The sequence below is a fragment of the Drosophila biarmipes genome, chromosome 2L (assembly GCF_025231255.1).
Source record: "Drosophila biarmipes strain raj3 chromosome 2L, RU_DBia_V1.1, whole genome shotgun sequence".
NCBI lineage: Eukaryota > Metazoa > Arthropoda > Insecta > Diptera > Drosophilidae > Drosophila > Drosophila biarmipes.
In genome coordinates this window covers 22180774-22314693 of record NC_066612.1, presented here as the reverse complement: position 1 = coordinate 22314693, position 133920 = coordinate 22180774, and the positions used below count along the sequence as shown (strand labels likewise).

At 45.0% G+C, this 133920-nt stretch overlaps 10 protein-coding genes and 2 long non-coding RNA genes across 20 annotated transcripts; 8 read left to right on the top strand and 4 right to left on the bottom strand.

Moving 5' to 3' along the window:
* The first annotated feature begins 26537 nt into the window (after nucleotides 1-26537).
* On the top strand, nucleotides 26538-65720 carry LOC108036732 (uncharacterized). Of its 6 annotated transcripts, none has more exons than XM_017113035.3 (7): nucleotides 26538-27483; nucleotides 36856-36900; nucleotides 55606-57267; nucleotides 57327-58104; nucleotides 58774-59516; nucleotides 59929-60302; nucleotides 62313-62496. In XM_017113035.3, exons 3-7 carry the CDS (start codon nucleotides 55667-55669, stop codon nucleotides 62360-62362), a joined length of 3546 nt encoding a protein of 1181 aa, XP_016968524.1. In that variant the 5' UTR covers nucleotides 26538-27483; nucleotides 36856-36900; nucleotides 55606-55666; the 3' UTR covers nucleotides 62363-62496. The 6 variants fall into 6 exon arrangements, with proteins under 6 accessions (XP_016968524.1, XP_016968520.1, XP_016968519.1 ...); XM_017113031.3 differs by having other exon boundaries at nucleotides 26539-27483; nucleotides 58786-59516; nucleotides 59929-61138; nucleotides 62313-65720; XM_017113030.3 differs by having other exon boundaries at nucleotides 26539-27483; nucleotides 59929-61138; nucleotides 62313-65720.
* LOC127010729 (uncharacterized) lies at nucleotides 30198-33485 on the bottom strand. The gene is made up of 2 exons (XR_007763507.1): nucleotides 30717-33485; nucleotides 30198-30659 (listed from the first exon to the last, which is right to left on the bottom strand). It is a non-coding gene; the product is annotated as an uncharacterized LOC127010729 (long non-coding RNA).
* A 1958-nt stretch (nucleotides 65721-67678) lies between the features above and the next one.
* On the top strand, nucleotides 67679-69600 carry LOC108036812 (uncharacterized). Of its 2 annotated transcripts, none has more exons than XM_017113162.3 (4): nucleotides 67679-67800; nucleotides 67988-69157; nucleotides 69254-69382; nucleotides 69444-69600. In XM_017113162.3, the coding sequence occupies exons 2-4, from the start codon at nucleotides 68216-68218 to the stop codon at nucleotides 69495-69497; spliced, it is 1125 nt and encodes a 374-aa protein (XP_016968651.1). In that variant the 5' UTR covers nucleotides 67679-67800; nucleotides 67988-68215; the 3' UTR covers nucleotides 69498-69600. The 2 variants fall into 2 exon arrangements, with proteins under 2 accessions (XP_016968651.1, XP_050741240.1); XM_050885283.1 differs by having other exon boundaries at nucleotides 67720-67930.
* Nucleotides 69601-69922: 322 nt separating this feature from the next.
* LOC108036781 (ubiquitin conjugation factor E4 B) lies at nucleotides 69923-75816 on the top strand. Its single transcript, XM_017113122.3, has 9 exons — nucleotides 69923-70278; nucleotides 70835-71140; nucleotides 71230-72654; nucleotides 72722-73293; nucleotides 73664-74060; nucleotides 74123-74235; nucleotides 74516-74840; nucleotides 74901-75243; nucleotides 75308-75816. Exons 2-9 carry the CDS (start codon nucleotides 70937-70939, stop codon nucleotides 75574-75576), a joined length of 3648 nt encoding a protein of 1215 aa, XP_016968611.1. The 5' UTR covers nucleotides 69923-70278; nucleotides 70835-70936; the 3' UTR covers nucleotides 75577-75816.
* Nucleotides 75817-76105: 289 nt separating this feature from the next.
* Nucleotides 76106-78245, top strand: LOC108036755 (UDP-glycosyltransferase UGT5). Its single transcript, XM_017113081.3, is given in 3 exon segments — nucleotides 76106-76427; nucleotides 76429-76964; nucleotides 77025-78245. Coding segments are annotated over 3 exon segments (1614 nt in total). The 5' UTR covers nucleotides 76106-76280; the 3' UTR covers nucleotides 77956-78245.
* Nucleotides 78246-78695: 450 nt separating this feature from the next.
* Nucleotides 78696-87449, bottom strand: LOC108036754 (serine/threonine-protein kinase Tor). Its single transcript, XM_017113080.3, has 7 exons — nucleotides 86940-87449; nucleotides 86665-86885; nucleotides 85972-86538; nucleotides 84791-85524; nucleotides 82791-84732; nucleotides 80169-82730; nucleotides 78696-80111 (listed from the first exon to the last, which is right to left on the bottom strand). The coding sequence occupies exons 1-7, from the start codon at nucleotides 87163-87165 to the stop codon at nucleotides 78945-78947; spliced, it is 7419 nt and encodes a 2472-aa protein (XP_016968569.1). The 5' UTR covers nucleotides 87166-87449; the 3' UTR covers nucleotides 78696-78944.
* Nucleotides 87450-88039: 590 nt separating this feature from the next.
* Nucleotides 88040-91625, top strand: LOC108036784 (V-type proton ATPase catalytic subunit A). 2 transcript variants are annotated; one of them, XM_017113128.2, is made up of 5 exons: nucleotides 88040-88132; nucleotides 88466-88592; nucleotides 88810-89507; nucleotides 89793-90770; nucleotides 90866-91625. In XM_017113128.2, exons 2-5 carry the CDS (start codon nucleotides 88517-88519, stop codon nucleotides 90956-90958), a joined length of 1845 nt encoding a protein of 614 aa, XP_016968617.1. In that variant the 5' UTR covers nucleotides 88040-88132; nucleotides 88466-88516; the 3' UTR covers nucleotides 90959-91625. The 2 variants fall into 2 exon arrangements, with proteins under 2 accessions (XP_016968617.1, XP_016968616.1); XM_017113127.2 differs by having other exon boundaries at nucleotides 88056-88132; nucleotides 88463-88592.
* Nucleotides 91626-95449: 3824 nt separating this feature from the next.
* LOC108036799 (protein YIPF5 homolog) lies at nucleotides 95450-104666 on the top strand. The gene is made up of 6 exons (XM_017113146.3): nucleotides 95450-95643; nucleotides 95702-95907; nucleotides 98453-98487; nucleotides 100307-100417; nucleotides 100851-101035; nucleotides 104197-104666. The coding sequence occupies exons 1-6, from the start codon at nucleotides 95549-95551 to the stop codon at nucleotides 104357-104359; spliced, it is 795 nt and encodes a 264-aa protein (XP_016968635.1). The 5' UTR covers nucleotides 95450-95548; the 3' UTR covers nucleotides 104360-104666.
* Nucleotides 104667-110720: 6054 nt separating this feature from the next.
* Nucleotides 110721-111952, top strand: LOC108036813 (uncharacterized). Its single transcript, XM_017113163.2, has 2 exons — nucleotides 110721-111672; nucleotides 111737-111952. The coding sequence occupies exon 1, from the start codon at nucleotides 110797-110799 to the stop codon at nucleotides 111574-111576; it is 780 nt and encodes a 259-aa protein (XP_016968652.1). The 5' UTR covers nucleotides 110721-110796; the 3' UTR covers nucleotides 111577-111672; nucleotides 111737-111952.
* Nucleotides 111953-121934: 9982 nt separating this feature from the next.
* Nucleotides 121935-125556, bottom strand: LOC108036775 (V-type proton ATPase catalytic subunit A). Its single transcript, XM_017113114.3, has 2 exons — nucleotides 124287-125556; nucleotides 121935-123229 (listed from the first exon to the last, which is right to left on the bottom strand). The coding sequence occupies exons 1-2, from the start codon at nucleotides 125442-125444 to the stop codon at nucleotides 122147-122149; spliced, it is 2241 nt and encodes a 746-aa protein (XP_016968603.1). The 5' UTR covers nucleotides 125445-125556; the 3' UTR covers nucleotides 121935-122146.
* A 178-nt stretch (nucleotides 125557-125734) lies between these two features.
* LOC108036776 (V-type proton ATPase catalytic subunit A) lies at nucleotides 125735-129966 on the bottom strand. Of its 2 annotated transcripts, none has more exons than XM_017113115.3 (5): nucleotides 129816-129966; nucleotides 128616-128714; nucleotides 127477-128174; nucleotides 126433-127410; nucleotides 125735-126369 (listed from the first exon to the last, which is right to left on the bottom strand). In XM_017113115.3, the coding sequence occupies exons 2-5, from the start codon at nucleotides 128689-128691 to the stop codon at nucleotides 126277-126279; spliced, it is 1845 nt and encodes a 614-aa protein (XP_016968604.1). In that variant the 5' UTR covers nucleotides 128692-128714; nucleotides 129816-129966; the 3' UTR covers nucleotides 125735-126276. The 2 variants fall into 2 exon arrangements, with proteins under 2 accessions (XP_016968604.1, XP_043949898.1); XM_044093963.2 differs by lacking the exon at nucleotides 129816-129966 and adding an exon at nucleotides 128834-128923.
* Nucleotides 129967-130098: 132 nt separating this feature from the next.
* LOC122818796 (uncharacterized) lies at nucleotides 130099-131345 on the top strand. Its single transcript, XR_006368282.2, has 3 exons — nucleotides 130099-130481; nucleotides 130547-130772; nucleotides 130845-131345. It is a non-coding gene; the product is annotated as an uncharacterized LOC122818796 (long non-coding RNA).
* The last annotated feature ends 2575 nt before the right edge of the window (nucleotides 131346-133920 follow it).

Here is a 133920-nt window from a genome sequence, read left to right as displayed (position 1 = left end):
AACCCACATATATACTTTAAGGACCGGGTAGCCTTTGTGAAATCTTACAACGGGAGTAAATAAATAATTCCATTGGCAGCCAAAAGAGCTTATCGATAAGCTTTAATGCCCATCAAAGTGCATTTCGTAACAGACGAATTGTTGAGCCAAAGACGACCCTTCTCCTCGTACACTCAAGGCACATTTATCAATTTTAAAGCCAGTGAAAAGCAAGAAATGGCATTGTGTTTATGTGCTTTTGTGGAGAATCCATTGCAGAATTAAATCGTAGACCGCGAAGGAAGCGAATTGAAGAATTTTTAAAGGAAGGCACGTAAAGAAATCGTGAAGTATGCCAAGCTGCTCTTTCGATTCGATTTGGCTGAAATTTCGCACATATATGAACATGTGTCTCCCTTGTGGGGCTGTTCCTCTTTCAGTCTTATTACATAACATGCAAGACGTAAAGCAGAAGAATTTTTCTGACGGGGGTTGAGGGAGACACGAGTAATTCCTATGGTTATTATAATTTATATGGCCTTCGGGGGAGTCGAGTGTTGTACGGATATGTATATCTGTGGAAATGAAAGCGAACCAAAGAAGAGTTCTGTTTAAGCGCTGTGAGTCGTCGGCGGTGACGTCTTCCGTGCCGGTTCGTGACTCCCAAAGTGCACAGAAAAGAGAGACCCCACCGATCCAGCCATCTAACTAATGCTAAAAACTCTGACCTTGGCTCGGTCTCAGGGTCTTGAAAATTATATGCCAGCGCCAGCACCTAACAAAAAGCTGTACAAAAACAATTTCCACTCAATGAATAGAAAAATTGCTCACAATTGTTTGTCGGACTCCGGCTCATAACGATGTTAACTAAATAATTAGCTGACATAATTCCGCTTGGCTAAGAGCTGTAAAAGACTGGCCCATTAGGCACGAGCCCGCGTCGCCGAAAAGTCGAAAAGCCAAGTCAAATGTGTCAAATTAAATGCGCATTAGTCGCGTCATTACAAAGATCCGACAGCAGAAAAACCGCAGAAGCTGGCCGGGCCGAATGTGTCTCGTCCACTCTCTTCATATAAACTTGAAGTTTATCGTATTGTATACGAGTACCAAACAATTAAATGGCCAGCAAAATTTAATTGCATAATTAATAAACATTAAAAGCACTTAGCTACGGCAACAGTGTCTCCTAATGCCATACAATTTGCAGTTGGCGGGTCTTCTACTGGTTTTCTGACTCTGCTCTCTTGGTTTCTGTTGCTATCCGCCCGCTTTTCTCTTCGCTGGGAATCTTCTCAAGACGCGATCCACGCGGCGTATACGTAATTTTTTGAAGATTACAACAAGGTGAGGTATTCACGTAAGAATGCTCAGCATGTTTTCGGGGACAATAAGAACAACTTCCGGTTTTTGGTTTCTTATAAACTAGTTCTCCAGGTCGATATGTCTGGCAAACTTAGCCGTTTTGTTGTTCAATGCTAAAGTAATCACAAAATGATTGCTGAACCTTAAATGTTGTTGCTTTACAATGAGCTTGCAAAAGAATGTAAAGTATAAAGACCTACCAGAACTCCCTCTGGGCTCAACCCACACTAAAATTGGTCCATAGAGTGTCCATAAAACCAAAGAGATCCCCAAGGAACAAAAACACTTCGCGTGGTACTAAAAATAAAGGAAAATAATTCAGAGAACCGATAAGGAAATGCCTTAATGCTAAATGTTTGCTAGTTGGGAAACAGTCATGGGACACACTTCTTTTACGTATGGAGAATTAGCATAACAAACGTAAATAGAACGACGGAGTGCTGACCTTCACCCACAACTCGGGCGAGACCAGACCCACCTAGGCCCCTCAGCCCACCTCCTTCGCCCCTTCGCTGCCCCAGTACCCCATAAAAATCTAGTTGGTCATGCGGGACGGCCTAAGCAATTAGCAGACTGCCCTGGTGGTACGTATGTGGTACACATAGAAAAACACCGCTTTGGAGAGTGTTGAGAAACAGAAAAGATTGAAAACCATGGTATTTTGACCATTCCAAAACAAGGTTGTGTTGCCCCATCCTTAATACGTTGTCCACATTTATTTATTTCTCATTAACAAAGCAAGCAAACGTGCTACTGTTCTTATTTCTCTTGGTGTAATCGCAAACGCGAATCATACCACACCAGAACCAGATTCAAATCCATCGGAGATCCATAGAAAGTTTCCGCCGTCGAGTCCGCACCGAAGTCTGGGCTGCCGCTGCCGAAATTGAAATTAAAAATTTATTCTAGTCTGGTACCCTTCGTGCCGTCGGTCTCTGCAACTCTTGCTTTCGTTTGCCTTCTGTTGTTTATTTTGTTTTGTTATTGCGTTTGTCTTTTTCGCACGTAAAACGTGTGACTTGAACTTTGAATTAATTCGTTCAATAATTTACATTTTTTTACCTTGCTGGTTGGTCTTGGGTATTTCTTGGCTCGTTGTTTTCCTATTTCCTCAGATATTTATTTATTTATGAGTCGAGCGGGATTGCAGGTTCTAGTTTGCTTGAATCGTAATATACTTGGTTTTACGTGTGCGGCTTTAACTTTTTGCTAGTAGATTCCAGGAAATCGCCAGCATTGATGGCGGGACTGACCAAGACCTATCTATAGAGCCAGACTTAGTGGTAAACACTTCTCGGAAGTGCCCATGGAACCGATTCAATTGTGTGTGGTTCCCAGATATGTGCTTTGCATTCGCAAGACACCTATAACTTCGGCTTCGATGGACGGAGCAAGTATGCCCGATGATTCAGAATGTGCTTTGAGCAGGGCGCAGCAGTTTAAATAATTCAAAGCCTTAAAAAATGTCACTTCAAAGATAAGCTTGTTCAAATAATTAAAGATTAAAAATGTATATACATAGTTGCTTGACTGATGGTCCATGTTATTACTAAGAATTAGATTATACTAAATATTTAGTAATTGCATCATCCACTTAGTATGTTCTTTGTGTTTCAGCCCACTCATTCTCGGAAGGGTAAGGGTTTCTTATCAGGAAAGAACAAATAGTCATCTTCGCGGCTTTGCTTGGCGCATGAATGAATCATTTAGAGTCCACCCGTTGGTGATTCTTACACCCTCGGAGCGACAACATTTTCCTGACCCATTAGGATATATATAAATTCACTATTAACAGAATAGAATGGAGTAATTAAAAACTGTAGAATTTAAGATTTTGTGTTGCCTGTTATTAACTCTCAACACTCCCTTTTTATTAGCTTGATCAAAGTAATTTTTGTAATTCAAAATGAGAGCATGCCAAAGCTAACTTACTCGTACTTGCAACTTTTGGTCTTGTGTAGAGAACCCTAATGAAGCTTTTTCCGTGGATGGATTTTTGTTAAATGTTGCCATTGTGTCGTATGCAGTCTCGCCTGTCTCCCTTTTTATTTTATACCACCTTTTTATCTTCTGCTTCAGCAGCAGCAACAAAAGCTCCTGGCATACATTCCATATGCTTTGGCGGCTTTGTTTGCACATTGACACAGGTGAAACTAATTAGGCCACAAAACCCAGCTCATTTCTGTTTTATCTGTTAGCCAACAAGGCAAAAAAGGAAAACAAAAACAACAATATCTTACAATTAAAATAAACGAACGGGCAGGTGAACTCATTTCTTTCATTCGCTTGCGAAAACTAGAGAAAAGCTTGTTGCTTCTTCAGCTTTTGTTTAACCGTTTTGCAGTCGTTGAACTGTCGCCCAAACAGAGTCTCCTTAAAAACCGATGCTGAAGAAAGAGAAACACTTGCGCTGGAAACTTTTCGCCTACGAGAAAAGCAACTAAAATTGACCCAAATTTTAAGGCTATCCGGGCACCAGCGCGTATGCGTAATAACATTTTAGTTTCGCTAGTTTTCGCTTTCATGCGAGCAAATCCGCTTAAACGCTCCCCGCCAAACGAGAGGGGAAGAACGTGCCCCTGCAAAATGAGTTTCATTTGCAAAAGCGCGCGTGAAAAATTCATTAAAAGTCATCACAGTCCGAGCCGCCAGCTGCCGTGGCTGCCTTTTTCACTGTGTGCCCCAATACACTGCTCATTACTGGGGTAAGAAGGGCCGTGGTCGCTACACCGATGGGCTTGCAACTTTCCACCAAAAAATATATTTTTAAACAAAGACTTCTCTTATTCAAGAGTGACTAACTGCCACTAAGCAAATATACTTATGTATCAAACAAATATTCCATCCTTTGAGCTAGTCATTTTGGAGTTATTTTGGAAAAATGTTTTTTTTGATAACTTTATTTATTAAAAAACAATAAAATAAATAAAACATGTTCATCATTAAAATGTATTTTTGTTTACTAAAAAATGCTTTGTGAATAATATAATGTATTATCTTAAACCCATTTAAACCTTTTACAATTCTTCGTAACATATTTAAAATCGTTGTGAAAACAGTTATTTTACAAGAATGAAATATAAATTTAATTCACCTTAAATATAAAAAAATATATTTTAAAAGACTTATTACATTTTACAATGTGGTCAAAGCAGTAACTTTACACAAGTGCAATTTTCATGAGAAGAGCATTGATGAGTCGGGGATTTCCAAAGCTCTCCTTTTTCATACAAATATTTTGTTGAGGAGGAAAACTCATAATTGCAGCATTTTTCACTTTGTTTCTTGGGAATGTGCGCTCAAAAAAGTTGCTTATTAAAATTGAGCGAAATTTAATAAGCAGCGTTTTATGCAGGCCGACTGGGAGAATAAAGTGCGGAAAGCGCAGCGGAGGGAGCGTTCTCCTAAGAGTTTTCCCTGCGCCCGCTGTGGCCCGTGGGTGGTTGGTCGGCACTTCTGCTGGGCATTTTCTGACGGAGCCCGCAAAATGGCCGTCGCGTCGGCACTTGGATGTGTTGATTACGAAACCGCCAAAGTGGGTCTTACACAAGTGTGTGTCTGCGTAGAGGGCCAAGCGGGAGGGTGGTCTTGCTGGGGTGGGGCGATTTCCACCCGCAAGTGGCGCAAAAATGCAGGCGAAGTCACGTTTTGTGAGAGCGACGCCAGTTACCAGTTACCAAATGTGTAACCAAATGGCCTCCATAAAGATGTACTATTCCACCTAAAAACCAGAAAACAAAAATACCACAAAAAATGTTAAATATGTATTTGCATATGCCTATGTGAAATAAGTTGCATTGTGTGTAGGCCATGGGGTGGGGTGGGGCCTGGGTGTTTGCTAGCTGCGAAATGCAGCTGATGATTAAAATGCTACTGCGGTGGAAACAATGAAAGTACCGAAAATTGTAACAGAAGGGGTAAATAGTAATGTGCTTCAGAAATGTTGTATTTTGTTCTTATGCTAATCTTTACTTTGGGTATAATATGTATTGACATAAAGTTCTCCTTAAGTGATGATGGAATCACATACTTAATTTAATAGATGGTGCAAAAGTCTATCAAGCCCTCAATTAATTTGAATTTGCAGGCTAAACGATTTAGTTGTATAACGAGAATTGAAATCGAAAGCTATCTGTGCAATTGCTCTTACGAAGATCTTAATTCACTACCGAATCTATCTTCACCCACAGCTTTCACAACTGAGCTGATTTTGTTCTGCGCCATTTCTAGTTTATTTTGTTGGAGGGCAAACAAAATATTAATTTCAGTCAAGCCACCTCTCCTGTCTGCATTTGAAAACTCACCCAAGAATTTACATTTCAATTATGCCAGCTCAGCGTCCCGCCCGGGAAGTTATTCACCCAGCTGAGGAGGCAACCCAAGCAGATATGAATCATAGGTGAGCTGGGACTAAGAGGAAAGGCAAAGACGGATGACGACTTAAGCCCGCCAATCCTACAACACCGGTTACTGGTAAGCAGCCGAAGGATTTGGGGCAGGGGTCCGGGGGCAGGGAGCAGCCAGGGGAAAATGGAAAACACAGCAAGGAGCAACGGCAGGATACAGACTGTCTGGCCGTCGCCGGCTGTGTTAGCATTTTCATAACCTTGTCAGCTTGATATGCGCATAAATTTGAACCAGTGCACATTGTTTATTTAAATGACGTCGCTACCGGTTCCCAGGCGGCAACAAACATCCTCCCGAAAATAGGAAGCCAAGCAACCGAAAAAGGGGAGAAGATTACAACTGGGTGAGTTCGTGGGTTCTTGGGCAAACAGACTAATTTAACTTTAAAATTGGTTAAGGTTTTGGTGCCTTGCATTTGGAATCTGTGACTTGAATATTTTCCCCGACTAGATACATTGTTAAAGTGTAACAATATAAACAAGGGAAACAGATATATTCGATGGCATCGATTATAAGATACCCGTTACTCAGCTAAAGGAGGGGAGGACTGGAGATGCTTCCAAGAAATCTGCATTATTTAGCACCACCTAGCGCGTTCTTGCGCCACCTAGCTTCACAAGCCTTTAACACCAAATTGTGGGCGTTGGAGTGGTCGTGGCACACTGCTGAAGCAAACTTTCGCTGCGCAAGAAGAATCTTCGTGCCAAATCCCAATTTTTTGCTAGTATAAATTACCGTTTTTATGGGCACACGAACCCGGCTAGATTGACTCGGCTCCATACCTCCTCATTGGTTAATGCTTTATATAATTAACATTGTATTAAAATAAACTTAAATAAATATGCATTATTTTATAACGCAATACCTAAAGGTGTTCCAGGATCCATATCCATAACAAAAGTATATATTTTTTAAACAAATAAATTAATAAAAATATTATGAATGTTGTTTTTGCTATGCCTATCAATACGGTAACAATTTAATCTTTGAATCCAAAGAATATTTCAGTCCTTAAGCGGATTACAACTTTCGATTTCAGTCTATGAGGTGACCCTCTGAAAAGTTCTTGCAGCATAAATTACCAACGATAAAGTCAGTGATAACCATAGTGCTCGGAAATTGATGCTAAGCGAATGCAGGCAACTTGGAGTTGAGTATGTGGATGGGACTCGGTCAATGAAAGCAATTTTCTTAGAAGTCGAAGCCCGTCGCGATGAAAGCAAAAGTCGCTTGAAAAACGTTTTTGTGCCGCCGGCGGCAAGTGGTTTTGGATCTATCTGCTCCGCAGCTCCGTTGTTTTTCCACCAACTTTCGGCTTCTACCTTTTGGCATCCGCATCCGAGATTTGTCTGTATCCGTCGGATCTGTCGTCTGGGCGCAGCACGCGTCCAGCGATTTTATCAATGTCAACGGCAGTCTCCATCTGCTGCCTGCCGTTTCATAATTGCCGCAAGCCAACAGCAGACGAAAACGCAAAAGCAACAACTTCAGCTGCAAACTCAGATTGAGATACGCATTCGATTCAGCTCTGGAATAAGTGAGACTGGGCAGACTGGAGTCGAACGAACGTAAGTGCCGGAATGTGCAGTCAATAGATACAAAGCGAGTAAGGGTGATGTATGAATGATAGGGCTCAAAGTGCAACAAAGTTGGGCTTCTCTTTAGAACTAATTATACTGATAGGATTAATTCGTATGAGATGTACTGAAAAAAGTGTATTTTCCTCTGAAATAGCATTGAGATTCGTTGATTTTCCCAACTAAGACCAAAATTATGTGAAATGTGTTTACCAAATTCAGTGATCAATGATTTTCGCAAGTGCTTTTCCATACTATTATTATTTAGCTTCCATCGTAAAAGTTTTATTTTTCTGAAACTAATTCGCTTGCCATGGACGCTGTGCACCCAGTCGAATGATAAACCCATAAAATAAAACAAATCGAGGGCTGTCCTCAAAAACGTACGCAGGATGCGGCTGGCATGAAGGCGAAGACAGCGCCGCGATGATGACTCCGATGACAATCATCGGGCCCAAGATGCTGGTGACGTAAAGAAGCGTGACAATTCGACAAATATTTGAGCCGGGTCCCGGCCCCGGCCCCGGCCCCAGCTCCGATCCCGATCCCCAGGGGCCCAAGAATTTGCGCAACTTTCTACGGCGAGCAGAAGGCAGGGCCTCCTCATGATTTTCACTTTTCATTTATGAGTTATTCCGGCCAGTCGCCGTGACATCATCGCCAGGGGCCCGGAGGGGCGTTGGGGCCGCGGCAGGGTCAGCCGACTTCGGACCCTGGCCAAACGAAGTCGAGCCAAGTGTCAGAAAAGTGAAAACTCCCTGGGCGAGTGTTTGTCTTCGTGTTCGTGTGTGTGGTTTATGGCTGCCGTCTGCCTCGCTGTTTGTTTTTCTTTTTTGGCGATCCAATTTCAAGTGGCCCGCTGTTTGCTTATTGTCGGACTGCAACAGCCGCCGCAGCAGCGCAGCTGTTGCCATAACAAAAAGCCCAGCCACACAAACATATGTGTGTAGCCCGCAATAATTGTTAACAAGTGCAGAGGGCTCCAGCCGAAAGGGAAAACTGCCAAAAACCAAGTTTAGTCATCGCGAATTTTAATAGCAAGATAGTCCCAGCAGTTGGGAGGTTCACGTTTCATTGGAGGCCTCTCTGCTTGCTTCACGGCCAATGCAATTTAATGATATCGTTAAGCATAATATTGGAAAACACAAATAAAATAGAAGACTCACTAATCCAAACCAACAAATAGTCAGCTATGATTATGCCAAAAATATATATCTTAGTGCCGCACTTATTCTTTGTCTTGCAGTGAAATAATTCGAATGCCTCATGCCATTTCACCCAAATTATTTATCAACACTTCAGCCATTCACTTATGATTGCATTTCACTTGCGCTTTTCTCGCCAACGAACATTCCGACTAACCACAACGGTAATGGGGAAAGAGCCAGAACCGACAGAAGTCTCGTCGAATTGCATAAATTCCTCAAATAGCCAATGCTCATGGCAGTCCGCACAATCCAGTCCCTCTCGGCTGTCGCCACAGAAATTGGAGCCGCTGCCACAGAATTTGGGCGGGGGGTGGAGAGGCGAGAGTTGACACAAATGTCAATAATTCAAGCCAAAGCTGACCGCACTAGTGCTTCGCCCGACCCATTGCTCATTTGCGCGGCCCATTGGACACTGCCTGCCATACCCCCTCTCTGGGCTCCAGATTCTTAAAAACTTTGGGAACATTTCCTGTCATGCGTTCCACCTCCACCCAGCACCAAACTCCCCCTGGGAACCAAACAAAATTAAGACATTTAACGCTTTTTTCATTACAGCCTCAGTTTGAAAGCTATTTCCCCGCAATTTGCGGTCTGCGAGTCCTATTGACGAAAGGACAGCGGCCAAAGGTTCCTGCGAGCCCGTGGCACAGGGCACCGTGAAATTGGCTTGAAGTTAAGCGACGCCCAGATAAATGTATGTAAGCATTCATTAAATTGTTTGATACGATTCTAGGTTCTAGGTTTTCCTTCCTTAGGTATTATTAGTGTGGGAAATGAAAAATATTCGCAAATTTGCGCTTACTCTTAGAAGTTAATAATAATTCTTATATTTAAAAAACAGGAATAAAATTCTTTGACCTAGTTCTGATGCAGGGAGGGCATTGCCACTTCGATTTGGCCACTTCTTCCCATTCCTTTGTTTGCTTGGCGACACACGACGCGAAGTCGTCAGGGGCCTGGCTGTTTGTTTTGTGGCAAGAGGGAGACATCACTCGAGGAAACCACCCCACGCCAGAATCCCCTGTGCGTGGAGATTTGATAAACTGCTTTTCCACTTTATTGCTGCTGCGGCGCAAAAAGGCATTTTTTATTTTTTGCAATGCCCAATATTTTGATCATCTCAGCACCCGGTTGTCCACTTCCTGTTCGCAAGATATCTGTATCCTTGTTGTTTCTTATTGCGATTTTTATTTTCTTTTATGTGTTTATTATGTGGCCTGCTTTGGAGTTTTGTCGAGCGCAAAATTGAGACGCTTTATGGGGTGGTTGGGATGCTCTCGATAGGTTGTAGGCGCTGACCACTTGGTTACGGCTTGGATTATTGGGAATTGCTTTTTAATTTGGTTTGTCCTTTGGTTGTTTTGTTTTCCTTGGCTTCGAGTGAATTGTTTTACAATTGCCGCTGCGGGAATATTAGGGTGGCCGGTAAATAAGGGGACACGTGTCTCTTCTTTTTTGAAATGGTCCTATGTTGTTTTTGATAAGGTACAATAAACATAAATAGCTTGATATTATAAAATATTTAGTAGTGCTGTTTAATGAAATATATAAAATTAAACACATATAAGTAACTGATTCGAATATTTCCCAATGCTTAAGAAAATGTCTTAGCAAGAGCGTGCATTTAAATTGCACAAGTTTTCGTCCTTCAGTACGAGCCATTCTCGTTTCCAAAAATATGCCTAGATTGTTCTTGAGCGAAAATTGTTTTCCATGAATCTGGCCAACTTTTCGGCACGAAGTTGACTGAAAATTACGCTTTTTGGTATCAAGTTTTTACCCCTAACCCCAGACATTTGGGCGCCTCTCCATCACATCACACCCTCCCCACTGCATCTAATTATGCGAATGCATTTAAGCGCACAATTTTGTAATTTTTTCGCCGGGAAATTAGGTCAGATTTAACATATTCATTAGAACTTGAGCAGCTGTCGTTCGCCGATTAGGGGGGGTATTAGGGGGAGCTGCGGCTGGCTGCATAAGTAAGTATGAGTGGGTGGTTCGGTGAGGCAGGCTCAGGGGGAGGCAGCTGAAGCTGAAGGGAAGCGGGCAGAACGTTTCAGGCGCTTTTAGTGGTGATTACAAGTGCACACATACAGGGCAACAAGCGGAATAAAAAACAAATATTAGAAAACTGCATTCTACAACAGCAACAACGACGGCCTCGTTTTGGCTTTGCTTTTGCCCCACGATAAGCATTCGTTACAAGACCGAAGAGCTATAAGTGGAAAAGCGGCTGGGAGATGGGGAAAATGCGTAGAAGCAGAAAGACTCGAAAGGCATACCCTTATCTGCCAGTCGTCACATAAGCCAATTTTAGCCTAAAATAACCAGAGTAGTCCAAAAGCGTTCGCCAATCCGATAAAAACTCTTTTATTAGGGAACAAGTCACTCGGATCGGGGATAAAATAACTACGGCAGGATCGAAGTTACGAATGTTAGGATCGTGGACTCCACCTTCATTTTATTAGTGCACATCTTATTTGATGTAGTTTTTCATAAACAATAAAACGCAATATAAAAATGATTTTTCTAAATAGGCTGACGGGTCTATCCTATTGTCCCATCAAATCCTGAGGAACTTCGAATTTAAGCCATTAAGCAAAACAGAAGGGTATCGCACTCTCGCTGTGGCCCAGTGAGAGACTTCGCTCGTTATTGAAGGAATTTTAAGCCCCTGATAAGAGCTACCAACCAGCAACATGTACAGCGGCAACATTAGCAGCACATCCACCGCAGCGCCACATCGATGGCGTCGAATGTCTCAATGCGAGGAGCAGACCGGCCACTCGAGCACGCATCTGTGCGCTCGACGGGGCGTGGCTCGTCTCTTTTTCGACCGGTGCCTCAGACTCAGCTTCAGTCACTATTCACTACAGCCACCTCCGACCCGCCCTACTTCTGCCTCCGACTCGGCCCTTGTCAAGGAGAATGAGTCTTCTTCGGCAGGCCTATTTTACGAAAGCGAATGGTTTGTCCCACTGTCGGCGATCTGCTTTTACTGGAAAGATTCTCCAAGCGATAACACTAAACAGTTTTGTATTACGAGGTATGTAGGGCAATTTAGGGAGTTCATGTTTCAACTTTCAGTACGCGTTTCTTGTGGACAAAGAGGTGTGTTGGGCGCAAATATGTAACATGTGGAAGGAAGCGGCTTTAACCCCGTAATATATGTCAAGTATGTATATCAAGATCAAGAGATCAGTATCACGAGTTGAGTCGATCTAGTCGACAATCCCTATCTATCTCCTTCCAAAAAAGGCTCAAATCGGACCATCCGAAAAAGGTGTATGCAAAAACCGACGCTCGACTGCAGGGCTCTTCCCTGTTCTTCATTATTTTAAGATACTGTTTGTAAACTGTTTGCAAGACAGACCATAGTTCTTCGCATCGAAGGTTCACTGTCCCGCTTCCCCTTCCGTTGCTGCCGCTTCCTCTTCCATTCGCACGAGCACTTCAATTACAAAAGCACGCAAGTCGCCATCATTTAATGGAATTAGCACAACGACAATTGTGGCCAAAGACCAAGGAGATGTTAAAGAAGACGACTTAGCGCAACTCAACTCAACACGAAGCTCGACCCGCAACCGCACGATATGAGAGCGACGGCAATAGAAATAAATTGAATAAATGCGAAGACAGTCGCAGCAGCAGAAGAACCAAATAAGAGAAAAGGCGAGGTCATTCAGTCGCTGACTGATATTTTCGGCAGATAGGCAATTGCCATGGAACGGAGATCGTCAGCTTAGGAACTTCAGCAGCAGCAGAAGTTCACCGAAAGAAATACATACATGTCGAAATTCAAACAAGGAAGCAAGCTAAATGTCTCGACTGTCAGGTACCCTTTACACAGCTAAGGCGAGAAAATCTTGAACGTTTTGAGCTCTAGAGGGTGTCACGACAATAATGGTAGTCTCGTCAAATGCATTTACTGTTAAAGAATAATCTTAAAACGTAGCTAAAATGAATTGCCGGATTGTGCCTGGTGAAACCTTTCTTGATCCACTTTTTCCCAGTGCACCGACAACAGAAGCGCCCTGGGCCCATCCCCAATTTCCATCCATTCATTTCAGTCAGCAGCAGAACAACAAAGACCCGTGTCGATGACAATTAGCGATTGGATGGGATGGCATCGAACCGCACGGAATGGGTGGATGATGTTGTCTCTGACCCAAACATTTTCAGTGCCCCCTTTGCACGGCGCTGAGGCGGCACACCTTTAGCCAACTGGTAGCCGGAATATGTAGAGCATGGAGCGTTTGTGTTGCGCCATAAATTAAATCTAACACCCAGCGCACAAAGACCGAAGAGCCAGCGAGATCGGTTGGCAGCGATAGATCGCCCCTCCAAACTCATTTCTAATGGCAAGTGAAACAATGCGAAAAAATTACACGCTTCAATGGGCTGTCAAACAATTTATCAAGCCTGCTTTGAATCCGTTTAGCCGTTCGCTTTGGGCAGCCTCAAATTGAAAGCTAGCTTATTTCGATCGTAGCACACAGTGAAATGCAACCTTAGGTCATCCATCAGTCTGCCCGAGCCAAGGAAACTCCATCAAAACGGGTCCGCGAGTGTCATTCCAAGTGGTATCGGCTCATCTGCTAACGCTTAGTGCCGAAAATTAAGCCTGTAATGGGCAGTAAAACAAAAGCAGAGAGTCCCTTACGTTAAGTGATCGAGTCTCGAATGCTCTTTGTCAAAATGACCCCTGAATATTTACAACTATGAGTGTTTATTCTCGTTAATTACAAAGGGTATTATCAAATTTTTATTTACAAAATTTAATTTTGAACCGTATATTACAACTAAGCCTCAGCATTATTACAAATATGTATTTAGCCAGCCCATTCCGGGCAACTTTTAATATCTAATCCTATCGCTAATATCATTGTAACTTTTGAGGAGGGCATAAAAAGTCCCCCTATTTAAACGCTTAACGCTCACAACTCAACTCCATCCACTCATATAGCTGTGTTTACTGCAGATAACATCACAGTCGTGGTCAATCGTCGTCGTCATCAGTAATGTATCGCTTCGAGGCTTGAATGACGCGTATCATTGGCAATTAAATTAAAATATACACAGCCATAAATACGTACAAATAAAAGTACGGCCACAGCGAAACTGGAAGCAGAATCCGTCCAGACAAACATGTAGTCGAGCATACAAACTTTTGCAATGCCAAACGCTTCCCAGATACAAATGTATCTCTGTCTATGCACCAATACATCTGTATGTGCGAGCGTACAAGCGACTGCAGTCGCTTGTGATTTTCGCTAGTGACATTTTAATTGCTGTTATGTTTTATTGATATACAAAAACTACTAAAGCTAATTGTTTTATTGTTAAATGCGCTTTATTTGCTCTCTGAGTGGCAGCTTAATAATCAACTTTAAATATCATACAATTAGCGCCATTATGGGAAGTTTATACTTCTCTGTTTCTCCCCTCAATTTCTCACCGATCTCAACTACTTCTTCATTTCGCTCGCATTGAATCTTACGATTTGATGGATTGCAGCCAAGTCTCGAATTGACATTGCAAATGTTTTCATAGTCTTAATAGCGATGGAAGTGAATTATTTGAATGCCTTTACTCTGTCCTTGAATGTTTTTGGATTCGACTTAACTGTGAGGGCTGAAAATAATTCCTCTGCTTTGCTTAAAATTTAGTTTATAGAAATTAGTACAGACATTTAAATATATTAATGCATTAGATCATTCAAATTCAAAACCCTTTCAAAGAGATGTGTATTTAGATTTTATATTTGAATACTAAATAAACTTAAATATTTCAGGTCCGAAAGTCTTACAGTTTATACTTGTTTTAGTTTCCCTCTTTTTCCTTACTCGATTACATAATTTCATTAACTCTTTGTACTCACTACACAATTCTGTTTGCACTCCCTCCCGCTGCCGCCTCGTCTTCCACCTCAATTGTTCTGCTTCTGGAAAAACACTTGAACTGCTAACTGGTGACTGTGCTCCTCTCTTGTCTTTTTTCGTACCTTTGTGCTACTGAAAGTTCGTATGTGTAATGGAGCTCGGAACGATGGAACGTGCACAACAAGAGCTCGTAGATGGACGAAGCTCGTCATCATCGCCAATATCATTATCGTCATCGAGTCCAATGGCTCAAATGACATTTCCGTACCTGACGCCCCGCAGGGCCACCTCCCTAAACACCAACCGCCCGAGTCATTCATCAGCAAGCAGCTATAAAATAGCCTGTGCCTTGTCTATAACTCCTTGATGCCCTCTGCAGCTGGGGTATCTTGAGTTGCGGGAAGAGCTAGCAACACGTTTGGCAGAAATCTGTGGGAAGTATATCATGCAATACCCATACAAATATTGCCAGTCCCCTCAACAACACTTTAAAGATACAGATCTAAGTTAGTAATATGTCAAAAGATACCTTCTAGAAAACATCGTCTGTGTCTTACAGATAGCACAGGGGAAATCTCATTGAAAGAGTATCTGTAGCTTTAGAATAAAAAGCCCGTCGTCGGTTCTTTTTACCACCGTCCGTCCGCTTGGCACTCCGTCCGTCTCTTTGCGTCTGAAGTGCGTGCTTCAGCTCTGCCATTGCCTTCCTCCTCTCTTGTTCTGCTGGTGCTTCTGCTTCCTCTGCTGTTGCTTTTTTGGTGTCTTGCGTTTGCATTGCGTTCTTTTCATTTGGCTCTTGTGCCACCCCAATCCCCAACCCCCAACCCCCAGAACCAGCCCGCAACCCCCGCACTCGCACACACCCGCAGACAATCGCAATTTCTATGGCACTTGTCCATGCCGCCACTTGTCTTCCACTTTATGTGGTCGCCGCTGGCGGTAACTAACCAAACCGAGCCGCAGCAGAACCACCGAGCCACAGAGCACCACCGCCTCACCAACACCTCAGCTACCACCACCTCCTCTCTTCCCATCGACGCTCCGAAAAATAAAGCCCAAGACAGACACTTCAATTGATTATTGGCGCTGGCTTTTTGTTGGTGCTGCTTCTTGCGCACAATGATTTACATTTTTGAGTGCTACCCAGTAATAGGGTGGTTTAGTCAAAACTTAGAAACTAAGTGAAACAGCAGACTTTCAGACCACGTGACCAATACGTCAATCACGTGACATACGTGACAAATATTTGACTTCAGAAAAAATAACGTATGGTTAGTTTAGCATGATATTTCTGAGACCATCAGCAATCAATGAAGATCAAGTAACGCCAAAGAACTATACCAACATACCAAGGGGACTCCCCTTCAAAGCAGACAAGTGTTCAAATAAAAAAGGTTCGGTTGACTCAATAAGCATATTTTCGAATAAGAGCGGGCCTTTATGCTTGGAGAGGGTCTTGAAAATTTTGATTTGTTTTGAAAGGGTTCCGTTCTGTTTTTGATTGAATTGAGGTTCGCTGACACTATATAAAAATTTCAAAATCAGAAACCACGTTTAGTGCTACTCAGAAAACCCGGAATAAGGGGGCATACCATGCGAACGCCCAAATGCAAAGGCCCATCAATAGGTATCACACAGTCCCACCTCGAGTAAAGCTTTTCTCGTGCAGTGCTGTACTTGTATCCGAGATTTTTTGCTGGCTCTCATTAACCAATACAACTTTCCGCCGTCTGAATCTTCTTCAATCTTCTTCAATCTCGGCCTGCTCGCGAACCTGAGTCCCCCGATTCCTGCCTTTTGTTGTCATTTGCACTTTTGATTTCATTTGAAGTTCGAGTACGAATACGAACACGAATCCGAGAGGTTCGCAGACATTTCGCTGTCTGCTGTTCCTTTGTTGAGTGCTCAACTTTTTGTTTGACTTGTCGCTTCTTTCGTTTCGTTTCGTTATGCTTCGCTTTGCTGAGCTTCTTTTTGGACTCTTTTATTATAATTTTTGGCATACAAATTAAGTTGCATTCTTCTGCCTGTCGCGCCGTTTAAAGTGTATGTGTACACACTTTGTCGTTTTGTCATAAGTCAAAAGAAGGTGGCATCTAATAAGCTCCGTGCCTTTTGTGGTAAGCCCACACAATGACGAGTGGAGATGTTGATGTTGATTTTAATGTTAGTGCTGATGATGATGATCAGCGAGCCATAATCGCTGGTACTATTCAAAGCACGTCAAAAACCGCAGATAGATTAATTACGGAGTGGACTTGGACGACGACGGAGGTTTTCGTTAGTATTCGTTTTCTTTTTGTCTGTTTGCCATGAAGTGCATTTCATTTATTCTATAAATTATCGCCACGAATTGTTCATGTGAAACGCTCGACGAGTTTTTCCAGCAGCCCCGCCACGCCCCTCCCATAGTGCCGCCCACAATTCGAGCAGAGGTTCGCCATCTTTTCGCTTCCGCTGTTTGCCTCGTGCATCTTAATTACTAGTTTTTTCCCTCTCTCACTCTGCGAGCACTGAAAATTTCCACAACGAAACGAAATTCAATGAAAAATACTTATTCAAATAGCAACCAACTATTGAGGCTGTAAAGCCAGCAGCAGTAGCAGATACTTTTCCCTATCTGTATTTGTATCTCTGGCTGTGTGTATCTGTGCGCTTGGCTTTTTGTCGAACGCTTCGCTGGCTGCTTTGCACTTGAGATTCTTATCGCCGGTTGGGGTTGGGGCCTCAGCGTTGATTTCCAGATCTTTACAATGCACATTCCCACCACTGTATACGTATCCCCCGATCCGCACTTCTATCTGCTATCTGTCACCCGACTGAGCAATGTTTTATTTCTTAGGTAATATTCTGAAGAGGCTTTCCGGGGAGTCGCTGGCGCGCCTTCAGTAAATTTGGTAACAAGAATTTCGATTCTTCAATATACTGCCGCATATGTGTTCTTATTATGTTGGAATTAATTCCGATCCTTCCAATGGCAGCCTATGATATAGTAGACCTCGTAAAATCGTGTATACCGGAATAGAAAAGAATATATGATCAAAATAACAGAGCTTCACGTATGAATAGATCCCTATTATTTTCCCTGTTCCTACGACAGCTACATGATATAGACCCGATATTGTAGCCAATTTATTTTGTTTCCTTCAAAATTCATAATTATTAAAAAACAAAATTTTCGAGAGTGGAAATGAATATCTCAAAAATAAGTTTTTTAGATATTATTTTTAATTTTTTTTTAATATTTTTTTTTTATTGTTCCTGTGGGAGCTATACTTATATTTTACCTGTGAATACATATCACCATTCTTGTCGAATCAATCTAGCCAAGATCCTTTGACCTTGCCAAGCCCACTTTTAGCCCACAAACCGATGAAAATAGTGGCTCCTACAGTTTACGAGTTTCATAATCTCGTAAATTCCTATCGATATGAGTCAAAAGCGGTTCAATCTATCTGCCCCACGTCACCATATATTGAAATCGCTGGCAGGTGGCGCTCCACAATCTTCCTTTTGCTTTCTTTAGCTGAGTAATAAGTGTCGACTATAGCGATCTTTCTTGTTTTTAAACTGAGAGACTAGCTCGCGAAGAAAAGGACAGACTGGCGGACAGACGGACATGGCCATATCGACTCATTAATGATGTTGATCAAGAATATATATGCTGTAGGGGGTCGGAAACGTCACGACTATCACCTTGCTGTTATGCCAAAATCAGATTTAAGGAAATATTTCCATTCCTTGAATGTAACTTTCTCGGTCAAACAACTGAGAAGGTGATTTAAAAAACAAATATTCTATTAGGAATACCCCCTTATCTAGGGTCTTAGGATGAAAAGAGAGTGCGCCGAGCATCCGAAAGAGATGTCCAACCTAGTTGGGCACTCAAGTGCTCTGTACTTATGTCTCATTAGAGATACTTTGCCGACGAATTCTGCTTCTGCTGCTGTGGCTGCCTTTGCTTCTGCTTCTGCTGTCGACTTCTGGGGCCTGACCTCGCCATGGCGTGGCTTTATAAAAAGACACAGATTAGTAATGCTCTCAAGTGTGGTCCCATTCCAGCCCCATCTGTATCTGCGGGCACACAAGTGCGAGTGTAATGTGTGTGTAAGTAGCAGCACAAAGTGTCAGCTTTGGAGGCAGATTTAAGCGTAAGAAAGCTCAGCGCCAAGAGGGAAATGAAAGAAAAACCAACGCTAAATTAGTGGCAATTGTGCGCGACATGTGGAGAGTGGCCTAGCCTCCCACAGGCCCCCTAAATCCCGCTTTCCTCCCCTCGTAACACTCGTAACTATTTATTTAGTCGACTTTCGCAGCTGCGGACACATAAGTATCTTCTGAAGCTCAAGATGAAATGGCCAGCGATTTGTCGGGTAAGTTCCCAAAGCAACTCTGCCCGTAAATATCAAAGTCTTGGAAGCCCTGCTAGTCACTGATGAAGGCACTTCTTGAAAAGCTGAGGTTGGGCCATAAATTGCCGAAGGGTTTGTGAAATGTCCTTACTTTGGGGCGGAAATAGTTTCAAAACGAACTTTTAATATGTGGGTTCTTTTCAACTGATCCCAATCGTAGGCAGAGCGGTGCGCTAAGTTCAATATCTTCTACAATCTATCTTATAGGGACAAGAGTCTGAAAGTAAACCTACAAATATGTTTACTAACACGATGCTTATTAACTTCCAGTTCAGAACGAAATCCTTAAAGCCTTCGCAGGCCGCTGGCAAAAGCCTGATCCGTGACACACATTTGCCATCATCATTGTTTAACAATATTTGGTTGAGCGAAACTAGATAAGCCCCGGATTAACCGATCTGAACCTTATGCACACACCGTCTAGGGTTGATTGGCCTGCTCTTCCCGCTTATCAAGCCACTCGGACCGGTCGTGATGGCCCTTTTCTGGGCGCTTTTCCTCCGGCTTCGTGGTTCTTCTGCGAGCTATCTCAACATTTATTTGGTGACCGGGATTTGCCGCTAATTTCGCTTATCGCTTGACGTGTGCAGATACACAAGGTAAATAATCACTCACCGGCCACGCGGCCAGCGCAGACTTGAAATGTTTACGGGCCATTTCGTCTTTCTTTTTATCTGTGGGCTCTGCGGCGGAGGTCTGAGCATTCAGCAGAAATGAAGAATAAATTCTATATTTTTTCGCAAGCTGAAAACTGACCCAAAAAGCGACGGGGAAATAAAGGAAAATCCCAGGGCAGACAGATTAAACAAACATTGGGCCGACAGCAGTCGAGCTGAGTCAGTCAGCGCCTTGAAGTGGCAGTGGCCAGCTGGCGGCCCCTTCGCCCCATTCCCCGCTTCTATTTTTGTGGTCACCAGCGGACGAGCTGCATAAATTTCTGTTTCTGTCTCGCCTTCTGTAAATCTCGAGGCAAGTCGGAATGTTCGCTCTGCGTGTGCAGTTTGTGCCAAAGTTCTTGTTTAAAGACCGCGCCAAAAGGAGGCCAAACTAATAAAGATGAAATGGAAATTCGTTGCGAGAAACGAGAGCAGACGAACCACTATGAGCGATCGGCAGGCAGAAGGCGGTGCGGGTTCAAGGCTGCTATGAGAGGAAAATGTGGGAAAATAATTGGAGGTGGGTGGGGAAATTAAGAGGCGTGGTTCATATTTGACCTATCAACTCAATATAATGGCTAAAACGACCTTCCGGGGGAAACACCATATAAAAAGTGAATTGTTTAGCCACGAGTCATAGTGCATAGTCTGATTAATGTTCCCTCTTCCTGCGATCTACGCTCACACATAAATACCATTTGTCCTGATCTCCATAGGCAATTCCCTTGAAGTCGATTAGGATAATCGCTTTCAAATCACCTGAAGACCGCACGACACCCATCCCCATAATCATTGCGATAATTGTCGAATTATAAGGCAAATAAACCTCGTCATTGATCCCTGGATCATTGAAGGCTTCGCCCAATAAATCTCCCACAGTCGGGCAAGCCGTTTCTAGCGCCAAATCCCCCGAATTAAATTGTGGGGCAAATCCCTTTAAAGCGTGCGCCACAGCAACAACATGTTGCACGAACCGCCCACCCAGCCCGTTCCACCCTCCCCCCCTCGGGCAGCAGCCATTTTGTCACGAGCCCGCCGCAAAGCCCTACTAAAGAGGAGCAGGCTGCCACTTTCAGGTTCTGCCGCCCGCAAATAAAAACATTAAATGCTTTGTTGGCCATACTTCCCCTGCTTGCCCGCCGAAGCACCACCCACCTCGCGGCAACGTGTTGGCCATTCATTCAGTCATTAAGTGGCAGCTGACGCCGCAGGGGGTGGCGCTGGCCCGAGGGATGGGTCTTGGATCTGGGATCCGGCTCCGGCGGCTCCCGCAATTTGTGGCCAGCTAAATAATTTTTATTACAATTCGGTTTCGGCTTAATGCTGTTTTAGTCAATTTATTATTAGAACCCTTGTTTGGCACTCGTGCTACTATTTCTTCCCGAACCCGTGGTGTAGGGTTGGGTCGCAGATGAAACTCTATTACAGGTCTTACCATGGTTCGGATAAGGTTTTTATTTTAAAGGAAATGCCATACACCATTATTACATCTTCAAAGGTTCATGATTCAGGGGACTTTTCGGCGTGGGCTAATTAAAACTTTTCCATTCTGTGCTTTACCTTGATCAAGCCTCGACTAAATCGCATATAAAATACATCCGATGTTGCGGAACCAACTAAAACAAGTGAACTTTGCAGTTGGTCTGAGCACACACAAGTCAACCCCAAGCCCCCTGTAAAGTTTGGCACTTCTTCAAAGCGTTTCGGAGGCGGCCCGTCAAATTAACCTTGAAATGTGAATAACATTTTGTCGAAGACTCGCAGCGCATTTTAATTGAATTTAATTAACATTTTACTACGCTCGATACTTCGGATATGGGAAAAGCGACAACGAAGCAGAAGCCGGCGGACAAACAAATGGACGGACGTGCGGACAGACGGCAACTGGCGGACAAGCCAAAAAGCCAAGTTGACAATGAAGCGGGCGGCGCATGCGCGCAGACTAATTGTCCAGTAAGCGGTGGCCGGAGGGGAGGGGCGGCCCTGAGGGCGACTAATAAGAGTAGCAACAACTACATTGGCAATGTGACCCAGACAACAACAAAGCGTACAGTGGGAAAAGTTCGAGTGATTGTGGGTGGTTTAAGGGGCGACAGGCAGACATTGCACTTGAAATTCAAGACAATGAACAATTGGTAATGATGCATGTTGTTGGCGGCTAGCGGGCAAGGTGAGGGCCTAACGATTTAAAATGAATAGTACCTTCTAGAAATCCTTACTTAGGAAAGTCGTTAAATGTTAAAAGATAGAAACTCTTAGGATCTGTATCAAATTAAACGTTGTTTCTTTTTTATTTATTTCTAAAGGTTTTCTCTGGGTTGAGTTCGTGGCTCCAATGCAGTTTGTCAAGTGCAGAAATAAATGTTTATCTGAGGCATTGAATATCAGATACCGAAGTGAAACCCAAACACACAGATTCAGAGGCAGGCAGCGGTGCAGAGGCAGATACAAGAGGAAGGTGTCGGTTCTTCGGCTGTCCGCACTTGAGACTCGTTGAGATCATATTTACCGCTTAGCTGGGCTCACCCACCACCCCGCGGTCACTCCAGGGCAGCTCCCTTGTGCCAACGGGATTCCAGAACGGACCACGTCAGATGTGTGCATTAAATGTCAATAGCCATAGCTTAATTCGTTTGGACTTTCATTGGGTTGTCGGATTGGGTTTTGTGTTTTCGGTTTGTCTTTCCATCGCTCATTGCCATTGTTTGCTTTTGAAACAAAGGTCAACTTACGCCAGCCACTCCGCCCCCAAAGCCCCCTGATTCGGAGCTCCGAAATCGAATAGGTTGGCCACTGCAAAAATATTGACTCAACTGCAGCCTTTTTGCAGGGGCGGGGGAGGTGCACCATAAATCACAATGATGGCCAGACTTGGGCGGTGGCCCAATATTGGCTTAGGTAGCCCGGGGAACAGTTTAGGCTAATTGTCACTCAGCTGGGAGAGATTTTAAGATGCTTGGCCGTCGGGGGGTATGTTTAAGTTGAATGCAAATTAAATTTAAGCGCTGCTCCTAATTTATGTTTCTTTTCGTCCAGATTTAAAGCTGTAGCTATTGGTTTAGGTCAAGATATCTTGACTGCTAGGATGGATACTCAATATTAAGAATTTTATTTGATCCATTCCAAGAAACCGAACGAAGATCTTCTTTAATGTCTGTTAAGCTGTTACAATGATAGCTTTCTCGCACCCGATTAAATTAAAACTATATATAAATTGACTTTTTTATGTCTTTAAAGCTTACCCTCAAACATTACATTAGTCATGAAATTCCCACTTGAATGCCCTGCAACCCTCTCTTCGATCATAAAACCCGCGCACATTCCCCAGTAACTTTCCACTCAACACCCCCAAGACTGGCCGAATGGCCATCAGGTAAATGGAAATGGAATACGTCTCGAATCGAAATCTTCGGGGATGTGGCATCTGCCCAGGTCAGAAACTATCTTTCAGAACAATAAAAAGGAGTCGCTGGATGGGAAATAATGAATACTCAGGTGACTGACGCCTGGCTCAAATACACACCTATAATTTACATTTTTTTGACCAAACGAAGAGTGAATTTAAAAAAGGAGCAAAGAGCGCGAAGAACCAAAAGCAACCCAAGAGTAAACAGAAGTTTTTTCGGGCGGCGGCTGGGGGATGGGGGATTTTTTGGGGCCCAGGAAGGTTTGTTGAAATTGAAAACGGCGTTGATTATAATGTCAATACTCATAAATACAACAGAAAGAGTCGTACAACAAGAAGGCAGCTCGCAAAAAGGTACACAGCTAAGCTTGTGACACACAGAGAGGTACGACATATAGCTCATGGGGGGATGCGACCGGGTGCGGGGGCGTGGCTGATTGGTCCGCTTCTGCCCATGGGTGTGGCTCAAAACATTTGGCTCAATTTACCCCTTTTATTGTTGCTGGGCTCTTATTTATTTTGCGGTCAGTGTTTTCGCTTTAGCTTTTTTGGGTGCTTTTTCTGTTTTATCGCAGTGTCTTTTTGGAGTAAAAAACAAAATGTATGTTTCATGTTCTCCATCGGCACATTGGCACTTTCATGGGCATTACTAATGCCCTGTGGATTTGGGGGTATTTCGGTTTTTAACTGATTTTGAGGATAAACTTACAGAAGGGTTTGTGACCCTTGCATTCACATAATCCTCTCATATCGTCAACACAAGTTTATTAGTTTTTTAAACTACAATTTATTTAATAGATAACTGAAAATAAGACACTTAAAGAGATTTCAACAACGAATTTCAAATGCTATTCTAGAATGCTTTTAGAAGAGCATCACCCTCCTCGCGACTGTCTAACACACAATGGATATCTTGTGGCTGCCTTGTCCTTTGGCTACCTGCCCGATCAGCTCACCTTTCCGCCCCGGGATTTCTTCTCGCCATCGCCATCGTCATCCCCATCCCGTCGCCTCGACGTCGTTGTCACCCCTCGACTTTAATGCGCTTTGGCATGCTTTTAGGCAATAATTCATGGATTAACGCCATTTGGCTTAAGCTCGTTTCTTTGGTTGCTTTTAGCACAGAGTTCTTGATATTTGGAGCCTCGCCCTCACCTTTTGGTGCCATCACCGCCAGGGACTCGCATTCCTCGGACGTGACTAATAAACCTCTTCCCATCTTCTTTCTCCGGCTCTAATGATCTTGCTCATTTTTGGCCACAAACAGAATTTCGTGTGTAGCGATTTGTTGACCACAACAAATTGCATTCGCCCATAGTGCCATAAATAACTTGGGCCAGTGTCCCGGGAAGCCCCTCCGCCGACCTGTGTACCAACGAGTATGTGTCCTTGTACCTGACTGAGTGACTGACTCCCAGGACTGACTGGGAGCACGTGCTAAGTGCCGGGGCCGCCCATTAATCAAGCCGGGAGGGCGGGACCCATTGGTCCGCCGTGATTTATGCTTTAGAATATTATTTTTGATTTTTAGAATTCCTCCGAATGCAGTCTTTTCCTGCTGATGGTGGGCGAACTTCATGTGGCATCTTGTGTCCTTTGTCCTTGCGCCTGCTGCGAAAGTATTTCGAATGAAATACAATCGGGCTGGAGACCATCCTCTTCTCCCCTCCCCCACTTGGTAAAGCCAGTTCTATTCCCGGGAGGCGAAACATTTTGCGCTCGCTTTGTTTCTGCCAAGGCATGCAAAATTTTCGGATGGCGGGAAGATGGGTTCGGGCGAACCCGAAGGGAAAAGGATACTAGAAAAGGGCTGAGACAGAGCACGGCCGACAGTAGGGAAAGCAAAATGAAAGACTGGCAAGAGGTCGGATGTTTTGGGCACGGCTGCCTGTTGGAGGACCAACTTAGTTTTCTAAGATACACACAGATAACATTTTATTCACGTGCGTACAAAATAATGAATGCAGATATAAGAAAGCTCAACTGCCGAACGGAAACCCGTCACTGTAAAAAAACGAAATCTAACCCTTTTACTGTGTTCGAAAATTGTTATTTTTATAATTTATTGAAAGCATCACATTGGCTGTTGACCTGCAATGCAATTTTAAGCCATACTGATGGGTTCTATGAGAAAATATTTCCACAAAGTAGTAGAGCTGGGGAATTCCAAACAAAAGGAACAGGAAAGTAGACTGGAAAAGCAACCTCGTGGAGTAGCAGCTGGCCATCATTGTTCGGGGAAAGGGGAAGTGGGAAACGGGGCTGGGAACTGTCTTGCGGGTGACTGACGCTCCCAAGTGGCATGGCAGCATCCCCTTCGCCACCCCATCTTGCGAAACTTCTTCTTTTCCTCAACTTCCGTTGCATGAATTTCCGGCCAAGGCATCTTCATTGTTTTTGCTGTACTTCGCCGGCGTCCTCGGCTGGCACTTTCCATTTAGCTGAAAGCTGATTCGCATTCAGGGCATTTAATAAGCGCTTATTGTGCTTAAGCCTCATTGTTGTCCGTTCATAGTTATTCCTGTTGTTCGGTTAATACTTTCAGTGACTGTAATCACCGGGAAGGAGCAATTCAGCCAGACGAATGACAAAGTTTACCAGAAATGGCCAAGTCCAACCAACAGGGCTTATCCCTAAATTGGACTTGGGAAATTAATCGGCCTTGTCTGGAGAAGGTAATGCATTTATGGACCGCCTAAAGTATTTCTGAAGTTAATGAGCCTTGGTATTGACATAGGCTTAATAGATGGACTCACCGCCGGACTTGGAGTATTTGAAATATTATAGAAACTCAAAATCATATCGATTTACCTTCCCTGCTTTCGCGCCAGGATAGGATTACGAAATTTGAAATCTACTTTCCCCGATGGTTGCTAGGAAATCCTTCTCGCCTTGAATCCCCATTTTGAAATGTGTTTGGCCAGAGAGAAGAGACCAAAAAGTTTCAACTATGCTGTTTTCTGGCTTTTTCAAACGCTATTACAGATTAGCGGGGTACTGGTTTGCTAGTTCATAAAACACCTGAAAAGTGTCACTCTTGGACTGGGATTTATGTTTAGGGAAGATATAAATGAATGAAGATATACGTAGTCATGCTAAAGGAGCCCCTAAGCGACTGGGGCTGCATTCTGAGTAAGCCCACATTTGAGTCCCATTCGAAACCGTTTGGTTAGTTTGTTTCTAGATTACCAAGGTCCAACATGTACTTTCTCCGTGCGTTCGACTAATTTGCATCCCTGATAAGGGGCCGGTGGGTGGTCTGCGATGTTACTCTGCGGCTTCTTGGGCAATTAGATTGGGCTTTTAGCCATGAAATTTGCGAGCATATGGCTTCTATCAGGGAAGACGAATGCCGGTGCTAACAGAGCGACTAACAGAGGGCGGTTAGCAGAGCGGCGCACTGTTAGGGGAGGGGCTGGGGCTCGGTAGTGCAATGTGGGGCTTGGTCTGGCGCTCTTTCGTGCGCCCTCTCTCGCGCTCCAACCAGCTGTTCGAGTGGCTTCGGCTGGCGCTCGGGTGCCGCCTCGGCAGTGTTACAGAGCATCTGCGTTCTTCGACATTCTTCGCCAGCACCGCGGATGCTCCGCCTCGCTTCTTCTTGGTCCGCACTCGCCGACTCTCTTAGCGCGGAGCTCTCCGGGTCGCTCCGCTCGGCTCTCTGGTCTTCTGGTTGGTGCCACCGACTGGTGGGCATTCGCTCTGCAGCTGCGTTCGTGCGCTTTTTGAAAATAGTTACAAGATGTTCATCGAAGTGAGTGGAACGCCGCAGCGGTTAAACGGAAACGGTCGCATGGACTCTTGAGCAGCCGAAGAAGCTCGCCTCCGAAATCGCTAACTGAATCACAATCGCGTTCGCTGCGTTCTGCGTGCTGCGTTCTTCAAGTGGAGACGCCAGCCAAAAGCCCACAGCAGTCAGAGTCAGATCAAAGCCCTCTGATTCCCTGCGAATGGGACGCACTTCCAATTTCCAAGCCGAAAACCCAGTGAAACAGAAGTGCATTCGGTCTTCCGCTCGTGGAGCTATTGTTATTTTTAAACTGCTGACCGCAGCATATTTTACTGCTTAAAATAGACGGCAACACACAAAAAGATATGCCGCCGAAACAGAAATAAACCGAAAACCCAAAGGGTAAAACTCGAAAGTGCCAAAACAAAAAGAATTTCACTAGGAAAGTGCGTGTTCTAAAAATATACAAATACAAACCGCAACCAGGCAGCAATAGAATTTCCTGCCGGCCAAACTCAGCCGAAACTGCATTTTGTTGAATATATTCAGTCTGGAGAAGCCAAGTGTCAAAGTGTAGTGCAAATATTTTTAAGTCTCCGCCAAAACATAAACAAGAGAGAGAAGAGAACTCTACTCACACTTCGTGCATTTCAAAAAGATTTTCGTGTTCTGGAATACGAAGTAAGCAGAAACCCAGGAGGCGGAATCCATTAGCTCCGCATTAAAGTGTTGAAATAAATTAAGTCTTGGATACCCGCGAACTTTGCATTTTGGAATACTTCTGCAGCATTTTGGATACCCGTGCTAGTGAATTCTATATATTGTCGTTCGATCTGGAGGGCTTAAGCAAACAATTTCACAAAGGTTGGTACACAACTCATGCTGGTGATCGCTGGGATTGTTGAGTAACACGCTGTGGCTGGCATAAAGAAATCCATTATTGCCATCGCGAAATATTTATACTATGCACACGTCATTAAGCATACGACAGGTTGGCCAATGTAAGAATCTGCCTGTGAGCCAGCATGGCCATGAGAAAAGTGTAAACAAGAAATGTGTGCGGATGCCTGTTAAATAACTTTGGATTATTCACAAAATTTCGTTTTAATTTGGAGTGAGCCAGTTTTAAAGTAAATGGTCAAAGTGTGAAGTGTTTTCTGACACTATTCTAAAAATAGTTCTATTCAGTGTTGCTTCTAAGCCGAAAGAAATAATGTTTAATTTAATTAATATTTTCTGAAACAGTTCTTTGTTGCTTCATATTTAAAATTTTACGATGTTGGAAACACGAAGCTTGTAAAATAAATCATTGTATTCAGCTTGAACTAATACACTTTTAAAAAAGAACGTTCTATTTCGTGCCAAAAATGTGATTTTTTAACTCAAATTTAAAGAAATGAAAGAACAGTGTACTTGGACTTGTAAAATTTCCTCTCAAATTTTCTATTTTCTAATTTTGTTCTATTCAAAATGTAAACTACTGCTTCAAATTTGAAATAATTTGCATAGGCAGCTGGGGGCTAGGTAACTGAAAACGCCCGACAGACTTTCCAGGGAAAGCAAATCCACTCCCAACAGTCCCGAACACCTGGACGGGGCCGAGAGTGGGATCTTTACAAAGAATACTACTTGAGCCCGTGCACACATCAGATGAAGCACTGTAAACAAAAGTCCCCGACTGCATATCTCATTACCAGACCAAGGATCATCGTCTAAACAAAGGAAAGAATCGAAACTTTTCCCATTATCAACGCAAGTGTTTTCTGCACTTTTTCCCTTCTTATTTTCGTTTTCCCTGCAAGTGGAAGTGTCAGTCAGGGCCATGGATATGACCACCGGCACTGGTCAGTCTCAGTTCTCGGTTCTCGGTGGCAAATGCCACTCCTCACACCGGAATCAACGTCATTCATAAAGAAGAAACAGGGAAAAATTATAAAGCAGGGGACTTTTTTACATCTGTCATAAATTTTCCTGCACTCGCACATAAATCTATTTTCTGCATTTTATTTGTTTATTTAAAAATTCTTGTGCACGCCGAGAAGAACAGAAAGGCGAGAGCCATAATTTGCAACCTGATTGATGTGACAATTCCTTAATTAATTTTTGTTGGAAATACGCCTTATATACGACTGCCATTTAATTAGCAAATCTGTTTTTGGAAGAGGTAATACATCAGGCTAAATGATGCGATGCGGGTGCAGCAGAGAAATGAGTTTATTCACATCGCAGAGTCTAGTATCTGGCTCGTTTACCTCCCCGCGGCCAGGTAATTGAACCCCAGTGTTGTCCTGCACTGCCCTTCCTCCTTAGATATAATTCTTTACGCACATCCGTGCCGTTGTCTTTCTCACGGATTGTCAATCGAAGTTTGTTTCTCACTCAACCCCCGAAGTATTTTGGCAATTCTCAAAGGGCAGCGCCCAGCCAATACTAAGTGAGCAAATAATAAGAGTTGCTGATAAGGCCTGGGTTTTGTGGCTTCTGTTGAGATCGAGTTCAATGACTTAACTTATCACCGGCTGCTGAAACTTTTCGGCTCGACGTTCTTCGTTCTTCTGCCTTCTGGCTTCTTGGTTCTTGCTCTGTTCTGCTGATAAGGTTGAGGCTGAGACGGCGAAGAAACCGAAGCCGCAGCCGATGTGATTACGCTGCATTTTGAATAGTCGGGAGAGAACGGCAATCTGGAACGGCTGATGACAAATGCTGGATTCGTGCTTCAAATAGTTAAACATCACTCAAGAATTTGTATAGGTTTCTCCAAAATAGTTCAGCCATAAGCAAACACACTTTTGAACAGGGAGCCATGTAAGAAGTGAGTGTCTAATGTGATCTTGTGAAACCATGTGATAAGGCTTAAATATGCAGTGCACTTAACGACGTCGTACAACATAAAATATATGAACTTCAAAAAGTCCCTTAAGCATTTGAAACTGCACAAAGTATGCACCGCTGATTTGGCAGAAATGTTTGAAAAACATTTTCGTATCGGACAAACTCCTTAAGTACTGCACAAAGCAACAGGACGAAAAGTTGTGGTAGCAATAAATAATTTAAAACTAATTGGCCAAGTTGAAGGATATATATTTTCCAATGAGTGCAGGGCTGCCACTCAAAATCAGGCAATAGTCAACAAATAGTTCCATCCATAAACATTGTTAAAATGAAGAATGCATCACACTTCCCACCGCACCATCCCCACTGAACCCCCAATTAGCATCGGCTACTTGTGCAGTAAATAAGGCACAAAAAACATGCAGATGCTGAAAAAACAAGAACGCGGAGGATGAAAAGCTGGCAATAGAGGCAAATACTTCTGCGCCATATTTTGCAGCCAACGCACATAAATAAGCTCTAGACCAAGAAGCCAAAAAGGCAACAGAATGGGCGTAGCGAAACTTGGTCGCATTGTTGCTGCCACTGCTGCTCTGTTATGGTTGGCAACTGGCCAAAAAGACATGGCCAAATGTGCGCCAGCTCTCGCTGCTAGCCATCCAGAATTCAGCCTCCCATCATCCTCGTCCCTTCACTCTCGCCTTGCGCTCTCGCCCGATTTCTGTTGTCGGCTCGCTAATAAATAATTTTAATTGTGTTTCTTTGGCCTTACTCTTTTATTTGGCTGCCCCACTTCTTTGGTAATAAAAGATTTCCATTGTTGCACTAGTTTGGCTGCGGGAAATGGCTAAAAAACGTGATCAACAGCAAATTGAGTTCGCCTTTATGACTTGGCCAATTTGCACAGTGTGTGTGTCTTATCAGGCTGCAACGGCAGCATTGAGGTTGGCCAGGTTTGCCCCTACTCCTCCTCGGTTTTGCACATTTCTGCGCCGTCTGCTGGTGCCTCCTCCAATCTTTGGTCGACAAATATGTCGAGTGCATGACTTGGGCAAACTTTGTCACTGATAAGACTGTTGAACACCCGATCAACCTTCCTTCTGCTCATGCTCGGCACTCTTCAATTTTATGCTTCTACACGGCGAAAAAGGTTGTATGTACTCTTTATGTCTGCTTAAGAATTGGCCCTTAAAATGTGTTATTTAGTGCTAGAACATGAATTCTTAAAATATTTATATTTTAAAAGTGCCGACAAGTCATCTTACCACTTGTTCCCTTCCAAACTTTGATGTTAGTCTAACAACACACTCACTCACACTTGAAGCGAACGACAATGTCAGATTGGTGGCCAGACCAACGGCTATTTTTGCTCAGTGCAGCACAAAGAATCGCAGTACCCATACGCCACGTTGCACTGAGACTGAAATGAAACGAAACGAAAGTTGTCTTGGCTGTGAGCTTTTTTGGCGACTTGGTCACGTCTTCAATGCACTTTTGCTACTCGAGGGGAGGGGGCAGATGCGGGGTGTTCGGTGGTGTGCAGTGACATTTATTGCAGCTTGTTATTGGTGTTACTGCTGCAGCAGCTGAATCAGTTGGTCCCTGTATCTTCTACGTAGCCAGTGCACGGGCATTGTATCTACATGCAAGACACACCCACACACTGCAGTGATGAGTTTTATAGGCGCTTTCAATACTGGGCCAAGGTAGTTTTTATCTTTTACTTTGCCAGTTCATTGTTGATGTGCTGGCGTTGTTGTTGCTGGTCCGTCTGGCAGCTTTATCCGATTTTTTTGTTGTCTTTGTAATTGCAATTTGCAATCCTTGAACAACTTGTGCGCTCTTCTCTTGCCAATTCGTTCATTGCCGGCTGTCTCTTTAAGTTTTCATTACTCATCTGCTTGAATGTATTTATTTATTTTTCCTTTGCCAGATGCGAGGAAATGTACAGGAAAAGCACGTGCTACTGATTCGCTTTTTCGTTATATTCAGCAATTACGAATTTAATAAAGAGGCCAATCCACTAATAAGAACTATTAGTCCATAAACATTAAACTGAAAGCAATACTTCAACTATACCATTTCGTTTAAAACATAATAGCATATCAAGGCTTTCTTTTGATTTTTTGGTGACGATTATTTATTTTACTTGTCAAAGCTATGAACAATTCGAATTCAAAATACACGCAAAATCTCAAGCAATGATGATTTAAAATATTTACAAATTGGCAGAAGCTCTTCGCATTTCAATTTTGATTTTCTTTCCATTTGTTTTGTTAGTTTTGTGTTTGATTTCGATTTTCCAATGACGTATGCCAGAAATTTTCCATTGCATCGAGACAATTGGCAGCCAAGTCAAGTCAAATGAATGCAATTGGCACACATACAGAGGCATACCCGCCCACCCGAGTCCCCTCGGAAAACCCCCAGCACCACGCCCCTGCACTTGTATATCTCTTATTCGATCAACCTTCCTTTCTTGGTCTGACTCTTTTGGTTCGTTTTTCAAACAATGCCGAGCTGTCAAAGCTATTGATTTGAGTGTGCGACTTATGTTTGCCATGTGACTGCCTTTGAACGCCCACCAACGCCCCTTTTGCCCGTTGCCAACCCCACTTTCCCCCTTTTCCGCCTTGCGTAGCAGCTCGGTATCCTTTCTCTTGTCTGCGTGTTGCAACCGATGAGTTTTTCTTGGCAAGAACGTTTCTCCTGCGCTTTCGTCCTTCTGGGTTCCTCCTCGTTTTGATCCTTTCTTTCACATATTTTCCCGCCCTTTTTCACACTTGACGCCCCTTTTTCCTGGCTTTAAAACCCTTTTCCCCGGCATTTTTTGGCCCCGCACATGTGACTGCATATAAAGGCGAAAATGTCGAGCGAGCAGTAAAAAACGAGCAAGAGAAGCGAAAATTTCCACTGCACAAACTTTGTTGCCAAGGTTGTCTTACTTAAATTGTATTTGTACAAGGCTTCAACACTGCCAATTTTCAACTCCCAGAAAAACACAGTTTTTTGGCTACCAAATAAGTGCTAACTCGTACTCTGTGTCCTCAGTATTTGGTCCAAACGTGCCGCTTTTGCCTGAACCTATTTTTAGGGACTTCTTGGTCGAAAATATACCAGAATCGAGCTGGTTTATGGCCACTCCATCCCGACCAGGCAACGAACCAAAATCTAAGGCCAATTCGTTGGCCTTTGGCCGCTGTTGTGCCGGGGGAAGGTAGCGACAGGGGAAAAGGTGGCCATAAACAAGACTTTCCAGCTGCTGAATACATGGGCATAATCTATGGCCATGTCCTTGTAACCCCCACTCCATGCGACTTGGCCCCGGAGGCCTTTTGTTTAGATTTATTGCTTTTTCTGTTTGTGCTCTAGTCCCCCTGCCTGGGCTCTTTTTAGTTGATAATTGATGAACATTGTGACTGCTGCACAAAAGGACACCCTGCACTCGCACGGGCAAGGCAAAGCTGGCCAGAGATCATCACTGAGCACACACTCTGTTCCATTCGAAGCCCATCCATATATGCAGAGCAGACGTGTCAATCACACTGATTCAATTAAGTGAAGTGCAGGCCACACAAACAAACAGGCTCGACTCGAGGGCTCAGTCCAGGCAGTTGAGAACCGACCTCAAAACCATTGTTTGCCTTTGTACTCCAATTGCGCTCAGAAGTAGGCAATACGAGCGCTCAGCCGCACATTTCGGATCGGAAGTGCTGAATAAATGAAAATCCCTGCGGGGAGGAAATTGATTAAAATAAATATCAATTCTTGTCCTGCTCTTCGTTTCAATCACTAAATATAAATCTGAGTGAGCTACAAGTTACTTAACAGTTTTCTCTGTGAGATTAGCTCCAAAACGCAAGGATGTGACCGATTTCTAAAAATTCCTCGGTTTCGTCACATAAGTGACATAAATAACCATCTGCGGCTCCTGCCTGATTCCCGACCCTGACCCCACCTCGAACCCCGACCCGCTCAGCTGTCAACAAAGTCATTGCAGGTGTTAGGGCGTGAACGAGCACTCGGGAATATATTGGAGGAACGAGTGCTAAGAACTGCTGTTAACTGCTCACAGGACTGAGTCGTGAGCCAAATGCCTTCGAGCGGCAACTAAAGTCGTAAGCAACAGTAGCAACAAAAGCAGCCTCTGCGAGGGGATGCTGTAATGATGACAGCCGGGAACGGAGAAAAGTCTGCTCGAAGCCAAGCACCGAAATCATAGCGCATAGAGAAAATAGGGAGTCCGAACATGATATTCATCATGATTTTTAAGGCTAACTTTTTGAGGATGTTACTTATTATCTTTTTTTGTAACATAAATGTATTACTTCTCTATTGCTGATAGCATCCTGATACGAAATCGCGTACAATGCAATGTTTTTCATTCTGTGCAGCTCATTGTTTTTTGCCGGCTGAGTGTGCGGTGTGTGCTCATGTTGAACGATTGCCGACGCCTGCTGCTGACAAGTGTTGCGTGTTTTGAATAAAGTCCTACATCCACTCAGAAAGTACGTCTATACCCGCTCAAGGGTGTCCTTTTCACTCGTCGCCTAATGACAGAGCCAAGCGAATTCCGAGCCCTTCAAGTGCTTTGTTTGCTAGCTTACAGCGATGTCGATTGGCGCTGTCGAGGGGTATTTGCTCGTACTGAAAGGTCCTCCAATGAACATATGTTTGATCTGCACGTGGGAAACCCTGACTCATTTAGCGGTGTAGCTCTTGTCGTAGTTCATTAAGGGTGTGCGCTAGTGGTCAGTTAAAGACAGCACGATGCTTAGCAATTAGCTGAGTCATTAAATATTAAAGAAACAACTAGGAACTGTCTATTTCGTTGATCCAGCTGCGTTCTTAAATTTTTAAACGGGCAGTAAATAAACCCGCCCAAAATGCCGCGAGCAAAAGCAACTGGCGGAAATCCTTTTGTTGATTGACTCACCTTGAATGCTGGCAACTTTGCCTTTCAGCTGACCTGAAAGTTTGTTAATGCCGTTCCCGGATGGCGATGGAATCCCTGCTATGCAAACTGCTGCAGCTGCTGCTTAGCTTCATTTTAATTTTTAGCTGCTGTGCGAAAAAGAGCAACGAATAAAACTTTACCGTCAGGGCTTTGTGCCACTTTTCATGCTGCATTGCAAATTTTTCAATGTTGCGAAAGGAGATTATGGGGTGGCGAAAACTTTATAACACTCATTTCATTCAAAGTTTGCCGGCACGGAACAAAGTCGTGGACAAGTGGAAGGATTTACTGCAGTGCTCCAGGGGTCATTCAGTGGTTCATCAATCATGCCACGCCCTCCAATCAAAGCACAAAGTGCCGAGCTGGGGGTTCCGTTCGGGTTATGCCAGCCACATGTTGCCCACTCCTGGGCCAGACACCCCGGCCTCCCAAAAAGGCTGCAGCTATTTCGTTGATTAGCCTTGTGTCTGCGAAAACTTTCACCCCACCGCCACCCCCACACCATCTCGCTGTTTGTTATGGCTAAACATAAAAGCTAAACGTTAACGCACACAGCCTCATATGCTATGTAATTGATACGGAGTTGTACAGGGAAGAAGAGTCGAAAAGAACATGCCCTACCAGTCATGCCAAATACACCGGTGTTGTCGGGAGTCCCGAATTTTCTTTTGCTTGTTCGAGCTATGATTTTCGTACGTTCTTTAACACCTGAAATAAAAAAGTCAACTCTTCTGTGTCATCGAAATCACGAAAAGGTGTTATGAAATAGGCATAGCATAAGGACAGTAATTTTTTAATAAATCCTTAATTATTTTACTTTCTTTTGTCTTTATAAAATTTAATCTTTAAAAACTGACCTTTTCACTTTTCTCTTTTTTTATTTTCCTAATTTAAATTTTATAGCCCAAAGTGCGTTTTCCTGTTCGACTTTTCCTCACCATATCTTTGCCTCCTGCTTTTTTATGTGTGACGCTGGGTTTTATTGCTGCTTGGATCGCCTCAAGGTAACAGGAGGTGCATGAATGTGGGTGTTCACACCACAGAATACTCCACCCACCATGCGGCCCAAACCCAGTCCAAGCCTCAACCAATACTCAGATGGCGGCCGACTCCCCACGCAGCCTCATTTGGGCTGGCTTTATTCCCATTGCCCCGCAGCCCCCTTTGGCACAGGTGCACGCTGATATATGCGCCTGAGGTTGGCCCAAAAGCAGAGGGGGTGGTTCTGGGGCGGGCCAAAGTCGTTGCGGGCTTAGGCCGGTGCTGATATATGTGTAAGGCCACGTGGCAATCGCCAGATCCCCGTGGCATATCTCCCCTCGTTTATTCGGCATGAGCCACATTTGAGTTTCTAATCAAGGTAATTTTATGTTTGCCAAGCTCGACTAATGCCAAAATTACATTTTAGTCGTTCCGCCAACAAAGTCCCACGTTTCTTCGCCTCTTCCCCGCCTCCTCCCACACAAAGTGGTTTTGGCCAACACGGCGTATGCGTGATAAATGCAAGCCAACATTTGGCTTATCCCTAATGCTCATGCGAGTGGTTGTCTGTGTGGCTGTGCAAGTGTGGCTGCGACTGTGGAAAACGGCTCTTCTCTTTGAGCTGCTAATTAGGCCAACATTGTGGGAGGAAAGCGGCAAAACAACAGCAGGCAATTGTATGCCAGGACAAGCCATTAACATTAGTGGGAAGGAGGGGTGTAGGGGGGATGTTATTGTGTGGCGAAGAGCCAAGCAAAGGTCACATTTGAGGCCGCATTTGTTGCCTTGGCTTGCTGACCAACGCAGGCCGAAGGCCTGACTTGAAAGCAGTTAAAAATGAGCCAAGCATCCCTTCCTGTACTATTTTGAGGGAGAAATTAACTTGCTAATACAAGCATTTTAGTAACGTTCCATCCATTCGTAAGTCTGCTCGTCCCCAAAATGTATGCTATCCATATAGTGTCCGCGTAATGATGTGTCGGCGGGAGATGCGCGACCCAGCGGACAACTAAATCCCGACACGAATTGATGCATCCAATCAAGCGTTTCGCCAACCATCCATCAGCCAATCAATCAATCAGTCAAGCGACCAATTGCGCCTGCGTTTGGGGTCAATAGAGGAGCGCTTGTCATCGGTGAATGTTCCAATAAGGGGTGTATGGCTTAAGCTTGTGTGGCGTGTGGTGTGAAGTGCATCGCTTAATGCATCAGTGGGCAAACGATTTCTGGGCCACTGGCACTAAGTGTTTAGGACATTTTCATATCGGGCCCTCCTTTGACATGGCATGAGCATGGCAGACGGCCAGTGACCGGACAACTCAGGCCTGAAAAAGGGAAATAAAGGATATCAGGAGTTATTTGATTGCTAACCTATGTTCCATGAAGAAATCTTTAACAACTATATTACGAAACAATCATACCATTATAATTTATGTTAACCAGTTTCTCCTCTATTCTCTTTGCAGTTGACATGTTCAAAGCCAACGAGGAACGCATCACTTCACATATCGGTAAGTGGCAATTTCACTGCTCCAAAAACATATATGAGCAGTGCTCTGCTTAAAAGCCCATTAAAATTGAATGCATATGCAAATTCAAAGTTTTATTGGGTTTCGCCAGGAGGCAGCCAGAAGGCATGACCCAGAAACGCGGCTGAAATTGAAGCTAATCAAAAATACATACCGACACCACAAGGACGTTAAAAAAGCGATGAAACAAAAAGGACTCGGCATGTATAGGAAGAAAAGGGAAAGGAAAACCAATTCAAATGTTGATGCTGGCACTTTTCAAAGCATTTTCCCTTGCCAGCTAGCAAATAAAAAGTGTTTGTTTGTGCTCTTCCATCTGGGAGAGTGTCGGTTAAGCAATTCCCCACTTTTTGTTTTGAATATTTGGCAACAATTCAACTAACTGACACGTCCGACTTTGTGAAATCCTTTTCTCTGCTCTACTCTGTCACATTAATCATACGCCATGCGTTACAGGCCGGCACATTGGATTATTATGGGCTCGAAGAGAAATTCTGGCCAGCACATGAAAATTTCATTAAATTTTAAGCTTGTTATTGTCTGCCTGTCTCCCAGCCTGTTATGGGTCGGAATCTGGTTTGGGTTTCCAGTTTCTGTTGTTGTTGCGATGACAAACGCCCCGAAAAGCTGTCATTAGTTGAAATCACATGTCATTGGCAGGGCGAAAGTGACCCGAGCGTGCTCGTCAAGGAACCCTAGAGAAAGACGCAGTCAGAGGCGGTCGAAAGGTCTTTGGAACAGATATGGTGCCCTCTTCGGGGCGAAAAGCTATTAAAGTTTTACGTGCAGCAGACTTTCTTTGAGATTGTTTTGGAATTTGAACGGTTTGGGACTATTTTTTGTGTTACTGCTGTTCTGAATTGCATTATTTATAGAAAATCGAAATAAATTTTAATTCAAACATTTTTCGAACTGGAAAAGCGCAAACATAGTGTATTTTAAGCAGTTCCTAATGAAAAAGCCCCTGGTAAATGTCAATGCCTACGCCTGTGAGTCCTTGTCAAGTGTGAAATTTGAGTGTCTGTGAGGCCCGCCAGTGTGTGTGCTGTACGAGCGTGTTGTGTTTGAGTGTGCATCTGTTGTTGTGGGTGCTTAAATGTTTGCCTACGTGTCAGCCTTGTCATTGGCAGCTGTCCTCCCGCGCGCACAGGATGCTGCCTTTATGAGAGTTCATTGATATTCATTTGTGTGTGTGACATTACACGAAACATCCTTGGCGTGGGAAGTGTCCCTTAACCCGCTTAACAACTCTGGCCGCATTCGGATATATCAAGCCAAGCGCTGGCTAAAAATTCAATTAAACGTATGAGAAGCAGCTGGGGAGGAAAACAAAACCAGCAGGGGACCGCAAATCGGCTTATGGCCATAAAGCGAGTTCCGAGCGAAACTCAATCAAAAGTGAAGTTTGATTTCCTGCATGCGACTTTCCTTTATTTCCTTTTCCTTGCATACTTTGCTGCGCCCGGGAGAAATGTTGGAGAAATGCTGGCAATTTACAAGTGCTCAGTCAACTCTGTCTCAGTGGCCCTCGACCATTTCCCCTTTATTTATTCCCTTTCTCGCTGTCTGTCGCTTTAGGCTTTGCGGCAGGGCCTCAATCAATATGGCTTAGGCAGACTCGTTATAAATTCATGTCCGGCGCTTTTCTTTATTTTTTGTGCATGGAGCCACAGCATGAATATGAATGAATAAATGAATGTGAGCCTGCACAACTGTGGAACGAATAACAGCTATACAAAACCCTACACTCTATGCAAATGTCTTAAGTTAAGTGCATTGTAGTGTGGTATTTAAAAACCACCCATGTGGTGATGAAACACTTTTCTTGAAAACATTAACCTTAAAATTTAAATCGAAAGTTGCTTACTAGCATTTCGATGTCTACTTATATTTTAATTATAAACCAAACGAAAAACCAATAAGTACTGCGTAATAATTGTGACGTGCAGGAAGTGTCTTTTGTGGTATATATTACCTTGACCTTAACTGTTATATAAGCCACACTATCCAGGCACATTTCTTATGACCGTTTTTTCAGCTTTTCCTTTCGACCTGCCTTTTTTCTGTTTGGTTTTTCTACGCCAATTGAACTATCTAAAAGGAAAACTCTTTTTCTATTCCTCTCCTCTTGTTGTCTTTTGTGCGGAAATTCCTTTTCAAAATCCTCTCCAGCAGCAGGATGGAAAAGTTCAAGTGTCGACAAACTTTAGCTTCAAAACCAAAGCAAACAAAATCTCATCAATTTTTCAATGCTCACCTTGAGGAAAGAAAGCCGAAACAACAGCAACAAAAATTAGCAAAGTTAAGGGGCAAAGCGGAAATTCTTGAGGTTAAAGAAGAGGAAAATCAGGGAGGATTTTCCCCACTCCCTGAACGCCCATTGATATACATCTTCTAGGCCGAGAGCAGACACTGAGACACTTAATCCGCACGTTTACACCTCAACGCACACAACATTCCAGAAAGGGCGGGGGTGGACCGGGGGCATCGTTCCCTTCGACTTGGTATTCACCATAAATTTGTGTATTCTACTTAACAATTAACCGGGATGGGGCGTGAAAACTTTCAGTCTTCCTCAACAAAAGACTCAAAGACAGCTTAATAAGGATGTGGCAAGTGGAGGTCATGAGGGCGAATCAAAAGGGGTTGCCGTGAATGGAAAACGCCGAAATCAAAAGTGAGATTAGCCGCAATATGGGGCCAAGATCGGGACAGGACCCGAAGCAGAAGGAATCCTTAGAGAGCTCCCTATTAATCGATTTCCTCTGCAGATTAATTGCGACTCGCCGAAGCGGTATAATAAACCTTTCCAGGAATCGAATTAGATGGCTGAAATCTATTCATGTATGCATTTAATTAAACTCTGATATGGGCCAGGTAATGTGATTTAGTTAGGGTGGCTTGTGTGTTTCTGGAAGCCTTCTCCTTGTTATTGAATCATAAATACCCTTAAGAACCCAAATCATATTAGCAAATCAAACTCTTATCCAATTAAATGGCACATCAGCTGGAATAAAATGATTGACTTCAAACTTAACAAGTTTTCGCAAGTGGACTGTTCCGCATTCATTTGGCGTCCTTAGCTATTTCAGGGATATTTTCTACTCGTTTCCCTGGGGCTTTAGCTTTCTTTTTCTCGCGTCAGCAATGAAAAAAGTGAGGGTAAAGTTAGGTGATTACAAGACAAAATGCGGCGTTGCTTTAATTGCACTTGAACCCCCGACCTTCGACTCCAGGCCAACCCCTCCGCACCCCAGCCACCTTAGCATCCAGTTCAAGTTAATTGGCCCGACGCCTGGCTCAACGCTGTTCCACTCGCTCATTAATTACAGCTTAGTCCGACCCGCAGTTGGAGCCCTAATGGTTTACCTGCAGATGCCGTCGGTGCTCTGGCAAACATTGCTGTTCCCGTGTTCTTACACTTCTGGAAAATACTTTCACTGATGCTCAAAACATCGGACACCTAAAACCGATTTCACTACCGAGAAAACTGTGGCAAGTTAAGCCAAATAAGAAACAAAGCTTAGAATATTTACGTTCGCTCAGTGCATGCCTTTTAAATATGCGTCTGAATATTATCACACGTATACAATATATCTATCTATCTATCTATTCTAAAGTAAGCAACGTTAAAGTATATATATTCTTGATCAGGATCACTAGCCGAGTCGATCTAGTAAACTGTAAGAGCTTAAGAGTTGAGATTTCAGATCTGCATTCCTTATTTTTGTACGTTGCGCAAGTTGCCGCCCACTAAACCACCCACCATGTATTGAAATAGCTGGTAGGTGGCGCTTTACAATCTCGGTGTGCTCTATCTCCCTTAGGCTGAGTAACGGGTATCTGATAGTCGAGGCTGACTGAGGCTTCCTTTTTGTTTCTTTTATTGTTTTATCAATAATGCTCAAATATAATAAGCAAATTATATTTAATAATTTAAAACTAAAATGAAGCAAAAGTGCAAATATTTTTTATTATTTCTTGACTCCTGCCACTTCGCTACCTCCCTTGCACCTTCCCCTTCCGTGGCATTTTCCGCTGTGGCTGTGGCTGCGGCTGCGACTGTTTGCCAAAGGACCTTCTTTTGCCGTGGCTTTTCTCGGCTCAATGCTTTTTTACCTCTCCCTGGCTGCCGCTTCTTATTAATGCTTTGTAATGAAATATACTCTTACTTATCTGCTCTCGTCCCGTGCTCTGGAATTTTTCGTTGATTATTTTGAGCTTTGCGTACTATCTTATGGCCACCCGCCATTTCCCCCCACTCTGCGCATTTAATTAAGCAAATAGCAGGAAAATTTGTTTTTTTTCGGGATTTCCCTTTTGCTATTTTGGGGTTTTTCAAGGGTGGGATTGATGCTCACTTGTTGCTCTCTTTGTGGCATTTTTGGCTTCCTTTTCGACGGTGGTCACTTTAATCAAATAATGAGGCAAAAATCCACGTTTGCTTATTCGAGAAAAAGGTAAAAAAGTTAACTCGAAATTTTAATAAAGTAGGTTCTCTTATATAAAAACAAATTCTTTAATGTATGCAGGCTCTTTTTCTTTGTGTTGATACTAAGGCCCGATTTAGTCCTTTCCATTTATTTAAACATCCACTAAGGTCTTTTTCATTCCCATGACAAATTTTCAATCTAAATTTCCAGCGTGGAAGCTTTGCTCAGGTTAGACAAGAGTGTACTCTATTTTCTACAGCAGCACAAAACACATATAAAATAGCACAAGAAAAATGGTTAGGCTATGTTTTTAATTTATTTATTTTTACTTTAATATGTTTTTGTTTTATTTATGAAAGTTGCTTCGCTAAACCTCACTAAATTTTGGTTAAAATAACCTCATCCTTTGTTGGCACTCAACCCGGACTGGTTTTCTTCTTCGAAATGGCATTGATTTTTTGTGTACACGTGTGTGTGGGAACCATTTGCCACAACTTGTCGCCTTTCAACTTCACTCGCCTCACCAATTTGCAACTAAATTTGCACGGCTGTCGCCCAGAGGAGTAGAGAGAGACGGCGGAAGCCAGCCCACTCGCTCACGTTTGCCAGCTGGAATTTAATAAGAAAATATGCTGCCAGCAACGTGACAGAAGTGGCAATGGGAAAAATCAAGAGAACCGAGAGGGAATTCCACCAAGAGCCACTGGCAGGCGAGGAGCCGCAAATGCAGTTTAATTTTAATCAAATTGCAGATCAATTAACCACTAAATGGGAGCCAGAAAGTGTGGCGGTGAGTGGGCTGAAGCGCAGGGAGAGGACACAATTAATAATGAATTACACGCAAAAGGGGACTCACAGCGGAGGGGCGACTTCTCAAGCCAAAATGTCAAGACTGCAACTACAAACAAGGTTGCCTCTGCGAAGACAACTTAATTAACCTCGACCTTCTCCTCACAACCACTGCAGTAAAAGCGATGACAACTGGCTGACGTCAGGCCGCTGCCGCCGTCCCCTCTCGCACTCGCTCGCATCGCAGCTTTTAGCTTTTCAATGCCGAACGGTGGACATCGTGGGCAAGCCGCCGCTTTAGTTTCAATTCCAGTTGGCCATCGCCAATGGCCAACTGGAAACCAATACAAGAAAGAGAATAAATTCACTACAATTTATGCCGAAAATAGGGCTTCAAAAGCTATCTGGGACTGAAATACATTAAAATAATTAATATATTTAATCACAAGTTCAGTATTTCCCCTAGCAGGGCTAGAAAACCCCTAACTAATATAAAATATTTAAGAGCTCGAAGCGTAACCCCTTTCAGGCTTTTTTCCGTGCACTCACAACTAGCCAGTCAACGCATGAGTGTGACGCACTACGAACTGCGCATGCGCGCGCTCCCAAAGCCGAAAGACCAGCCGGTGCGCACTGCAGCCCCCTTCGCGGCCTGCCGCCGTCACGGTGTGCTTGCCGGCGTGGAGCCAAACCTGTTTGCCAGCCTCTCTCAGTGTTGCACAAGTGTCGGCTGATGTGGCTGCTGCTGCAGTCGCCGCTGTTGCCATTGCAGTTTCAAGAACCGGGTCAAGGTTGGCGCTGCAGTGCATCGGCGATCGCAGTCGGCGGCGGCGCAGCAGCGCGCTTTCGCCTTGTGCGCTTTGCATTGAAAGTCAAGTTCGCGCACATGTGTTTGATTGACATTGGCCAACGCGCGGCAGCAGCAACAACCATCTGGTCTGGTGACTCCTGGGAGATCGGTTGCAATTCGCTGGCCTGCCCATGGGAAAGGATGCAATTACGCGAGGCGATGATAGTAAAGCCCATGTCGGCCCCCCAGAAGGATCCTTACAAATATCTTCAATCCGTGTGTGAGCAACATCAGCTCATAGTAAGTGCACTCAATTGAATTTGCGTGACAAATGGGCTCTTACATTTTTTAGCAGCCCCGAAAATAAATAGGAATTTCGCGAATCGTATCCATTAAATAAAGCTTGTTATTCTTGTCGCCACATATTCGACCTGCTCCCAATTCCACTCAACACATGCGAGCGTTAATTGGCCTCAACATAAATTCCGCTCGAAATATTTGCTTTGTCCAGCGTGCCACATGGTAATCCTTTCACATTTTTCTCTTTAAAAGGGTTATGTTTCAGTCTTTCATTTTCCCAATTCAATCCGCTGCCATGTGCAAGTCCAATCAATTTGTTTATATGAATGCAATTCGATACAGAGCAAAATTGCATTAATTGGGGATGCAATAATTAATAATATTTTAATGAAATTGTCAGGCCAAGAGCGGAAAATTAAAAGAGAAAAATGCACATTAAAAGTGGCAATAAAATAAGGAACCGGCAGCAGAGAGGGTTTTTCATCATCTGCAGGGAGCAATTTAATTTTGTTTGTGGCAACATTCTCACACTGATTAATGGCTGGCCACGCACAGAAGCCAACCCACCCAGCCCTCCCACACCCCTTTCAGGGTCGCTCAGTCAGCCCTAGCTGGGAAAACTCGAGCGCAAGTTAAGCGAAATGCTATTAATTTTCATAAGTAAATGAAAATTGATGTGCGAGCTGCCACCGCCCACTCTATCGTGCATATAGGTACAGAGGGCCCATAGTGTGCGGGATTTTGCGAGTGGGGATCCAGCTGCGGAGTCCTTGGCAAGTCGAACACTTTTCAGTGCACTTGAAGTGCAAGTGCTGGCCAACCAATTCTACCTAGATCGGCGGGGGTCCGTGAAGTAACTTCAGATACTGTTCCCGTAATCTATATAGGTTCCACCACCGTCAACAAGCGAGCGCCGGCGTTCAGCAAACAATTCTCAAAGTCATCGAGTGCCAGGCCGCAGCACACCGAGCAGAATTTATTTATACTGCATAGACTCTGTTTATTTAGATGCACCCGAGACCCTGAAAGCTGCAGCAACTGAGATAGCGCACGCTGCCAGGGGAGAGGCTGAGGCCGGCAAGGAGACAGAGGCGATGAGATAGCATTGGCAACTTGGCAGCCTCGACTGTGCCTCGTCACCAGTAGTTGCTGCTGCTACTCCACCGGCAACCGCAATGCCAGGCTGCGACTCAAATGACTCAAGAAGTGGCCTCTGATAATAACTGGGACCGGCCAGGGGTTTTCGATACCCTCCTTAAGAGAGGTAGGATGGTCGGTCCTTGTTTCTCAATCCTGTCTGAGATCGCGAGAGGTTCCTGTATTGAGGAGTATCTCATGCCAGATTGCATTCCTTTAATTTGGAACCTTTAACATCTTTGTTATTTTCCGAAGCGATTCGGGCTTCGCAGTTAGAAATAAATTATGAGTCAGGCCGTAACCACAAAGTGGATGCCGATGTGGTTCACCCTTGGTGTTGCTTGGTTGTCGTTGTCGCCGTCGTCGCTCTTTGTGGCTGCGAAAATCAATTGTCACAAGGCCAGGCTCAAACCCCTCCTGCCGCCCTGCACGCAATGCTGCAGAGCCAAACGCTTTGCTGCTGATCTTGAACCAATTGCAAATTGCTAAGCGCAGCCAACGGCAGCAGTCACGGCCACCCACAGATACAGAAAACGTTTGAGTTACATTTATAGGCATGCCATGGCATTGACTGGCCTCAATAAATTAGAATTAGAATGCGCGCTCTGTGCTCTTCTCGGTTATTCGGCACCGGGCGTACGCGTGATAAACTTGAACTTGTGTGTTCCCACTGCGGCTCGGTGTGAGCCGTGTTCCCCTTCTGTGCCCATATCCCCCGCTCCAAGTGGCCATATTGGCACATTGCGCATACGCAGCGGTGACCTCGCCTCGGACAATGCAACTCATTAGCGATTGCAGGCAGATAAACAGCGAGTGTGTGCGCTGGCACAATTGTTTGATTATCAATTAGTTTCGTCGGGCCCAAGTGGCTGACCTTAGCAGGCAGATAGCTTCAGATAGCCGAGTGGCGGAGTCTCAGCCCCGAAACCCCTCCTTATCGGCCTCCGCGGCTCCGCCATCCCTGGCTGGAACAATGAAGCCAATGCCAAATGCTGAATATCTCACAGCACAAAGCGATTGAAATTTGCATTTGCTGTTCCTTATCTCTGGCAAAAGCAAATCTCTTTCTCTGGTTCGGTGTTTTCCTGCTGGGTGGAAAGCGAGCGAGCTGCTCATCGCTTAAGTGTGTCATCGGCTCACTGGCAGATCACACTCCTTCAGTTTTAAACTTAAAACGGAATGATAAGTTCCAATTCCAGCTCCGTGCATTAGTAAATGTTGCGTCACATCCCCTTATACATGCAAAAATAAGTACGTAACTTTAAAAATGCCCAACTCCTTAATCATCGCATTTTAGTAATCGCCTGTTTTCAAACCGTTTGCCCTTCGTTTCTTTGTCAGCACAACAAAGAAGTGTAAAAATAAATTATGGCTAGGGAATGTTGTAGCAAAAACCTTGTGGCAACCATTATGGGTTTCCTACTGTTCCTCTTTTTTTGTCAAAAATGTAACATCAAAATGAAAACGACTGACATTTTCAAACAACCCGAGCGACCCCGAAACGCTGATCAAAGACCAAGCCAAAATGAAAATAACCGAGCTGGAGCACCATGAACAGGGGCAGAAGTTAGAAATATGGGAGGTAGTCCCTTGCCTTACCCTGCGCACATGACAGCACCGAAACGAGGGGGAGAAGTAAAACACATGCCACACATGCCGCATTTCGGGACCTGCAATCGATTTCCCGTACTTCCGAGGTATGCAAATATCCTCGTCACACCCTGGGCTCGCGACATAATTAAAGAGTGATCCATAAACAAAAGGATGCGCAAATTGTTTCTCTCTTTTTGAAATAAATGCAATTTATGGGAGTTTTGCGGATATCGACGCGTGGCATCGGCGTCGCCGTCGCCCCATAAATTTCGACCACACTCCACTCTCGACGGGCTCGAAGAATATTTAATAAACAAAACTGCGCTAATCGTTAAATTATGATTAATGTGCCGACAACAAACATAAACTTGCCGCCCAAGAACACCGAAAACGTGCAAATAAAGCGTGGGCGACGCCGTCGGACGTGCCTAACGAAATCGCGGACTGAAGACCAACGACCAAAGACCAAATACCAAGATGGAACGAACTACAGAACCCAAAAGTCGGGTCCTTGAAGGCGAGTCGTGTGTGTGCTAAGATATGCGCTGCCATGAACTCTGCGGCGCAACAAACATGGAAGCTTGGCAGGCACTACGTGATAGTATGGGGCGAAGTGAATGATTAGAGGGGACGAGTTAAAGAGCAGGGCAGCGGAGTAGGTGATCAGAGTAGGGAGAAGTGGCGATATCAAGAAGTGCCTGCCAGGTTAGTAGAGGGCAAGCCGTATGCTCTCATTCGGTACCAAAACACAGCGCATCGCGAGGGTGATAGAATTTTAAAGATGATTTCCTGGTCCTCGTTCAAGCGTCCAAGTCACTGCTTTATGCCACGGGATAAAACCTTTTGCAATTTGCCTCACCACTGCATAATTTTCCTGTGGCCTTGGTCTTGTTTTTCCCCAATTCATTGGCCATGTCACCGTCTGGGCCACGTTGGCTTTCCGCCACGCCTCTTTTGCATAATTGAAGACAGCTTTTGCTGCTTCTGGTTTTCCCTTCCTTTTTGAGCCAGTGGAGGATTTTGGCCTGGCCCAGCTCCAACTTGCCTAGACCGAAGTCAGCTTATTAAATATTAAAGCTCCGACTGGGGACCGCTAAATCCTGCGGCTGTCAAGGTGCCGCAAAAACTCAACCCAAAAGCCCGTCACACATCCTGCAAAGCTGGATGGAAAAACGGGGGCAGGCGGGAGGACGAGGGAGCTGCCTGCCACCTGCAGCCGATTTCAATTTCTTGTCGTCCGCTTAGTGCCTCTACCACCTTGTCAAAGCCGAAACCCAGTTGCAAGTCTGTAAAATGGTAAAGGAAAAGCTCAGAGAAAGCCATGGCGGGGAAGTGGAAAGTGAATGAAAAAATCAACTACTAAAAGTATTATTATTGTTGGTTGCACCTGGAGGGGGTTTACTTTGTCACGGATATGTTTTCTTTAGACTTACCATCTCAGACCTGACTCCATATATCCCCCTGTGCGCCTCTGCCCGTGTGGGTGTGTGTTGAAACACGCCGGAAGTTAAATAGGAAATTTCATATGCTTTTATAACTGCGCACGTGTCTACAAGTGGCGAGCTCCGAGCTGCTGGCTGCAACCAGAGCAAAAAGTTCCTAACTATATGGGTACACCGTATACGCACAGCAGCGGACAAGTAAATACCACATACATGGTGTTTATTAAACGAATATATGTAAGTTCACGGTCGAAACTACAACGTTTTTGATAGGGTTTGCCCAATGCCTCGCATCCAAAACTACTTCTTTTAAATTTTGAATTCCACGTAAGACGTTATTACCTTGCGCACAACTGTTCGCAGGTGAGTGTGTGACTGGGTGTGTTACCTTGCGGCAAGTTGTTCGTTTGATGAAGTACCGCTCTTGGTTGCGGCTGCGGCTGCGGCTTTGACTGCAACTTGCAGCAACTTTGAGGCAAGTGCGTGCATCCTGCCTCCGTGCTCCCCACCACACACTCCCAGCACATCCACCTGCACAAAGTGAACTACACGTGTATGGCTCAACCCCTTGAGAAATCGAGTTTACCTGCAAGAACCACGAAGATGCTTACAGCACGAAAAGCAAACAGAAATCCCTAAAAATAGGCTATGAAATATAAGAGATACGTGGCCAATTCAATCGTTGACAGCAGGCAACTGTGACTTATAAAAAGAAATGTAAAAGTTATTGACTTACTGATGCGGATGAGTTGTTTCTTGCCCCAGAAGCTTTATTTATTGACCATTTGAGTTTTATTTTACATGCTTGATTTTCATTCATCCCTGCTTGTGTAAGAAAAACATAATATTATATGCGTAACAACAACCAAATGTTTTCAGCTTAAACTTTTTGACATATAAATAATGCTCTATAAAACGTAAGTCCTGTGAAACTCTAATAAATTAAAATTAAAACTAATTCGTACGCTTATTTCAAATTCTTTCGAGGGGTTTTTAATTATAGTCGTTAGGGCTGTGGTTTTATTTGCTTGCTCATCAGTAATTTAAATTCGAAACAAGTGCAGACATTTTTCAGAACTTCCGTAAAAGCCCTTTAATTTTCCCCACGTCGGTCTCGGATCAAGCAAACAAACTGCAACAAATTATTTTTCGTTTTCCCTCTTTTTGATTACTGCAAAAGCCCTGAACAATGTTGTGTGCATTTGTGCGGCTTCATTACACCTCCTTGGCAGGATCCCCTTGCCGCTGCCGCATTCACTGACCAAGCAACACTCTTTCCACCACATAGACATGGGTGGAGGAGTCGGCGTCCCCGTGGGAGGGAAGGTGGAAAAGCTTCGAGCTCCGCATGCGGCACTCAAGCAACTTTCTCCTCTCTGTGGGCGAAATTGAGCTGCTTCATTTACCTCGGTCGAGGAGAAGGGAGGCTGCGGATGAGGGAAGGAGGGTGCAGCATGCGGGATACAAGAGCAGCTCCATCGGGGCAACAGGCAAACAAACAAGTCGAGTTTTCGGCACTGGCTGGACGTGCACCAACACACTTCTTGCCACACATCCGGAACACACTAGTCAGCGGTTCCGTGGCCGAGTGTTTGATTAGAAAAGTTTACAGAAAAGTTGCTTAAAAGATTTGAGCCAGAAGCAACTGCAGCTTACCGTCTTGTGTCTCCGGGTCAATATTTGCGTTGGGCGCGTTGGCCTGTCCTGTTCATAAATGCCATGCAAGGCCGGGAATTAGCTAAACGTACAAAAATGTCCCACATTTATCAACGTTCCATGGTAAGTGCAGAGTGGTTAGGAAAACCAGGCAGGACCCGTCTCAATGGCAGGCTTAAATGTCAAGCGCCCGTGTCTGATGCTGGCCATGGATGCTTCCTGTCCTTCCGGCCTGCATGTCCTTCTAACCCGTTACTGTGACCTCTCCTGCCGCACTGGCTATGCACAGAAAGAAATGCATATGATTGCGGGCTTTGAGTAAATGTGCTTCTTTATTAGGAGACGGGGCTTTGAGGGGGAAAACATGTTGCACTTAAAGCAAGGGTGGGGAGATTTTCGCTATTGTTTAATATATTTAATTTCAAAATTTTTGCAGTGTAATACGTATAAAAATGCATGACCGCAACACATATCTCAACTGAAAAATCCCTCTCCCCCTTGTGTCCTTCGCCCTAAAAGTGTTAAAATGTTGATTGTCCTTTTTTGTCGGCGCCTCATGTGTCTGTGTCTGAGTGTGAGCCTGCCCAGTGTGCGTGCTAAGTGTTTGTGCTTTGCAACGCCTTCAGTCGGGCTCTCCTTCCGCTTTCACCCACTCCCTTTGTGTCTGCGTCTCGTGCGTGCCACAAATAAATTTTTAAGTAGCATTTGTGTTGATTGCCTTGAAAAAGGACACGGGAAAATCCCTCAGTCCTCGCCACCAGACCAAGGACCAAATGGAAGCCATCCCGAAAACCGAACCCAAGCTGAAACCCGCGACGCAGCTCGTCTCATTTTACGGTTTCGGCTTAGCCTCTCGACAACTGCCGCCCGGCTGAAGTGCGCTTGATTTCCACATTATTTTCCCCTGATGGCTTTTCTTTTCAAGTGGACCTCGTTCTTCTGCCTGGTTAACAAATTAAGTGCGGTAAAATGTCACTCGGATTTGCGACAAATTAAAATGGTGTAAATGGAGATGTTGTCTTGCCTTTAAACAGGTTTGTGGTTTCGCAATTGGCTTCGGTTGTGAAGTTGGCAAGTGGAAAATGGTGAAGGGTATCCCCGTTTAAATTAGAGGAATTTAAAAAGAAATGTGCACATCGTGTTTGTTACTACAATTATTGTTAATTATTTATATTATTGTGTTGCTTTAATGTATGTAATGTAATGTTTTATATAATAAACAGACATCAAACACAATAAAATAACTCAAACATCTTTAAATCCTAAAAAAGTTGCTCACCAGGCACATTTTAAGTTAACAGTCTCTGTAAAATAACAGAGAAGCTAAGGATGTATATTTTCTGTTGTCTAACACTCTCGAAGGGAGCGACTGTCTCTTAACGCGACTCTTAAGGTTTCTCTTTAGCAAAAGCCAACTCGCCATCCTTAACAGTCATAAAAACGAATTCGACTCCTCTGCAGATGAAGAGACACCAACTAACCAACAGCAGCCGAAGTTAAGGCAGCACCAACAGCAGCATCCTTTCACAGGACCACGGCGGTCACTTCTTCAGTTGTTGTTGGACGGCTAGAGTGACTCGTCGTGTGACGGCTGAAAAATCGGGAAAGCGTTGCCAAAGAGAGAGGAACAGGACTCGTTATTAGGGAAGGAGGGAGAGAAAGAGACGCCGCTTTTCGTTGGTTCGGTTAAACAAAAGAATATCCGCTGTTAAAAGCGACGACAGGCGAGTCAAGTAAGTGTGTGTGTGGCTGGTGAGCTTGTGTGAGTGCAGACAATGCAAACGGGGCGCATTAGCAACGTTGTCCTGCCGCTGTTGCTGCCTGGTAATTTGCATGTGCGCGGGTTCGTGGATATCTCCTTGTGATTTTCCCACCTCGCGGTTTTTCCCGTCCGCACTTACATTTTTGTGTGATTTTTTAAACAATTTTTTCGCAGCTTTTTTTTACAACCCGAGCCAAAGGTAGATCCGTCGAATCATATGTTTGTTTTTATTTTAATGTCGGTCCTTCCACCCACGAAACCCGCAATGTCTAATTAGGCGAAGAGTACACATATACTGCGGAAAAAGTCTGAGCTGCTAATGGACAACGCGGCGTTTGGGTGTCAAGAGAAAGAACGACAACTTCGCGTCATGTTTATGTATGAAGGGAGGAGAAGTAGGGGGACTTTCGGGTGGTCCTAGCAAGTAGGAGGACTGTGCTAATATATTCACACAGTCGTAGCCAGAGGGCCCAGCAGGTGACTGTCAACATATGCCAACATATGCTCGTCCCAACACCCGTAATGAATCCCGAATAAGAAAAATCGTCCACGAAAAAGCTATATAAAAGCGGTGGATTTTGTGCAATAGCCTTTATTAAAATTCCGCTAGGTTCCCCAACTGATTCCGGCCTCTTAACCTTAATCAAAAACGGAAATGGAAGCGCCACCCACTTCCGGTCAACTTTGTTTCCGCAACCAAAATGAAAAGAAGCGAAAGCAAATAGCAAAGAGCTCGCACAAAAATAATAGAAGAATGGCGCGATGTCAAACTTCAAAATCGCAGAAGTTTTCGACCTTGGAGATAAAGGAGGGAGAAGTATATAGGAAAAAACAGTCCTGCTTTATGCTGTCTCATCAGAGGGCGTGTGTGGCTGGTGTCGGCTCAATATGTGTGGATGACTGTGACCCCCAGCAAATGGATTCCTACGTGACAAATCTTTATTTAATTTCAAAAATGCGAAATAAACTTTGACGTCGGTTGAGATTTATGTGAAGGCAATATAATGCGTCGCCCCATCCTTGATCCTTGAGCAAACAGGGGAGCGGGGTCGACTGTTTTGTAAAAGTTTTGACTGCCTTGACGTTTTAGTTTCAGCAACAGAATCTTTAAGTAATAACACCCCAACCTAAGCTGGCAAAAACTTTCCACCGCCTAACTTTTACGCTAAATGCAAAGAGGAAGTGGCAAGATCCGGGTAACTTATTTCAACTTAAGTGTAGGCAATTTGAATTCCACTTTTAAAGAGACGAATTGTGTTAAAGGAGGTTGTTTCCTGAACGCTGTTAATTATTAACTTTGCCTTTATTGTCGGTTGTTTCGTCCTTTTACGACGAGCTGTTATTACATTCGCACTGCCGTAAACAAGGCGATAACTTCCTCTCAAAAGGATCATGAAATGAAAACGAAATGGCCAGCGTGAAGAGCATCGAAAGCGTTAGTTGCCATCGAATAAACAAATTGATGATGAATAAACATTTTGTCGAGCATTTCAGCAGACTTTTTCCCTCCGGCACATTTCTTATTTACTTCACTGCAGTTTGCAGTTAATTTGCAGCAACAGCACAGCATCCGTTCTCCCATTTCCTGTCGCTCCACTTCCCTTTCCGGCTCCTTGCACCCGTGGACCCTCGCCTCTGGTCCTTGGCCAAATGACCAAACAAGGAAATTGGCCACCCGAATGCTACTAGGTCCACAGAAACTTGATGATTGCAGTGCCAATTAAGCTGCGAAAATTCAAGCAGAACTGTCGAGACATTTAAGTCGCTGAAATTGCCTTATTATGCAACAATTTACGTGGCTGGAAGTCGTGCAAGTCGTGCATGTTTTACATTTTCAAATGAAATGGCTTGGATAAAAGATATAGCACCTCCTTAGCCACAGAAACCGCTTAGACAAAATAATATAGAAACACGCTTATTTTTAAAATGTTGGTAACATAGAAAAGCCCCCGTAAAACTCACTGGTTTTTAATTAAATTGACAAAAAGCTAAAAAGCCAAGCCGGCTCAGCGGCTGAAAACCATCAATCAAACCGCCAACGCTCAACAGTTTTTAATGCAGCCGCAGAAAAAGGCGCCCCACTGTCGCCTCATTAACACCAAAAACAGAATCGAAACACAACGAAACGGAAGAAAAGAAGTCTTAGAGCGTCAGAATTGGGGGTAAAATGGGAGGCGGCAAAGGGATAACCAGGATATCTGAGCATTGCCAGGACAACGGGCTAAGCCCACAGCAAGATTAATTAAGTCCGCGTAGGCTGCAACAGCAGCAGAAGAACAACAAAAACAATAACAAGAACAAACAATGGCAACAGCTTATGCCCACGCCCACCAAGTGCGTGCCCCACCCCGCCCCAGCACATCCTTGCCTTATCCTTTGAAGCATACTTTTTGGCGTCGCGCGAGAAATTAAAATTTCAACGCGAAACGCGTTGCCGCATAAGCAGGTTGTGAGCCACGCTGTGTGAGTTGCCGTATTTACTTAGCCAAGAACAACAAAAGCAACATCTGAAAACTGAGAAAAACATTAGCACAACAAAACAAACGGCAACTGAGCAGGAAGCAGCTCGTCGACGCAATTTTCTCCTTCGCCTTCCTTAACAAGCGCGGTGTCAACAATGCATAGGGCTAAGGCAATTCTGTCCAGGACGAGGGCTACCCAAAAACCGTGGATGCATGGGGACGAGAACAATAAAAAATCACGAATTGAATTTGGTCTTAGTAGGGAACATCCCCTGGCGCTTGAAAATAAAGAGAGTTTAGTCTAGCATAAATATTTTATTTTCTATTTTAATTAAAAAATCCAAAATGTTATTTTTGATCTTAAAATTCTTAAAATAAAAATAGCCCAACACAAATAAGGCTCTTTAAGTCGAATTTGAAAATTAATCGAATAAATTAATCAACAAGTTTGTTGAACTAAATTGTGAAACAAATATATGTAATTGTAAAGGAACGAATTAACATTCACCTGACCGACCCCGAGTGACAATTAACATTGAGTACGCCCCTGCCGGTGATCGTATACGGTGTGAGCTCCATACCACAGCTTTATGTGTTGTCCTGCCAGCCCTGGAGGACCCCTTCCACCCACACACCCACCCACACTTGGACGCCTCTCTCTGTTAATGAGTTCCGCCTTGACGCTGATGAGGATGTGGAATGTAGAATGTGGGACGTTGAATGTTGGGGGATGATGAGCTTGTTGCTCTGCGACAATAAACGTGTTGAATGTCAAGACCATACAGCCTACGCGTGTGTGTGCGGGACATGCATATGCCGATTTTAATGTATTTTTGCACCATCTCAGATTCATCGAAAAGTGTGTAACGTTTATATGGAAGGATTTTTTAGAAGTTTAATATGTCCAAACGAATGGACGCTAGGCGACGCTGTTGCGGGGCTGTGCAATCCTGTAAACAGCCGCCTTGCTGCTGGCATATCTCCATCTCTCTCGCACTCATCTTAGTTGAGTAAGGGGTATACAAAAGTCGAGGCTGCCGTCTATAGCGTTCTCTCTTGATATAATTAAATATGTTAGTTAAATGACGACACCAGAGAGATGTTCCATCAAAGCCCGAACACAATTGCTGTTTCTGTGGGGGACTTACACTCACACAAATGTGGTTGAGGGTGGATAATAAAAAACGCTTAAAAAGCAAAATTACTGCATTTGATAAAAACGACACCCCAAGGATTAGCCACAAGTCTGGGAATGTGGGGAGAGCTAAGCAGGGCTTCCTCGCTGCCTGGGCACTCATGCAAACGGTGGCTCCCAAAAAGGTTGACCTTCATCGGATCCCAGACTTTCATTGGAAGCATTGAAATTTTCCAACTCTTTCCTATTTTCCCTTTTTCAACCTGGCCAACTCCAATTAGCCCTAAAATGGATTTGTGTAACGCACAAACTACAATACATTTACCTCTGAGATTTCATGCGGCTCTTGGGGTTCATTTTCCTGTCAGAGCTCTCGAATGATTTTCCATTTTCCGTTGCCCAATTTCCCCGACTCTCTGTTGATTTAACGCTACTTTGTAGCATTTCGGCGGGCAGAAAACATTTCAGTTTAATATCCTGCCAAGGAAGTTGGGAAAACTGAACCAACTTTCGCTGATAAGGGTTGGCGGGGAAGCGGAGTGTTTTGGGGAAAAACGCTGAAATATTTATGAGACTCGCACACAAACACGAGCGAATCATGTGTGCTTGCGTTAATGTATGTGTAATGAGTTGGGAAAGTGTTGAAATCTGCATTTAAGGCAGCCTTTGTATCGCATTTGGCATTAATTTCCTCCTCTTTTCCCTCCTTTTTGAGGAGGAACTGGAAGATGGTACATTCTAAAAATATTTTTATGATTAGGATTTTGTTTAATCTTTTAACCGTGTCCGATTACAATAAAAAAATGGCTTGGAAAGGAACTGAAATAATTCATCTCATAATTCATAAATAAAGTCTACCCTTTAATTAAATCGCTTGGAGTTTTATTGAATCGCCATACTGTTTTACTATCATTGACTAAGATTTATCCAACAAAGGCATTATACGAAAGTGAAAAAGGTAGTTAGATTAAACATCGACAAATACGATCTTAATTTTCATCTACATTCTTGCAAAAACAACTGTGAGATAGCCTCATATGAAAGTAGTTTACATAAAGCTTAGTGCACACACTGCTCTGCCAAGTTGAATTAAAGGAGCAAACATTTCATCATGATGTAGCTGTCATTCGGTCTTAATGCGATTACTTGCAACCACAACTAACTGGATTACATCTCTTGCTCTTGCAGTTAACCACTAGCCAGTCTGGAGGGATTTGCCAGGACAGCATTTGAGAAGCAGCATCCTAACATGGACCTGCCGTCAATGGTGCAACGTTCGGGTGACACGCTCATCGTGCGCAGCGTGGTCAGCGGAAATCAGCTGTACACGGAGCAAGGTGGCCATAGCCACCAGCCCACCGGCAACGCCGGACTCGTTTCCAGCAGCAACACGGCTGCCTCACAAGTGGGCTCCTCGCTCCTGGAGCGACATGTAGAGCGCTTCCGCCTGCAGCAGTTGCTGCAGCAGCAGCAACAAGCAGCCGCAGCAGTTGCCGTTGTGAACAGCGTGCAACAGCAGCAACAGCAACAGCAGCAACAGCAGGCCGTCATCGGCATGGATGCCAAGGAGGAGGGCCTGCCGCAGTGCAAGATCAAGCGGAACTACAGCTGCAACCACTGTGCGTACTTCACGCAGAATCCCCGCTACCACTTGACCCACCTGCGCGACGTGCACGGCGAGAAGATAGTGATCAACAAGTGCAAGCTGTGCCTGTACGCCTCGCGGCACTTCCAGAAGCTGGTGCGGCACATGAAGATGGTGCACGGATGCACGGACGGCATTCCCAGTGGACACGGTCAGGCCAGGGGCAAGCGGGGCATGAGCCGGGAGGCGCGAAAGCGGCGACTGGAGGAGAGTGTGGGCGTGATGGGCGGCCAGAGCCTGACTGTTGCCGTGCCGGATGTGCCCACCCTGGAACAGGTGAAGCGGGAGCTTCTGCTGCAGGAGGAGAAGTTGCAGCGCGACATACAGGCCTTCAACCAGCGGCAACGCGAGGAGCAGCAGCGGGAGCAGCGGGAACTGGAGCTGGCGGCCACCAGTGCGTACCAAATGCAGGTCCTGCGCGACTTCGAGCGCCAGTCGCCCGCCGAACCGCCCACCCCCTCGCCCACCAGTGGCTCGGCCACGCCCCCCTCCAACGGGGAGGAGCCCCAGAACCGCCTCCTCAAGTGCAGCGCCTGCGAGTTTACCACCCTCTACCGAACTCAACTGCGGGCCCACGAGCTGGCCGAGCACGGAAAGACCAAGTTCTTCCGCTGCGACAAGTGCAGCTATGTGACTCACATCAAGGCGCGCTTCAGCAAGCACGTCAAGTACCACTCAATGCCGATGATCAAGTGCGTCACCTGCGACTTCCGCACGCCCTACAAGTGGAACCTGGACAGACACATGAAGAACCACGGCGGAGCGGGCGCATTCAAGTGTGCCGCCTGCGACTTTACCGCCGACATCAAGCAATCTCTGACGGTCCACGAGATGAACCACCATGTGCCGCCGGTGGGCAATGCGGGCTCCATTTGGCCGAGGCGCCAAAACAAAGTGGGCGCGAGTGAGATGTGCGAAGACTTCCTCAGCGACTCCGCCGAGTTGGAGGATCAGTATAACAACAACAATGTGGACGACGAGCTGGACGGCGTCGAGGATCCCGACGAGCCTATGAGCGGTGGCGAGGAGCAGCAGATGCATCACCACCACTACGGCAAACGGAGCAAGTACCACGAGGAGGAGGAGCCCACGGATCTGTCGCAGAAGGGCGGCTGCTCCTCGGACACTTCCAGCGTGGGAACCCCCACGCCGAGGGCCCAGCGACCTGTGCCAAACCTCATCCCGATCAGCAAGGGAGCCAAAGAGTGAGTAACGCACGCTAAGTATGGTAAAATAACTACAATGCTTGTCTTGTACCCCTTAGCGTATTGAACCTGTCGAAGGAGACAAACGCCTCGCGCAGCTCCCTCACGGAAATCGCATCCATGTTTTTCAACGAGAAGCAGATCTCGGAGATGCTGGATAAGTCGGATGTGCCACAACTATCGCCGGCAACGACGGTGGCCTCCCAGAACTCTTCGCGCAGCCAGATGACCAAGAGGTCCAGCTTCCTGGACAAACTGAAGACGGGGGCGCAGCACGAGAATCTGGTGTGCCAGTGCGGACATGTGGCCAAGTGTCTCTCGGAGTCGATCATCCACGGCAAGAGCTGCCACGCCTCGGCGGTAATCATCGACGACGACGATGCTGGCCTGCACGAGGACGATGCCGACGACAGGCTGGAAATCGACGAGGACGACGAGGACCGCCATTCCCATTCAGCCCTGAATCTCAGTGTGACGGGATCCACGCGATGCCAGCACTGCCGCCACCGCTGCAAGTCCTCCACGGACCTGCTGCATCACCTGAAGCAGTGCGTCGAGGCCATCCGCTGCGCCAACGAGATGTACGACTCGAACTCCGGGGAGAGCGGCGATCGGCGGCCGGACTCCCAGAGCCTGCAGCAGCAGGCGGCCGTCCAGCAGCAGAGGGTTTGCATCTGGAATAAGGCCACAAAGGAGATCGTCGCCGCCGCAGCGGCCGCGTCCTTGCAGCAGGAGAACAGCAGCCACAGCATCGTCAAGTCCCCGGCCGGAAGTCAGGCGGCCAGCAATGAGGAGAACAGCTACTACGGCGTGGAAACGGCGCCCGGCTACGGCGAGGTAAGTCCGGAGTCCACTAAGCACAGACCCCACAGCCAAAAATATGAGTTCCCCATTTTTAAGTTTAAACCGCAATAATTTTAATTATTTAGTTTATAATGGCTCTTTAGTGTAGGCTCATCAAAAATAACAGATTGTTTTTATGTTGTCATTTTTAGAAGAGTAACATTAATATTCTACACAGAATACAAAATCTATAGGACTTAATGATCACTTTGATGAAATTTTGAAGAATTTTAAATATTGTTGTTTCGATATTACCCAAAGTAGGCGCTCTATTCTAATTTACTAATTTGAAGGAATTTTCAAAAATGGGAGCTTCAGGATATACATAATGTCAAATTAACAATGTTCCATGGTTACAATAATACTTAATAAATTTACCTATCTAACACCAAAATGAATCTTATGTGTTTAATTTGTATTTCTGCTTAGGATAACATATATATCAATATCAATATAAAAGTAATAAAATCAGATAAGAAATAAGATTTCCAAAAAAAACAGTTTTAGAAAAGATGTATTTTAAATTCGTTTTCGAACTAGTCCGTTGAATCCATTTCCTGTTTGAGCACCTTAGGACATGACAGTTTTATTTAGTTGAACCCCTCGACCCAGCACGAGCATATGCCACGTCAAAATGAAATTTGACTCTTTCACGCACTGCAGGTAACCAAAAAGATGACGCCCGAGGAGGAGGCCGCCAACTCATCGCTGAAGAAGGTTTACAAGTGTCCGCACTGCAGCTTCTGGGCCTCCACGGCCTCCCGCTTCCACGTGCACATCGTGGGCCACCTGAACAAGAAGCCCTTCGAGTGCTCGCTCTGCTCGTACCGCTCCAACTGGCGCTGGGACATCACGAAGCACATCCGCTTGAAGACCATCCGCGATCCCTCGCACAAGACGGCCAAGGTCCTGATGAACGACGAGACGGGCCGCCGGAACTACACCAAGTACAACAAGTACATCACCCTGATGAAGGTGACCGAGGAGGACGGCGACCCCAAGCTGATGAAGTCCGGCGAGATGACCCCCAACCAGGTGGCCTCGCTGGCCTTTCTCAAGGACTACGCGAAGGTGGGTTCGGTCACCGGGCAGGACATCACCCTGGAACCGGTGCAGCCGACCAAGCCGAATGTCCTGGACGACGCCCACCTGGCGGACAACCTCATCCGGATTCCCCTGCTGGCCACCATGATGAATGCCGCCATGGCCCAGCAGCAGCACCAGCAGCAGCAGCAGAAGGAGCACCAGTCCACGATGATCACGCCCTCGGTAACCATTTCGCCGGTGAAGCGAGCAAGTCAGGGATCGGCGATGCTCGGCAAGCCCAGCGACGATCTGATCACCGAGGTGCACCAGGAGGGCAATGAGAAGAGGACGGTCTACCGGTGCCGCAAATGCAACTTCGGGTAAGTAAGGAAGGGTGTTGGAGCGGTCCCTTATCAAGGTTCTGGATTAAATTAACTCGATTTCAAAAGAAGTTTATGTTAAAATGTTTTAAGGCTTAATTAGTACACATCTTTCAACTCAAGTGCACATTATTATTCTTCGTTTATTTGGGTTTTTTAGGTTTATTAATGACTTAAACTTTTTTTAAGAAACACAGAACAACGCTTTAATAGTCCCGAAAATAACTAAAATTTTAAACCGATTTAGTATTTATTGCCAGGTTACTTAATAAACTTAAGCTTAACTGATGCCTGAACAACTTTTACTAAATAGAGAACTCTTAAATAATGTTAATGTTATTTTTTTGAACCAAAATTTCAATACTCTCGATTTTATTTTGTTCTGTAACTAACGGATAACTTCCTCTAACAGACACCAGAACCGCGATGCTGTGCTGGCGCACGTGAAGATCCACTACCAGGACGCCAGCAACCCGAAGGCCAGCTCGGCCAACTCCGGCACCTCGCCGCTGCAGGTCTCCGTGGGCGGGAACCAGCAGTTCTACATGAACAAGGTCTTCGCCGCCATGTGCCTGTCGCAGACCCAGTCGCAGTCGTCGCCAAACTCCGGGGCCGCCGGTGCGAGTCCGGCCATCTCGGCCGGACTGCTGCAGCGGGCCATCCAGGAGGCCCAGCACTCGCCGACGCCCAACGCCAGCGCTCTGAGCGGACTTGCTTTGGCGTTGGCGGGCGGAAAGCCACAAGCCAATACGACGAAAGCCAGTGCCGCCTCCATTTTAGAGCACGGTGAGCAGAAAGCGAGTCAAAACGAGGCAAGTGCCGACAGTCTGACGTCGCCGAACACCACCACCAGTAGAACCACCAAAGCCACCACTAGCACCACCAAAGACACCGCCAGATCGCTGCAGGATCTGCTCACCTCACCGCGCAGTGCCAGAAATGGAAATCATCCCTCTAACGCTAACAGTAACTCGGTTGTGGGAAATGGACTCCGGCAGGATGCCGCCATCGTCGCCTCATCTACCAATACCACACCACCACAACCCACCAACTCAGTCAGCAAGCCCAATGCATCGCCTTTGCCAGTAACTACCACTCCTACTCCTTTTTCTACTGCCACCCCATCACCACCAGCTCTTTCAAAGACCCTGGCTCATCAACTGGGTGCGGGTAGCAACAGCTCATCTTCATCCCACCACAATCACCATCCTCCACTCATGGCCGGTGAAGGTTACCACCTGGCGGCGGGTCTAACCCATGCCCACGCCATAAACACTAACACGAAACCCGACTCCAACTCCTTTCCCTCGTCATCCTCGTCGTCATCGTCGTCTTCTGTGGCCTCCACTTCATCGGCCGCCGGCTCTGCGTCCGCCTCCGCGTCCTCCTCCGCCACATCGTCGCCACCGCCGCCGGCAGCCTCGTCTTCCTACCTGGCTGCGATGGCGCCGCAGCAGCAGGGGCCACCTGCCGTGCAGATGCCGCAGCCGCCGACGAGGTTCCATAGCCATAGTCCAGGTAGTCCCAGCCTTCTGACCATGGCCGACGGCGATCGACGCGACCCGTCGCCGTATCGCTGTGGCCACTGCCACCAGGTCTCGAATTGGAAGCATGTCATCCAGGTATGGCCCTGTGCATTTTAATGGATTTGTGTTTTGTCCCATAGAAAAACCGAAACAAGCCGCCAATCCCCGAAAGTTTCGTTTTTACCCGAAATCTTCCAAGAAGCCTGACCGCCTCCGGGCTTTCCAAAGTAGGAATGGGATCTAGAACAGGGGCGACGTATTTTTTCATTTGTCACGGGAAAAGTTTTTGCAGGTAGCTTTTTTGAATTGGTCAATTAGTGTTCATCATAGCGCTGAAAAGAATGGATTGTTACCTAACAACAAGACGATTATTTTTTTAATGCAATATATTTCAGCCACAGAAAATACAAAATATTTCAAATAGACAGTTGCTATTATTTTTACGAACTGATTTTTAATAAATCATTTTCCATTAGACATTAAGATATTCCTGCTTTAGTGTGTAACTTTAAACAAAATAGTTCGCATACAATATATACCTATCGTATTGTTTTAAATTAGGCTCTTCCCCATTTGATAAAAACAGACAGAATGAAACGAATTCTTATGGGAATAATAAAAAATCTCTGTTTTCAAACTTATCCTGATTTCATTTTGAGACGAACGAGGGCTTTTAGTCTTTTATACCTAAACGTCAGGGAGGCATGAGTACCATTAGAAAGGATGCTAAAACCCTATATAGTCAAGCACTGAATGTAGACAATTCGCAGTCCCCGATCCGACACCTTCCGACCCCATCTCACCACTCCATCTGTGTCCGTAGTCCCTGCGCTGCGCTGGTAAATATGCAAAGTCTATTTTGTAAGCCCCTTTACTGTCCCGATTTCGACTGTTTAATGTGTGGTGTCTGGTCTTGCTTTTGTTGTACTCTATACGATAAACGATTATTAACTATAAGAAAATCATTGGTGAAAGTCTTGCTTGCTCTCTATCTCGAACTAAATGTAATCCATAAATCGAAATCACGAAAAAAACAAACCCATGACACCCTGAAAAATATAAAACAAAGCTAACCTTAAAGGGATTCCCATTACGGTGCGAGGGTTTTCGATTGGGCTAAACTCATGGTTATACTCCCTGAAAAGGGTGTACACACACATACACACTCACACACACAAACATATACAAACATTAAAACAGAAGGACACTTGATAAATTAACCCATTCGAGGCACTAATTGTTGACCATTTCTTCTGGTTCTCCCCAACAGCGGCATTGTCGCTTAAAGCATTCCGGGGATATTCGGATCGAGACCCTTGAGCGAGGAGCCAGTGTCTCAGCGAACGCACCCCCCATCTACAGACCCCTGGGAGCAGGTGCCACGAACGAATCGCAGTCCCATATCCCGTCGAACCCCACCAGCAACATCCTAAAGCCCGGCAGCAACCCGAATGTCAGCAGCAACACCAGTGCCCAGCTGCTGATGACCACCAAACAGCTGGAGCAGCTCCTCCACTCCCCGCTCTCCGCCAGCGCCGCCGCGGTGGTGAACGCGGCCAACACCCAGCAGGACATCCAGGCGGCGGCGGCCTACTGGGCCGCAGCCTGCAAGGCAGTGGTGGCCAGCAGCAGTGCCGAGGAACTGCTCCAGTTGCAGCAGAACGATCAGATCGAGATCACCCGTCTACCCTCGACGGCGGAGCATCCCGGTTCCGGTGGCAGCAATACCAAGAGCAAGCAGCAGAAGTGCCCGGTGTGTCCCTACATTTCGGAAAGCAAGTCCCAGATGAACTACCACGTGTCGCTGCACAAGCCCACGCAGTACGAGTGTCGGCTGTGCACGTTTGTCTGTGCCAAGAAGCAGCACTTGAGCAGCCACATGAGGAGTGTCCACCAGCAGCAGATGTCCGCTCCGGGAGCAGTCGGAGGAGGCGCAACCGGTGGCGGCCTGGACTTCAGTGTGGCCCTCCAGTTGGCCGCGGCTGCCAAGCAGGTGCAACAACTGCCCGCCTCCACTCCACTCTCCATCGATCTGTCCCAGGTCCAGCTGGACGCCGCCTCGGATGCAGAGCTCAACCCACAACAACTGCCGCCGGAATACCAGTACAAGCTGATTAGCTACTGCCCCAGGTGTCCGGCTCGCTTTGCCCAGAAGCACAATGACGAGCGCAATGCCAAGCAGGAGCTGGAGCAGCATTTGCTGGCCCACAGCGACCAGGAGCCGGAAGACCAGGAACAGGGCTTTGTGTGCACCTACTGTGAGTATCGTACGGCCGAGGAGACTTTGCTCCAGCTGCACCGCGCTGTGCACATGTCGCACTACCAGGAGAAGTGCCAACAGTTGTACAAGAACTGCAAGGAGGACGTCGAGTACCCGGCACCCAAGTTGCTACAGCTGACCGGCCCGGAAACCATCTGGGTGGTGGACAATGAGCTCAGCTTGCAGCTGCTGCAGCAAAACACCTGCGGGGGAGTAAGCTCCTCCACCGGAAGCTTTGATAACCAGAACTCCCTGCTGAAGAAGCAGCTGGAGTCAGGTGGTGGCCAGTTGGTGACCATTCCGCGGGAAACGGCTGTGTCCAAAAACGAGGGCGAAACCCCGGAGGAAGATGAGGAGCGACGCAGCAACTCCACGCCGTCGACCAGCGCCTCGGTGGCCACCAGTGATTTGGCGGCGGATGCCAGCAGTGACGCAGGATCCGTAGACATGCCCCAGTCGATTCCGGCACCGGAGCGCTGTCTCCACTGTCCGTTTGAGACCCAGCAACACGAGGAGCTGCTGCAGCATCTCCAGAAGCACGCGTGCGTGAACCCTCCACCACCCAACTACCAGCAATGTGCCCACTGTGATTACAATACCAGCGGGGAATCGGAAATGGAGGAGCACACCGCTCTGCACTTTAATGCCAGTGAGAAACTGAAATCCGTGGAATTCTACACCTGCTACGATCAGCTCGAGATCAGTGTGGAGCGGGAGCCAGAGGAAACCGGTGAGTCCAAGGAGGAGCAAGCCGAGCACAACAACAACCAGGACAACGTGATGAATGCCAACGTGCAACAGGAGCAGTGCAGACCAGATGAAGAGCCAGCAGACGAGGCGACGGAGGAGCCGCTGGCCAAGAAGCCCACCACCAAGTTGATTCTGTATAAGAACGAGGGCGGCTTGAGTGTGAAGCCCTCCCAGGAGGAAGCCACCTCGGAGTCGCAGAAGAGCGAGAACATCAGCGATCGCCTGCGCCGAAGGATCCTCCGTGGAAGTGCCAACCAAGCCGATGACCCTCAGGCGCAGGAGCGACCCACTTCACCGGACAAAATGATACTGGTCAATGCCAAGACGGGCAAAGTCATTTCCAGAAAGTAGACCCCCCAGGGTCGAACCTTTTATTAAATGTAATCACCCTACACCTAAGTTTATCAGTTACTTAGCCCTAAGTGAGTTTTGGTTTTGTTATTACTTTGTTGTTGCTTATGTTTTCTTTTTTTGGGGAATGCGTTAGTGGAGTTCGGGATTTGTTTTAGGCACCTTTTAGGGATTTCTATTGTCACTAACACACACCCACATACACACACCTAATTGGAACATGTTCCTGCACTTAAAACTTGTTTAAGCCCTAAGTTAGACTTACGTAACCTTAATTTATAAAAAAATCGAATATATTACAAATGGGAAAACCCGGAATTCTTACTCTAATTACTTGATAGAGCGGTGCAAAATGTAGTTTAAATTAATTGTATTGTAAATTATCAGAGAGACACTAAAACGTACATTTAAAATTATAACCTATGTATATATACCATTGGCTAAATTTGTAAAATGTTACTCGAAGACCTAACCAACCAGAGCAAGATCCAAAAGCGTTTCAAAGAAATCAACTTTGTGTAGGAGAAAAAATAAATTCAAAATTAGGTCTTGCTTTAATTAATTCCTTTAATTTTTGAATGGGAACTGTGATTATTAATAAATGTAGATGCATCAAAAAAGTGAACGCGTATATCATGCAAAGAATATGGTACTATATACATACTATATAAATCTATACATATATATTTACACACAGCTGCTGCGAAATCAAAAACATAATTTAAATGCAATTCAAAAATCCACAAAGAGTAGGGAGATTTTTGCAATATTTGCAATATTACTTTGAAAAATGCAGCACGCTGTTAAGATTAGGTCTTAGTTTCTACTACGGAATAATTATGTTCTAATCAGTACTACAATTGTTTTCAAGCAAACAGCGTCTTTGTAGCACAGTCTAGCCTGTGTAAACACTACAAAATGTTATCATAAACTCTAAGCAAACGAAAAGAACACATGTGGAATAGCGGGGCCATATTTAAATAGTTTAAAGCGAAGAAACATTTAAACAGAGCAAATCAAATCCAGAAAACGCTAAGGAGCGATACTGTATACAGAAACTTACTTGGATATAACTGCAAACGCCTTTGATATGCATATATACATCTTATATCGGTACCGATATCTATACACACAATATATATTATACATTAAATAGTCCTTAACATTGAACTTAAAGCTAGTGTAAATAACTTAGTTTTGTTTACTACGCACACAGCCACACAACACACTTACACACACACGAAGATTTACGGCATTAAATTACAACAGAGAAAATGTACAAAAAACAAATGTTAATAAAGAAATCAAATAAAAATACGCAAGTTGCTTTACAATTGAACTTTTTCCTGCATGGTTAGTACGTGAGTAACTTTATGCTTAAACTTTATTTACAAATTTATTCTTCACCAAACAAAAACTCCCCTTATCGAGGTATGGGGACATGGCGATCGCGCACCATATAAGAGTTCTGATATCGACTTTTGTGTGCAATAATTCTTGTTAATTCGACTAAATGAATACACCCTCTTTTCGTTCGGTCCAGTTTTGAGAAGATAGTCAAGAATGTCATAAGTCCTAATCTATTATATCCAGACAATTTCAGTAGAAAAAGAATATTTTGCAAATTGAATTCTCTTTTCAGAGATTTATAGCACGTCTCTGTAGCATTAGTTCTTAGAAACTATAAGCCTTTCAAATCAGGCTTTTTATAGCCTTGCGTTTGCAACGCAGTAAAGGAGACGTTTCCGACCCCATAAAGTATGTACCTATGTTCTTGAGCAGCTTCACTAGACCAATCGATCTAGCCATGTCCTTCAGTTTCTGCTGTTGGTCTCAACAGACGGGCCTGGCTAAATCGACTCGGCTACTGATCCTGATCAAGAGTATATATACTTTATGGGGTCGGAAACGCTTCCTCTTACCTGTTACATACTTTCTGACGACTCTAGTATACCCCTTTAACTCCACGAGTAACAGGTATAAAAATGATATCTTTGGTGTTTTCTAACATATAACCTCCTACGCTTGAAAATAACAAGTTTTAATTAGTTATGAATTTCAAATTCAATTATATCAAAATCGGACGACTATATCGTATAGCTGCCATAGGAACGATCGGAAAATTGGTGGAAAAATAATAATATAACTCTAGCTTCGGTGTTTTTAGACATAATATTGGGAATATCATTTTAATACATTTTTTAAAATTTTGAATTAAATTTCAGAAAAATTACATTTCAATTCAATTTCATTGAATTACTTAAAGGGTATGCAAAATTGGGCTTGCCGAAGCTAACTTCCTTTCTCGTTATGCATGCACTAGGCCGACTCCCTATAATGTTGGACCCCCAATGTTTAATCGTCGGTTGAACGTCTATTCCGCAATACTCTACCATAGAACCAAGGCCCCTACGAATAAAACAATCTTGCTCTTATACAACCACAATGTTGCCGGAACATTGTTCCGACATTTTTTTGTGGCCAACTTACCTAAGTTGTAAAAGTACCTACTTTTTTGAAAACTTGATTCGTTTTGCCATGTTCTTCGTAACAGAAATAGTACTTTTCTTGGACTGCAATTTGTGGCATTCGGATTTTCTCCTTCTCATTTTGTTAGGCATTTTAGATGCTTTCACGACCCATATCTAATTAAATTTGAAACTCTGGAGTAAATAAAACATATTTCGCTTTAAAAATTTGCAGGTAGTTTACAATAGTAAATAGACAGGGTTTAATTTCTTTTTTCGCGTTTTCAAATTGCGTATTCGGAAAGTATTGTTAGATCGGAATGTTTTATCTTCTCACCGTTCTTTCCTACTAATACTGTCTTTCCACAGAGATCTATCCACCATCTACCATCTTTTAAAAGATCGTGTATAAGGTTTTGGCGTTCAGAAAATTTCCCATTTCCATGCAAATTTGACGGGCTCCTTTAAGCGACAGTTATGATGATTTTCGGTGCAACTCTTCTTCTTGTCAGTGAAAATTAAATCCAAAACAAGAACGTTAACAAAGATGAAAGAGAACAATTGAAAATGGATAGCGTAGAAGCAAAAGAAATAGTAAGATCAGCTGTTATCAAATGGTAGATGGTCGATGGGCCCTTTGAGAAACGGAGTTTCACATTTGTCAAAAATCCCACCCGTTTTGAATGAACTATTTGGGACTCTATAAAATATTGTGGTTGCTTGTGTAGGGAGAAATTCCGACTTTTCCCTTGAACAACTAAAAAAAAGAAAAAGTTAAAAACCGGAGCCCGGTTGTTGTTTTTGACGTGTAACATTCAATATCACAGTAGGTTTTTTGTATCAAAATCACAACTTTTATTTACGTTGCCGGATACTTTTTAGTTCATACACACAGAACTCTTATAAAGCAGGAGTCGCCGCCGATTCTGGTAACCACATTGATGGTTGAGAGTTAAACCAATTCATAACGTCATCTTGGAGTTGTAGTAAAGAACACATATTCCCACCTGGGAACCAAAGGAGAACCGGGTTTTTGTGGGGTCAATGGTACCCTTTGCGGTGGATAAAAGACTTTATCTTATTATCTTATTAACAACCAGTAAAATTTTTTTCCAGTGAAACAATCGATTTATCCATTGAAATCAGTGAGACTGGCCGATTTCTGAAAACATCGATAGTATCGGATAAACATAGACTGTTGTTCCACCCCTATCTTACCGAGTGGAAAGCAACAAAGTTGAGGAAAGATTACAATTGAATTGCGATGCATTTAGCCGAAATTCGACTGTAGCAGCCACCCGAAACGACAGAGAGCTAACACAGATCACCCGGAGCCGCAGCCTCATGGATAACAAGTCCAACGATGACTCGGCTGGCAGTGACTCGCTGGACAAATCTATGCAAATTAAGTGTGTGATGGTAGAGACTACGACGGGAGACGGAGACTCCAATGCGGACGCAATGCGCTCACCTGAGGATCTAGACAACTGCAGCAGGGATTCCGCTGCGGAATCTATGGGCAAGGGGTCTGAATCAGTATCGGAAACAGCGGTGGGAGCTGTAAAGCAGGCGGATCACAAGACTGAAGCTGCGGCGGGGTCGCGGGGCGAGGGCGACAGTCCGCAAAGCAGCCAATCCCCACCAGAACATCCGGCCAACAGCTCGCACACATCCTCCTGCACTGCCTTCGAGACGAAAGTCAAGCTAATCTCACAGAACCTCAAGGAAACCACGCTGGCCGAGAACTGCTGCGTATCAGTATCGGCATCCACGTCCGCGTCCAGCAGCAGCAGTCTTCTAGAATCGCAGACGCCCAATAATTCCACCACAGACACTGACTCCGCCGCCGCGTCGGTTCGCGTGAAGAAGGTGCGCTTCCACCCGGACGTCAAGGAGAACGACGGCGGGAACTGGGTCAAAAAAAAGCGACGCTCCACGCAGACGAAACGGGCCTCCTCGCCAAGCGGAGCCAACTGTGATGGCATGGAGATGGACGGCGAGGCCGAGGAGGAGGAATATGAGACCAATGACGACGAGGAGGAGTTCGACCTGGCCAAGACAATCGCCGAGGCGGAGGACTATCTCAAACAGCATCCACTGACGTTTGTGCAACGCGTCGAGCAGAACGGTGAGCGGCTGCAGGACGGACTGCTCAGCATCGAGGACATGCTTAACGAAGTTGGCGAGGAGGTGGTCACCGAGTATAACGACGAAGACTTCTTCAGGCGCATCAAGCCGGAGAACGGCATTGAACGCATACTGGGCAAGGAGACCAAGGCGGGCAAGGTAAGACTTCGCTGAAGTTTTAGACCTTCCTTCAAAAATTCTATTAAAATTATCCATTCTCCCCTTCATAACTTATTGTTACCAATACCCCTACAGGTTGAATTCCTTCTGCGCTACGAAAACCAGGGCGGGCTGTTTTGGGAATCGGAGGAGTTTGTTAGGCGTACATGTCCCTCGCTTCTCAAGGCCTACGAAAAGAACCGCGAACGACGTCAGCAACGTTTGGTAGGTCCTTATCCTATCATTTCAAAGGGCTGTTTTGAAAAGTAAACCTTCCATTTTCCAGATGCACCATGTTGCCAAACGGCAGAGTCTGCGACAGCGTTACACGGATTTCTAGTAGCGGCTACTTAGGTATTAGGCTCTTAATTAGGTTCCACATAATTGTAACATTTTTGTAAAATGAAGTAAATGATTTTCTTTTGTTGAACGAAAATAGCTAAAACACAAGATCTTTCTATTACGGGTGGATCGAAACAGTTTTTTTGGAGACCCTGTTCCGTACAAACTTAAATTGAAGGCTTGCTTTAAAAACCAACTTAACAATCTCAAGATAAATTAAATTGATTATCCTGAAGATTTAAACTAACCAGTCTTGTTTTATACAAATTTATTATTTAAAAACGTCCAGTTTCAAAAACAATATTCACTGTGGACACCACATAAAATATACGTCGCCCTGTCAAGGGTTAAGCAACAATCTGACAGCGGTCCATCCCTAAGTGTGACCTCCCTGCTCTGCCGCACAGGCGGCAAGTGTGACCGTCGGGCAGACAAACTGAAACTCAGTTCGACGTCGGACGCGAAAGCCAAAAATTAAAATTAATTTTGTTGCAGCTCGGAGCGGAAGCCTGCCACATTTGCGGAGCCAGCGCGCCGCAGTGATTCGCCTGAGTCCAAGTCCGACCCCAAGCCGAGTGTTTGCAAGGGTATAGCCCACCGAGGCCCGCTAACCAATCCTCGACTCGGAACAAAAGAGAAAATTTTTGCGTGGTCACCAGTCGTTCGTTCGGAAATCGCCAAGCAGAAATTCCGGGGCATGCAGTAAAATGCACTAGCTGAGAGCCGGAACACAGACAGTTTGTTTCGCAGCAGGGGAAAGTCGGAGTCCGAGCGTCCAGGTAAGAGCACCTACAGATGTGGCCCGCAACCCCCGCTTCCGCACTCACCCTTTCGCCCCGATTATAACTCTCGGTTGGGTGTAGTTCCTCCGCTTCCCCAAGTGCGCAGATTACTTTTCGAGGGAGTGGGAGTTGGCTATATCGGCCACACATACTCCCTGCCGATCGGCTTTCCCTGCCATTATATAAGGCTTCCCCGTCCGACTCGCATATGTTATGATGTTGTTTACTGCACTTGTTTAGGTGCAGTGCGCCCTGCTCGAAATCCCCTTCTATAAATAGTTGCAGCAGTGCATTTTTTGTCAACCTCGGGCGATCTGCTTCTGATTTTGATGTTGATGTTGATTTTGTGGCAGGTCAGTTGTCCTGGCCCCCAGATATGCACACATTCTTCAAGTCCTCCTGGTGCGTAGTTGCTCACAAAGATTCTGGTGAAGCGGCATTGTTTCCTCTTGAACTTGACGTTGACCGCTGGACTTTGTTTTTTTTAATATTTGTGGACTGCGCGTGCTTTTGTTTGGTTCATTAACCCACATCATCGCCTCTCGTCTTGCAGGAGAAGAAGCGGCGGAAAAACTACGCCACAAACAAACAAAAACAGAGAGAGCGGAAAACCATTTCTTAGCAACTGCGCATTGTTTCGCAACGGATCCGAGAAATGCCGGAAGAAGAGCCACCACAAAAGCCCATGGAGGAGGAGGAGGATGAGGAGCAGGATCAGGACCACGACCAAGATCAGGAGCAGGATCAGCAGCCCCAGCCTCCTCAAAGTGAGCAGCAACAGTCTGAGGAGCACAAGCCCGACGATCAGCCACAACAGCCGGCGGACATAGCTGTGGTCGCCGAGTTATCCGCCGAAGAGGCAAGTATTTCAGAACCAGAGCTCGCCCAAAAGTGGTGTAGACAGGGTGAAGCGGCTTGCTATATTGATATTATGTTTTCATCTCACAGATTCGAGCCCGTCGTCTTCGAACTTTGGCCGCCAGAAGTGGCATGCAAAGCGCCTTGGCGCCCTTGACTCCCGGTCCTGAAAAGGAGCCACGGAAGCAGACCAATGTATCCGGCGAATCTCGACTAGTGCGCGAGGTCACACCCAGTGACAAGGAGGTGTCGCTGCCCAAGCCCACACCCGTTCCCGCGCCCGCCGGGTCGGAGCTAAGCGGCAAACCTGACATGGATGTGGAGATGAAGTCGGTGGCCTCGACTCCAGTACAGGATGTGGAAATGACCCCAGCCCTTAGCCTGCCAGTCACCGAGGCCACCAAGAGAAGTGTGTTACAAAGTTCTAAGATCTCGGCTGATAATCAAGATTCGACTATCGATTCCGTGGGTAGCCCAACCAAGAGTGCGAATGAGCATAACGAGCAGCTACTCTCCCGCCTGCTGAATGCCACCTGGAATGAGTACGGCAGTGGCTCCATCATCTGCGCCCAGAGTGCCAGTTTCCTGGAGCAGCAGCCGAGCCGCAGATTTGACTTTGAGTGCATTGTATCCAATGTGCTAATGGAGGCGGCCTTAAAGATTTTTAACGACGAGCTGAATGACGGAGAGGGCAGTTCCGCTCTGGCAGACGATAAGGAATTCTCCTCCGCTAAGAAAATAAAATCAGATGATACGGAGGTGCAGGAGATTCTAGCCAATGCTGCAGCCACTGGTGGACCAGCCCCCATCGAGGAATCCGCGGCAGGTGGAGCACCTGGTCCAATGGAACCGACGGGTAGCGATGCTGGCGGTGCCTGCGTGGCTCCACCGGTGCTTAGTATCGTAACTACCACCAAACACCACGTACTGCTCTACTTAATCCGTTGCTACCAAAACTATCAGACGGAATGCTCCCGAAAGACGGCTCTCACCCAGCCAGCCTTACAGCTGGCGTTCGAGCAGGTGATGCGAATGACGGTGCTGGTGCTCACCGATCGCATTCATCAGAATCTCAACGGCCACATGGATCAGTCGGCTCTGCTGGAGCTCATGTACACTGACAAGGTGAGCGAGTCTTTCCTCATCGACTTGATAGCCCACACGCACCAGGACCGCGAAGCATTCGACGCAATTTTCAGTCAGGTGCTTCGTGGCCTCTTCGCTGGAATGCAGCGTAACATTTGCACTTCTAAGATCAGTGTACAGCAGATCGAGTGGCTGGCCAAACTAGTGGTCATTAAGGTGGGCAATGTTAGACCCATCGCTGATCTCGTGTCACGGCAGCCGAACTTCCTGCCACCCATCTGCACAAAGATCTCCGGGAGAGAAATAGTAAAATGCAGCTTCCTGGGACCCTTTCTCTCCGTTTCGCTTTTCGCAGAAGAGAACGTCAAGTTTGCTGAGTTTAGCACTAAGAATAAGCTTGAAGATGCTGCAAGTTCTCGTTTGCGTTGGGTATGATAGCTTAAAGGTGTGCGATTTGTATTGTATTTCCCTATTGATTTTTGTTCTATCCATCCAGGAGCTGCACGCCATGCGCACCCACATGCATGTTGTATTTCACTCGCTGTGTGTAAATGCCAGCAGTCGACCTAAGACGCTAGAGTACATCTCCAAAATTCTTCGCCACAACGACCGCCGCGTGCAATTTGCCAGTGATGAAAAACTTTTGGCCAGGGACGGATTCGTCATTAACCTAATGAGTGTGCTGCAGCAGCTCTCGGTGAAGATCAAGCTGGACCGCATCGAACCTAACTTCCACTACTACAAGAACTCCCTTGTCAACATTGAGCAGGACACGAAGATTCGGTACAGCGAAGAGGAGTACCGCAATTTCCTGATCCGTGATTTTAGCCAGCCCGTGGAGAACGCGAACTTCCAGACGCAATGCTGGTTCCTTACTCTGCAAGCCCACCACTTGGGCTACCTGCCCGCCATCCAGCGTTACCGCCAAAAGGTGCGCGCCATAAAAGAGCTGCAAAAGCTTATCGACGAGCTGGACCGTACCAAGCCCCATTGGGTCAACTCACGCTACGCTAACCGCAATAATCAGTTTAAGGAACGCTGGGAGAAACAGCTGCGCAAGCTCAATCGGTAGATATTTACATTGCTAACTATACCAGTTTTTAAAAATATTCCGTTAGTAAGAAAGCGGTTAGCCAAGTCGTTTTTGAGAAATCGTGACTAACAGTTGCCAAGTCTTGGTTTTAAATAAATGGCGTTTGGAAAACCAAGTTTTCCCAGGGCAAGCTCGACCGACAAAATATAATGAGATATCTGTTAGTCACATCATTTTATAAAAAAAAAAAATTTAACCAACCTAATTTTTTTGGCTGTCGAAAAATATGTTTTCTGTACTCTTATCAGGGATGCATACCAATTTCAACATTGAATCACTTTTTTTTGCAAAGTCCATTAAGTATTCTTTTAAAAAGGCTCATTTACTAATATTTACCAATTTAAGCTCTAAAACGTGCAGCGAAATCACGCTTTTGGATCCAGCCCTGCTTCAGCGATGCACGGAATTCTATTCTACCGTATGTGAATACATGCTGTACCAGTTCGAGGGTCGCCCAATCGAAGGCCCTTTCATCTCCCAGCTGCCTGTGCAGCAGCTGAAGCCAACGGATGCATTTTCCGCACTGCCCGAGTGGTATATTGACGACATCGCCGAATTTATCCTGTTCACCGTGCAGCACGCTAACGTGGACATCCGTCAAGGTATCGACCACTCGATCATCACCTGGCTGCTGACCTGCGTCTGCGCCTCACACCTCATAAAGAATCCCTATGTGACTGCCAAGCTAGTCGAGGTGATGTTTGTTTTCTCACTTAAGCCAGCAAACTCGGTTAATACAGCGGTATGTTACGGTCTTATTTGTTCAACAACATTACTAAATCCTTTTTCTTGTGCTCCGAACAGATGTGGAACCACGAGCTGGCCCAGAACGCCCTGGTCAGCGCCCTGATGAGATTCTATGTGGATGTAGAGACAACGGGCCAAAGCACTGAGTTTTACGATAAGTTTACCATAAGGTAAGCATGCCTATCAAGCCATACGAACTTTACCTTCCTTGCCCCAAACGTAACATCGAAAGATCTATACCCATATTACGAACTTTTGTTTTCGGACCCCTATAACATACTGGTAATGTCAGATTATGTTACATTTCTAACGTATTGTGAAACTGTTATATTAGAAAAACTTAAAAATTTGTTTATTTAAACATGTGAAATACTCCCCTCTTTTGTATAGTATTTACTTTAAATCTAATTAATTATACAAAATGATTGACAACATTTTATCCCAATGCAGATATCATATTAGCCATCTGTTCAAATCCATGTGGGAGAATCCCATTCATCGGCAGGCCGTCATTTGTGAATCCCGGGTGGGCAACCAATTTGTGAAATTTGTCAATATGTTGATGAACGATACAACTTTTTTGCTGGATGAGTGCTTGGAGAACCTGAAGCGCATCCATCAGACCCAGCAGCTTCTATCGGATAAGGCGAACCTCAGCAAGATGAGCGCGGAACAGCAACAGAGCCGGCTCACCCAGCTGGCGACGGACGAGCGCCAGTGTCGCTCCTACTTGACACTGGCTCGCGAGACAGTCGACCTGTTTCATTATCTGACAGTGAGAATTGATAGCGAACGCCAGTACCGTGCAGAAATGTAATTAGTTAATGCTTTTCAGAGCGACATCAAGGAGCCATTCATGCGCGCCGAGCTCGTGGATCGGCTTAGTTCCATGCTAAACTTTAATCTGAAGCAGCTGGCAGGGCCCAAGTGCAACGACCTTAAGGTTAAAAACCCCGCCAAGTATGGCTGGGAGCCACGCAGCCTGCTGGCCCAGATCTTCGACATATATCTCCACCTGGACTGTGATAGATTCGCTGAGGCCCTGGCTGCTGATGAGCGTTCCTTTGACGTGCAAATTTGCAACGAGGCAGCATCGAGGATAAAACGCCTGTCTCTCCGATCGGCGGTTGAGGTCGAACGTTTTAAGGCGCTGACACAGCGAGCTCACGAAATCTATGGTAAATTAAATTAAATCAAACTACATTTTTGAACAAAACAATGTTACAAACGTATTTTGCGCAGTTACCAACCAACAGACTGAAGATGAATGCGCCGATGCGCCCGATGAGTTCAAGGATCCGCTGATGGACACCCTCATGTCGGACCCAGTGGTGCTTCCCTCTGGCACAGTGATGGACCGGGCGATCATCACCAGGCATCTGCTCAACAGCTGCACAGACCCGTTTAACCGACAGCCCCTCACCGAGGACATGTTGGTGCCGAACATAGAGCTGAAGCAGCGCATCGATGCCTGGCGCAAGGAGCAGCGCGGCAAGCGTAACAACAGCTAAGCCCAGTCCCCATCCGGCCATGCCACGCCCCTCAACCCCTACTGCTACGCCTAGGACTAGTTTAATGTGCAGTTTTAGTGTCTACCTATCTTCTACATATAAATACAAATATTCATTGTGCAGGATAAAGTTTACTTGTGGCGCCCGCTGTTTGGGTGGGTACAAGTGTTATTAATTGCCGCTCCCGATTGGAGTCCGCATAGTTTAGATGTTTGAAAATTATTTAAAATTTTGCAAATGTTTCGTTTGTTTTTCTTTTGGTCCCTATAAACGACAGTATATCGAATTGTTCGTTTGCCCTATACGTTGTGGGTCTTTGGTGATTTAAAAATTGAATTTATTTGCAAGGAAGAACTCGACTTGTTTCCAACCTAACTTTCTATTAAAATTCAAGACTAATCGTTCTTGATTTATGAACTCTATATAAGACATTATTTTTTGAAAAATAGTTATTCATTTTATACTGTTTTCTCGGTGTCCAGTAAGCAAAATTACGATTTTGTGTTCCGACTCAAAATCATAATAATGCTTACTAGACATTCTGAACCAATAATCTGAGATATTAAATACCAGCTGTAGTTGAGCAAGTCGTGATAACCTGTGTTGGTTGATAAGGCTTATCAGTCCTTTTGACACCGTTTAAGGTGAGACCGAGTGCACCGACTAACCAGTTTACTTTCCATAGCCGTCGTGGTTGTATTACCATGGCTGGACGTTCGTTTTTCCTTGGCCTGCAGATTGTGGCTCTGGTTGCCGGAGCACATGGGGCAAACATTCTTGGTCTATTTGCCAGCCTCAGTCCATCGCACTTAGTAATTCAGATGTCGATGGCCCGAATTCTGGCGGAGAGAAAGGCACAACGTCACTGTTGTGACCGTCCTGAAACCGCCGTTTCTGCACAAGGATATTACGCACATCCTTGTGCCATTACAAAAGGATGACCTTCAAGCCTTCAATTCGGTTGTTGCTGGCTTAAGTAAAACAGACAATAGCAACACAGTCGCGTCTATGTTTCGGTCGGTTAGGCAAATGAGCGAGGCGTTCTCCAAGATGGGCAGCGTGATGAAGCACCCGGTGGTCAAAAATCTCTACGAGCACCCGGACAACAGGTTCGATCTAGTCATAGTGGGCTACTTCATGAACAGTTTTCAACTGGCCCTAGCCCACAAGCTAAAGGTTCCTCTGGTGGTTGCCCTTTCGAACCCTCCCTCGTTCCTGGGTGGTGTTCTGGGAAATCCCAACGAAGTCTCCTATGTGCCAGCAATGCACTTAACTGCCGAGTCTGGCACCCCCATGAGCTTTGGAAAGCGTCTGGTTAACCTCTTGGGGAGCTTGGCGCAGCGGTTGTTTTTCCTAGTGATTGAGTATAGCAATGCAAGGACGTACAGGTTGGTATAAAGCTTTTCTTTCAGTCCTAGCAGCCCTTTTACCGAGCTTTTATTTTGAAGAGAGATCTATGGAGAAGATCCTACTCTGCCCAGCTACGGAGACCTGAACAAAAACATTTCACTCATCTTCTTTGCCTCTCATGGCATAAGCGAGGGACCCATCAGGCCCAACGTACCTGCTGTAATCGAAGTCGGAGGAATACAAGTCAAGGATCAACCGGATACTCTACCCCAAAATATGGAAGAGTTCCTGAAAGAGGCTCCACACGGAGCTATACTTCTTAGCTTGGGCTCCAATTTAAAAAAAGAAAATCTTAAGCCCGAAACAGTGCAGAAAATGTTTAATGTCGTCTCAAAGCTGAAGCAAAAGGTCATCTGGAAGTGGGATGACCTGCAGAACTTCCCGGGAACGTCAAAGAATATACTCTACTCGGAGTGGGTGCCCCAGGACGACATCCTAGCACACCCGAACATTACGCTCTTCATAACCCACGCGGGAAAAGGTGGCTTAACCGAGGCTCAGTATCACGGTAAGCCCATGCTCGCCCTGCCCGTTTTCGGGGATCAGCCGTCAAATGCCGATGTCATGGTGAAGCAAGGCTTTGGTCTCATGCAATCTCTCCTCACGCTGGAAGAAGACAGCTTTCATCGTGGCATTCAGGAGTTACTCGAGAATCCGAAGTACTCCGATGCTGTTCGGTCCTTCTCTAGTCTCTATCGCGATCGCCCAAGGAGTGCGCGGCAGACGTTCGTCTACTGGGTGGAATACGTGATCCGCTACCATGGAGCGCCTCACCTTCAAAGTCCCGTGGTGCATATGAACTACATAGAGGCCAATAACCTAGATATTCATGCTGTGCTTCTGGCGGCCATTTCTGCTATCTTCCTTATTATTAAATTCGTTTTTCGGTTACTTGTTAAAAACCTGAAAGGCGGTTTAAGAAAGCCACAGGCCTTGCCGCGTAATAAGTTAAAAAAGAAACAAAGCTAGTTTTCTAGTCCCGAAAGATATTTAATATACTATCTATTTTATATAAATTAAAAAGTTCAAAATAATTTAAAGGAAAAGCATTTCCTTTTGTTTTATTTAAAAACTTTTCAATGCCTACATCTGACTACTTATTTACAATCGACTTTTCTCAAGAGGATTTTAGAAGAGTCAAATAACACCGACCGACTGTCCGACCGTCCATTCACGCGTTATAACATTTGTAACAACTAACTAAGTAAATAATATTAGGGTCCACGGACGACTTTGTGCTGTTTGTGGGCCCTAAAGTGGGTGTGGTAACATTTGTTTGGGAAATAGTAATTAAATTGAGATGATAGCATTACATTCAGCGTTCTGAACACTACTGAAATGCGGAGAAAAACTCATATTTAGTTATGTTGAACGAGTACCTCGACTACCAGATACCCCTAACTCAACTAAAGGGAGCAAAGAAGAGATGGAAATATGCGAGTTATTTCGATTTGAAGTTTGTGTGAGTTAAAATGAGTGCGGCAATTGGGTCAATAGATAGGTGTTGAGAAGAGAAATGTGAATATTATTATATCTAACTGGTCAAACATCAGACAATAATTATACATATATTTTTTACCTCCAAAAATTCCGTAAAACTTTAACTTAAATACTCTGGGTGAAAATACTACGAGATAGAATCTTAATAGGCACGCACAGAATGAGCAGACTGCAAGAAATCGAAGTCAATAAAAAAGTTTCCAAAACTATTGATTGTTTCAGGGGTTTTTATGATTTTTACAAAATTGGAACCTGTTTCCAATCGTATTCACAAATAAAAGGTAATAAAGCGTATCTCTAACATAAATTATAAAAATATTATATACTTAGTCTAATTGCGGTCACCCCGAATTATCTTCAGAGTTAGGAGCGCACAATTCAGTTAGTGGTAATAATTTTCGTAATCTCGCTCAGTCAGATGCCGGTTGTCGTATCGGATCTCTACATTATCTCTGGACCTACCAAAACGGACACCATCCAATGTAGCACTGACAGAGGTTCTCGTTGTTGGTTGCCTGCTGGATTAGCAGCTCCACCTGCTGCTGCTCGTTGACGCTTTTTTGCGTCTGGAAATCAGTGCCGGTAAGCTTGCACTTGACCCGCTTGATCACCTGGCTGGCCTTGCTGTTTGTCTCGTCGGCCACGTTGTTGTGCAGGCCGCCTTGCTGCAGCGTGGGATCGTACGGCTTCGACTTGGCCATCGGGAGGGAGTCCTCCACCGAATTACTGAGGCTGTCCTGCATCGCGGAACCGCCCCTTCCGCCCGGAGCTCCCGCTCCTGCCGCTACATCGTTTCCTTTCTTGTCCACATCCAACAGTCTCCAATTGAGCAGGGGATCATAGACGAAGGCCTCCAACACGGCCATCAAGGAATCCTTATTTCGGCGGAGCACCAGCATCACGCTCTCGCAGGTGCGTCTGTAGGTGCCCTCGATGCCAGTGACCTCCATAGCCTTAATCAGCATCCGGGTGAGACGGAAAGGAATCTTTTCGGGAAACTTTTCGCGCGTCATGGCCACCTCGAAGCAGTCTCCAAAGTCGATGTGCAAGATCTTGCCGCTCATTCGGTCCAGCATAAGATTTGACGGATGACGATCACCCAGACCGAGGATGTAGCCCACCATGGACATGACCGCAAGGGAGCGGGTGTAGTTGTTTCTTCGCTCAAACCACAGTTCCGAGGAAGGAGACTTGAGCCACAGCAACTTTGCCAGATCGTCCCCTTGCGTTTGATCTAACGCATGCTCGAACACCTCAACCTTTTGCATCAGGGTGAGATGATCGTAGTCCGGCGCGAAGTTGAGCATGGTGCGGTGTTCCTGGTTGAGTGGCACCTTCTTCTTGTCCCGGTAGTCGCGGATCAGGGTGTGGAGGGTATCGCAGTGAGGTACCCATCCAATCAGGCCAGAGTTGGTGCTAAGCGGGATTACCGCGTACCGCTGGATAGCAAGATTTCGCCGGAACGTATCCGGGTCGTCCAGTAGTAAGGTGTTTACCAACGAGAATAACTGCATCACGCGCTCGTCCTGGCGCAGATCCTCATGGCCCTTTAGAAGGTACATGTAGTCTTTGCCGTTAGAGCCACGTATGCATAACTTTCGCGGGCGCTGCTTGGATGTAATCACCTGAAATGTTAAATCGTATTAAAAAACTAACACAAAAGAAAACCTTATAATCCATACCTGCAGGTTCGTTTTGATGATACTTATCCGTATGAGCTCCTGGCCCGGATTGTATGAGCCGGGAACGGCCAACTCGAGGTCCTTGCAGGTCATCAGTTTGGGCGAGACGTAAGGTAATTCCAGCGAAGTAAGCTGTGGGAGCTGGCGCGAGATCTTCTGGAAGACGTGGTAGTAGATGTCCCAGGCTCGGTCCAGATCCATCACCACCGCGGATGTCTTATACCGCTGCGACCATTCGTAGGCTTCCGTAAGCTCTCGACCATAGGCCTGTGAGAAGGACGTCTCTTTAAGCGTTTGCGGTCCCCTCTCCAGCATGGCATGCAATGGCTCCAAGATCTCAAACATGCCCTTTACGTTGCGATCTCCAAAGTACAGTCTAGAGGCCTCCTCCAAACCTTCGTGCCACTGTTCGTGCCAGAGGATTGCAACGCGGATGAGCTCCTCGCTGCACATGACCGCCTGTTCCACCAAAGTGGGGGAGTGTTTTCTCATCGAGTCGAGAATCTTGAAGGCCGCATTCCTGCGCGCCAACGACGCGGATTTTGAAGCCACTGTTAGTGGATAGACCAACGCCTGCGGGTGATTCTTGCCTATGTCCATTAGCAGCTGGTGGATCAGCTGCCCCACTAACTGACGGTGTGTGTCGATGCGGGCAATTAGCTGCGGGATTACTTGCAACCAGGTGTTGATTTCGATCAGCTTCATCCCAGAAAGCAGCGCCTCGTACACTTCCGCATGGTTGCCATAGTCGAACCAAAGGGTCAAGAGGCGTAGCGTATCCTGCAGTGAGTTACCCTTTATAAGGCTGATTGATCGGAAAAAGCCTTGTACCGCTGGAACGGCATATTGCTGAATGATCAGCAGATCACTGTCAAGACCCATCCCCATTGTCATCCCCATTCCCATGCTGACGCCTGGAGGCTGTTGTTTGTCCAGTGCTGATTTCTGTGCCTGCACCACCTTAAAGTTCATGTACGCCCACAGGTGCCAGGCCTTGTACCAATTCGGATCGTAGCTGGTGGCCTTTTCGAAGCACTCGAGGGCGCCTGGAATCGCCTCCGATCCGAGACTATCCTGCAATTTATTTTGCCAGGTGGCAAGCCGTAGGTAGCAGCGCGCCATTAGGCGCTGATCCTGCTGCTTAAGCGCTTCCGGTGGCAGGCAGCTCAGCTCTTGACTGTAGGTGTTTACAAAGTGTCTCAACTGGTCGTAGGCTTGCTGAAGCTGGTTATTGGCAGCCATGTACTTGGTGTAGGCGTAAGTCACTTGGGGTTGATTGCACGGAAGCGGTTGAAGTGGATTCAGCTTGGGATCGGTGCCAAGTAGCATCACAAGGGTTTTGTGGGACAAGTGCAGGGAACCGCTCTTCCTGCACAAACTTGCATATTTCAACCAGGTGTGTATGTCGTCGTGCGGTTTTACCACCAACGAGTGTACCTGGATGATTCTTCGCCAGTCCTCTACTAGGCGTTGCCCTCCTTGAAGGCGCTTCCACCACATGGTCTTTAAGGGCTCTCTTCTCTCTGGTATCAGTTTGTATTGGATGACCTCCTCCAGTTCTGCCAGCATTTGAACACACACCATGGCTCCGTAAGCCCTTTCATACGACTCGCCTGCCATTGACGTGAGTTCCGTGTCCAGGAGATCCCTGGTCTCGTCAATCAGGCGCTGGGCGGTCTCAAAGTCGTCATGATGCACTGCCAGAACTGCACGGTAGTAGCTTCCATCTTGAGTGTCCTCTGGTATGCACCTTACATACTCGCGCATCGCCTCCCAATCCTGTAGACCCCATGCAGCCACTGCAGCCAAAGGACCCGCTCTTGACTTCGCCTCCGTACCAAAGTTTTCCCACTCGTGCTTGGTGACATTGCTTAGCTCAGACCAGTCCCCGAGCGCCTCCAAGCAGCGCATGTGACCAAGGCGGGCCTCCAGGTCCGAGGAATCAGAACTTAGGTTTCTTTCGTAATGCTCCAGAGCCTGATCCCAGTTGTGAAGTTTTTCATACCATCTTCCTTGAACGTTTAGCTCGTTGGCTGCATTGCGATAGGTTGTAAGCAAACCCTCTGCCGCTTCCCGTTGCTGTAGCTTGTTGTTTATCAGAATCAAGGATTCAAACACCTGTGGATCCTCTCGCAGAAGAAACTCCTCTTCCTTATATCGCAAAGCTTTAGCATAGGCCCTGCAGGCCATTGCTCGAGTTCCCAACAGCTTAGTCTCTATTGGTATTGGGTCGCGGTCGCAATGCTCCATGAACTCAGCTAGGTTCAAGATCGTCTGTGTGATCTCCGGCATGTCGGTAACTTGCAGAGCTTGGATCAGCGACTGTGTTAGCTCAGATTTTAGATCCGGCGAAAGCTCCGTCCAGCAGGAGATAAATGCGGCGTTAAAGAGATCTCTCAACAAAGTGTCGTATTCTTGGGCCAATGAACGGCAGGCTCTTAGCGCGTGCGACGGCGACTCCTTTAGCAGGCCAATCGATAGCCGTTTCAGCCACTCCACCCAATCGTCTTTTGAGACTCGACGAGTTACCTGCCACGCCATTCGCAGTTCGTTTGTGGTTACCTACAAGACATCAAATTCATTCAATGATTTTAGAGTGTTATACTGTTTGATAAAACTAACCTGCAAATTTTTGTTGTTGCTGTTCCTATCCGTAACGAAGGGCTCGTTGTTCTTAATCTTGGCCGTGCGCAGTCCTGACTCTCCCGCCCCACAGGAATCTGCCAGCGTGCTGTTTGACTGGATGCGGCTAAGAAGCTTCTCGTATTCGGAATCCGCAATTCGGTGCTTTGTTAGAGTGCGCTGCACCATGGGTACGAACACTAGGTACTTCTTGCCCAGTTGTTTGACCAGCGAGCGGAGCGTGATCATCGCTTGGTCCCGCAGCTCCGGTTCTGCGTCCAGCACTCGAACCAGCGGATGGATAATGCGGGAGGAAAAGTCGGTAAAGTCCAGCTGACAAGCCAGGTTGTTGATCGTTTCCAGTGCCACCATTGACACTTGTTGCGGTACGTACGGAGAGTCGAAGAGTTTCACGATGGGCGGAACAATCAGCGGAAGGTAGTAACCCAGAGTGCTGCCAAACTTTTGAAGCGCTTGGAGTAATCTTCTGGTGACCATTCTATCCTTTGAGTTATCATGCTGAAGCACCCGTAGAATCTGAGGTATCAGCTCCGCTAAATAATCTCTGAATTCGCAGCCCAAAGCCACAGCAATCTGTTCTATCAGATTGATTAAAGTGTTTTGCAGGGGCGTGTTTATAGTCCAAAACTCTTTGATCAACTTGAAAATATCGCCCATGTAGCTGATTATGTGCAGCTTTACAAAGGCCACCAGAATGGCGAGCTGCTGAAACAAGAACTCCCTAAGATTGTTATCCGCTGTGCGTACGTTATCCAACAAATTTGGGAGTACTTGGGCCAGGTATGGTACGCATTTGATGCCCAGGCTTTGGAAGATAAAGGTCACCGCCTGCACCACACTAGTGTGCCGAGTACTGAGCGTGGGATCCCGAAGGATCCGCATTAAGGCAGCTATGGCCACTGCTGGGTAATACTCATCCAACGCATTACCCATATTGACCAGAAGTTCTGCGGTGGAGATGTCCTGGCTTTCATCTACTTTTCCATCGGAGTATGCTATCAGAACATTATCCTTTTGGCTGTCAATCAAGCCCTTGTTCATCTTGTGCTTGTAGGGATCCATGGCTCCCAACAAGCCTAGCACACGGATCGTTTCCCGACGAATGGAACGACGCTGTTCCGTTTTGAGGAAGTTGATCAAAATGTCGATAAGCACGGGGTACTTGTGATAAGGGCTCACGACCCTGCCTGTTGCACTAATCAGCTGTCCCAATGTCCAGAGAGCCACTCCTCGCTTGTCCGGGCTACCAGCATCCCCGAGCATCTCGAGTAAAATGGATAGAAGGTCATCGGCCCACAGTTCCATTTCATCGGAACCTCCGTTCACTTCGGCCAGATCACCAATGGTCCGAAGCACATTCAGAATTACTCCCGGATTCGATTCCGGCTCATGCAGTTTGGGCACTAACGCCTTTAGGATCGGATTCATGTATGAGGATATTAGCCTGGGTGTGCTTATGACAAGATGGTCCAGCATCTTAGCGCTTTGCTCTTTGTTCCTGCTCATTCCCGAGTACTTCAGATCTGTGATCAACTCGATCATGGTGGTTCTTAGCTTAGGCATTACATAAGCTGGGTTCATTGAGGACAATCTTCCGATGGTTACCATTGCTAGCTCCCGGATCTCAAAGATCTCGTCATGTAGGGTAATGAACAGTGAATTGAGAGACTCTGGCTGTGCGAGTTTTGCATCAAAGGTCTCGTCCAGCGAGCGAAGGATACGTATCCGCACATTGCAGTCCATGTCCGTGATGGCCACCATCAGGAGGCGCTCAATCACGTGGGACACTGTGTCGCTAAGGGTTTTGGAGTTTTCCATACTTTCAGAGGATTGCACTGCCAGTTTCAAAAGTCGCGTGCAGGTTTGCACCGCCTCCAAACGTATCTCCTGCTGTTCATGAACAATGAAGTAATCGGCACAACTGGAATAGGAAATTCAAAGTTTTACTGTAATTAAGGATTAATAATCGAATTTGTTACCGTTGCACGAAGTCCAACATGTTTTGCTCCTCAAAATTGAAGGTTCCCAGTGTTTTAAGAGCCAGTACTGTGGTGGCTCCGTCAGCATTTTGCATCAGCGATGCATCAATCGCTATCGGAGGCAGGGCAGTATATGGAACGGCAGCTGCCTTGTTCATCAGGACCTGGGACAGAATTCCAATCAAGCCTTCTGTGATGGCGGACTTTAACTGCGGCACATTTTCCGAAAGTTCTCTCAGGCAAACGGTTAGTGCTGGTGAGAGACCCGTATAGAACATCTGCTCAAGAATATCCTTAACATCTTCGGCTATCTCTGACTTAACGGCATGTGCCATAAGCGTTATGCAGGCAAAGACTGCAGGATCCACTGGCAACTTTCTCTTACTGGTCAAGTCTTTCGCTGGCAGAGCGACTTTCACGCTGCCCATGATCCCGGACAAGTGAACCTCGATTGCACTTTGTACGGCAACAGCCATGTAACCGATGGTAATGTAGGCAACTGTGCGATCCTTCTCCTTGCCCCGCAGGATTTGCATTAAATGGGACACGCACGTTTGTAGGTACTTTTCCACAAACACTTCGCGGTTGAAAGCAGCCAGTCGGGGTAGGATTTGCAGCAGAGCCTGCTGTACATAAGGTGACTTCGAGGAACGCTGCTCCAAGACATTGTCGCAAATAGTAGTGTAGTGCTCCTGAAGGATCTCATGAGCGTAGGCAGACTCCAAAACGTTATGCTTTTGGGAAAATAAGGATTGTTAGTAATTTGTTTTTCACCATTGTAAAATTCATACTTTCAAAAATCATGTGAAAATATATAAAACCGAAAAAGAGAGACGAAAAACAAAGAAGCGAAAAAATAATACAAATGTCTACAGTATAAAAAATATCTGCATCGGTTACTCCGATAAGCTTATATCAAATACGAGTATAAACCTTGTAATTATAAGTTTCAGTCTCTACAACAATGTACAAAATGTAGATCTGAAACCAAACTAAATAGTTATCGTACGCGAAGCCCTTCACACGACATCCTACCTCACAATAAACTGCTAGATCTTATTACTTATGCCAATTAACTCTAATTAGGTCAGCTGATTTCTTATTACTTACTATGTAAACAAATAAATAAATGAGAGTAACAAATACATTCGTGTGTGGGGATATTAGATCGTAAGACTCACGCTCGCGAACTTGGCCACGCCGTTGTGATGTTCTCCCTCGCCCAAATGAGTCTGGGTGCTGCCCAGCTTGTCGATGAAAGGCACCTTAAGACGCGGCACTAAGGTATTCAGTTGGGAGCCCATTCCGGACGTGCTGCTAGCCTCCAGGAACTTGTTGTGCTGTGCTTTGGGAAAAAGCGTCTTAAGCGACGTGTAGCGCCGCTCCCAGGTTGCATTGGCACAGCGGAACAGCTCGTTGAAGACGATAAGGCCGCCGTGAATACGATCGTCTCTGGTCATCCCCTTCTGCTCCTTGCCGGCGGCGAGATCCACACTAAAACTGCCATGGGCCTCATCATAGCAGATCCGGTACCACTGAGGTTCACTAGATTGCTTTGTGCTCTCTCGCTGAGCAGTGACAATTAAAGCCGCCCGCAAAGCCTCTCCTGCGGACTCACGAATAGCTGGCTTTGGATCAAAAATGGCGTTAAAGATGACCTCAAAGAATGTGAGGATGTGCTGATAAAAGTAAGTAGGCAAGGCAATTGCCAGCTCACGAAGAATAAAGACGGCTGCGTGGCGGCGGTACTAAAAAAATAAAACATTTGTTCTTAATATAATCATTTAAAATTAAAAAAAAAAATACGAATTTTCTATTTAGGAAAAATAATTTAAGTAAATATTTAATTATATGAGGTATCGCCAATAAATCACCTCTTGTCTCTCTCCTCTGAGCACCTCGAAGGCCTTCTTAATATCAAAGTCGAAGGAGTCCGCACCCTTAGATGTGGGCATGTTAGCCAATTTGACCAAAGAGCGGGCGGCAATCTCCATGACGGAAACATCGTTGATCAGAAGCAGGTCCCTCAGACGGTTCAAATAGGGCGAAATACCCTTTCTGGCCGTCAGGCTGCCCTCGCAGTTGATCAGGCACTCTGGAAAGGGAAACAATAAATAATCTAGAGATAACCAGCGATCCAAGGACTCACTCATGGCCAGGGCACCGCCCTTCTTCTCGTTTATGTCCGCCGCATTCACCATGGTGAAGATGTGGTGGTCGAACTCGTCAAAGAACTGTGCTAGTTCCTCCTGGGACATTTCGCGCAGCTCGGTCTTTACGTAGAAGAGCAGGTCCTGGGTGGCCTTGTTCTGGACATTCCGGTTGCGGGACTTGAGCCCGTTCACGAACTGCTGCACCACCGACGTTGTCGACATGGCTGGGCAGGATGTATCCACTAGTTAGAGTCGTTTTTCACTTGCATTTGGAAGGGAAGGAGTGGAGCAGGTGCATCAGCCTGCTGTGTCTGGACTTTAGAGGTTAACTTTTTGGTTGCTCTGGTGGCCTGCGCGTACTGTTTCACTGCTCTCCAGAAGACTTCCGATAAGCTGACACCGGCGACGACGGATCTCACGACGATAAACTTCTTTTGCTTGATTTAATTGCGGATTAATTTGGTTTTCACGGATATTTATTTCAGCCGCTGCCGATTAGAGATGTTTTTTTGGCGATACTTGATGTATTCCGATACCTTTGTTGATATCGATGTTATGTTATGTATCGATATTTCACTATGTCAAATCCGGAATTATATGATATCTGCACTAGCGCGTTCTTTAATCGATATGGATTAATGCAGAAAGGCCGTTTAAAAAGTCTTGGCACTAGCTTTTCGTTTGAAAGGAACAGTCATTCGAGTAGTAATGACTTTTGCAAACAAAATATTAATGTACTTAAAAAAGGGTCCGCTGATTACCCATCAGGTTAATAAATTGTTTCCCTTTTTGCCACTGAGCATCTGATAAGCAGCTGACCAGATGTTCCATATGAACCCCACAGCTCATGAACTGTTGGGTTGCTGAAAACCTAAACTGTCGCCTTATTTCACTAAAATGCTATGACAGCTCTGTAACATTGGACTGTAACCAGTGACCCCTATTGTTCGTTCTATTGTTTAATATTGATGTTGAACTTTTAACAACTTAGCAGCAGGGATAGCCGGATGAAATAACACGTTCCAATGGATTTCAGTTATTAATCTATTCAATTATCGTGCGTGCTCGGGCGTGAGTTTCACGCAGTCCATCTCTACCAATGTATGGCACCCTCGCCGATAACCGATAGATCAATACTAGAGTAAAATCAAAAAGCAAGAGGGTTTTCATAAGAGCTGGTGAAACAAATGTGAGCATATTTAATTTTAGGACATCGGAAAAAAACGTAATTTCCGCATAAAACAAGCAGAAAGCGAAACCCAATGCACGCAATATAATGAAAACGTGAAAGACTGCACCTGTCCGCGGGAAATGTGTAAAATTCAGCTGGCCGTTCGTGGCATGCGTGAAAATTGTATTGGAAAATCGATGCTGGGTTGCGGGGGTGTGAAGCTTTTCACTGGGGGCTGCTGCTGCACAACAGCGCCACCTATGGTTTCCCTCACACAGAGCACACGGAAAACTCTCGGGGGCATGGAAAATGTGTGTTTTTGTTTAATAATAAAGCCGTTACTTTCAGCAGCCAACGACCGTTTTGACCGTTACCGAAGTAGAAGAAGAAGCAACCGCGACCATGTCCAACTTGAGGAAATTCAAAGACGAGGAGCGCGAGTCGGAATACGGCCGTGTCTACGCGGTGTCGGGACCAGGTAGGCGACGTCACCAGCGTCCTTCAATCGCTGACCCCCGAGATTCGGCTTATCTTGATGTGCTATTTTTCCATGAGCTCTTTGTCCTCCTCATTCTCCTGCTCCTTTCAAATGAATACTGCTACTCCACCTGTAATCGTCCTGCTCCTCTTTCCTGCTGATCCTACTAATCCCGCTGACTTATCCTTCTACTCACTACTCTCCTCAACCCTCTTAGTGGTCACCGCGGAGGCTATGTCCGGATCTGCCATGTACGAGCTGGTGCGCGTGGGCTATTACGAGCTGGTGGGCGAGATCATCCGTCTGGAGGGCGACATGGCCACCATCCAGGTGTACGAGGAGACCTCCGGCGTCACCGTGGGCGATCCTGTGCTGCGCACCGGAAAACCCCTCTCCGTGGAGCTGGGACCTGGCATTATGGGCAGCATCTTCGACGGCATTCAACGTCCTTTGAGGGACATTGGTGAAATGACCAATTCTATTTATATACCCAAAGGTGTCAACACAACTGCCTTATCTCGGTCGGTGATGTGGGAATTCAATCCGCTGAATGTCCGTGTGGGATCGCACATCACTGGGGGAGATCTTTACGGAGTGGTCCACGAGAACACGCTGGTGAAGCAGCGCATGATTGTGGCTCCCAGGGCCAAGGGAACCGTTCGGTACATTGCCCCGGCGGGTAACTACAACTTGGAGGATATTGTCCTGGAGACGGAGTTCGACGGCGAGATCACCAAACACACCATGTTGCAGGTGTGGCCTGTGAGGCAGCCACGTCCCGTAACCGAGAAGCTGCCCGCCAACCATCCGCTCTTTACGGGCCAACGCGTCCTCGACTCGCTCTTCCCCTGCGTTCAGGGCGGCACCACTGCCATCCCCGGAGCCTTTGGCTGCGGCAAGACCGTCATCTCACAGGTAAGTTCACCGTTGGTATTTATACTATAATAAGTTACAATTACTAACTATCTATGTAATGTAGTATACTTCTAGGATTAATTTTATATCTCAAAAAGGGTAAATTTGAATCAATAAGGAATTAGTTATAAAAACTTTCACTGTTTAAGCATTAACTTCTTTTAAAGTTAAATCCGTTTATGGGTCTTAATTTAGTTTAATTTTATAACATTACTACATAGTTATAACTCTTACGTTATTATTGTCCAACTTCGGTCCTCAATCTGTATCCATTTCCCTGCGCAGGCTCTCTCCAAGTACTCCAACTCGGATGTAATAATCTACGTCGGTTGCGGCGAGCGTGGTAACGAGATGTCTGAGGTACTGCGAGACTTCCCCGAACTGACTTGCGAAATCGATGGTGTAACCGAGTCCATCATGAAGCGTACTGCTCTAGTGGCCAACACCTCCAATATGCCCGTGGCTGCTCGGGAGGCCTCTATCTACACCGGTATTACTCTGTCCGAATACTTCCGCGACATGGGTTACAACGTGGCCATGATGGCAGACTCCACCTCCCGTTGGGCCGAGGCTCTGCGTGAGATTTCGGGTCGTTTGGCTGAGATGCCCGCCGATTCCGGCTACCCGGCTTATCTGGGCGCCCGTCTGGCCACCTTCTACGAGCGTGCTGGGCGCGTCAAGTGTCTGGGTAACCCCGAGCGCGAGGGCTCCGTTTCCATTGTGGGAGCTGTGTCGCCTCCTGGTGGTGACTTCTCCGATCCCGTGACCTCCGCCACTCTGGGTATCGTGCAGGTGTTCTGGGGTCTCGACAAGAAGCTGGCTCAGAGGAAGCACTTCCCCTCTATCAACTGGCTCATCTCCTACTCGAAGTACATGCGTGCTTTGGATGAATACTATGACAAGAACTTCCCCGAATTCGTGCCGCTACGTACCAAAGTCAAGGAGATCCTGCAGGAGGAGGAAGATCTCTCTGAAATCGTACAACTTGTGGGCAAGGCCTCGCTGGCCGAGACCGACAAGGTAACATTGGAAGTGGCCAAGCTGCTCAAGGACGATTTCCTGCAACAAAACTCCTACTCGCCTTACGATCGCGTGTGTCCCTTTTACAAGACGGTGGGCATGCTGAGAAACATCATGTCCTTTTATGAGACTGCCCGACATGCCGTTGAGTCCACAGCCCAGTCGGACAACAAGATCACATGGAACACCATTAGGGAGTCGATGGGCGGCATTATGTATCAGCTGTCGTCAATGAAGTTCAAGGTGAGTTTCACAGAACAGTATTGGTTATGCAATACAATTATATAAAATAAAACAACTCAGAAAAGAGAATTTTATTAATGTTATGCTAATTTCAGGACCCAGTAAAAGACGGCGAGCAAAAGATCAAGGCAGACTACGACCAGCTATACGAGGACCTGCAGCAGGCCTTCCGAAATTTGGAGGATTAAGCGGATCCATCCAACATCCAACACCATCTGCGGAATTTCCTAGCAAGAGGAATGGAAAAAGAAACAAACCAAACGAATTAAGAAACCAAAGCTAGGTTATTATCCGTATTCCCCATTCAATCTAGTCATATTTACATAATGCATAATAAGATATTTGAATCCAAGTTTATTTATAAGTTAAACAAAAAGTTTGGCCCGCTTCAGGTCTAGTCAGGTCAGAATCGAATCAACAGAAGATACACATAACAAGAACACACGACGACGGCGAGTTAGGAAAGACGAACAATAATTAGTCGGTAGCGCAAATGAAACACAGTTGAACCAGCCATAAACATAATTACCATACATATACGACATATATGTTTAACTGTCTATGTTGATATATAATTATAATTCACAGCTATATATTGTTAGTAAATTTTCATATAGTTATCGATTGTGTTCGTTACCCCAATGTGTGAAACTAAACAAACTAAACGAATCTAAAGGGAGTTTGAAACTTTACAAAATATTATATTCCTACATATTATAGACCTTTAAAGAACGCAATAACAACGTAGCCCCAAAAGCATGTACCTTTACTACCAAGGAAGATTAGCTATTTCAGTAACTTTTGTGTGTTGCAAATGGAGCTATGGAATAAAATGTATTATGAATGTTACAAAAAGTGACGGTGTTTTTCATTTGTATCTTTCTGGTTACACTCAGTTCAAAATGACAGAGCACAAGGTGTATACAAATTAATTGTATAATTTTAAAAGAATATATATATGTGCAGTACAACGGTTTAGTCTACTATGAATTCCCTAATGTGTACCGTACAGGCGGGTTGAGCAGGAACTCAGCAATTTCTATACAAATGTGGACCGGTCTAATGTGCAGTCAGAGTCATTATGTTATTTTGCTTGCATAATTGCATTGCTTCTATGAGGCGTTTAATTATTTTGTATTTTTAAGACGAGGCCAAAATAACGTAAAGGTAAGGTGACGTTTTAAAATGTTTAATTTGATGTCAACGTTTTTATTACTGTGAAATGCAAATGTTCGTAGGTTAAAAGGATATTTTTTATTTGGGGATCAGTATGTAAAAGGTAAAAAAGATATACCGAACCTATAAAACATATACGTATACGTAGTATATTCTTGAACAAGAATACATGTTCTTTAGCCAAGTCGATCTAGCCATGCCCGACGGTATGAGCGTTGAGATGGAATGAGCCCAGAAAATTCTAGTGGTTCATTCGCAGCGCGAGATCTTTTCTTTTTCTTTTTTTCTTTTGTTTGAATACACCTCTTAAACATGTTCAAAATGACAGCGTGTTTCAGTGTTTATAGCTGGGTATCCTGAAAGCCAGTCAAAACATCTGAAGGCCGCTGAATTGGAAACTTTTTTATGATGTTAAAGCTTGTTGGGGATTTATATTAGTCCAATCAGTATCTGAAGGAAATCTTCACCAGCAGAAAGCGATCTTAAGCGATCTTAAAATGGCAAAAGCGATCTTAAAAGGACGACATCAAAATATCTGCGAACTGCAGATAACTTGTATAAACGTTTCAAGACACACATTTCACAGCTTAAATATACAAATCTTATAACTCGCAAAGTCAAAATCTAACCTGTGGAAAATTGTAACCATTTAGTTTCGTAAACTATTCAAAGGGCGGCACTTATGTTTCGTAGAAAAGCTCTGTCGCGCCGCATAAAACAAAAATAAAAAGAAACCCTGCAAAACAGGCGCCAATTCCTTTCGACATTTTTGTTGGATTACACCTGGCTTCATAAACAATTTTATAGAGTAAATGCAAGGGGAGGCCCATGTGTGTCCGAAGTTGTACGTGAGCTATCAGAGGCAGTGCAGATCTATTTTATATGCCTATTTAATGGGAAAACGCATATTTATTTGCTATTACTGATTTCAGGTTTTCAGACACGAATTTCTTATATACATTATAGAAATTTAAGTTGCCCAATGAGACCTTGTTTCAAGCTAGAGATTCTGATTCAGAACCACTTAGAAATGGAAAAATTTGGTTATTCGTGGTAATGTTGTGGTGTCCCTTTGGATCTGAAGCAGCTGAAAGACCATTGGAGGATATAGACCCCCGCTGAAATGGACACTTTTTCTCGAGGTTGAAGCCACTTATGGCCTTTTTTCAGTCCAACCAGGAACAGTGGGACACCTGCAAGGAAATCATAGCCAAAGGCGTTCACTAGGAAGAGAACCAGATAAAAATCCAATTGGATCCTTGTCCAGTGTTAGCACTTCGTTGAAGGCTGCTATCGAATCTAAAATTAAAAGCCAGTTTGAAACCCTGTTGCATAATAAAGAAACTCATCCCACAGGACTTCGACGCCAGGTTGAGGACTATAGAGGGGCAGATCATACCCAAGGATTTCGTGAAAGATCCGCTTCGGATTGAACATCCAACAGGTTGAAAGATCATCTACGTTTCAAAAAGATTGGCTCAAAGTTCTTTTATGCCGAACACGGTTTCAAATTAAATTGGGATGATGCAGCAAGTGCCTGTCGCGGAATGAGGCACAACTGGTGGATATTGAAGATGAACATGAGTCAACGGACCTATATGCTGCTCTCGTCCCTTACATTTCCTACTGGCTGGGCATCAGTGCTCGGGACAAGGAAGTCACGTTGGCTTCTGGAAAAGAAGTTCGCTTCTTGAAATGGAAGCCAGTGCAACCCAACAGCAAATTGAGTAATCAACTCTGCGTTTCCTTTTATTTTGGTGAAATGTGGGATGACAAGTGCAGCGATACTCTTTATTTGTAAGGCAGATGAGTATACATATTCTTGATCAGGATCACTAGCCAAGTCGATTTAGCCATGTCCGTCTGTCCGTATGAACGCTGAGAACTCCAAAATTATAAAAGTTTGAATACTTGGCTTGGCATGCAGATATAACATATACTAAATTGTAAAAACAAAGAAGTGAGAAAATTTTTATCTGTTGAAACTGAAATTATTTCATTCTTTCTTTTAGACCACTTTTTTGACATCTATATGTTAGAGTAATCCGATTTTTATAAAATTGAATTCGAAATTCTTAAAAATATAAAAAATTATATTCCCAATATTATAATGTCAAAAAGCCCAAAGCTTTAATTTTTTTCATATTATTTTCCCACCAATTTTCCGATCGTTCCTAAGACAGCTATATGATATAGTCGTCCGATTTTGATAAAATTCAATTTGAAATTCAGAACTGATTTAAAAATGTTAAAAGGTTATATGTTAAAAACACCAAAGGTATAATTTTTGCATATTTTCCTAAAATTTTCGATTGTTTCTATGGCAGCTACATGATGTAGTCGTCCGATTTTGATAAAATTTAATTCGAAATTCAGAACTAATACAAAAAATTAAATTTCCTTTAAAACAGAGATACTAGATTGCTTAGACAGACGGACATGGATAGATCGACACGTCTAGTGACTCTGATCAAGAATATATGTGCTTTATGGGGTCGGAAACGTCTCCGTTATTGCGTTGCAAACTTCAGACTGAAATCATTATACGCTCTGCAAGGGTATAAAAACCCAGCTAATCTAGCGGGAAAACAATTTAAGTTGCTGTTTTTGGAAACTTAAAAAAATTAAACTATGTGCCACTTATGTAGCAAGTATTAATCTTTAGCAAAAGAGAACGCTATAGTCGATAGTTTCGACTATCAGATACCTGTTATTAAACTAATTAGGTTGCGATGGAGATGGAGACTTGCAAGCAGCTCATGGACTCTTCCCAAGATGGCACTCTTTTATTTGCCTATAACTTTAGATTGGGTAGTCTGTATGTTCCTTGTTGAAAAATATATAAATTCGGAAGTTTCTCAAGAATGCCTAACAGGCCGTTCTAGTTTTAATAGCTTCCGAGATCTCAGCGTTCATACCTACGAGCCTGACTAGATCGACTCGGGTAGTGATAATCAGGAGATAAATCGGAAAATATCTAACACGAAAAAGGAAGCGTTTCCGAACCCTAAAAGTATGTTTATTCTGGATCACTAGCCGAGTCGATCTGACCACGTGCAGACGCGCATCTGTTTGTCCGACTCTTCGCCTGTCTGTCCGTCCGTATGAGCCCTGGCAACGCGGAAACTATAAAAGCCAAAAATTAGGGACTTGGTCCAACTCTTCTCAGCTTATTAACGGGTATTCGTCAGTTGATAGCATAGACTATAGCGTTCTCTCTTTATTTTCTCTAATATTGTAAAGGGCCCCTAAAGAACGTAATCGATTATTTTTTCAACCAATTTACTTCTCTTTGCGTAAATAACCTTAAACAAAGTTTTTCAAGCAAGCGGGTAACTCGAACTCCTTTATGCTGTATATTGTAAAAAAAGAAAAACAATTGCTTTCCCGCATTTCTTTGAATTTACCAGTAAAAACATCGATGATTTTTTATTCTGGAAACACCGATAGCATCTGATGGCTATCGATTCTAATAGGCGATACCTAGCATCGCCAATCACCGACTTAAAGCATTTTAAACGATAGGCCGTCTCTAGTTGACGTGTTGTTAAATTTTAATTGTGTTTTGTAAATGCATGAATTGTGCTTGAATTAAAGTAGTTATGTCTCAGTTTGGCGGACCCAACGACTTTTACGGCTCTGCGCCTTCGGCAGATGCCAGTTACAACTTCGACATGCCGGAATTTGGTCAGGAACTGTAAGTAGGTGCCGGGAGTCAAGATTCCACCTATAATTGTTGCTCGACTTGCTTGCAGGAACTTCCAAACCTTCGACAACACACAGGCCGCAGTGCCACCCAACTATGATGCAGCCTACGCACAGCCCGCGAACCAAGGGTTGGGCGGATTCTACGATCCCACGGCGTACACTGACACGAGTTACAACCAGAACAAGAGTGGAAACCCAGGCGCCGCCGGAGGAGCGGGCAACGAGTTCGACGATGAACCCCCGCTTTTGGAGGGTGAGATATGGTTTCAACCGGAGACTAATTAAGTTATAAGCCTAAGGGTACCTATAATACACGGTCTTGGCCATAGTCAATAGGAGTTCGTTAATTATTTGCGGTGTTCTCAAGACCTGCCATGAATCGCCAAAATCGAGTTCGCAAAAGTAAAATGCCTACACACCGTTTTTAAGCCCCTTATTCGTAGAGTAAAATAGTATACCTCTTTTTTCGGATGGTATGTGACACGTTGAACTAAGCGTTTCCTACCAGACATCTCTAGCCATGTCTAGGGATTCCTGCCCGGCGGTTCAACAGTGCCACGCCAAGAGGCAAAAAATTTGGTTAACTAAAATGTATTGCTTTCGTTAATACCAAACAATTTATACAAATTTTAATTATTTCCGCTTGTCGATACCTACTGGCAAGCCGAGAATTGTAATTATAAGTTTATAACTGACGGATTTAGCCAGCAGATAAAAGTATAAAATGTAAACTAGATAAGATTTTAAAAAATATATTTGTTTTAAAGTTGGTTATCCGAATCATAACAGAATAGAATAAAGCAGAAATCCTACTTAAAATCCGACTTTATATGATAATATGGTCATCCTTAAAAATAATATCAAATTTCGAGCGCATTATGTACTCAAAAGAACATTTTTTAACGCAAAGTTGTAATGAGCAAGCCTTTTTAGTGTTCTGCATAACTGCATAATTATTTCCCATCAAAACAAATCATTTTCAAACCCCTTCAATCATTTAGTATTATTCTGGGGCAAAATCAGGCACAAAACCTTAGTTTTCCGACTAAACTGCTTCTAAATGTATAATACGGCGTAATTTTAGGGAGGTTATTGTTTTTGATGTATATTTAAGAAAATTATCTACCTTTTGATTACAACTAGTTTAACAACTTTAAGTAATAAGAGTGTTCTATAGCTCCCAAGCAAAACTTAGCAAAACAAATTTACAGTTGAAGTTACAAATAAACCCTACACCTTGCGGATGCAAGTTGAATTAATATTCCTTCTAAATCATGACAGAGAAGTCAAAAATATTTTCAATGGATATGCATTTATACCTTGCAGAGGGTATTATGGTTTTAGTCAGAAATCACTAGACGAGTCGATCTAGCTATGTCCGTCTGTTTCTACGCAAACTAGTCTCTCAGTTTTAAAGTTATCGAGCTGTAACTTTCCCAAAAAGTTTCCTTTCTTTTGCAGGTAGTATAAAAGTCGGAATCGGATAACTATATCTTATAGCTTCCATAAGAATAATGCACAAAAAATTGTTTTTTAATTATATCTTTGGCGTTTTTAACATATAACGTCCTACGATTGAAAATAACAATTTTTAATTAGTTCTGACGACTTATCACATAGACGACTATATCATATAGTTGCCATAGAAAGAATTGAAAATATAGTTTGAAAATAAAATGAAAAAATTATATCTGCGGTGTTTTTTAACACATAACCTCCTAGGCTTGGAAATAACATTTTATATTTAGTTCTGAATTTCGAATTTAGTTTTATGAAAATCGGACGACCATATAATATAAATGCCATAGAAACGATCGGAAAATTTGTGTAAAAATATTATGCAATAAATAAATCTTCGGTGTTTTTTAAGATGATATCTTATACTATTGGAAATATCATTTTTAAAATTTTTAAGAATTGCGAATTTTTCAAAAAGAATTTAATAAAAATCGTACGTCTTCAAAATATAGCTGTCAAGGAAGCGATCAGAAACATAATGAAATAATTATCAAAAATAAAATTATTTTTAATAGCACTGCAGCTGGCCACAATCCTTAAAAATTGAACATGGTGTTGTTAACATTGATTATTTCTTATATCTGCAAAGTTATACAAACGACGGCTTGCCGAAGTTATCTTCCTTTTTTTTTTTATAAAGCCTTAATGAATTTGGGTTATTTAATTATTCTTCTAATTGCGCTCAAACAATTTAGGTGATTTATATTTTAGTTTATAAATATAATGCCATACTTTTAATTTTTGAAATAAATTAAATCCATAGTAAAATAAGTTTAACTTTATTGGCCGTGTATTTACCAACTGAAGTAAGTTTACGTTATTTATCTAGGCTGCAGTAAAACTATTAAAAAAGATAATTCTTTTTAGTAGGGAAAAGAAAGATCGGATTCAATGAAGGACCAACTCTTCCATAAAAGGGATATAATAGTATATTAACTGAGGAGCGGAATTAGTCAACATTTGCGTCTCAAGAAGTGTTTAAATAAGCCAAATCTATATCGTCAAAATGTCTCTAAGCTTAGACAAAGTTGGAAAAAAATCGAAAAAATAAATTCAACAAACTTTAGTACCATAGGCCATAAACGTAAAAATCGGTTCCCAATATAAGTTCGTTGTCAAAAACAGATTTAATTTTTTTGAAGCAGAAACCGTCAATAATATTGACAATATTAAGAGTTTTAGTATTTTAGTTAATAACCTTTAAAACTTACCGAAATGTTGTAGCTTAAATCTGAAATATAGCATTCAAAACTAATTTTTTGTTCTCTTTTTCGTTACAGAACTGGGTATCAATCCGAATCACATATTCCAAAAGGTATGTTAAAAAGTAGAACAATAAGAGATGCGTTTTATCTTTTAATGGTTTGCGTACTGCACCTTCGGAGCCGCCGGAGGCTGGAGAAGATGGCCCCCTTTTACCCCGCTGCACTTGGACGCATTTCAGCTGGAGATCTTGAGAGGAGCCCGGCAAATTGCATATTTTATGCGAGCGATTCCCGCCGGATGCCACCGACACACACCACAAAGGAGCCTCCAGTTTTGAGTTGCCCACTTTGTTTGCCCGGACAATTACTCCACCCCCCGCATAATTCCAGCTTTGCCCTTACGCATTTCCCCGGCCCTGTGCCTTTTCTAATTTGTGCAACGCAGCGGGCGGCTTTTCTTTTGGGCTGCTACTTTAGGCCGCGCTTTTCCACTGCGGCCAACTCCGTTTTAATTGAAATTTAAATGTTTTTGCATTTTGCTTTCGTATTTATTGCTGGCTTCTCCTGCCGCGATAATTCCATTGTTTTTGTTTTTTCCTGTAAATTTTGCAATTTTTTATTTTGTGCTTTGTTGTCGCTGCACTTGCCGGTTTGTGTCGTTAATGAAGACATATTTTTTCATTGCACTCGCCGCGGGCCTGGTCGTAGTTGTTTTTAAATAAATAAAGCAACTTTTGTGTTTTTAATTAAAGTTTTTCTCGCTCATTTTTTTCCTCTCCCCATTCGGTCCAGTTCGCTGTGTAACTTTCTGCATTTTTGTCCATTTTGTAAAAAATTTGCGTGCGCCTGATTCTCATTTCTTTCGCTCCGGCACGGAATTTATTACGCTTGTGTTAATTGAAAAATGAAAATGTTAATGTTAATGAGTCCGGGTGCCATCATAAAACTGAAATGAAGTGAAATGAAATGCTAATTAAATTGTTCAGCAGCTAGCTGGGGGAATTATGGTTAGATTTGTGTTTGACTCTGGGGCTGTTTGATAATGTAATAGGTCGATGGCAAATGGCAGAGTCAAGGTATTTTTAAGGCTTTTGTGTGATGACGGAGTGCATAAATATGCATAAAAATGTTTATGAAAGTAAATGGGCCTGCACAAGTCCTCTAGATTTTGTTTTCCCCTTTGGTATCCGTGCCTCCTGCATTTCTACGAAAAAAGTGTTATAGCTAGTTTAAAATGGTTTTACTATTGAAACACTTGATAATTATCAAAAAATATATTTAATGTATGTAATGTATGTGGCCTTTTCGAACCCCTGACCGATATCAATGAATTTTTCAATTTAAATCAATTTCCGGTAGTCCACGAGTTACACAAAAACGATTTCATTCGGCGCATGTTGTGTGTGGTGGCATGTTTCCACTTCAAATTCTTTTCAATCTCAATTAATGTTGGGAAACCCACAGAGAGACACTCGGAATTTCATCGACAAATTTTGGTGGTCCTTGCTGGCTATAATATCAAATTTCATGGCCCTTGTCCTGTCCCACATTCGCATGCGTCAAATGCGTTGACAGCTCTTGGCCCAGTTCCCAAGCCCGGCTCACTTGCTGGCTGGCTGGTCAGCAATATCATTTATCATCAATTTCCATTTTTCAAATTTCTCTGCCACTGCACAAAGCTCACAACACAGAAACAAAGGGAAAACCCAAAACGCATAGAGAACAAATGTTTGGAAAACGGGAGTTGGCTCCGTTTTATGACCGCTGTGCGAACAAACGAATTGTGTTGTGTAGTGTCCCGGTACCAAAGCTCCGCAGGCTCCATGAGTGATGATGGTTGTTGCCAAACGGACCACTGCCACGAAACCCCCTCCCTGGGTAATCCTTCACTTGCCCTAATTTTAATCGAATTACTCTCCCTCGTTCCAGACGCTCGCCGTGCTGAATCCGTTGCGGGGCACCGACCAACAAATCCTACAGGACACGGACATGGCGGGTCCACTGGTCTTTTGCCTCACACTTGGCGGCTTCCTGCTACTGGTATGTCCCACCGATTAGCGCCAAATCACCTCTTTTTACGGTCGGATTAAATTTTAATTAATATTAAAATAATAAGTTCGGGAAACGTTTTGCTTTAGCATCTATATATGAATGAATGCCTTTTAAACGCAGCACTAAGCTGATTACGATGGCATAAATTCTTTTAAAACTCTCTAATATTAAGAACTATTAAATTAAGTTTACTCTTCCCCTGGGTGTTTTGCCAAAATTAATTTATGGGAGGGCCGCAAAAATCACTTGGGACTTAACATAACTAAAGTATTATTTTATGTATCTAAGGGGATGCAAAACTATAAGTCAATCCTTAATTACTGCCTATTGTAGACGCCTAAGACTCGATTGAGTAATAATTTCCTCGTTTCAAATACATAGTGAGTATGCCTAACCACAATGTCTTCGTCTCTCTTTACAGAGCGGCAAGGTGACTTTCTCGTACATCTACGGAATCGGCGTGATGGGCTGCATCTTCTTCTACTGCCTGCTGTCCCTAATGGTCAGCCGGTCGCAGGTGACCTTCGGGGCGGTGGCCTCCGTGCTTGGCTATTGTCTGCTGCCCATGGTGGTGCTGTCGGGCATCAACATTTTAATCACCATTCAGTAAGTAATTGTTGACACAAGTCGCTGGCTTTTCATCCGCCCGCCATTCATACCACTCCTCAGTGCCCGCACGCCCCTTCATTCCATCCGCCGTTGTGCTTTATGTTTATGCTTTTAATTGAAAAGTTGCCAATGCATCGGCGTCTACTCATTGTTTGTGGCCTGTAATTACAAACTTTTGCCTAAGCTCGTCCAGCTGCGACTGCAGCACGTTTTCGATCCAGTCCCTGCCGTTCAAATTTGTCCATTGATGCTTCGACTCCGGCTGCCTCTCGTCTATTCAAGTTGATCACTTCTGGGTGTTATTATTATGGTTATTGCGGGTGCCGTTTTCCGATTGTTTGATTTGAGCCTGCAGGCTGTGGGGCACCGTCATGTATCTGTACGTAAACGCCTGTGTGGATGTTGCAGTCACGACTTGATATGCTTGTAGAAAAGGGATGTTGCAACTAGAAAACAGGTACCCCTTATTTCCGTATGCATGTTTGATCTAACAAATTTAAATACATTCGGGCCAATGGCAGCTAACAACGTTTCAATAAAGCTTGAACCCTTCATTTAGAGAAGCTAACTAGGATTCCTCCCAACTCCTCCAGGGCCAGCGTTTAATTTTTCTTTATCTGACCATCCGTTGGGCCTGACTTCCCTTGCCTCCTTTCGCACAATTTAGGTTTTTAATTTTGTTGCAGTTTTGGGCTAGCGATGCATACACACGGAGGCGAGTAAAAAAGAGTAGCCAACTTAATTTGCGCTTTTAGTGCACTCCAGGGCCACAACTGCCAAACTACAGACTACGGACCGAGGACTCCAAACTACGGACAACGGACGAGGACCGAGGACCTCGGACTCCATTGAAGCCAAGGCAAGACGGGCAAAAAACGGAGGAAATAACGCCAACTATGCGCCGTTTAATTTTCGCGCTGAGAACGGTTGGGGTGGGTGGTTTGTGGAGAGGGTGGTGGAAGTGCTCCTGCCCGGCGCTGCTGTGTCCATCTGTCTAACGTTCCATGTCCTGTTTTGCCACCCGTTGAGTTTCGTTCACGTAGTTTCCTTTTCAAATATGTGTCCAGCACTTGCTGGCCGGCTTCGCGCCCCTTCCCTGGCCTCCGCATTTCCCCGGCCATTTCCTCCGCCTTTTTGTTCTTGCTGGCTCCACTCACTTGCCACGCTTTTTATGGTGGCCATGCGAGGAGCAACACGCAAATGCTGCGTGAGTTTTTAGCGCTTCCTCTGGTGGACCCACCGCCTGCCTTTTGGCACGTCATAATTTCGAGCGGAGCGGGGACTCTAAGTGGTGCGGTGGGTGGCGGTGGGCGAAATGAGCGAGTGTGTAAAAAAACTGTGCTCCGGCTTACTCGACACCAAGCGCGTTTTGTTTGCCCCACCCATCCACCTCCCCCAGCACCCCAAAAGCCCTGGCGGAAGCCCCCTTTCACCAAACTGTCCAACTGCCCAGTGCAATTGCCATTTTGGTTGCCTGTTTGCCTGCATTTTTTATTTGTTGGCTTTAAGCGCTTGCACTTTGTGGGTGGGCTCGCGTGTGTGCCGGCTTTGATGTTCATATAGTCCCTGCGAATGCCAGCCAAGTTTACAGTAAATATTTTTGCGATTCCCCGCCGTCCTTTTTTAGACAGACTTTTTAATTGAGTTTGTTTGGTGATGCAAAAGTGCGCAGAAATTACACAGACAGTCGAGTTATCCGGTCCTACATAGTATTGTTTTGATTGGTTTTTAGGCTAGTGCCGGACCATTTAGCTGCCCAGTCCGGGGCAAAATATCACTTGACACCAGCAACGGACGCAGTCACCAACAACCGAGAAAGTTCTGCGGAAGATTGCAGGATAGTGGGACAAAAAACTGGTTGAGGCTAAATGGGCGGTGGGGTGCCAGCCGAGCCGCCGAGCCGCCGAGACCACAGAAAGGCAATCCATTAAACGCGTGCGTGTAGCTGAAAATTGGAACTTCGGGATACGGGGATTTATGTTTTGGTTTCGTAAATAGATTTCAGCGCCGGATTTACTTGGTTTAAGCTCGCGACTTTAAGCTATACAGACAAAAGTTTGGATGGGGAGATCTGATTCTTTCATTTAGACTATGTTTAGTATCCGAAGTCCGAACTTCTTTATCTGCTAACCCAAGTAATACCTTTGTTTGTCTTCTCAACGGCTGAACGTACAAATCTTCGAGATTTAAGTCAAGATTACGTGAAATGTTGGGTCATTCAGTTTGTTTTACCGAGAGGTGATTAAATAAGAATATACAATATTGAAATTTTAACTGAGGGTATATTAAATGTACATTTTAAAAAGGTTTCACGTGAAACTACGTCTTTTGTAAATTTAATTACTTCGATAAAACCTTAGCTAGCTTGCCTTTAATCTTGACGAGAGGTAGCAATCCGAATATCCCTTTGAAATCCATTTTTAATTTTCCACTGGGCTTTCTCTGTAAGAGCGTGTGTGGGCTATGTGTGCGCTTTGTAGGTGGACTGTGTTTGCACATCCTTTTGCCGGCACATCGCCTGCTGTCTTTGTTTGCCCTGCCCATTCATTCGCACACACGCCCGGCCATGCCCACCCACATCCTCATGCTTTTTATGAAGACTCGGTAAATCGAATACTCTTTCCCAAGTCGATGCACCGGGAAAGATGCTTCGAGCCTATCCTGGTTCCTAAAGCCTTTTCAGGGGCATTGTGGAAGCAGCTGGTTGTAGTCTCGCCGTAATTTGGCTCTGCGTTTGTTATTATAATGCCCTTTTTGATTAGTTTTAATCCTCTTACTCTCACTCTAAAAACCCTTTTTCTGTATAGCACTAGCTTACAGACGAAATGCTACAAGAAGGATGATGGTAGTTCCTCGTATTCTTTATTATATCTTGAGTTGCACTTAACCAGTTTATTATGTTTTACGATAACAATATTAATACCCAGTTACTCCACAAGTACCGGGTACAAACAACAACAGTATATAATTTAAACATCTTTTGGAGTTAAGACTGATTGTATAAGTGAAATCGAGAACATTGCACATGGAACTTTGCAGCTCAGATCGCCTTGTTTTTTCTCAGTCTAGGCGGCTGCTGCTTCATGCATATGCATTGCTTATTGATTTCGCCGTCTATATATATCTGACTGAGTTGGTATCTCGTTTCACTCTTGCAGGGGCACACTCGGCCTAATTGTGAGCGGCATCTCCATATTCTGGTGCGCCATATCGGCCTCGAAACTGTTCGCCACCGCCTTCTCCATGGACCATCAACAGCTGCTGATTGCCTATCCGTGTGCGGTGCTCTATGGAGGATTTGCGTTGATTACCATTTACTAGGGCCACGGGCCCGCCTGCTGGTCCACCACCACCCTGCCGCCCGCTACCCCGTTGTTGTGTTTGCCCGGTTTTAATTGTCCTGCAAACACACACTCTTGCAGCACAACATATGCCGGGAGGAGAGGCGACGAGCGGAGCCGACCCGCCCCACACATGGATATGTACATTTTTAAGAAAATAATCGCCGATTGTGAATTTGTTTCCCATAGTCTGCTTTTCGTTGGCCAAGCTCCCCTTACTCAGTACTTTTGTTGTCAGCCGACGTAATAAATTTGATTGGGAATAAAAAATGGTTAACAAATTGAAATTGGTTTTTTGCCATTCAGAGTTGTGGCGGTGTAAGCAGCAGCCTGAAATTTCGCGCTCTCGTTTCCGTTTCCGTCGCAATGCTCACTTTTTGGGACATGCAAAATTAACGCGACTCCGGCCATATGCCCCCTTTTTTGTTTTAAAACTTCGGTATTTCGATGTGGGTATTTACCGGGTATTATGTCACGAATGGTCAGGTGAGAATTCGCCTGGAAATGAAATCGATTGCAAGGGCTTTAGAAAACATACTGAAATTGAATGAGATAAGTAAACACATGCGGTACAACTTTTTCAAGTTAAACATGTGAATGGTTGAGTGTAATCGAATCCAAATCAAAATAATCTGGAAAAAACTGGCCGAAAAAATGGTGGAACAGCAGTAATCTACTTATTTTTCAACGCCTTACAGAATTTGGAAGAAATTATTAATCCTTAGTACTATTGCCAGTAAAGATCACAAGGTTACAGGGCAACACATGCTTTTTTATTTGCCAGTCTGCTACGATTCAAACCATAAATCCTTGCTGCCCAATAAAAACAATCTACACATTCAAGTGAAAAGGCTTTGTATCTGCTTTTCAGTGGCAAACAAAGATTCGAGTGAAACTTGCAGCCCATTTGATTTACTTGCCTGGGCCTCGAAAGGCAATCGAATTTTCCACCTTCGATTGCCAGAATTATGACTTGCACACTAGTTCGATTGTCTGCCGCTCGGTTGCTGCACTTTGTTGCACTTATGGGCATAAAGAGTTTCACGGTTTTCGGGTTTTTGAGTTTATTCAATTGAAAACTTGGCCTAATTGCCATTCAACTGCAGCAGAAGCAGGCCAGCAGTGCGGATTTGATTTGCGTGTGGCTTTCGATTCGCCACGGCAATGGTCGCAGAATTAAAAAGTCCTTGCCGCAAGCAGCGTGTTAATTGAATTTGATAATGGCTAACACCCGCAAAGGGGGTTGGGAAAAGGGTTCTTGTTGTCCTGCGCTGCTTACCATATGCAAATAATTCAACGCTGTCCTCGCATTTTCATATTACATAATTAGCGTTTTCTCTCAGCGCTCCTTTGTGTTTTTTCCGAATTTCCGGGCTGTCCTTTCTCCGTTTGTCTGGCTGAATAAATTGCAAATGCGTAGCATACTTCTGTGAGCGGGCTCGGCGCTTTGCGCTTTTTGATTTCCGCCCTCCCTTCTGTCCGGCTCTTATGCAAATTGTTGTAATTACTACAATTCGGTCGAGCATTTTTATGGCCAAAGCGGAAAGGCAGCAGAAACACAAAAAATATATGTATATATATACATAGCGAAATGTATGCGGAAATATTTGTGCGCTAATTGCGGGGCCCGAAAGGAGAAAGGGGAGCAAGGGCCCGGCCAGGATCTGTGTGCTTAAGCATTTTGCGCTCATCAAAGGCGTCGCTTGCCATTAGCGCCATTAATAAACACTCGTTAGCTGCCAGGCAGGAGCGGAGCGAGGAGCCGGATCAGGACCAAACGAGAAGCAGAACCTCTCGAATGTGTTGCTGATAATTAGAATTAGCTCACAATTAGCAGGGCCCGGCGAGGACGGTGGTGGATGGCTGCCGATGCCAGGTTGCACGGCCATAAGCTTATTAGTTGCCGCTCATTTTTATTATTTCTTCTTCGCGATAATAAGCAGCTTGGTCTTGAAAACCCCTTGGCAACAAAGCGAACGCTCGCCAGGAACACTGAGCAAAATTGCAGTCCCGAAAAGGTCAACTAGATTAGCATACATTCTCACAAGTCTAATATCACAAATATCATATGTGTGTACTACGATCAAAGTTGATGCATGTTGTACAAATCTCTTCACATCACAAAATGCTGTAATTATCTACTAAAGAACCATATACATGTGTGTATAGTGTGCATATGAACCTAGATCTATTTTAATAATTGCATTTTTCCGTGAGATTCCAGTATTTTCGCTGACTTCCGGTTTAAGTGCCCGCAAAGATCTATCATTTTGCTGAGTGTCTCGCCACCGCACCGCTTCCCACCGCGCGGCAAGCGTTGAGCCAACACAATGGCAAAACACCTGCGGACAAAAGCTGCTTACGGAAACGCATAGCCGGGAAAACCAGGAGGCAGGGGGTGGTGGAGAGGCGGGGCCCGACAAGAGTTATTACATTTTAGCTTTCCTCAGCTCGCTCGTCTTGCGTTTGTGCATTCATGTGCTGCAACTTTAGCTGCATTTTAATAAATATGCAATCTAAAAACGCTTTCCACACAAACAAAGCCGCCAGAACCACAGGGGCTGAGGAGGGCGCAAGAAAAGCGTGGTTTTCCCCAGTTTTCAAGGGCTGCCAATGCCAAGAGTGGAGGCGCTAATTGCGCTCTCCCAGAGACGCAAGACGCTCAAGAGCGGCCAATAGAAAGCGAGACGACAGCCACACTATGTGGGATCCGTTCGGGCCAGGTCCTAATGGCATGAAAAGCGGGTCGGAAGGGGGAGGCGCCTGCTTTGGTTACACTTGCCACATTTTTAATTAGCGCTCTTAAAAGCTCATTGAACGGTCAAAAGGAGGAGATAAACGAAAAGTGCTGTCAGTTGTAGATGTGTGTGAGTGCGGTGGCATTATCACCGCATCAACGTACGCGTGTGTAAAATGGCCGCACACACGCAAAAAGTTGAAAGGTCAAAGGGTAAAAGTAGAGATGCTCTTACTGCATAAAAATTCCCTCGACCTAGAACCAAACAGCCCGTATTTAGTTTTTATATCATGTTAAATGAGGAGGTTGTACTTAAAATCAAGAGGAAAGTATTCTTAAAGGCAAGCACGCATCATACTGAAATCTAGAAGAAATCGGGTTGAAAACGAGCAAAGATTTCCATACGTCAAATAGAGATATTTTGATTAAACGAAGAACGATTTACTCGGGACCGCTTGTTTGAATTCGAGAATTATTCTTCTTAAAACCTAGGAGACTTACTGAACTTGAGACAACTTTTTCAAAGAAGAATAATGACGAAAACGGGATCCTAAAGCTTTCCCTATATAACAGTAATATCGTAATATTGGTAAAAATAAATAATAGATAAACTTTTATTTTTTCATTATGCACTTTCTAATTGATAATGAAATATTATTTAAACGGCTCATTCTGCTTTGGTTAAAAAAATATTTTTTGCCAACTTAAATCTTAAACTTAAAATACCAACAAAATATTATATTATGGTATGACTTGCATCCAAAAATATGTGAATAATACATCGGCCGAAGATATTAGTATGCCTCCAAAATGCAACTAATCTTGTGAAATGCTTACAGGCGAAGAAAATGTGTTCCCCACAGGTGCTCTCGGAAAATGGCAACACCCAACTGGGCGCCAACAAGTGGAAGATTCAAATAGACCGCTACTCCGGCCCAAGCTAAGCACGTACGGCGGGCGGGGTCATGTTGCTGTGGGCCATAATGGCAGGTGGGTTCTTCCTGAATTGCGGCACTGAAATGCAGAGAGAATTAGCCGGAGATGAGCGGTTGGCTGAAGGACGCGGCGCAGAGGAGGCACGTGTAAAAAGGTGGCCAGCTGCTGCCTGGCTGCCAGCTCGCATCCCATCCCCGTGGGCTGGGGAAAAGCCAACCCAAATTGCTGGTAAGCCTCATCCTCGAACTCTGCAAGCCCTCGCCTCCACCTCCAGTGGCTGCCACACACACATCGTTGGCTTGCAGCTTAAAAGCGCACTGCAACATTTATGGTTAAGCTCCCAAAATGGCCGTCAGTGCAGCCGGGAGCGGATGAGTGGGCTTCCAACTTGCCGCGTTGATTGCTGCGGCCACACTTCCGGTGCGCCGGTCCCAGACAGAGATTGAGCATGTTGGGAGGATGATGGATGGCCGAAGGAGCAGGTAAATATTCCAGGACACTCGACCAGTGCAGGACCAATTATCTGGAGAGCGTTGGCGATCCGTGGGAGGAGGGGTTGGGGAACACTACATTACCACATATACATGCGTTTTACATGCTTATTTAAAACACTAAGCTGGCTAGTCTGTTTGGGAGAGGGCTCCGTGAATTGTATCTTTGTTACCATTCAACTTAAGGTCTCCATTTAGGGGGAGATATTAGAAGCTCGGGGTTAAGTTGCATGTTTGTGGCTCCCCAGTTTTGACATGATTCTACTCTAGTTTTTCTTCGGATATTTCGCGAATGCAGTGGGGCATGCAAACCCCAACAACTTCAAAACTATGTATGTTAGGTAATTGCCGCTTGTGGGCGTTATAGTGGGCTTGGCAGATTAGGTATTATGAGACAAATACATTTCAGTCAAAATCTATTTCTAGCACAAGCACTTTGGTTACATTTTTTCGCGGGTTGTGGGCTGAAACAAACTTAAGCTGCGCGGGAAACCCAGGAATTCGCATGCCAAGTTCGACTCCTGTAGCTCCCATGGTTCTCAGTTCATCCGGACTGACAGACGGACATGGCCAGATCGACTCGGCTAGTGATCCTGGTCAAGAATATATATACTTTATGGGGTCGGAAACGCTTCCTTCTACCTGTTACATACTTCCCGACAAATATAGTACGCCCCTTTACCTACGAGTAACGGGTGTAAAATGTGTGCAAGGTATTCAGGATTGATTCACACAATCTCTTGTTCCGAAGCTTCTTCAGAGTAAGAGGAATAGCTTATTTTTAGATTGTTTAGATTACAAGACTCCGCGTTAAATAAAAAAATGTATAATCGCGACTTTTTTAGATAAGGAGGATTACTGTCTTTATGTTTAGATTGTGTTGGTCAAAATAAGTAGAATGGTTGGTTTGATATTTATTTTCAGTAGCGGCTACTTCTTGAGATAAGATAATTTATCCCATTCAAGATATTTAAAGATATTTCGTGAAGTTTCAGGTGCGTGACGCTAATGCTGAATATTTTAGATTTCCTTCTTTTTTTACGATTTTTTAATTTTTACATACATATATAGCAACTTTATTTTTTTACCTTGCCTAGCAAAAACTGGTTTCTGAAAACCAAAGGCTGGGTATTACCCAGTTGGTAATGCTACCCCTGTCTTAATATCCACAAACGGCAATACTCAGGTTCCACATTTCCCCTCCTTGTATGACATACCAATTCAAAAAAAATTGGTTGACAGCACTGTTTGTCGAATGCGTTTTTTTTTTTTCAAAATATAACTTTTTTGGTCAGAACTATCATAACATATTTAATTTTTTAAAAACAAGCAAATAATGTAGTATAGTTTCTTAGAAAATGACTTCTAAAGTGACCATATTATGCCACGCAGATTATATCCGTTGAAATCGAATACAAGGAAATAATATTCAACACGGTTGTTTGTCGTTTTTTTTATTTGATTTTTAATACTTTTTTTTCAAAATAATACACTTTCAGTGAGTACTGTTATAACATATTTAATGTTATAAAAATAAGAAAATGCTCTAGTATATTTTCTGAGAAAATGTATTCTAAGGTGGCCATATTTTAACATCCCGTTATGGCCGCTTTACCGATCATAACTTATTCCTAAAAAATTTATAATTTTTTTGCTCACGAGTCAGCATGGGCACCACAGCTTTTGTCTAATGATTGCCTGTGAGCCGCATGGCGTGCGTGCTTACAAAAAAACAACACGCTAATATTGATTTATCCAACAGGCATACGTTAGCGGTTTTACCTTAGGTTTAGGGGTTTTTATAGTTAAAGTAAATTAAACAATTAAGCAAATACCAGTGTAAAAGGGTTGTGTTAAAACCTTGATCAGTTTTGGTTTCCACACAAGTTTGACGTTCTTTTGCTCAATAGTTTACCGATTGTTTTTCGGTGCAACCATAATTGTTTCTTTTTTAGGGCGGTTCAGAAGTTTTGCATACGAAAATGTAATGTAAAGTAATATTTAAACAATAACATGGATGTTTAAAAATGTGCTCTGAAGGAATCGCTTTGTTCAGCACGAAGGGACTGTGGGAAGGGGTTATTAGGGAACAGCCGCTGATCGTTTTGCTGTGGGAAAGGGCTATAAGCCAGCGACACTTAGGTGACGGATTTTTTTTTTTTTTTGAAAATACCACATTAATGTGTCGGTCACACTTTGGGCGTGTTTATAAACCATTTTAATTAAAATAAACAATATTCGTCGAAAATAATCATGGGGGCGTACAACTACAGTACGAAAGTGGCCCTCTGCGTGTCCGTGTTTTCCGTTCTCCTATTCGTTATCGCGTTTTCCACTCCTTATTGGCTAGTTACGGACGGCCGTTTGGACGATCCGCGATTTACCAACCTGGGCCTGTGGGAAGTTTGCTTCAACAACTTCCAGGACATACACAGATTCTATGACAACCGATTCAAAGGGTGCATGTGGGTTTTCGAAGAGGAGTACTACATCATACACGACTTCCTTCTGCCCGGCTTCTACATAGCCGTGCAAATATTCGCCACGCTGTGCTTTGTTATGTGCCTCATCACCGTGCCACTCACCATAGCGTTCCTACGCACATCTCGCGATGACGACCGATACATGGCGCTGCTGCTGGTGATTGGATCTTGCCAGGTGGTGGGCTCGGTCTTCGGTTTCATAGCCGTGGTCGTGTTCGGGGCTAAAGGAGACTCCCGCGACTGGATGCCTGGATGGCAGAACAACGACATGGGCTGGTCATTTGCCTTGGGCGTGGTCGGAGCTGTGCTGCTACTGCCGGCTGGAGTGCTCTACATGGTGGAGGCCCGGCGGGAGAGGTACAAGCGCCTGAACGAAATCTGCAACCGGGAGGTCAGCGAGTACGGAGACGACTTTTACCAGCAACAGGCACAAGTCGCAGCTATTCCCTCGCAATCTTATTTCGCACCGGAACCAAGTCGCCCCCGACGACCTCAGCCAGGTGCTTCTTCGACCATGCCCATACAGGGAGGAATTCAAACAGACATATAGCGCTAAAACGCTTAATATGCTTTCAAATACTTCTTGTTTCCGTCCATTTACAAAATAATTTACTGAACATATTACAATTTTTATGTATTTACATAAGTAAGTAGTGCCTATTGAGCCTGTGTACTTAACGTATTCGTTATTAATGTTCTTCAATATTTAGTTCCCGGACTACGATGCACCTTTTACACATACCGAGTCCAGCGAAAAAAGAGCTCTACACAAACGCCTAGTACTCTCAGAACCTAGAGATAAAGCTTACTTCAGCAAGTCGAATATACACCCTTGCATCTAAAACCACATGTAATTAAAAGGCAACTTTTTGCTGAAATGAGAGCGAACGATTAAAAATATTTAAGATTTTTATCGACACCGTGAATATCTTTCTTGCTGCGTGCTGAAATTTAACTTTTTGGGAAATCCATTTTTGAAACTCTTTCAGAGTGTATTGCAAGTATTGGACCTTTTTCAAGCAGATTATGTTTGAAAAACGCTGCGGTTGAATATATCTGGCTACCATAGGATCGAAAGGCTGAAATAGGTGCAATTTAATAGTCTTCACAATAAGAGATCCTTATACATATGGGTTTGCTTTAAAACGTAGAGTTCCAGGTAAAAAGCTTTTCTGTTGGCCCCAACCAATCAGTTTCCCTCGCAAAAGATGGAGTACGCCAATTAAAATCAAGTTGTATTTAAATTATCAGCTTACCCAGCTCCATGGTGGAGCAGCAGCCCAATGATGTTTATTGTTTTTCACTTTTTATGCACTTCACTGAACTTAGACTTGGAGCTACCTGCGTGAGATGCTGTGTGTGGGCCCAGGATGTCGGCAGGAGCAGTCGATTTCAACTGAACTGTAGATAATCCCCTGACAACAGCAGTTAACAGGCAACGATTACTTGGCAACAAGTCAATTACGACTCAACTGGAGTCGAATTCGAACCGATCCGAGAATGGTTCTGAGGACCCCTCCCAGCCATGCAGCAGCCTGGTTACAGCGATATCCGACTTGGGCTTGGGAGCCCGATAAATTCCTTGACCGGGCAGTCCAGCTCCTGCCTCAGTTCCTCGAAAGCTCTGGAATCCCCTTTAATGCGCTAACTAATTGACCGGGCCATAAGGCCAGCCTGGGGGCGGGGACCGGGGACGGGGCCCTGCGTCGAGCTGTTGGCAGCGTTATCGCCAAGTGGCAATCGCTTGTAATCTGCCGGTGGCTGGCCACCAAAAACTGAGGCAGCTAAAAGGGGGACGCAACTATCGTAAGGGTATAGGGTGGGCATCTTAGCTCCACCACGTGTTTCATGTTTTTACAAGAGGTTGTTTCCCTGTACTTTAGTTTCCTAGCTCAAGATTTAATTCTGTTTCTTAGTTTATGGTACATTTAGCAAACAGATAAAAAGTTTAAGTTCTAATTTCCAAGAATGTAAAAATAAGCCACAATGTTTGAATTACCAATGAACAAATCATTTTACTTCATTACATAAAAACCAAAGTATTTTCCATCAGAGTGTAGTAAAACATTCGATAAATTCCCGATTGAAAATCCAACTTAGCTCAAATTACTTTTGGCGAAATTTTTACAACACTTTTATTGCCTGTCGAATGAAAGGGGAAAGTGGGCGGAGGTCAAGATTTGGGTGGCTTTGCGATTCAGTTATGCGGCTTCCAAATTCAATTAAAAGCCAACATAACGTTTCCCTTGTCGTCTTCAGCTCTGTGCTCCTTTCAGGCTCCTCTTCCCAGGCTCCGGAGAGCTGGACGCGGCAAGATAAGCCAGGAATAATTGAAACAAAAGTGGAAATGGTGAGTCGAGTGAGTGGGCTGCCATAGCAAGGGTTGCGATGGAGTTTTATCAGTAGCAAGTCCCTTGCCAACAAATTAGGGAACTTCTCCGGGTGCTATTGGCCGTGGTTCGGCTGAAGCAGTAACTTATACTTGGAAATAAAGCAAAATATCGTTTTTATTCGTCCGAGAACATTAAGTCCCAGCACACGTTTGAGTTGTTGTATTAGCTGCAGCGTTCAGATAAGCTAGTCCACTGTTAAGGTGCCATTATGTCGACCTGTAGAAGGTTCAAAATTCATGGACTTCGTAAAGGGCTGGTAGGCCGAGCCAATGTCACTCTTATGGGTGCACGGATACGATAGTGATTAATATCAATTACTTTTCCCAATTGCTTCTGATACTTAAAGTTCTGCGGCGCTTACAATGGATTAATATGTTCGTTGCCTTGAATGTTTATTTAAAACCCTCGCTATGATCGAGAGCTCAACTATCAGATACCCGTTACTCGGCTAACCAACTTCAAAGTGAATGTATCTTCGAGTTGTTAGGCTGTGAAAATGAGGATATTTTTCAAAATACAGGTTGGTATTGAAAAGTGTATTAGGAATCCGAATCTGCACCTACAACTCTCTAGATAAATATGGCTTTACAGGGCTAGATCGCCGCGGCTAGTCTTTCTGATCAAGAATATTTACCCCTATGGAAATGGACAAAATTAAATTAAAATGTGTAAGGAAACGGTTGCAAAAGTGATTATTTTGATCTTCCGTTGCAATTTTTATTTCTCCGAACTTCTCTCTCCCTTTGTCGGAGTTATCTAATATTGTTTTTTGCATCACGTGCTGAAGATTTGTCTGGCAAATGCTCGGCTGGAAATCATTCAGGCGGTAACAAACAAACAGACAGAAAAACAATGCGGCAAATGCCGAGCAAAGGCTGATTTTATGGGAGAAAAGGGGGCGTGGAAGGGATTGGGATGGCAGAGGAGTTGAGCTCACTCGCTTGGCTGCATTTGCATATTTTGTTGCGAATTGCTCGACTGCCTGCTAATAGGAAAATGCGACACATAGGCCGGCGAACTGAGCAGGGACGACCTTCTGGGGGTTTCGGAGGATAGAGCTCCCCCGAAATCATTTTGGGGGCTTTTTAAATTTTACACACTTTTCGTCAAAAGAGTGCTGGCTGACATTTCTCGAACAGAAGAGGGTCTTAGAAACCCTTTTAGTCTTTTTCGACTCTAAAAAGCTTATTTTATTGAGCTACAAAGATGAAATTTTCTAATGTTACCCCAATAACCAACAGTGCTGTGACTAACAGCACCCTGTCAATTATTCTCGTTCAGATAAGATTCTCCGACCACTTTATCTGATCTCTAAAGTTTTCGGACACGTAACTATCAGTGACTTAAGGGTTAAGGTTAAGCGGCGTATTAGGAGTATTATAATTCTTTCCCTACAAAAGTAGGGCATTTGTTTTTGTGTTATCAACTCAAAATGCCAGTATCAAGTATCTGAAATATTTTGGAAAGGTGTTGAGAAGTATGCAGTGAAATGCACCAGTTCCGAGTTCAAATGTGTAGCACACTTTTATGCGTAATAACTAAATATCAATATTTCCCAGGGGAGCCCCTAAATTTTCATGGTACGCCACTGGATCGGGCAGAACAGGAAGGAAGAAGCTCCCCAGCACAGTGTGTCGGCACGTGTTTGCTTTGCATGTCTAATGCGCTTCGGATTCGCTGCAGCAGGAAAATATGTATGTCAAATGTTTAATCAGCCGCACTCACACTGGCACTTGCACTTCCGCAAACACACGAACACACTCACACACACATGCACGGGCGCAGAAGAGTGCAAAGTGGACGGAGGCAAACAAAGAGAGCGGCGAGGCGAGCATGCATAAATATTTCAATAGCATACTTTTCGGCTACGTGCTCCCAGTCGAGCTCCAGATGCAGGTCTTTGCTAGCAGCAGCCCTGGAAGTCTCTGCCGGGTGTGGCGTTGTGCGTGCGGACAGCAGAGGTAAGAGTAGTAGAACCGGCCTTTAGTGGGTGCGCAGACTTCAAAACTGGCCAGCGGAAGTAGGTGGGGCGCTTATACAAATTCATCAAATATATCAATCTCCCTTTCAGAAACAAATGAAGTGAGCCAAATATTTTAGCTTAGTCCGGCTGCTTTGTTGTCTCGAGCCTCGCCCTGTAAAAGTTGCGCCGGAGCTGTGTGAGTGGGTGCGTGTGTCCGCCCGGCTGCGTTTTGTTCAACGTGAATAATTGAAACTCCCCTGCCCTTCTACCCGGAGCCTGACAATGAGAGGCAGCCTAACTCTCCGGATTTCGCAGTTCATCGAGCCCATGAAGTGCAAGCAGCAGGAAATGCATATTCGATTTTGGGAGTAAGCGTCAAGGGGAGAAGTAAGAATATAAAGCGAGTGTACGGATTCTGGAAACTATCCGCTCGATTTTTCCCAATAAGTGTTCAATAAACATAATTTTATCCGCTACTCGAAGAGTAAAAGGGTATACTAGATTCGTCGGAAAGTATGTAACAGGCAGAAGAAAAGGTGTCCGACCCCATACAGTCTAGCCATGTCCGTTTGTACGTCGGTCCGTCCGTCCGTCCGTATAAACCAGGTTTTTCCCACGCCCACTCTAACGCTCACAAATGGCTAAAACGATTAAATATGTCTGCCGCGCACTTTAACATGTATTGAAATAGCGGACAGGTGGCGCTATACAATATCGCTTTGCTGCTTATTTCTCTTTTGCTCTTTTAAGCTGAGTAACGGGTATCTAATAGTCGGGGCACTCGACTATAGCGCTCTTCCTTGTTTTATAGTTTGTCGAATTTGAACGAAGCCAATTTCTCAAAGTGCAATGCGTGTCTCCTAGCTCCGATTATGGACTCCTCCCTTTAAAGTCACGCTACGACTCGCGCATTTTATTCTGCTCCGAATTCAATTATCCCCACATCAGCCCCAGTTCTATCGGTTTGGCAGCCGTCGGCGAAAGTTTCGCAATCAGTTTCAGAGCCGAGTAAATCTTAAAGAAGATTTCGGCCTGATTCGATTACTTAACATTCTGCGAAGTCTATGGCCACGGCAAACAATTAAAACGCTTTTCCAGCGTGACGGGCCAGCCGAGGGTGTGGGAAAAGGGGCGGGAAAGCGCCTCCCCAGCACTCTATTAAAAATACCAGCTGGGGGAAGCGCCGGGAAATTGTTCTATTTCGGGTGCTCTATGTGCGGCGAAGACAAAGTTTCGGTCTCACAGAGTTTGGAAACTCATTTTGCTTAGCAGCGGTTGGTGCGCCGCGCTGCTTCGCTGTTGCCTTTCCCTGGCTTGGCTTTTGGTGTAATTTCGTTGTCATTAAGTTGGCATTATAACAAAATGCCTTTTCAATCACTTTTGACTAAATGCACTGACTGCGGGCTGGAGAGCTCCCTTCCATTCGTTCTTCGGCGGGCCTCCTCGCCGCCCGCTCCCGCCCACTGCCTCCCCTCACCACCCCCTCAAGGACGCGCTCCACCAAGCTTCGGAAATTTTTCGACAGGGATAAGTAAGCACAACAATGCCGGCAAGCAGAGTCAGAAACAGGACCGGAGCGCGGACCAGGAAGCGGGAAACCACAAGATTTAAAAAAGGACATAAAAAGAGGTTCCTGGCACTCGGCAAAAAACTGTTCACTCCAAAGAGGCACAACAAATGTAACCCTGCTGCTATAGAAAAAAGAGTATTTTTGACAAATGTACCTCCCTCCTTCTTGAGACTATATGGTTTTGTTTCAAAATTTAGGTGGCAGATAGAAGATAATTTTAGTTTTTAAACGGACATAAAAAATGGTTACATTCCTAGCAAGTAAGAAATCGAAAGGGGAGAAGCTTGTTTGATTCAAATTGAAACTCTCAATATAATCATTATTAGCGCTCCTTAAACTACCTACTTATTTCTGAAAGTGTGCTTCACTTCATTTTAAAGAGAAGAAGACGGGCAAGGGGCTGGGGGTCGCAAGCGCAGTAAATTTCAAGCGTTTCATCAATGTCACTGTAAAAGGACTCCCGTCCTGGCCCACGCATATCCTTTTGTATTTAAAATGTTTGCCTGCCTTCGCCTGATGAACACAGAACACAGCCAAAAGTTTCTTTTCTCTCTGCTCGCAACAATTTCATTATCTGCGGAGCAGCGCTGGGGGAAAGTGGGGAAAGTGAGTGATAGGGCAGTTGTTGTGTGACAGGCGACACGCCGCAGCAAGTGGCAAAGGACCTTCTCTTCCTCTTCCTCCCCATTTCCGCCTGCCCCTCCGCTCGCTCCCCCACGCTGGGCTCCAAGAAGCGAGCAAATTTTTATGGCGGAAACTTTTCATGGATTTTTCAGAGCACACATTAAGGCGCTGATTCATGTGTGCACAGTAAGGCCAAGCTAAGAAAGAAAGGACAAACTGAAACCAAATATTTGTGTGAATAGAAAGTCTACTTGCTAAGAATTTGAATAATATCTTAGCTGTTAATCGTTCTTTCTACGATTATGATAACAAATCAACTTCCTAACAAAAAGTTGGTGTCATTTTTATTTTTAAGGGAAAAGATGGGGTAAAACTAACATTTATTTTAGCTTTCTGTAACAAGAACTTAACTTACCATTGGCCATCCCACTTTTCTGGCTGTCTGTACAAAGGGGAATGATCCTGGAAGAGGGCGTGACTGCAGCCATAATGCGGCGTTAATACGGCCAGCAGTTGGTGGTTCGTCCTCTGACAGAAATAAAGAAAAGCAGGCGCTGACGAAAGAAAAGCGTCCTGCGGCGAATTTGCATAGGCTTAATTTAAATTCCCTTAAACAGCGCCCGATATGCCCGCCTATGTGGGTTTTTGCGTGTGTATGGACAGGCCCAAAAAGGACAATGATCAGCGGACCTTTTTCCACCGAAAAGAAAAGTTGGCCAAGCCGAAACCGAAGAGCAGCCGAAAGGAACGTGGAAAATCAGGGAGAACAAGGCAAAAAGGTTGCACCCTTAAGTTTGGCAAATAACTGCAGGCGAGCTGGGGATCCCACACATACACCAAAAGGATTCACCAGGGTCACTGGAGACCTTTAAGCGGCGACATAACAAAATCAAAAGGATTTTGCGTATAAGTTGCAAATTAAGTTGCCCTCGTCCTTGTCCCCACGCCCCTTTTTGCCATTTGTTCATGTCCTTGTTGCGCCACGCTTTCCTCTCCTCCCGGGATTTCCTTGGCGTTTCCAACTTCATCATCTTATGTGCTTATGATATCCTTTGGCCCTGCGGCTGGGAACAACAACAGAAACAACAATAACAAGCAGTGGAACATGTCCTTGGCCCCGGCACACGCTTCCTATTTGGGCTAAACTTGTCAGCGATTGCGGTGAGTGGGGCCGTGGGCTTGGGGTTGGTGCTGAGACTTCAGAATAACAGATGGATATCAGAGGAAATTCTCAGGAACCCTGCGAACCAGTCCAAGTCCTTATCATTAGCAGAACCCTTCCCAACCTGCTAATTCAGGTAAATAAATACCAGAACTATTAAAGTGAAAACCAGTATACAAAAACAAAACGGAAAGGTTTTTATCCTTTTTCACGGTTGCTAATCAATAGCAAGTGCTTCGATTAAAGGCCTTAGATAAGCTAAGTATGTAAGCAGTCCACTTTAATCGGAACTGGAGCGTCATAGATCAATAGTGCGATAAGATAGGGCGTAAACGTGCGTGTACCCGATATTGTCAGTCATTAAATAATTCGAGTATTTAATTCAAGTCACACAGGTATATCGGTTTTTGATGGTTAGTTAGTCCCTTTGCTTATCTTCTTTTGAAAGATATATTAACAGAATACCGATACATATTAAATATTGCATATCACTACTAATTTATCCAACGATGTGCCTCCCGATTGCAGCACAAAAAGTCAAATGTAGCTAAGACATTACACGAGCCGAAGGAAAATATTTAAGCATTTATATTTATGGCACTCAACCGAGTTTTCGAGCAGGCTCCTGCTTTGCATTTGCCCCGTCTGATACTCGGAAAAGCGGCTTAAAACTGCGGAGAAGGCCAAATATCTGCCAAGGGATAGCGAGTGGCGCAGAGCTTATCTAACCATTCCAATATTGTGTGGCCGCTGGCCTCTGTTCCGAAAAGAAATCCTTTAATTGAGTGCACACTTGGGCCAGGCAGCAGACGCAAAAGCAAAAAGACACCCACCCCAGCCACACACTCACACCGACCAGTGGGAGGGGCGGAGAGGGGGAGGGTGGCCCAGAAGTCCTTGCCGCCTGACTGCTGCCTTTTTATGCGCTTTTAGCGCCATTATCCTTTTACGATTATCGCCGCTAAAGCGAATTGACTGTTTGACGTTCAATTGAAATTTTGCATTAAAGCTCAATGGCTTAACCCCTTCAAATTATGCAATAAGTCCCCAGGACCCCAGCCCCAGCTGGAGCTGGAGCCCCAGCCCCTACCCAAGCCGAAGCCCGACCCCAGAGGCGCCCCATCGTCCGCCTCTGCGCTTGGTCCTGCGAGCTCCGCCATCAGCAACGCAATCCCAGGCTGAGCCCAAGCAGCTTTCAGCTGGAAACTCGCAAGTGGCAAGAGGTTGAGGGGCGGGAGGCAGGGCGGCAGGGCGGCAGGATGCGGAGCAAGGATGCTCGGCTGCTGCTCCGAGATCCAGAGCGATGCCAACGGAACGGAACGGAGCGAGCATCGAATGGCAGCCAATTAGCGCGCATTGCTCATACGCCACGTTTGTCATGGCAGCCGGGCCCACACACACGCCCTCCCACACACGCTCGTGGGCACACGCACACACTCGCAGGGGCTTGCACACAGTCCAAAAAGCGTACTCCCATCTACATGATGATATGCTAGCAGAATGTATACTTTGTTTCCTAAACAGCGATTTGATATTGGGAACTAAGGGCCTTTTTTACTTAAGTTAGGGTATTTTAAAATTAAGGGATGACTATACCAAATTCTATAAAAATCCTTTTGTAAGCATTTTTACATTAACATTAAAACTCACTTATTAAATTTATTTCGTTGTATTTCGTTTCATAAATATTGATTTGACATTGGGTATCAAGGGCTGTTTTTACTTTAGTTAAAGTGTTTTCAAAATGTAGTAGGTCAAACTAACCATATTCATCAAACCCCTTTTTTATTTCCAGCTTTGTTAAATTAAGTTAGGACGCATAAAACACAAGGTATTCATCATAAAGTACATTTTGGTTTGCTTTTACTACTTTAGAACCTGGCTCCAATTTAATGAGCCACACTAGAGAGGAACGAAAACCTATTTCTCCGAGTGCTCCCGCTTTTCCTCGCAGTGATAGTCCTCGCATAGCGGAAACGGAAGTTGTAAGGGGATTTTCAATTTGCAATTGAACTGATTCTGATTTTTTGGCTTGCTTCTTTTGCTCGGCGCTCATTTTATGGCTGACTTGGTTTTGCCGTCGAGGGCGGGAGCGGAAGGGGAGGCGGGAGGCGGGGCCGAGGCTGGGGCAGGGGCTGGGGGAGCGGGCTACGGGCTGCGGAAATGTAATCATCGCAATCCGCCGGCTGGGCGGCCGGGGAGGGTGCTGCAGTGGGCGAGGTGGCGACTTGTACATATATACTTACATTTAATTTCCACTAATTGAATCGAAATCGATCTCTGGCTCCCCTGCTGCGGAGAAGGGCCCTTCAGAGGGCCTTGACGTTTGCTTTTGGACTGCGGCTGGCGGAGGTGTGAGCTGGGAAATTCGGCTGGTTTTCGGGGCGCGGCCGCTTTTGGCGCATTAACAAACTTTTCCTATAAATCAACGAAATTTTTTACAATCTCGTTGGGTTCACCTCCCTCCGATGTCGGGAAGGGATTAACTGCGCAGCGAATGCGAGTCCGCCGGGGGACTTCGGGGGAGGCGGCAGACGCTGCACCATCGTGGCTTCTAATGAGCAGAGCGCGTCGGTGGGCAAATGACTTTTCACCGACTAGAAAATTATCGCGATAAGTTGGGGAAATAATTACTCGATAATCGCAGTTGGCGGTCGTGGCTTGAAAGGGTTCTCTGCTACGTGCAAATATGCAGGAAAACGTGGGAATTACTGGCTAAACTGTTATGGCCTGGCCAGGCGTCCCAGTACTTGTATTAAATTGTGATTAAATAAATCGATTTGCTTCAACGCTTTCCTTACAATATTTCTTTATTATTCCTATAAAACTTAAGGTGGAGTGCGAATCCAATTCTTCTTGACTTAAAAAGAATTTGTTGAATGGGTTGCATAAAGAATGTACTATTCATCGTAGAGTAAAAGGGTATACTAGATTCTTCAGAAAGTAACAGGTAGAAGGAAGCATTGCGACCCCATAAAGTATATTCTTGATCAGGATCACTAGCCGGTCGATCTAGACATGTCCGTCTGTCCGTCCGTTCGTATGAACGCTGAGATCTCGAAAACTATAAGAGCTAAAATATTCATGTCATGCAGATTCCTGGGCATCCTACGCAGCGTTCTTCGATTTTGTATTTTGTATTTGGAACGAACGAACTGAAAAGTCGGCACACGGGCTTTTGCCATTGCCGGCTCTGTTTAAGGTGTATTTCATTTATTTATACATCCTAAATCACAATAAAATGTTCAGACACAAGGTTCCAATTTAAGTGTAAGCTGGTTTACGCGGAAGGCCAATTTTAGAAGCCAAAACTAATGAAAGCACTTTGAATACTTTGTGAAAACACTCAAAATTTGCAAACTCCGTAGGCAAGATGGGAACTCGGCTTCAATCGCGGATACCTGATAGTTAGTACTCTTCGACGTTCTCCTCTATGTCCCGGAACGTAAGCAGGATGTTTTCGTGGAGCTTGTCCATTGCTTCCAGGACCGCCGCTTCGCCCAGCTTGGGGTCGATGAACTTCATCATGGAGAGCTCGTAGAGAACGTTGGCGGCCCGGGTGCGAATCAGTCCCCAGGTGACCCGCGCCTCTTGGTCGGCCGTGTTCTGGACAGCCGTGATGGCCGCCTCGTGGAAGGCCATCATGTTGCGCAGCATGCCTATGGTCTTGAAGAAGGGGCAGAAGGCGTCGTACTGGCTGTACGAGTTCTGCTGCAGGAAGTCGTCCTTGAGCATCTTGGCCATCTCGAGCGTTATCTTGTCCTCCTCGTTCAACGACGACTTGCCCACCAGCTGGACGATTTCGGCCAGGTCGTCCTCCTCCTGCAGCACCTTCTTGGCCTTGGCTCGCAGCTGGGTGAACTCCGGATTCGACTCCTCGTAGTAGTTGTCCAGGGTGCGCATGTACTTGGAGTACGACTGCAGCCAGTTCACCGAGGGAAAGTGCTTCCGTTGGGCCAGCTTCTTGTCCAGCCCCCAGAACACCTGAACGATGCTGAGAGTGGCGGAGGTCACGGGATCGGAGAAGTCGCCGCCGGGAGGCGAGACAGCTCCCACAATGGACACGGATCCCTCGCGATCGGGGCTGCCCAAGCACTTGACCAGTCCAGCCCTCTCGTAGAAGGAGGCCAGGCGGGCTCCCAGGTAGGCCGGATAGCCAGCATCCGCAGGCATCTCGGCCAGACGTCCGGAAATCTCGCGCAGGGCCTCCGCCCATCGGGATGTGGAGTCCGCCATCATGGACACGTGGTAGCCCATGTCGCGGAAGTACTCAGAGAGGGTGATGCCCGTGTAGATGGAGGCCTCGCGAGCCGCCACGGGCATATTGGAGGTGTTGGCCACCAGGGCAGTGCGCTTCATTATCGACTCCATGGTCCCGTTGACGTCCACCTCCAGCTGCGGGAAGTCCCGCAGAACCTCGGACATCTCGTTGCCCCGCTCGCCGCAGCCCACGTAGATGATGACATCGGAGTTTGAGTACTTGGACAGGGCCTGGTAAAACAAGTTGGGGAGAAATTAAAATTTATTTGTGCTATTATGAAAGTTTTGCCAATTTAAATTCTATTTTTGATATTCTGCCTAAAGGGCTTTGCAATAAATTAATAAGAAACCACTAACGTGAATTGTTTTCGACAAGCAATGCATAACCAAGTTATCTCTAATCTAAGCAATACATCACACACATTTCATTAAATGTAGGTCATAGGAAAAACAAATGTACTTGAGAAGAAAGTGAACATGGGGTTCAATATTTCATTTATTTCTATCACACTTTTCTAGAATTTATTATTGAATATTTATATATCAAATACATTAAAAGTTGCGTAGCATTAGGACTGGGGCAAACCATAAATTACTAAAATTGCTCACCGTAAGCGGTTATTAAATTTAATACATATGTATTCCAGCATAATTTATTTATCATTGCATCAAAATAAGTAGTTGAATAAAAGACTCTCCTAAGTTATATCTGCATTAATACAATGGTGACAATTATTTTCCCTTCAAATGTAGGTCTGCTTTTGTTGCGGCTTTGATAATTAAAGTTATCTCAATATTCATAAAACACATCCAATAATATTGGGCAAACGATTTCAAAACAGGGAAGAACGTTATAGTCGAGTGTCTCGCTATCAGATACCCGTTACTCAGCTTAAGGGAGCTAAAGGGAAATGGAGATTTAAAGGCAGAAAAGCGAAATTTAGGCCGCCACCAACCGTTCTAGCTCTTATAGTTTCCGACATCTCAGCGCTCATACGGACGGCCGGACAGACGGACATGGCTAGATCGGCTCGGCTAGTGACCCTAATCAAGAATATATATACCTTATGGGGTCGGAAACGCTTCCTTCTACCTGTAACATACTTTCCGACGAATCTAGTATACCCTTTCACTGGTAAAACAACTTAACTTCCTTTAGGAAGCTAGGCTATCCCCTAGCTACTTAACCTATTTAAATCAAAACTGTCTTTCAAATAGGGCCATGAACGCAATTTATTATTATTACTTCATGTAAAATGAGTTCCAACGAGAAATATTTGTGCCTTACCTGCGAGATGACGGTTTTTCCACAGCCAAAGGCCCCCGGAATGGCGGTTGTTCCGCCCTGGACGCACGGGAAGAAGGCGTCCAGGACGCGCTGGCCCGTCAGGAGGGGACTGTTGCTGGGCAGCTTGTCCTCCACCGGACGACACTTGCGCACCGGCCACACCTGGAGCATGGTGTGCCGCGTGACCTCGTCGTTGAACTCCGTTTCCACGATCACGTCGTCCACGCAGTAGTTTCCCGCGGGAGCCACCCACTTGATCCGCCCATTGCATCGGGGAGGCAGCATCAGGCGGTGGTCGTGCATCATGCTGTTCTCAAAAACCGATCCGTATACGTCCCCGCCGGTTATCAAATCGTCTATCTTGATTTTGGCGGGGGTGAACGAGTACGAAATGTCCCGCGGCAGGGCCGGCACATCGATGCCCTTCGGCACGTAGATGGAGTTGGTCAGCTCGCTGATCGTCCTCAGGGGTCGCTGGATGCCGTCGAAGATGCTGCCCATGATGCCGGGGCCCAGTTCCACGGACAGCGGCTTGCCCGTCTGGTAGACGGGATCCCCGACACTCACGCCCGAAGTGTCCTCGTACACCTGGATGGTGGCCATGTCGCCCTCCAGGCGGATGATCTCGCCCACCAGCTGGTAGTGTCCCACGCGGACCAGCTCGTACATGGCGGCCCCGGCCATCTCCTCGGCGTTCACCACCGGGCCGGAAACACCGAAGATCCGTCCCAAGTGCGGCTCATCCTCGTCCTCGTCAAGCAAGTACTTGTGAGTTTCCATTACCTGTTCGGTGGCGAAATGTGAGTCCTCGTTCCTCGAAGGCTCCATTGTTATGTGCATGCTCCTGTTGGATGGCAAAGACATCTGAGGCGACGGAGAGCGCTCCGATTCGGCCTTGTTTACCGGGGGACTGGGGACTTCGCTCGGTGGCCGCACACTGGGGGAACGGAATATAGAGGCCAGTTTTGGCTCAGGACGCGGGCAGGAGCAGGTGCGACAGGTGCACTTCTTAGCTGAGGCCGCAGGCTGAGGCTGAGTCCTCGGCTGAACATCTGGCGACTGGGAGCCCGAGCTCCGCGGCGAAGACCCCATGGAACTCACATTGCTGTTGGTGTTCGAGGTGAGCGGCGCAATCCAGGTCTTTTTTTCGCTATCCATTTAATAACCCAATACGAGTTTCCAAGTTACTTTTACCTAATTTTGTCAAATAATCAAAAAAAAAACGGGTAAGAAGGTTATGAAACGACTAAGGTGATGATGGAGTTTCCTAAAATTATATCTCAATATATTTCCGCAGTTGTAAAGCTCTTTAAATAAGTGATACCTTCTAGGAGCAGAAGAAAAACAAACAATTTTTAAACTTGATTATTGTGAACTAAATACCATTCTGGTAACTATAGATCTTCTTTATAGGGCGACTTAAAGGCCAGGTGGAAAACCACTTCCAATTACATTAAATGTATTTGTTGTTGCACTTTATTCGTACATTTAATATTTCATACTTTAAATATTTACATAAATTTAACAAACAAACAGGGAGAAAACATGACTTTTTCACAAATAAACAAGAATTTCCATTCATTAAACAATAATACTATTTATGCATGCATTTGTATTTGTGTCTTTTATGTATGTGTTGTGTGTGTGCGCCTGTATCCGTGTACTTTTATTCAAGTGTCCGTGCGTATTTTGTTGTTGCTTTAAATGGAAGTACATAGAAGGACGTTGAAGTTGTTGCTGTTGCCTTGAGCGGCCCTTTTCGAGGGCGGAGGCCGTGTTGGGCGAAGTAATGACCGCAGGCCGGAATGTTTACATCTCTCAGAGGCACCAAGTTGTGGAATTTGTTGGACTTTAGTTGTTCTTCGAATGCAGCACGGAATTGTTGGTGTTTGATTACGCTTTTCGGATGGTTTTTGACTGCTTTCTTTTTTAAACGTTAACTATATAACAAATATAAGATTAGAGTGTAAAAGTAGGGCCAACGGGGTCTCTAGTCCTCCAGATTCCTGAAGGCCTGCTGCAGGTCCTCGTGCAGCTGTTCGAAGTCAGCCTTGATCTTGGCCTCACCATCCTTAACAGGGTCCTAGAAACAATCGAACAGTGTGGTCAATAAGAGGATGTAGACAAATTCCGTATGCCAACCCACCTTGAACTTCATGGACGACAGCTGGTACATAATGTTGCCCATAGCCTCACGGATCACGTTCCAGGTGATCTTGTTCTCAGACTGAGCCGTTGACTCCACGGAGTGGCGGGCCAGGTCGTAGAAGTCAATGATGTTCCTCAGCATACCCACGGTCTTGTAGAAGGGGCAGAAACGATCGTACGAGGAGTAGGAGTTCTGCTGCAGGAAATCGTCCTTCAGCAGCTTGGCCACCTCCAGCGTGATCTTGTCGGTCTCGGCGAGAGAGGCCTTGCCGACAAGTTGCACGATCTCAGACAGATCCTCCTCCTCCTGCAGGATCTCCTTAACCTTGGTACGCAGAGGCACGAACTCGGGGAAGTTCTTGTCATAGAAGTCGTCCAGGGCACGCATGTACTTGGAGTACGAAATCAGCCAGTTGATCGAGGGGAAGTGCTTGCGCTGGGCCAGTTTCTTGTCGAGACCCCAGAACACCTGCACAATACCCAGAGTGGCGGAGGTCACGGGATCGGAGAAGTCACCACCAGGAGGCGACACAGCTCCGACAATGGACACGGATCCCTCGCGCTCGGGGTTACCCAGACACTTCACGCGACCGGCACGCTCGTAGAAGGAGGCCAGACGGGCACCCAGGTAGGCTGGGTAGCCGGAATCGGCAGGCATCTCAGCCAGACGACCCGAAATCTCACGCAGAGCCTCGGCCCAACGGGAGGTGGAGTCAGCCATCATGGACACGTTGTAACCCATATCACGGAAGTACTCGGAAAGGGTGATACCGGTGTAAATAGAAGCCTCACGGGCAGCCACAGGCATGTTGGAGGTGTTGGCCACCAGGGCGGTACGCTTCATGATGGACTCGGTGACACCGTCGATCTCCACGGACAGCTCAGGGAAATCACGCAGTACCTCAGACATCTCGTTACCACGCTCACCGCAACCGACGTAGATGATCACATCGGAGTTGGAGTACTTGGACAGAGCCTGCGGGCAATAGGTACATTATTTGGGATTCTACATGCCTAAATAACCACTTCGAGTGACCCTTACCTGCGAGATCACAGTCTTGCCGCAACCGAAGGCTCCGGGAATGGCTGTGGTTCCGCCCTGGACACAGGGGAAGAGCGAGTCGAGGACACGCTGTCCGGTGAGAAGGGGGTGGTTCGCGGGCAGCTTCTCGGTAACAGGGCGAGGCTGACGCACTGGCCACACTTGCAACATAGTGTGCTTGGTGATCTCGCCGTCGAACTCCGTCTCCAGGACGACATCGTCGACCTTGTAGTTGCCCGAGGGGGCGATGTAGCGCACGGTACCCTTGGCACGGGGGTTGACGATCATCTTGTGCTTGACCAGGGTGTTCTCGTGCACCAGACCGTACAGGTCTCCGCCGGTGATGTGGGAGCCAACCTTGACGTTCAGGGGGTTGAACTCCCAGCTAGCCACACGCGACAAACTGGGCACGTTCACACCCTTGGGGATGTAAATGGACTCGGTCAGCTCGTTAATGTCCTTGAGGGGACGCTGGATACCGTCAAAGATGCTACCCATGATGCCAGGTCCCAGCTCCACGGACAGGGGCTTGCCGGTGCGCAGCACAGGGTCGCCCACGGTGACGCCGGAGGTCTCCTCGTACACCTGAATGGTGGCCATGTCACCCTCCAGACGGATGATCTCGCCCACCAGCTCGTAGTAGCCGACGCGGACCAACTCGTACATAGCAGATCCCGACATGGCCTCGGCGGTCACGACTGGAATGAGGCGGTTAAGTGGGTTAGATGGGCTAGATTTGTACACGCAGCTTCCATTCAATACCTCGAAGAAAGGTGATACCTTATTGACATGACTAAGATCTTTTTTTAGTTATATACACAATTTTATTTAGTTTTGATTTATGTAACTAAAAAATTATTGGTATCCATATATGAGCAGTTGCATAAGAAAGAACCGTCATTCCCTTTTATAAACATTTTTTACTTGTATTTATTTAAGCGTTAATCATCCAACTCGATAGCTTCAACAGAGACAGTAAAATAAAAACAAAAAAATAAATACATAATTTATTTTGGTTAACTAACTTGAAGAGGGGTTACAATTTTAGGGGGTCTCAATGTAGATACCCATTCATCTTTACAACCAAGAACGGATCAACCCATTGGGTCCTCGAGGGACTGTCTTTCGTAAGGACTTACCAGGACCAGAGACCGCGAAGACACGTCCGTACTTGGACTCACGCTCCTCATCATCGAAACGCTTAAGGTTGGACATGTTGCTTTATTCTGTTTCTTCAACTGGAAGGAGGAAAACCAGGGAAATCATTAGTGCTGGCTGGATAGGGCGAAGGTAAGGTGAAAAACTTCTTATCACTAAGTGCTGGTTAGCCCCTCGTCAGCTGACGGGGCAGGTGAACCTCTCCGATTTGCAGGTTAAGGCTCGGCCAAATGGACGGCGACTCGATCCCGATGCAAGGCTATAAAATGGACTCCGGAGTACGACTAGTTTCGACTGATTTAATTATTTTTCAACTCCCCCTCCGATAATGCTGCGAAAACTTTAAAAGCAGAGCTTTCGGTTCACGTGACAGAGCTTTGAAAGTTCGGAAAGAGTATTTGCCTAACCAATCGCTGGGCAAATAAAATAAATAAAATCGTATTTGGCAGCGCACTGCCGACAAATCAACTGGGGAATGTGACTGAAAACATTGTTTTCAAATATGCGGGTTAATATTTATCTGAACCGAACACAAGAGCGGGTGTCGGAGCGCAACTCTCTCGCGCTCTCCCGTTCGAGTTCGAATATGTGACAACTGCCTTTGACGTTGATCACAAGACTACTGTCATTGCCGTCAGCTGACAAGTGAAAAAGTGGGTAGGGGAAAAGGCAATAATCTGGGGCCGCCTTCGCAGCGCGGTCTCCATGTTGGTTCTCCACCGCTGGAAAGCCGAAAACTCCAACTTCTGCTTCGAATTTCGAAGCCAGAGAGAGACGGAGTGACGGAGAGACAGAGGCGCGATCACAAGACCCGCGGTGCGACAGAGACGGAGCGACCACGGGGAAGGGGGTCAGCTGACAAGGCGAAATATTTTCCACGCGCAGATTTTCACGTTCTCGGACCGCACTTTCCCGAACCTCCTTGAAAACCAGTTAGTCCTTCGCAGACCTGGGTTTTTACTCGAGTCGCGCTGCGTACGTGCTGCACTCATTATCTAACACTGCAGTCTGCGTGCGTGCTCCCGATCTCCGCTTTGGGCGCTGCTCCGTCACCTTTTCGGGGCCACTCCAGGCGGACTTCCACGCCGCTTTCCCCAACCACCTCAACTTAGTCGCCCAGAACCGTCTTGAAGCGCTATTTATCTCTACTTATGTGCTCTGTGGGCGTGTGTGGGGCTTACTTTGCTGTGTCTTCGCGTTCACCTTGCGAACGTGTGCTTGCTGCTTTTCTCCAACAGAACGAACGAAAACCGACTGAGCCGCAGAAGTAAAACGTCGACGCTCGCACTTCGAAAAGCTCCAGCCGCGGTTCGATTTCGATTCCACGCGTCGATCGCGAGCTTCCAAGCGAAGTTGCGAGCTGATATCGAGGGCGAGCGGAGCTTTCGCCAATCGAAGTGCGGGAGCGGGATAAAGCTAGTGGCGGTCGTGTTCGTGGAGAGAGGGGCGACAGAGGGCGCGAGAGCCGGTGGGGTCACACTGGCGAGTGGAAGTTCGCGGGTTGACCGTGCAGTTTTGCAACGGAGTTTTCCATGGCTTCCAAGGGAACGAACGGCCCAAACGTGGATGGTTTTTGAGAAACTATATGAAAAGCGCAAAATATTAAGTTTTCCGAAGTTTACTTCTTTGGTGACGGCACTTCCAGCCGGTCGAAGTGCTGATTGCAGGGATACCAACGTCGTCAGCTATGTATTTCAGCGCTGTTGATTGTAGTTGGCGACTACGAGAATGTACAGTGGGATGTACAAAGAAGCCTCTTCGCTCCTTTGCTCATAATGTCCAGACTTAGACTTCCAGAAGTCCTAACCGACTTGACCTCGGTTGGCCTAAACCTTTAAATTCTTAAGGTAAAATCGCACTTTCGCTTTTGCTAATCTTGTTGCTGCATAATTCTTTCATAAATGCTTCTTAGTTTTAAAGGTTCGCATTGCGAGCGTTACCATACTTTAGCAACTATATAAAACGCCTATAACGCTTCAGACTGATCGGATTCCGATCTCTCCGACCCCAAGCACGTGCATCCAGAACGCCTTGAAGAGGGAAAAGGCCAGCAGACAAATACAGTGGACGTTTTTGTTGGGAAGGCTGCGCTTTACTACAACAATGATTACACTCGGAAACGTGCTCTGGATAAGGAGGTAATGAATACGATAGCTGTCGATGTCCAACCCTTCAGTTGTGTTGAGGTCACCGACTTCGATATTTTTCAGACTATCACGATAGTTTTACAAAAAAATTCCCATCACTTGGACTTGGAAGGAACAAGAAGGTACGCATATTTTGCGCACAAAAAAATTTAATATATACTAATACACAAAAACAAACCTTTTTCTAAGAACTCATTTATTGGTCATAAATTCAATGTTATAACAAGAAAAGACAATATATCCCTAGAAAACACAAGCCCATCACATCCTCTACCAATCTTCCTGAAGAGGTAGCAATTGGCTATGAAATAGTGTTCACACGCCCATACATACCACGCCCTATGCAATGTAAAAAATGCCTTCGCTTCAACCAACCCCAACCTGGATGTAAGCAAAATAACCCTACATGCAAAAACTGATCTGAAACCACTCACAAAAACGACAGCAACGAATGCAATCAGCAACCAAAATGCATTAATTGCAAGGGCAACCACAAGTCCATGAACAGAAGGTACCCAATCTTTCTCAAAGAACTGGAACCCGTAGCCATTGGAATCCCCGCAAAAGTAAACCACAAAACTGCCCGATCCATATACTTCGGACGTCACAATCATATCCAAGAAACTTCATCCACCCAAACCCTTAAAATGTATCACCAACAGAAAACCACAACAGACCAACTAAACCACAAATACAATATAGAAACTAAATCTATACGAAACCAACCTTATTTTATCAAAGAGGTGGACAAGAAATATGCAAAAATATCTAAGATAGCACAAACCTCCTCAGCCTACGACATATTCGATGAAGAAATGCGCTCACTTACCAATGACGACTCTCAAAATCACTCGACATCAACAAACGACCGTGTACTTAGAAGCCAAACCAAAGAAAAATCCACCCTATCTAAGACCTCAAAGCAAACAATCAAAGACCGAAATTTCCAGCACAAACATTACAAATCAAACACAAAAGCTTCAAAAAGCTATGTCTTTAAAAATATAGTATTACAATAGAATATAAAGGGATATTTGAACAACTTCAACCAACTACTAATACTCATTAAGACACACTCCCTTGCAAACATTGCTTCTAGTAGATTTGGAGGAGTAGCCCTGCTAATCGACAAATCAGTCCAACTCTAAATAACATCAATGAAGACAAAGAAGCAATAGAAGCAGAAATAAAATCAAAAGAAAACTTTAAAATATACTCCATGTATATCCCACCCAACAAATCCAAAATAATCTGAACAACGTAATTACTATTAACAACGAAACTGTCATGATAACAGGAGATTTCAACAGCTGGCATCAAAACTGGGGATCCACGCACTGGAACTCAAGAGGTAGATAAATTCATTGAACAATAACAGCTTACTACGAACAAAAAGGGAATCCAAAACAACTTTCACATAAACCATTCAAAAAAACATATCAACAACAAAGTTATGAGAGAACATTCGCTGATTTTGCGGTCTTAACCCAGTAAAACAAATACACTGCATAACAACAAAAAAAACGAGACTACCAACGACAACACTGGCCTCATCACTCATAAGACACAAACTCGCATAAATACAACACAATACACCCCACATTAAGACCAAATCTGCTATAGAAATTGACAAGCCCATAACCAAAATCGAATTAACCATTGCACTCCAAGCACTTAAAGGCAGAACACCAGGAATCAATAGAATATTCCATATTCCATTAAAAACAGAATAATTTCGCAGTGCAACCAAATCTTCAACTACATACCTCAGTCATACAAAACCAGCCTGATCATAGCAAACCTAAAACCTCAAAAGGATAACACATCCGACATATCATCCATCATTCCGACTCATCCCACTGCTGCCTAAGTCTGAATAAAATAATAGTCTGCTACAAAACACCTGACTCATCTCTCGTGACTTTGCAAGAGCTTTCGATCGAGTAGGTACCTACGCAATAATTGACCAATTAATAAAATGGAAATGTGGCCACAAAATAATTAAGTACATTATAAACTTCACCAAAAAAAAGAACGATAAACGTTCGAATAGGGACACACAACTCAATCATACACCCGTTGGAAAACGGATTCTCACAAGGGTCACGATTCCCTTTTGCTTGTAAATTTAAAAAACAATAAAAACATTAACATCAACCTAAACCACCTCTTTAGGAACATAGAAGTTACTCAGACGCATCCCTGTCACAAGCCAAATGTGAACTCCTACACATACAGTGGCTCGCAGCTTATTTCGTGCAGTTACCTAAAAAAAGTTTAAGTCGTTATTCAGACTAAACTAAAAAGATAACAGAAAAATTTAAATGCAGTATCTTAATAGGGAATATTAACTTGTTTATTAAACGAAAGCGATTTTCCTAATCATAAAAACAAAATAATTATTTAATAAAAACAAAATGAAAAGCGCCGTATTGTCCGAAAAATTAAGGAAAACCCCAAGCTATCGGCCCCAAAAATAGCTTCAGAAGTCGAGGACGAAATGGGAAAGAGTGTAGTCCTGATAGTCCTGTGCGTCGTGTGCTGCACGATCATAACTTCAATGGTCGAGTAGCACGGAAGAAGCCCTTTATCAGCAAGAAAAATATTGCTGCTCGGCTAAAGTTTACAAAGGAACACATACATTTACCGGTTTCGTCCTGGGATGATGTTATCTTTGCTGATGAGTCAAAATTTAATGTGGCGGCAACCAAATACAGAGTTGGAAAATAAGCACCTGAAACCTACGGTCAAGCATGGCGGGGGTCACGTCATGGTTTGGGCCTGTATGGCAGCCCCTGGCGTGGGTAACATCATTTTTATTGATGGCATCAGGGATGTCAAAATGTACTTTAAAATTTTAGAGGATAACCTATTGCAAACTGCTGAAAAACTTGGCATACGCGATCGTTTTCGATTTTACAAGGACAACGATCCGAAGCATTCAGCAGGAATTGCGAAGTCTTGGATTATCTGGAACTGCCCTCATGTCGTTATAACGCCAGCACAGTCTCCAGATTTGAATGTGATTGAAAATTTATGGGAAATATTGGACATTGCTATAAGGAAGAGGAAGATTTCGAACAAAAACGACCTACAAACTTTTCTTATGGAAGAATGGCAAAAAATTCCAGTGGAAACC

Bases quoted from the DNA above. Each gene is read 5' to 3' on its own strand.
- LOC108036732 (XM_017113030.3), top strand. From the start codon at position 55,667: ATGGACCTGCCGTCAATGGTGCAACGTTCGGGTGACACGCTCATCGTG. The intron at 57,268-57,326 runs GTGAGTAACGCA...TGTACCCCTTAG, and splicing joins ATCAGCAAGGGAGCCAAAGA to CGTATTGAACCTGTCGAAGG. The intron at 58,105-58,773 runs GTAAGTCCGGAG...CACGCACTGCAG, and splicing joins CGGCGCCCGGCTACGGCGAG to GTAACCAAAAAGATGACGCC.
- LOC108036812 (XM_017113162.3), top strand. From the start codon at position 68,216: ATGGATAACAAGTCCAACGATGACTCGGCTGGCAGTGACTCGCTGGAC. The intron at 69,158-69,253 runs GTAAGACTTCGC...ATACCCCTACAG, and splicing joins AGGAGACCAAGGCGGGCAAG to GTTGAATTCCTTCTGCGCTA. The intron at 69,383-69,443 runs GTAGGTCCTTAT...TCCATTTTCCAG, and splicing joins AACGACGTCAGCAACGTTTG to ATGCACCATGTTGCCAAACG.
- LOC108036781 (XM_017113122.3), top strand. From the start codon at position 70,937: ATGCCGGAAGAAGAGCCACCACAAAAGCCCATGGAGGAGGAGGAGGAT. The intron at 73,294-73,663 runs GTAGATATTTAC...TACCAATTTAAG, and splicing joins CAGCTGCGCAAGCTCAATCG to CTCTAAAACGTGCAGCGAAA. The intron at 75,244-75,307 runs GTAAATTAAATT...TATTTTGCGCAG, and splicing joins GCGAGCTCACGAAATCTATG to TTACCAACCAACAGACTGAA.
- LOC108036754 (XM_017113080.3), bottom strand. From the start codon at position 87,165: ATGTCGACAACGTCGGTGGTGCAGCAGTTCGTGAACGGGCTCAAGTCC. The intron at 85,525-85,971 runs GTGAGTCTTACG...TTTTCCCAAAAG, and splicing joins GCGTGGCCAAGTTCGCGAGC to CATAACGTTTTGGAGTCTGC. The intron at 82,731-82,790 runs GTTAGTTTTATC...GATGTCTTGTAG, and splicing joins GCAACAACAAAAATTTGCAG to GTAACCACAAACGAACTGCG.
- LOC108036784 (XM_017113128.2), top strand. From the start codon at position 88,517: ATGTCCAACTTGAGGAAATTCAAAGACGAGGAGCGCGAGTCGGAATAC. The intron at 88,593-88,809 runs GTAGGCGACGTC...CAACCCTCTTAG, and splicing joins CTACGCGGTGTCGGGACCAG to TGGTCACCGCGGAGGCTATG. The intron at 89,508-89,792 runs GTAAGTTCACCG...TTCCCTGCGCAG, and splicing joins GCAAGACCGTCATCTCACAG to GCTCTCTCCAAGTACTCCAA.
- LOC108036799 (XM_017113146.3), top strand. From the start codon at position 95,549: ATGTCTCAGTTTGGCGGACCCAACGACTTTTACGGCTCTGCGCCTTCG. The intron at 95,908-98,452 runs GTGAGATATGGT...TTTTCGTTACAG, and splicing joins TGAACCCCCGCTTTTGGAGG to AACTGGGTATCAATCCGAAT. The intron at 101,036-104,196 runs GTAAGTAATTGT...TCACTCTTGCAG, and splicing joins AACATTTTAATCACCATTCA to GGGCACACTCGGCCTAATTG.
- LOC108036813 (XM_017113163.2), top strand. From the start codon at position 110,797: ATGGGGGCGTACAACTACAGTACGAAAGTGGCCCTCTGCGTGTCCGTG.
- LOC108036775 (XM_017113114.3), bottom strand. From the start codon at position 125,444: ATGGATAGCGAAAAAAAGACCTGGATTGCGCCGCTCACCTCGAACACC. The intron at 123,230-124,286 runs GTAAGGCACAAA...TTGTTTTACCAG, and splicing joins GAAAAACCGTCATCTCGCAG to GCCCTGTCCAAGTACTCAAA.
- LOC108036776 (XM_017113115.3), bottom strand. From the start codon at position 128,691: ATGTCCAACCTTAAGCGTTTCGATGATGAGGAGCGTGAGTCCAAGTAC. The intron at 127,411-127,476 runs GTAAGGGTCACT...TATTGCCCGCAG, and splicing joins GCAAGACTGTGATCTCGCAG to GCTCTGTCCAAGTACTCCAA. The intron at 126,370-126,432 runs GTGGGTTGGCAT...GATTGTTTCTAG, and splicing joins TGTCGTCCATGAAGTTCAAG to GACCCTGTTAAGGATGGTGA.